At 43.3% G+C, this 137,500-nt stretch overlaps 12 protein-coding genes across 13 annotated transcripts; 3 read left to right on the top strand and 9 right to left on the bottom strand.

Annotated features, from left to right (window-relative positions):
- Window positions 1-1,693: 1,693 nt before the first annotated feature.
- LOC137786972 (interferon-induced very large GTPase 1-like) lies at window positions 1,694-12,297 on the bottom strand. Its single transcript, XM_068579131.1, has 6 exons — window positions 12,249-12,297; window positions 10,626-10,653; window positions 9,454-9,488; window positions 6,859-6,970; window positions 6,678-6,715; window positions 1,694-6,579 (listed from the first exon to the last, which is right to left on the bottom strand). Exons 4-6 carry the CDS (start codon window positions 6,908-6,910, stop codon window positions 1,726-1,728), a joined length of 4,944 nt encoding a protein of 1,647 aa, XP_068435232.1. The 5' UTR covers window positions 6,911-6,970; window positions 9,454-9,488; window positions 10,626-10,653; window positions 12,249-12,297; the 3' UTR covers window positions 1,694-1,725.
- A 5,058-nt stretch (window positions 12,298-17,355) lies between these two features.
- Window positions 17,356-28,051, bottom strand: LOC137786436 (interferon-induced very large GTPase 1-like). The gene is made up of 8 exons (XM_068578334.1): window positions 28,028-28,051; window positions 27,793-27,798; window positions 27,539-27,689; window positions 26,626-27,225; window positions 25,859-25,893; window positions 22,877-22,988; window positions 22,696-22,733; window positions 17,356-22,597 (listed from the first exon to the last, which is right to left on the bottom strand). Exons 1-8 carry the CDS (start codon window positions 28,049-28,051, stop codon window positions 17,744-17,746), a joined length of 5,820 nt encoding a protein of 1,939 aa, XP_068434435.1. The 3' UTR covers window positions 17,356-17,743.
- A 4,812-nt stretch (window positions 28,052-32,863) lies between these two features.
- Window positions 32,864-38,628, bottom strand: LOC137786796 (MICAL-like protein 1). The gene is given in 16 exon segments (XM_068578896.1): window positions 32,864-33,148; window positions 33,349-33,395; window positions 33,475-33,589; window positions 33,931-34,004; window positions 34,165-34,255; window positions 34,335-34,461; window positions 34,723-34,845; window positions 34,934-35,522; window positions 35,733-35,778; window positions 35,900-36,489; window positions 36,861-37,006; window positions 37,118-37,206; window positions 37,394-37,535; window positions 37,698-37,746; window positions 38,228-38,372; window positions 38,375-38,628. Coding segments are annotated over 16 exon segments (2,529 nt in total). The 5' UTR covers window positions 38,409-38,628; the 3' UTR covers window positions 32,864-33,026.
- Window positions 38,629-39,684: 1,056 nt separating this feature from the next.
- On the top strand, window positions 39,685-47,326 carry LOC137787016 (ADP-ribosylation factor-binding protein GGA1-like). The gene is made up of 17 exons (XM_068579200.1): window positions 39,685-39,789; window positions 40,809-40,893; window positions 41,089-41,164; window positions 41,588-41,686; window positions 41,777-41,900; window positions 41,984-42,084; window positions 42,272-42,352; window positions 42,784-42,921; window positions 43,176-43,257; window positions 44,067-44,180; window positions 44,273-44,422; window positions 44,527-44,600; window positions 44,713-44,900; window positions 45,149-45,378; window positions 45,455-45,624; window positions 45,767-45,877; window positions 46,106-47,326. The coding sequence occupies exons 1-17, from the start codon at window positions 39,747-39,749 to the stop codon at window positions 46,214-46,216; spliced, it is 1,977 nt and encodes a 658-aa protein (XP_068435301.1). The 5' UTR covers window positions 39,685-39,746; the 3' UTR covers window positions 46,217-47,326.
- A 121-nt stretch (window positions 47,327-47,447) lies between these two features.
- On the bottom strand, window positions 47,448-54,277 carry LOC137786347 (probable ATP-dependent RNA helicase DDX17). The gene is made up of 13 exons (XM_068578171.1): window positions 53,911-54,277; window positions 53,583-53,736; window positions 53,383-53,479; window positions 53,113-53,246; window positions 52,959-53,024; window positions 52,670-52,811; window positions 52,365-52,525; window positions 52,074-52,246; window positions 51,715-51,825; window positions 51,562-51,623; window positions 51,399-51,458; window positions 48,861-49,091; window positions 47,448-48,625 (listed from the first exon to the last, which is right to left on the bottom strand). The coding sequence occupies exons 1-13, from the start codon at window positions 53,958-53,960 to the stop codon at window positions 48,129-48,131; spliced, it is 1,938 nt and encodes a 645-aa protein (XP_068434272.1). The 5' UTR covers window positions 53,961-54,277; the 3' UTR covers window positions 47,448-48,128.
- Window positions 54,278-54,494: 217 nt separating this feature from the next.
- LOC137787009 (transmembrane protein 184B-like) lies at window positions 54,495-66,817 on the bottom strand. 2 transcript variants are annotated; one of them, XM_068579191.1, is made up of 10 exons: window positions 66,741-66,817; window positions 63,920-64,153; window positions 61,339-61,504; window positions 59,411-59,501; window positions 59,198-59,273; window positions 58,795-58,886; window positions 58,251-58,420; window positions 57,784-57,978; window positions 57,423-57,449; window positions 54,495-56,862 (listed from the first exon to the last, which is right to left on the bottom strand). In XM_068579191.1, exons 2-10 carry the CDS (start codon window positions 64,151-64,153, stop codon window positions 56,633-56,635), a joined length of 1,281 nt encoding a protein of 426 aa, XP_068435292.1. In that variant the 5' UTR covers window positions 66,741-66,817; the 3' UTR covers window positions 54,495-56,632. The 2 variants fall into 2 exon arrangements, with proteins under 2 accessions (XP_068435292.1, XP_068435293.1); XM_068579192.1 differs by lacking the exon at window positions 57,423-57,449.
- Window positions 66,818-67,321: 504 nt separating this feature from the next.
- LOC137786914 (casein kinase I) lies at window positions 67,322-76,701 on the bottom strand. Its single transcript, XM_068579056.1, has 11 exons — window positions 76,430-76,701; window positions 73,486-73,576; window positions 72,998-73,108; window positions 72,703-72,851; window positions 71,780-72,008; window positions 70,739-70,909; window positions 70,445-70,593; window positions 70,134-70,329; window positions 69,853-69,992; window positions 69,314-69,381; window positions 67,322-69,213 (listed from the first exon to the last, which is right to left on the bottom strand). Exons 2-10 carry the CDS (start codon window positions 73,559-73,561, stop codon window positions 69,349-69,351), a joined length of 1,254 nt encoding a protein of 417 aa, XP_068435157.1. The 5' UTR covers window positions 73,562-73,576; window positions 76,430-76,701; the 3' UTR covers window positions 67,322-69,213; window positions 69,314-69,348.
- Window positions 76,702-77,507: 806 nt separating this feature from the next.
- On the bottom strand, window positions 77,508-93,108 carry LOC137786915 (trinucleotide repeat-containing gene 6B protein-like). The gene is made up of 22 exons (XM_068579057.1): window positions 92,807-93,108; window positions 91,294-91,381; window positions 91,104-91,125; window positions 90,418-90,858; window positions 89,873-90,199; window positions 87,218-89,779; window positions 86,941-87,087; window positions 86,550-86,740; window positions 86,317-86,382; window positions 85,574-85,732; window positions 85,218-85,355; window positions 84,206-84,409; window positions 83,622-83,750; window positions 83,072-83,279; window positions 82,293-82,445; window positions 81,909-82,076; window positions 81,512-81,658; window positions 81,253-81,345; window positions 80,782-80,997; window positions 80,431-80,501; window positions 79,660-79,799; window positions 77,508-79,575 (listed from the first exon to the last, which is right to left on the bottom strand). Exons 2-22 carry the CDS (start codon window positions 91,348-91,350, stop codon window positions 79,002-79,004), a joined length of 6,213 nt encoding a protein of 2,070 aa, XP_068435158.1. The 5' UTR covers window positions 91,351-91,381; window positions 92,807-93,108; the 3' UTR covers window positions 77,508-79,001.
- A 514-nt stretch (window positions 93,109-93,622) lies between these two features.
- On the bottom strand, window positions 93,623-105,201 carry zmp:0000000896 (caspase recruitment domain-containing protein 10). The gene is made up of 24 exons (XM_068579055.1): window positions 105,188-105,201; window positions 102,973-103,215; window positions 101,924-102,061; window positions 100,910-101,096; window positions 100,418-100,556; window positions 99,370-99,576; window positions 99,079-99,198; window positions 98,833-98,958; window positions 98,495-98,674; window positions 98,301-98,405; window positions 97,935-97,971; window positions 97,815-97,852; window positions 97,615-97,703; window positions 97,475-97,521; window positions 97,262-97,382; window positions 96,628-96,805; window positions 96,305-96,428; window positions 95,935-96,175; window positions 95,737-95,803; window positions 95,521-95,623; window positions 95,243-95,401; window positions 94,991-95,103; window positions 94,755-94,870; window positions 93,623-94,517 (listed from the first exon to the last, which is right to left on the bottom strand). Exons 1-24 carry the CDS (start codon window positions 105,192-105,194, stop codon window positions 94,310-94,312), a joined length of 3,093 nt encoding a protein of 1,030 aa, XP_068435156.1. The 5' UTR covers window positions 105,195-105,201; the 3' UTR covers window positions 93,623-94,309.
- Window positions 105,202-112,646: 7,445 nt separating this feature from the next.
- Window positions 112,647-121,212, top strand: cdc42ep1b (CDC42 effector protein (Rho GTPase binding) 1b). The gene is made up of 4 exons (XM_068578890.1): window positions 112,647-112,778; window positions 116,451-116,928; window positions 117,630-118,180; window positions 119,853-121,212. The coding sequence occupies exons 3-4, from the start codon at window positions 117,727-117,729 to the stop codon at window positions 120,482-120,484; spliced, it is 1,086 nt and encodes a 361-aa protein (XP_068434991.1). The 5' UTR covers window positions 112,647-112,778; window positions 116,451-116,928; window positions 117,630-117,726; the 3' UTR covers window positions 120,485-121,212.
- A 1,641-nt stretch (window positions 121,213-122,853) lies between these two features.
- Window positions 122,854-124,880, top strand: polr2f (RNA polymerase II, I and III subunit F). Its single transcript, XM_068578897.1, has 5 exons — window positions 122,854-122,998; window positions 123,143-123,212; window positions 123,374-123,504; window positions 124,079-124,150; window positions 124,305-124,880. The coding sequence occupies exons 1-5, from the start codon at window positions 122,979-122,981 to the stop codon at window positions 124,393-124,395; spliced, it is 384 nt and encodes a 127-aa protein (XP_068434998.1). The 5' UTR covers window positions 122,854-122,978; the 3' UTR covers window positions 124,396-124,880.
- A 2,450-nt stretch (window positions 124,881-127,330) lies between these two features.
- sox10 (SRY-box transcription factor 10) lies at window positions 127,331-136,027 on the bottom strand. The gene is made up of 4 exons (XM_068578165.1): window positions 135,904-136,027; window positions 132,783-133,636; window positions 130,866-131,128; window positions 127,331-130,748 (listed from the first exon to the last, which is right to left on the bottom strand). The coding sequence occupies exons 2-4, from the start codon at window positions 133,214-133,216 to the stop codon at window positions 129,931-129,933; spliced, it is 1,515 nt and encodes a 504-aa protein (XP_068434266.1). The 5' UTR covers window positions 133,217-133,636; window positions 135,904-136,027; the 3' UTR covers window positions 127,331-129,930.
- Window positions 136,028-137,500: the final 1,473 nt, after the last annotated feature.

Genomic DNA, 137,500 nt, shown 5'->3' with positions numbered 1-137,500 from the left:
TGTTCCTGACCATGTTAACTGCCACACAGACTGCTATACGTTGGTCTGACATGAAACTGCACTCATGTTTTTCAAAGGACCTGAACAGCTGAAAGTAATATTTTTGTCTGATGCTAAAAGGGAAAGGTTTCAGTTTTTTAAAGACACCTCTTAAATCTAGTCACCATTGAAAAAGTTACTCCCAGATGTGAAATGTCTAGTTTTCCACATAATGGAAAGGTATTGAAAAATAAATAAAGTGAGACTGAATCAGATATAGTAAGATAATTATGTTTACTACATATAGTCCTTGTTCAACAATCTTTGTTTCTGAGCACTGAGCAAACAGAATAAGGAGAATGGGAAGAACCTCGCCTTTAACCAACCTGCTCAAAGGACCTGTCACAGTTGGGCAAAGGTCTTAAAGGACTTGTGTGTAGGATTTAGTGGCATCTACTGGTGAGGTTGCAGATTCCAACCAAGTGAATACCGCTTTGCTCACTCTTCCTTTGCAAGAATGTAGAAAGCATTTGTGTCACCAAGTTCAAGCTGACACTTAAAAGTACAAAAGTGAAAGGCCTCTCTAGAAAGGACACATCGTGCAGACAATTTATTAACATAATGCTTATGGCCATGTCTGTGGTTGGAGTTGAAGTATAAAAACACGATAAAACACAACAGTACAATACATAAATGCTTTGTATTTGGTAGACTTAAAGGTGTAAAATGATCAGAAACACTTGGAAATCTGTTCTTTCAGGAGATATGAAAAAGTTATTTTATTTTAACATGATGTTGAACTCAAAAGATTTCTTCTTAATGATTTACATTGTTTACATCACTCTTGGATATCAGAATTGGAGGATACAGTATGTTACTCAATAAAAACAATACAACTCATAATTGTGTGATAATAATAACCAATTGGTTGAAAGGAGATAAAGACAACACAAATTAACAATTCAAATACTAATGAATGATTAATGAATAATTATGTGAAAACAAGTATGATTGTCAGCAGTATCTTGTTGTATTGGCTTACTCACAAATTTAATTTGAAAACAACAAAACTCACTTGTGTGGATACAATAACAGATTGGTAAATATAGATAATAAAACTTAACAGTTTCAATACTTGAGAACCATAAAGCCTTCTTCACCCTTTATGTCTAAAATATTATTTCAGAGGTTGTCATGGCAAAAAGAAAACCTGATACTTTTACAGTTTCATTCATTCCCTCTGAGGTTAAACTTCTCTGTATAATCTTCATTATGTTTTGGCAGCTACAAGCACATGAGCATCTTCACAGAACGATTACATAACTAAAACTACGCCAAAATACAAACATGGAATACAGGATGTTCAGTTGCAATTTAAAAAAAATCATTTTACAAGTTCACAAAGAAATATGAATCACCCTCTCACAACTCTTTGATCGACTTTTACTTCATGAAAACAATTTAATTTACAGAAATCCCCACATACCAACTTTGTAGATGAGTCATTGATTTGAAATGAAAATTCATCCTTTTAAAACATTTTTTGACTCACTAAATTCTCCATGTCACTATTGTTCTATTGTTAAATTTCATGTCTCCCGTGCAGTTTGTAATAATTCATTGACTTCCCCTGTCAATGGTGAAATATTTAAATGTCACTGAATGTTGTTTTATAGGAGTCTGATTAGGAATAATCATGTGAAAACAAGTATCATGATTTTCAGCACTGTTGTGGTTTTATTGGCTTTAACACAAATTATCCAAACTTTTAATTGCTTGTTCCTTAGAGTATGTTTTCCATTCGCTGGGAATTGCACTATTATTCTGGAATTTTAAATGATAGTGGTCTTCCAGTTCCTTCTCAAATCGGCTCACAAACCATTTCCAATATTCCAGCTTAGACTCATCAGGGGTAATTGCCCAGTTAGCAAAATGTAGGCCAGCAGTACGGTACTTTTTGTAGGGAATGCTCAATTCTGAATTGTGTGTTGGGTGGAAACATCCATCACTTGCAACATTTGTTGTGCAGAACTCAATACCAAAGTCCACTGAGTTTTTTATGTGCACTCCATTAACTGCCATAGATCGATGAAAAGGCACGCTGTGGTCCCCTTCGTGATCATCTATGGTGTTGGTGCAAACAGCTGAACAGAACGGACACTTTACCCAGCAGCAGTTACACAGGTGTTTGATGAGGATTTCTTCAGAATTCATCCAGAATTCCTCGATCTTATCCAGTGAGAGGCTGCTCACTTCCTGTATGACGGACTCGAAACCTTTCTCTATCTCTTCCTTAAGAAAGTCAATTTTTGTTATGTCTCTGAAGTTTTGACAACAAACAGTGTCGAATGTTAGCTCATCTGTTAGCAAACTGGAAAATTCCTCCACCCACTTGTCTGGGCCTCCTGCTTTTCCTTGCATTTTCTCTGTTGCAGTAAATAAAGCTTGACTCACATCTTTTTTGATGTCTTCCACATTTCTTTTGAGTATATTTAGTGCTTCCCCTCTTTGTTCTCTGCAAATGTATTTCTGTACTTCTCCTCTTATGTATGTCTCTGCTTGCTTCCTTGGGTGTCGGATGTAGGTGATAAAGCCGTTAAAGTCCTCTTCCGCTGCGAGTGACTTCAACATATGTGTCTCCAAGTTCGACCTGTTCCCATTGAATGCTGGGAAATTCTTCTTCATCACTCCAGCGAGATTGATGGCAGTCCTGTTACAGACGGCCTTAACAGTGGAACTCTTCAGCTTGTCACAGATCAGTTCTCCAAGCACAACAGCAGATGAGCTTCCTTTGCAATAGCTTTTGAAAATGTTGTAATAATGCTCTTTCTTGCTTTCTACATAGGAGTGTGCATCATTGTTCCCTTTGAATTTCTTGTGGGACTCTGAAAGCCAGCTCTCTGCTCTGTGAAATACATACAGTAAGAGATCAACTGTGAACTCCTTCTTCAGAGCATATTTCAACTGTGATTCAAATTCTGTCACCTTTCGTTTTACATTGTTGATCAGTTCTTGCAAGTAAGTTGGGCTGTAGCCTCTTGTAGCTACAGGTTTGCTCATAATAGACTCAAGGGACTGTTCTTCAACATTGTCAATGAAGGATCTAATCAGTTCCTGTTCTTTATATTTTAATACACTATTTGATGTGAGTGGTGTCCTTTGTTTTTTTGGCTCAGATCTAAAAACACTTTGAAAAGACCCCCACATTGTTGACCATAAACTACTACTTTGTTCTTTTGTGTTTGTGTTTTGTCTGTTATCTTCTTGAGATTGTTGGGTTGCATCTGAGGGATCGTGACGCTTGCTCAGAGATACATAATGAGCGTAATCACCAGCCTCTGCCATCTGTTTGTATATGCCACTCTTCTTGGATTCATGGATTAGAGCCCAATCCAAACCAAGATCGTGGAGGACTGTTGATTGATCTTCTTCATAGTTGATGTCCTCAATAGGTTTTGTATCTGCAATTAGTTCTCTAACCAAGCCAGTCCAAACAAAGTTGAACTGTTTTTCAAGTTCCTTCTCATCTTTTTTCTTGTCCTTTAACTGATGAGCAAGTTCTTTGCTCTTTTGTAGCAGCTTGTTCTCAAACTCTATCTTCTTAGCATCAAGCTTTTTACAAGCATGTTTCTGCTGGATCACTTCATCCAGTTTTCTTTGAACTCTTTTCACCTGTTCATCATGAAAATCCTGGATTTTGTTTTCAAATCGACCTCGCCACTGAACCAACATTTCTTTGTCTCTGTCATCATCAAAGTATGTTGCCATTGCTTTTTTGATTTCCTCATAGATTTTGTACGATTCTTGATTAAGATAACTGAGCTCGACCTTGTCAAGTCTTCCATTTTCAATTTTGGTATGAAGCCCGTTCTCAATGGCCTCCATATTTCTCCTCAGGGTCCAGGTCCAGTTCCAATACTCAACCTCAAGTTTTCTGTACACTGCAACTTCAAGTGTGTTTTTGAAACTGAAAACAAATTGTTCGTTCATCAGGGCATTCCACAAGTCCTGAATTTTGTTTTTGAACCCAGAGAGAGTAATCCCAGCTGACTGTGAAGCTTTTGAGAGGATGATGGTCTTCAGCTGTTGGACACTCTCACTATAACCTGGATTAGGAGGAGCCATAGGTGGACTTCCCTCCCAAAGCTGGGCAAAGTATTTCACATCTTTCTGCACATCAAATGCAATGACGTCACTGAAGCACTCTGCATTGAAGACCTCCTCTTTGGCTGCTAGTTTGGCCATCTGGTCCAGTTTTTCTTGCAGTCGTCGCTTCCCATCCATGTTTTTCTCTGTAGCATCAATATCTGTAACATTCTGGTGAACAAATAAACAACTTGGAGAAAGTTTAATTTTCTTCATCCTCATGAAAGCCTGAACAACAATCTGCAGAACATCTTGCATCTCAGCTGGATTCTCTCCAAAGATGTTGATCAGTGTCATGTCTCCCAGACCAACAACAAATGTTGCCAGTTCATTGTCGTGTTGGAGAGTGGCTTTACCTTCCAACTCAAGAGCACGCAGTCCTTCAGTGTCCACCACTAGCACGTAGTCAAACTTATAGTCTTTCTTGATCTCCTCTGATACTTCGACCAGCTGCATGAATGCACCTTTGGTGCACCTGCCAGCACTCACTGCAAACTGCAACCCAAACATGGCATTCAGCATTGTTGATTTTCCACTGCTTTGTACGCCTAACACTGACAAAACAAAAACTCTCTTGTTATCCAGTTTCTTGATGACTTCATCTAAAAGACCAGAGATCCAGGTTAAAGGTACATGACCTGCATCACCATCCATCAGCTCCATTGGTTGTCCTGATATCATCAGCTCTGCAGCCAGTTCAGGGTATTTAGACCAGTCAGTCTGTCCCCTCTTTGTTTGTTTCTGCAGAGTTGTATGAGTTTCATAGATCTGTCCCATCTCTCTGAAGATGTGCTCCAAGCCAAAAGTTGCTGACTGTACTTTTGTTGATATTTCATCAAGCTCAGTTTGCTTGTTTTTTAGCAGAGCAGTCTTGTCCTGGTGCTTATCCTTCTTCAAAGCCAAGAGCTCAGTCCACTTTTCATCATAAGTTTGGAGATTTGAAGCAAGATCGTCTGTGGAGAGAGCATCTAAGAAGATCTGAGTCCATTTCAGAAAATACTCTTTTTCTGTTGCTGACAAAGATGAGAGGCTTTCAATGAACAGCTTCATCGGTCCACTAAAGGAAGCATTGCATTGTTCTTGTCGTATTTGCATCAGTTTCTTTTGCTTTTGGCATTTCTCATTCTCAATGTTTTCTTTGAGGTGATAAAGTTCTTTGTTGATTTTGCACCATTCATGCCACAATTGGCCTTGACAAGGAAAAAATGTATCTTTGATCTTTGAAACATCCATCTCCTGAAGCAAGTCCACAATTTTCATTGCAGCAGACTTTCCGTTTTGGCAGACTTTGTCGTCTTCATCCACTTTGACTCCAGAAACTTCAGCCATAGATTCAAGCTGGAAGGATGAATGTGGTCCAGACAAAATCTTTCCAATGATTTTTTTCAGTTCTTCAGATACATCAGAGTGGCTTTTGTTGTTCAACCCCATTTTGTATTTCCCCTTTTTCATCTGGACAGCATCACCATCGTTCTCAGCAATTAGAATAATGAGAGGTTTTGGAGACTTGTAAAGTGCTGAGATCACTGCAGTGCTTTTGTCACCTTGCTCCAGAGTTGGTACAAGAACAACATTGACTGAAGATTTGTCAGTTAGTATGTCACGCTGTTTTACAATTGAAAGAGCATCACCATGAAGATTACAGAAGGCAATGCAGTCAGCGAAGGCATCATTGGCTTTTCCAGCAGGGCAGTACCAGGCAATCTCTGCCACTCCATCCATCAGATGGCGAGACTTGGTGCTACCTGGGCAGTTTCTGTGGAAGAAGGTGTTGTGGCGATCGTTGATCAAAGTGTTCATCAGCTGAGATTTAGACAGAGATGGTGAACCCAGGCGGAGAAATGACACCAAGGGTGTCTCAGCTTTGCAGATGGGCATACTCTTCATGGTGACAATGTTTGAATTATCTCTCATTTCAGTTACCTTCCATGTTTTTCTTATTTGTCTGAATGTCCACAGAGGACAGTCAATATCCATTGTGACTGGATCAGGAACAAGCAAAGGTAAAGCGTACTGACATTGTGATAGCTTTGTAATCATGTTCTGCTTCAAAAAGCTGTCTGAGCAGTGAAATACTGCCATTTGAACATCCATTGGATGCACGTGAGTCTTGAGTTTTGAGTCAACATTGGTGCTGTAAAGAGCATCATCATCATCGTCTGTATCATCATTGATGGACTCTTCAACAGGCTTTGAGAAGCTCACCTCGGGGCTGTCTTGTCTCACAGGAATATATCTGGCTCTGTAGTCCAACATCATCAACCTCTGAAGAAAAGTATGAGCTACATCTTTCTCAGATGTTTCACGGTCCTGTTTTACAGGTGGACCTACTTTGAGAAAATCTGCTGGTGACAATTTCTGTTCCTGTTTGTCTCGAAGCTCAAGTCTTTCAAGCAGTGTTTCAGTTTCTCTTTGATATTGTTTCTTCCTGTTGTTGTCTTCAGAAAACAAATTCTGTAAATAAGTTAAAAAGCATGTGTTCTATATTGAAAATTATAACTTTTAGATATAAAGTAAAGCGTGGTAAAACTACTACATTTGGAGTTTCTTACCTTATCCATGTTTCCACTCATGTCCATATCAAAGGTGCCTGTCGAAGAATAATCAATTGTATCAAACGAGAATTAATCTAAAGACAAGCAATGCACTTTTAAAGAAATATGTTTTTGTTTATTCAAAAATGTTTACTCTATTGACCATTTTTTGTCATAGTAATATTCATTAAAATGTTACCTTTCTCAGGGGCAGCAGATTGTACAGGCTTGATTTCAGATTCTTCTTCCATTGTTGTGTTGTCATCATTCTTTGCATGTTCAACATCAGCAGGTCGTTTCACCGCATCACACTATGAAAACAAATAATGTAATAGTTAACCACCCTTCTTCCATATTGGGCCATCAGGCCTAAGCAAAATCACAAAGTTATAGCTATTTTATAATATAATTCTTTTTCGCAAATACACTACATGTATTATAATAATGTTTCCCTATCAGCTTATTTTCTCATTGCACAGCTCCTGTCTTCCTCTGTTGCTCTGCCTTCAGCCTGCAGCAGTGCTTTTTAGGGCAACAGGCTTTCATCCAATCAGATTTTTTCTCTCTCCGATGTCTCTATGTTTCTCAAGCAGTTTAAGCAAGCGTTTGCGGATTAAAGTACACGGAGAGTGAACGTTATGATTGATTGTCATGGTCTTCAACAAATCAGATCTTTAGTTTGACAAGCTGCGCGGATTCTTTGACGTGCAGCGCCTGCGAGATGGCATGGACGTGTTTGATTGGTCAGTGGCCCAGCATGACCATTAACATGCGCTGTGATTGGTCAGTGGGGAACGAAGCGCGACTAGAAACTTCTAGCTTCTACCTAGAACCAAAAAGATACCTTGCTGGTGGATTATAACTTGCTTGTGTACTGATGACGCCTTTCACACAGAAGATTACGGAAATTTGGTGAGTGAAATACTGAATTTGTAACTTTTTTTTTTACATCTGCAGTCGTATTTAATCAGATCGGTGTGTGCCCAGCTGACCGAGAGGCGTTGTATAATTGTGCCTTGCTCGGTGGGGGAGTCCTGCTCAACAGCAGCGTCTTCCTTTTTTGCGTCATTCTGATGTAGCAGCTCAGTGGGTCCGATGTTCACACACATTGTGGACTGTATGAACGCAACGTGTATTGAGTGGGTCGGTCTGTGACAGTGAGTCCCATGACACTTTTCCCCCCCAGTCCGGCCTTGATGTAGACAATACGGCACTCATTGAAGGCCTAAGTTTAAAACCCATGTCCTACCACTGCCATCTAGTGCAGGGGTGTCAAATATACAGAGAAAAAAAAAGGTTGTTTTTTTTCGATCAAAATTAACAGAGCTGGAATTTGAACCTCTGATCCTCTGCTTGTAACTCAGACATGCTACCCATTGATCCACAGTCACAATTGATCTGGGCACTGATATTACTCGAGATATTGCTCAACTAGCCATATTCATTGGTGGTGTTGGAGAGGTTTTGGTGGTCACCGAGGAGTTCCATGAGTTGATCCCCCATGACAGACACCATTAGACCTAATTACATTTTTAGCCCTGTCATAGAAGCGCTACGCTTCAGATCAGAGTGGACTGGACCCGTGCTGTCTCAGTGGGGCTACAGACGGTGCTCCATCAATGATCGGGAGAAAAACAGACGTCGTGACAAAATTCAGGGAGAAAGTACAAGCTGCAAATGGAGGATAATGTTTTTGGACATTTCACTGTATTTTTCACCGCAAGGCTTTGTGTTGCAAGTTGTTAAAAATGGATCACGTCATGAAAATGTTGTCACAAACGCGTCACAAAGCAAGAAAATCTGCAAAAGATAGCTCAGGCAGATAAAAAGTGGGCTGATGTCTAATTTTTGGTGTTTATGTATCTAGTTGATTGTTGAAAGAACTTAAAACATGGTTTTTCATCCAAAAACCTTCACCATTGATTTAAACAGAGAAATATTGTTGTTATTTATGTGTTATTATGCTTTGATTTTACTGGTCCGGCCCACTTGAGATCATAATGTGAAGCATGTGGCCCCTTTCCTAAAATGAGTTTGACACCCCTGATCTAGTGAATCGCCACATTAATGATGTGAAGGGATTGCGTGCTCCAGTGACCTGGGGTCAACCTTACCTATATCATAAAATTGTAAAGCTAGTAGGAGCTGGAGAAGTGTTGGAACAGCAAAATCCCTCTCACTTCCATGTTTGATTGCTGGTCCAACCTTCCCATTGAGGTATGTGACAGACTCCTTTGTGAATCTTTACGCTGTGAAAACTCGCCGTCATAGAACTCAATTGGGTTTAACCTATCTCTAATTTTCCTGCAAGGAACGCTTTCCTCTAACCCCCATCCAGCGAAGATATGCAGCCATGTTGTCAATAAAATGGAGATAAACCTCCTCCAGAGGTGGTTTAAATATAACTGCTTATTCAGGTTTAGTCTAGGTTTAAAATAACTGGTGCAACAGATTTGATTTTAATCTAGATTTAAATGGAAATAAAACCGATTACCAAAGGGTTAGATTTACCCAGGATTAATTGTAAACTGAGGTTAAACTAGGTTTAAAGTTTGGTGCAACTGGATTAAAAGACAAACCTGGTTTGAACCTGGTTTAAGAGTTAATTCTTGTTGGTGCAACCCAGCCATAGTGAGGCATCCAGATAGCCAGGGTTTTCCGGGCACTGCCAACTGTTAAGAGGCCCCGGGGTAGAAACATTCTGGAGGGATTATATATCCCGTCTGACCTGGGAATGCCTTGAGGTTCCCCAAATAGAGTTGGAAAATGTAAACGTAAAACATCTCACACTTACCTCATCTTCAGCTGCACTCTCCTCCTGCTCGCCCCCTGCAGGGAAAAGTGACAGAAAGCAGAATCAAGCATACAAGTTGTGGGTCACTTAACCTTTCCATGATTGGTCATTGTTCCACATGATGGATCTCCTCCACACCAATATGTGTTTTACCTTATTTATAATTATCCAGATTTTGCAGAAATGCAATGCATTATTTAAAGATTTTATCTCACGCTCTTTAGTACACTGTAAACCTGAATAAGTTAGCAGAACTCAAAAAATTTAGGGCAATCAATTGCCTTACATTTTTTGAGTTGATGAACTTAAAAGTCAAAGGTTTCCAGAACTTAAAAGGGTAGATGACTTGCTACTTGTACCTTTTGATTACAGTTAAATTAAAATGCTCATTTAGCTCAACTCAAATATTTGAAGTTAATATGACTTACAGTTTCTGTTAATGCAACTCAATTATTTTCAGTTATTATTAAACCACTGGAATGAGTCACAGAACTTAAAAAAAATGAGTACACAACCACACCATTCTGTGTTAACCAAACTCAATGTTTATTAGTTTGCATTGTCATTGTTTTAAGTACACATTTCTCAAAAATGTTGAATTAGTTTACTTAAAAACATGTGACTTGAAACTTAAATTTTTTGTGGCAATCGATTGCCTTAAATACATTGAGTTTAACAAACTCAACGTATTTTAAAGTCATGAACATCTCTATTGAACCGTATTTTCTTGCCCACTCCCTTTTAGCACACTGCAATATTAAAATTAAAGAGAAAAATTAAAAAAAAAACATTTATAAATTAAAATAAATAGACCAAAAATAATTTTAAAATATACTTAAGCAACTTTAGATGATTCTAACATTTGACCTCTTTTTCCGACAGAAAGCCTATACATCCCCTATCACCTGCTGTAGTAATCCACATAAACATTCAAAAAAAGAATTCCGTTGGAGAACATGAGAGAAACAATACAACATGCTTATGTGACGAGTTCACGTGACCTGTTGTGAAAACGCACAAAGAAATTACACAATACACAAATAACGCTGGTCATTATTTGACACACTTGACATGTGCAAATGTAGAGGCCCTCGCCGTTGACCTTGAAGAACACGGCCTATAGTGTCTAAATAACTGTATTCTGGAGGTGAAAGAAGCTGCGCACAACTTACACTTCCAGATCACTTTGGAACCATCAACCTAAATGGCAAAGAAAAAAATGACAAAGTTAAGACCACCATCTAAAACTTTTTAAACAGAATTGCTCATACTTAATACAACAACAAATTAGTTACTAGTAGCTTACCAAAACATAATCATGGACTACAGCTAACACTGCTATAAAATGACATGTTTTCAATTTGTTTTATATAACTTTTATAGATGGAAAATATCAATTAAATACTTATTAGTTAACATGTTTTTAGACAAAACTTGGACTGATTTTTAGACCAATCATCATTTTTTTTTGCAAGCAAATACAAAGTTAAGTAAAATATGATCTGTGCCGTGCTAAAGGTTAAACATCAATTAGGATGATGGTATTCATGAACAGAACACATTCATGAATTGTTGACTTGAATACAGCAAAACGTTATATTTTTATCAAACAGGCTAGCTGATGTGTATGATTTAGGGTTAGCATATTGTCAGAGAGAGAGAGAGAGAGAGAGAGAGAGAGAGAGAGAGAGAGAGAGAGAGAGAGAGAGAGAGAGAGAGATTTGATGCATACAGCTTACATGCAAGTCTCAATAACACCATTTAATATTTACGTTGCAGGGTCCAACAATAATGTGCTTTTTTATTTGCCACGGTATAACTACATGTCTTGAGTAACTTACTTAGCTTGACAAAACCTGTCTGAAGTTTGGTGGCGTTAGCGCAGAACAAAAGTCTAAGTTAGTGTAGTCTAATCTTTATCTGCAACTAGGCAGAAAGTCCAGATTTACACCAAAATGAATGAACAGAATGACGTGCATAAAAACAAAAGAAATGCCAGAGATGCAAGTGACGGCAAGTTTGATGCAGAAACACCGGGCGCTACTCCTGGACCAACCGAGAAGCACGGGAGGACAGTATTTGATTTAATTAGCTTGTTTGACTGAAAATAAGACCGTGGTTTCAAGTCCGGGATTCACCGTTAAGTTACGTTAGCGAGCGGACGTTCGTTGACCGCATTTTTCTCAGTCGAACAAGTTAGTGGAATACTGTCCGCCGTGCTCCTCGGCTTGTCTGATATGAACCGTCAAGTAACGTTAGCTAGAGTACGTGCTAACGTACGTTAGCCAACGTCAAGTAACGTTAGTTAGATTACATAGGTTAGCACACACGTTAGCCGCCACTTGCATCTCTGAGTACGTTCCTTAACCGCATTTTTCTCAGTCGAAAAAGCGAGTGTCAGCTGTGCGCCTCGGCTGGTGCGATATACACCGTCAAGTAACGTTAGCTAGAGTACACACTAACGTACGTTAGCACGTACTCTAGCTAACGTTACTTGACGTTAGCTATGGTACGTTAGCACGTACCAGCAGGTACGTTAGCACGTAACGTTCCGCCACCTGCGTCTCTGAGTTCAAACCAGCCACCGCTTAAGTAGAGAGACACACTGGCAGAGAAGACTGAAGTCTCAGTCAAAGCAAAGCAAAAGTCCGGAATTTTTTTGTTGTTGTTGTTTTGTTTTTTTTAAGTTTTACGTTTTTGAGGTTTGGCAACTGGCTGATTGTAACAATTCAACTTCACACATTACATATATCAACGTATATACAGTATATATAAACACTTATGATTTCACTCACCTTGAAAACAGTCTGAGCCGATGATGACACGAAGCCTGGTCCAAAAGGGTGCAGGACGGAAGGAAAGTCTACTTCACCGCCTAATTCCCATAATGCACTTTGATAACGGTCGCTAAAAAGTGATGACTACTTCCTTAATGTGAATTTTCAGCTTAACGTTTTATTTGTCATTAATATGTTGCTAACTTTGTGAGATTTGATTGTATTTCAGCATGTGCTATATAAATTAGGTTCGTTTTTAAATCATCCCTGTTTGAAACAATATAAATAACATGACTATCATTCTTAGTATGTAATTACTTAATTATATTAAGTTGTACTTAAGTTATGTTTTTAAGTTATGCCTACTTATAAACAAAATAGTTCCATTAAATCAAACATCTTCAGTTAATATTACTCAAAAAGGAAGAACATGTTACAGCAACTTGACATAATTAAGTTCATGGAACTTTTTCTATAACTTTGAGTAAACACTACATAAGGCTGAATTATACTTCTGCAACTCCAACTCTGGCTGGCCACGCAGTCGGATTGACGGACTCATTTTGATTTTTAGTTCCCATGCGTTTTTCATATTCCAGAACAGTAGGTGGCGCAACGACCGTTTAAGAGTCGACCTGCACATATCTCCCTCGAGGAATTCACCTCCATCTGCGTGTCCTTATACTCCATCAGACGGGTTATTTAAATGCTCATATTAGTGGACCTCTTCAGCCAAACGTTCTTCAACAGGATCCATTGTTTGTGTTTCTGCTATGGCTTTTAAAAACAGCAGTATTATGCTATGAAACCGGAAATGAGAGAGTCAGAAAGGATGTGGTTAGCGGACCAATCACAGTCTTCCGGGCTGCGCACGGCTCGCGTAGCTTTGACGGATAGTCAGAAATTTGGGGTGACGCACGCAAGCATGCAAAATGGCCAATTTGACCACGCATGGTCGGCCATGCGTGTCTTGCGTGCTTGCGTCTCTGCGTAAAACCCGAGTATAAACCAGCCTTTAGAGGCACAAACTGCCGTCAACACTAAGGTCCTGCTACTTACAAAGCTAAAAAAGCTACAAATTCAGGCTTGTTTACTAAACCATTAAATATCTACGAGAAGATCCACTATTGAAATAATTAAAAGAAGTTTCTCTGAAACAGCCTCTCCAGGCCTGTATAAGCAGTTACAAGCAAAGTACTGCAGATTAAAAATGAGCTATTTACACTTGCTTTTTGAAATAGTTTTTATTGAAAGTGTTTTTTGTATCAGATTGGTGCAACTCTCCTCCACCTCATTCACATCCAGTTTTAATCCTAACAAGCACCATAGGACCCCCACTGAGTTTATCAGAAGTCCCGCTCCACATCACATGAATCCAGATCTTCACCCTTTGCTCTTCACACCTTCTCAATCACCAATGTCTAGATTTTTTTTCGGGTATAATCCTTCACAGTTTAAGCCCTTTAAAATTCTGTTGTCAGGATGGTATGTATTTGCAAATGTGACGTGTTCTTAAACTGCAGAACTGCTGCTACCTGTGTTCTTATAATGATAAATCCCAATGGCCTTGTACATTACGTAAGTGTGCCATTTGATCTTAATTAGCTTTCTATCTCCTTACTTGTTATATATGATGTGGAATCTATTCATCTCACGTTAATGTGTTACTTATCATTTGTAGATCTTCTTGAAACTACCTGTTATGTTCTGTATATTAGAAGTATTTTTTGCTAATTGGTAAAAAAAAAAAACACGTAAATTTAACATGTACTCAGAATGTGCAGAGCTATGACCACTAGTAAAAGTTATAAAACCATATTCTGTAGCTGAAAGTCTAAAAGATGTCTAAGGCTCTGTTCATTGTAGCAGCCTGGGAGGCTTTTTGTAATTGTTGCTCCGCGCAATGTCTTCTAGGTCTAGCGTTACATTTTAGATTTTAGTTGTGGACCTCAAACTTAGATTCAGAGATTTCGTGTTGGCCTCATTGATCATTATGCCTCTCTTTGTATTAAGTTCAATTGAAAGTACTTATCTCTCACCATCCTCCCTTAGAACCTTACTTAAGGTCACGAAAGCCCAACAGCAACACTGAAGCACATGAATCAAACAAAAGTTGGAAAGGTATGTACAGTATTAGGATCATCTGCCAATTTTTCATGGGGACCAATTTTCACACATGCTGCTCATGTAACTGGTGCTGTAAATGGTCTCTTGCCAAAACAAATTGGACTGTCTACTGACACAATTTAACAGCTGCTGGGAGTCTTTGATGTGTGTTCGAAAAGTTGTTTCAAAGAAAATAATGCAGAAATTTAAAATCAGGCCTTTACTGCATCTGCCTTATCATTCAAGAAAAAAACTAACTGATGAAAGCCTGAGCCTTTTGCTGATTACAATTAAGTTATTGACAGATTGCAGAAGTTTTATCACGTGGTAATAAAACAGTTGAGGTTCACATTGTTCGTGGCCTCAGACTTTGAACCTGAAGATCTTCGTCAGGACCAAGTATGGTAGTGAAAATATATGTGTTTTGACCACTTTCGATGTGCAGTTTGTTGTAATTCTACCAACGGTTTCTTAATTGTTGGTTCACGTTGAGAATAAGTATGGACTCTAATACAACGCAACATGTCTGTGCATTATGTACCTGATGCAACTCTGATCAGAATTAACGCAAGGTGATTGAGGCCTGACAAGAGCACGTTCACTAGGTCAATCCAGAGAGAACAACTCCTCAATAACCAACAGTACTAGACTGGGCTCCTTTAACAATCTGTATACATGTAGAATACACTTTGCTGTTGAACGTCCTGCTTTTGTAATACGTAATTATCAACAGTGTGAACAAAAAGCAAAACATCCATTTAAACGTCATGTGTTCTTCAGTGTAATCAGTCAGCTGTATAATTAATGCAGGTGGGACAAACTTCAGTCACGTTCAAACCTTTGTTACTGATAAAATTCAAAAGTCGTTATTGAGAATCCATTTTGTGATATCAAACTCAATCAGTATTTTTAGTGTAGTTCAAATAATCTATCAAAGCATGGCAGCAACGTAGTGCAGAAAGAGGGCAGGATCAAGATCAGCATCAGGACCAGGATCTGGTCTCTGATCAACGTCATCCTCCATGTATTCCTCCACGTATTCAGTGGTTCACGGGCCTTTGCATGGACAAAAAACAATCCTGTGTTTTTATTTTGAAGGGAATTTTGAATGCAGCAGAGATCAGGGATGATGGGGGGTCCTGCAGCCAGACCAGTTGAGAACCACAGACCCAGAACACATGCATGTCCTTATTCGCTCAAAATTATTTGTTTGTTTGTTATGTCCTTTTCAACTGTGACAAAAAAGCTTGATATCCCTATTAAATCCTTGATATGTCATAATAATAGAGAAATGTGCTTACATATAATTTCACATGCATATAAATACATATACAATATTTTTACACTTGAATTAACAATAGTCAAATACAAAGACAGTTATTTAACCATATGTTCGGTTTAGTAGTTAAATGTAAACAGTGTTACAGTTACAACCGGCCGTTTGAGGGCGAACATGATGCTGATGTGGCTCAGGGTGAGAATGAGTAGCACACCCTTGATCTAAAGCGCTGGTATTTCCCCTTTGGTACATTAAGTTACTTAGTAACTACATGATACGTGGGCTGTTATCTAAAACACTGTTATCTGAACTTCGTTTTCTATGGACCCACCTTTCAAAAGAAAAAAACATCTGTGCCTAATTAAATGTTCCTGACCATGTTAACTGCCACACAGACTGCTGTACGTTGCTCTGACATGAAACTACACTCATGTTTTTCATAGGAGCTGAACAGCCGAAAGTAATATTATTGTCTGATGCTAAGAGGAAAGGACACCTCTTTAATCTAGTCACCGTTGAAAAAGTTACTCCCAGATGTGAAACGTCTAGTTTTCCACATAATGGAACGGTATTTTCAAAAAATGAAGTGAGACTGGAGTGAGTCGATAGAGGCGACTGTGGTTAGCATGCCCGTCTTTCAATCAGAGGGTCGGTGGTTCGAGTCCCGGCTCCGCTAGTCCATGTCGTTGTGTCCTTGAGCAAGACCCCCTTAACTCCTAATTGCTCCCCGTTGCTGTGTCTATGGTGTATTGAGCAACAATGTAAGTCGCTTTGGAAAAAAGCGTCAGCTAAATGACATGTAATGTAAACTGAATCAGATATAGTAATATAATATGTTTACTACATATAGTCCTTGTTTGAGAATCTTTGTTTCTGAGCACTGAGCAAACAGAATAAGGAGAATGGGAAGAACCTCGCCTTTAACCAACCTGCTCAAAGGACCTGTCACAGTTGGGCAAAGGTCTTAAAGGACTTGTGTGTAGGATTTAGTGGCATCTACTGGTGAGGTTGCAGATTCCAACCAAGTGAATACCGCTCTGCTCACTCTTCCTTTCCAAGCATGTATAAACATTTTTGTCACCAAATTCAAGCTGACACTTAAAAGTACAAAAGTGAAAGCCCTCTCAAGAGCAGTTTGTTGTATCCGTCTGGGCTACTGGAGAAACTTTGGGGTGCAACAGAGTGGGCTCTGGGAAGAAGACTTGATTATTAATATTATTATCATTATTATCAATTGTGTATTTCCAACATATCAACATATCTACAACAAACGCGCATTTTGTGACCACCAAATAGATATCAAAATCTGATCAGTTCATCCATGAGTCCAAATTTAAAGAATTTCCCTCCAGATGTTCCTGGAATATATAAGTTCACAAGAAAGAACACGTCTATAGTACAAGAAAATGTTCTTTGGTAGACTTAAAAGGGTAAAATGATCACAAACACTCGGAAACCTGGTCGAAAAAGTTGTTTCATTTTAAAATGACAGCTTGAACTCAAAAGATTTCTTCTCAATGATTTACATTGTTTACATCACTCTTGGATATAAGAATTGGAGGATACAGTATGTTACTCAATAAAAACAAGACAACTCATAATTGTGTGATAATAATAACCAATTGATTGAAAGGAGATAAAGACAACACAAATTAACAATTCAAATACAAATGAATGATTAATGAATAATTATGTGAAAACAAGTATTATGATTGTCAACAGTGTCTTGTTGGATTGGCTTACTCACAAATTTAAATAACAAAACTCACTTGTGTGGATACAATAACAGATTGGTAAATAAAGATAATAAAACTTAACAGTTTCAATACTTCAGAACCATAAAGCTTTCTTCATCCATTATGTTTAAAATATTATTTCAGAGGTTGTCATAGCAAAAAGAAAACCTGTTACTTTTACAGTTTCATTCATTCCCTTTGAGGTTAAACTTCTCTGTATAATCTTCATTATGTTTTGGCAGCAACAAGCACATAAGCATCTTCACAGAACGATTACATAACTAAAACTACGCCAAAATACAAACATGCAATACTCATGGCAGGATGTTCAGTTCAATAATCATGTGAAAACAAGTATCATGATTTTCAGCTCTGTTGTGGTTGTGTTAACTTTAACACAGATTATCCAAACTTTTAATTGCTTGGACCTTCGAGTATGTTTTCCATTCGCTGGGAATTTTACCATTATTCTGGAATTTTAATTGATAGTGGTCTTCCAGTTCCTTCTCAAATCGACTCACAAACCATTTCCAATATTCCAGCTTAGACTCATCAGGGGTAATTGCCCAGTTAGCAAAACGTGGGCCAGCAGTACGGTACTTTTTGTAGGGAAAGCTCACTTCTGAATCGCCTGTTGGGTAGAAACCTCCGTCACTTGCAACATTTGTTGTGCAGAACTCAATGCCAAATTCCACTGAGTTTTTTATGTGCACTCCATTAACTGCCTCAGATCGATGAAAAGGCACGCTGTGGTCCCCTTCGTGATCATCTATGGTGTTGGTGCAAACAGCTGAACAGAACGGACACTTTACCCAGCAGCAGTTACACAGGTGTTCGATGAGGATTTCTTCAGAATTCTTCCAGAATTCCTCGATCTTATCCAGTGAGAGGCTGCACACTTCCTGTATGACGGACTTGAAACCTTTCTCTATCTCTTCCTTAAGAAAGTCAATTTTTGTTATGTCTCTGAAGTTTTGACAACAAACAGTGTCGAATGTTAGCTCATCTGTTAGCAAACTGGAAAATTCCTCCACCCACTTGTCTGGGCCTCCTTTTTTTCTTTGCATTTTCTCTGTTGCAGTAAATAAAGCTTGACTCACATCTTTTTTGATGTCTTCCACATTTCTCTTGAGTATATTTTGTGCTTCACCTCTTTGTTCTCTGCAGATGTATTTCTGTACTTCTTCTCTTATGTATGTCTCTGCTTGCTTCCTTGGGTGTTGGATGTAGGTGATGAAGGCATTAAAGTCCTCTTCCGCTGCGAGTGACTTCAACATATGTGTCTCCAAGTTCGACCTGTTCCCATTGAATGCTGGGAAATTTGTCTTCATCACTTCAGCGAGATCGATGGCAGTCCTGTTACAGACGGCCTTAACAGTGGAACTCTTCAGCTTGTCACAGATCAGTTCTCCAAGCACAACAGCAGATGAGCTTCCTTTGCAGTAGCTTTTGAAAATGTTGTAATAATGCTCTTTCTTGCTTTCTACATAGGAGTGTGCATCATTGTTCCCTTTGAATTTCTTGTGGGATTCTGAAAGCCAGCTCTCTGCTCTGTGAAATACATACAGTAAGAGATCAACTGTGAACTCCTTCTTCAGAGCATATTTCAACTGTGATTCAAATTCTGTCACCTTTCGTTTTACATTGTTGATCAGTTCTTGCAAGTAAGTTGGGCTGTAGCCTCTTGTAGCTACAGGTTTGCTCATAATAGACTCAAGGGACTGTTCTTCAACATTGTCAATGAAGGATCTAATCAGTTCCTGTTCTTTATATTTTAATACACTATTTGATGTGAGTGGTGTCCTTTGTTTTTTTGGCTCAGATCTAAAAACACTTTGAAAAGACCCCCACATTGTTGACCATAAACTACTACTTTGTTCTTTTGTGTTTGTGTTTTGTCTGTTATCTTCTTGAGATTGTTGGGTTGCATCTGAGGGATCGTGACGCTTGCTCAGAGATACATAATGAGCGTAATCACCAGCCTCTGCCATCTGTTTGTATATGCCACTCTTCTTGGATTCATGGATTAGAGCCCAATCCAAACCAAGATCCTGGAGGACTGTTGATTGATCTTCTTCATAGCTGATGTCCTCAATAGGTTTTGTATCTGCAATTAGTTCTCTAACCAAGCCAGTCCAAACAAAGTTGAACTGTTTTTCAAGTTCCTTCTCATCTTTTTTCTTGTCCTTTAACTGATGAGCGAGTTCTTTGCTCTTTTGTAGCAGCTTGTTCTCAAACTCTATCTTCTTAGCATCAAGCTTTTTACAAGCATGTTTCTGCTGGATCACTTCATTCAGTTTTCTTTGAACTCTTTTCACCTGTTCATCGCGAAAATCCTGGATTTTGTTTTCAAATCGACCTCGCCACTGAACCAACATTTCTTTGTCTCTGTCATCATCAAAGTATGTTGCCATTGCTTTTTTGATTTCCTCATAGATTTTGTACGATTCTTGATTAAGATAACTGAGCTCGACCTTGTCAAGTCTTCCATTTTCAATTTTGGAATGAAGCCCGTTCTCAATGGCCTCCATATTTCTCCTCAGGGTCCAGGTCCAGTTCCAATACTCAACCTCAAGTTTTCTGTACACTGCAACTTCAAGTGTGTTTTTGAAACTGAAAACAAATTGTTCGTTCATCAGGGCATTCCACAAGTCCTGAATTTTGTTTTTGAAACCAGAGAGAGTAATCCCAGCTGACTGTGAAGCTTTTGAGAGGATGATGGTCTTCAGCTGTTGGACACTCTCACTATAACCTGGATTAGGAGGAGCCATAGGTGGACTTCCCTCCCAAAGCTGGGCAAAGTATTTCACATCTTTCTGCACATCAAATGCAATGACGTCACTGAAGCACTCTGCATTGAAGACCTCCTCTTTGGCTGCTAGTTTGGCCATCTGGTCCAGTTTTTCTTGCAGTCGTCGCTTCCCATCCATGTTTTTCTCTGTAGCATCAATATCTGTAACATTCTGGTGAACAAATAAACAACTTGGAGAAAGTTTAATTTTCTTCATCCTCATGAAAGCCTGAACAACAATCTGCAGAACATCTTGCATCTCAGCTGGATTCTCTCCAAAGATGTTGATCAGTGTCATGTCTCCCAGACCAACAACAAATGTTGCCAGTTCATTGTCGTGTTGGAGAGTGGCTTTACCTTCCAACTCAAGAGCACGCAGTCCTTCAGTGTCCACCACTAGCACGTAGTCAAACTTATAGTCTTTCTTGATCTCCTCTGATACTTCGACCAGCTGCATGAATGCACCTTTGGTGCACCTGCCAGCACTCACTGCAAACTGCAACCCAAACATGGCATTCAGCATTGTTGATTTTCCACTGCTTTGTACGCCTAACACTGACAAAACAAAAACTCTCTTGTTATCCAGTTTCTTGATGACTTCATCTAAAAGACCAGAGATCCAGGTTAAAGGTACATGACCTGCATCACCATCCATCAGCTCCATTGGTTGTCCTGATATCATCAGCTCTGCAGCCAGTTCAGGGTATTTAGACCAGTCAGTCTGTCCCCTCTTTGTTTGTTTCTGCAGAGTTGTATGAGTTTCATAGATCTGTCCCATCTCTCTGAAGATGTGCTCCAAGCCAAAAGTTGCTGACTGTACTTTTGTTGATATTTCATCAAGCTCAGTTTGCTTGTTTTTTAGCAGAGCAGTCTTGTCCTGCTGCTTATCCTTCTTCAAAGCCAAGAGCTCAGTCCACTTTTCATCATAAGTTTGGAGATTTGAAGCAAGATCGTCTGTGGAGAGAGCATCTAAGAAGATCTGAGTCCATTTCAGAAAATACTCTTTTTCTGTTGCTGACAAAGATGAGAGGCTTTCAATGAACAGCTTCATCGGTCCACTAAAGGAAGCATTGCATTGTTCTTGTCGTATTTGCATCAGTTTCTTTTGCTTTTGGCATTTCTCATTCTCAATGTTTTCTTTGAGGTGATAAAGTTCTTTGTTGATTTTGCACCATTCATGCCACAATTGGCCTTGACAAGGAAAAAATGTATCTTTGATCTTTGAAACATCCATCTCCTGAAGCAAGTCCACAATTTTCATTGCAGCAGACTTCCCGTTTTGGCAGACTTTGTCGTCTTCATCCACTTTGACTCCAGAAACTTCAGCCATAGATTCAAGCTGGAAGGATGAATGTGGTCCAGACAAAATCTTTCCAATGATTTTTTTCAGTTCTTCAGATACATCAGAGTGGCTTTTGTTGTTCAACCCCATTTTGTATTTTCCCCTTTTCATCTGGACAGCATCACCATCGTTCTCAGCAATGAGAATAATGAGAGGTTTTGGAGACTTGTAAAGTGCTGAGATCACTGCAGTGCTTTTGTCACCTTGCTCCAGAGTTGGTACAAGAACAACATTGACTGAAGATTTGTCAGTTAGTATGTCACGCTGTTTTACAATTGAAAGAGCATCACCATGAAGATTACAGAAGGCAATGCAGTCAGCGAAGGCATCATTGGCTTTTCCAGCAGGGCAGTACCAGGCAATCTCTGCCACTCCATCCATCAGATGGCGAGACTTGGTGCTACCTGGGCAGTTTCTGTGGAAGAAGGTGTTGTGGCGATCGTTGATCAAAGTGTTCATCAGCTGAGATTTAGACAGAGATGGTGAACCCAGGCGGAGAAATGACACCAAGGGTGTCTCAGCTTTGCAGATGGGCATACTCTTCATGGTGACAATGTTTGAATTATCTCTCATTTCAGTTACCTTCCATGTTTTTCTTATTTGTCTGAATGTCCACAGAGGACAGTCAATATCCATTGTGACTGGATCAGGAACAAGCAAAGGTAAAGCGTACTGACATTGTGATAGCTTTGTAATCATGTTCTGCTTCAAAAAGCTGTCTGAGCAGTGAAATACTGCCATTTGAACATCCATTGGATGCACGTGAGTCTTGAGTTTTGAGTCAACATTGGTGCTGTAAAGAGCATCATCATCATCGTCTGTATCATCATTGATGGACTCTTCAACAGGCTTTGAGAAGCTCACCTCGGGGCTGTCTTGTCTCACAGGAATATATCTGGCTCTGTAGTCCAACATCATCAACCTCTGAAGAAAAGTATGAGCTACATCTTTCTCAGATGTTTCACGGTCCTGTTTTACAGGTGGACCTACTTTGAGAAAATCTGCTGGTGACAATTTCTGTTCCTGTTTGTCTCGAAGCTCAAGTCTTTCAAGCAGTGTTTCAGTTTCTCTTTGATATTGTTTCTTCCTGTTGTTGTCTTCAGAAAACAAATTCTGTAAATAAGTTAAAAAGCATGTGTTCTATATTGAAAATTATAACTTTTAGATATAAAGTAAAGCGTGGTAAAACTACTACATTTGGAGTTTCTTACCTTATCCATGTTTCCACTCATGTCCATATCGAAGGTACCTGTCGAAGAATAATCAATTGTATCAAACGAGAATTAATCTAAAGACAAGCAATGTACTTTTAAAGAAATATGTTTTTGTTTATTCAAAAATGTTTATTCCATTGACCATTTTTTGTCATAGTAATATTCATTAAAATGTTACCTTTCTCAGGGTCAGCAGATTGTACAGGCTTGATTTCAGATTCTTCTTCCATTGTTGTGTTGTCATCATTCTTTGCATGTTCAACATCAGCAGGTCGTTTCACCGGATCACACTATGAAAACAAATAATGTAATAGTTAACCACCCTTCTAGCAGTGGTGGACCATCAGGCCTAAACAGAATCACAAAGTTATAGCTATTTTATAATTTAATTCTTTTTCGCAAATACACTACATGTATTATAATAATGTTTCCCTATCAGCTTATTTTCTCATTGCACAGCTCCTGTCTTCCTCTGTTGCTCTGCCTTCAGCCTGCAGCAGTGCTTTTCAGGGCAACAGGCTTTCATCCAATCAGATTTTTTCTCTCTCTGACGTCTCTATGTTTCTCAAGCAGTTTAAGCAAGCCATTGCAGATTAAAGTACACAGAGAGTGAACATTATGATTGATTGTCATGGTCTTCAACAAATCAGATCTTTAGTTTGACAAGCTGCGCGGATTCTTTGACATGCAGCACCTGCGAGATGGCATGGACGTGTTTGATTGGTCAGTGGCCCAGCATGACCATAAACATGTGCTGTGATTGGTCAGTGGGGCACGGAGCGCGACTAGAAACTTCTAGCTTCTACCTAGAACCAAAAAGATACCTTGCTGGTGGATTATAACTTGCTTGTGTACTGATGACGCTTTTCACACAGAAGATTACCGAAATGTGGTGAGTGAAATACTGAATGTGTAACTTTTTTTTTTTTTCTTTACATCTGCAGTCGTATTTAATCAGATCGGTGTGCGCCCACACGACCAAGAGGCGTTGCATAATTGTGCCTTGCTCAGTGGGGGAGTCCTGCTCAACAGCAGCATCTTCCTTTTTTGCATCATACTGATGTAGCAGCTCAGTGGGTCTGATGTTCACACACATTGTGGACTGTATGAACGCAACGTGTATTGAGTGGGTCGGTCCGTGACAGTGAGTCCCATGACACTTTTCACCCCCAGTCCGCCCTGTAGCATACTCCTCTGACAGATGGTCTTGGACTTTAACTGATGATTTTTTAAATGGTTTTATTCCTTACAAAACAAAAATTAATTACTAAAAAAACAAATTAAGAACTTGTTCCTCTTCCGGGGAGTGCTAAAACCGTTTTCTTTTACATTCCGTATGACCGTTACAAAGTTACTTTTTAGCCGTTGAACGGCGCACACTGACTTCCGGTTAAACCGTAATTCTCGCCTTCAAAATAAAAGCACCTCACAACAAAACATGAAATCAAATACATTTTGCTTATGGCAGATCAAAACATGCAACAAAAAACAACTAAATTGATAATTGATTTCCAAACAGTTTCTAACTGAAGCACACATTGAGTTACTTACACCGCCCTTGATGTGGACAATACGGCACTCATTGAAGGCCTAAGTCTAAAACCCATGTCCTGCCACTGCCATCTAGTGCAGGGGTGTCAAATATACGGAGAAAAAAAAAAGTTTTTTTTTTTTAGATCAACATTAACAGAGCTGGAATTTGAACCTCTGATCCTCTGCTTGTAAGACAGACATGCTACACATTGCTCTACAGTCACAATTGATCTGGGCACTGATATTACTCGAGATATTGCTCAGCTGGCCATATTCATTGGTGGTGTTGGAGAGGTTTTGGTGGTTACTGAGGAGTTCCATGAGTTGATCCCCCATGACAGACACCATTAGACCTAATTACATTTTTAGCCCTGTCATAGAAGCGCTACGCTTCAGATCAGAGTGGACTGGACCCGTGCTGTCTCAGTGGGGCTACAGACGGTGCTCCATCAATGATCGGGAGAAAAACAGACGTTGTGACAAAATTCAGGGAGAAAGTACAAGCTGCAAATGGAGGATAATGTTTTTGGACATTTCACTGTATTTTTCACCGCAAGGCTTTGTGTTGCAAGTTGTTAAAAATGGATCACGTCATGAAAATGTTGTCACAAACGCGTCACAAAGCAAGAAAATCTGCAAAAGATAGCTCAGGCAGATAAAAAGTGGGCTGATGTCTAATTTTTGGTGTTTATGTATATAGTTGATTGTTGAAAGAACTTAAAACAGGGTTTTTCATCCAAAAACCTTCACCATTGATTTAAACAGAGAAATATTGTTGTTATTTATGTGTTATTATGCTTTGATTTTACTGGTCCGGCCCACTTGAGATCATAATGTGAAGCATGTGGCCCCTTTCCTAAAATGAGTTTGACACCCCTGATCTAGTGAATCGCCACATTAATGATGTGAAGGGATTGCGTGCTCCAGTGACCTGGGGTCAACCTTACCTATATCATAAAATTGTAAAGCTAGTAGGAGCTGGAGAAGTGTTGGAACAGCAAAATCCCTCTCACTTCCATGTTTGATTGCTGGTCCAACCTTCCCATTGAGGTATGTGACAGACTCCTTTGTGAATCTTTACGCTGTGAAAACTCGCCGTCATAGAATTCAATTGGGTTTAACCTATCTCTAATTTTCCTGCAAGGAACGCTTTCCTCTAACCCCCATCCAGCGAAGATATGCAGTCATGTTGTCAATAAAATGGAGATAAACCTCCTCCAGAGGTGGTTTAAATATAACTGCTTATTCAGGTTTAGTCTAGGTTTAAAATAACTGGTGCAACAGATTTGATTTTAATCTAGATTTAAATGGAAATAAAACCGATTACCAAAGGGTTAGATTTACCCAGGATTAATTGTAAACTGAGGTTAAACTAGGTTTAAAGTTTGGTGCAACTGGATTAAAAGACAAACCTGGTTTGAACCTGGTTTAAGAGTTAATTCTTGTTGGTGCAACCCAGCCATAGTGAGGCATCCAGATAGCCAGGGTTTTCCGGGCACTGCCAACTGTTAAGAGGCCCCGGGGTAGAAACATTCTGGAGGGATTATATATCCCGTCTGACCTGGGAATGCCTTGAGGTTCCCCATATAGAGTTGGAAAATGTAAACGTAAAACATCTCACACTTACCTCATCTTCAGCTGCACTCTCCTCCTGCTCGCCCCCTGCAGGGAAAAGTGACAGAAAGCAGAATCAAGCATACAAGTTGTGGGTCACTTAACCTTTCCATGATTGGTCATTGTTCCACATGATGGATCTCCTCCACACCAATATGTGTTTTACCATATTCATAATTCAATAATTTTGCAGAAATGCAATGCATTATTTCAAGATTTTATCTCACGCTCTTTAGTAACTGTTGAAACAGTCTGAGATGTTGGACTCTCTTCCGTGGACGGCTTACTCATGTTACTGCTGCTTTTATTGTGGACATCGCTAACTTCAACTTCAAGTTATGTAAAAACAAGCAGGATAAAACATCAAATGTATTTGTTTTGATCAGTTAACCATTTAAGATTAACAAGATATATCTGAAAAATGTTACGTGTGTTGTTATGGACATTTTATATTCTTTATTGCAGTTTATTTTCTACATCAAATATATGCATACGTCTTCTCTCCTGCAGCTGTCAAATGCAAATGGGAGCAGGACAAAGACCTTTCGCCGACAGGTGATCCAGTCCCTTTGTTGTATTTCTATCTGAGACCACATGCTCCATTGTAAATCATCACCTTTGATCTGTATATAAATGCTTATGTAAGATGTCAGTCTTCAGTGCATCCTTGGGCAGCCTCTATAGTGACTCTGTGTAGCGGTGTAATTTTGATACTTTAGTTGTTTGTTCTGTGTATATTGTCTGAAGTGTGGGTGTAATTAAGAAATGTTTAAATCTCACCTGTTTTTCTTTGCTGCCATAATGAGGAATCCATCCTTTCTTCTTTGTGGTGTTTGTGGTCGCGGTGTTCTGTCTTTCCTTTATTTTCATCACACATCAGTTCACTGAAGCAGTGGGGAGCATTTTCTGAGACCATGGCGTCGATTTTTTCCAGCAGAGCTATTATCTCGCTTTCATCCATCATACTTCTTTTACATGTGTGGTATCTTTTTTCAACAAAACTGCAGTTGGCTTTAAGGTCTGTCAGTGCACTTTCACAATTTTCATCTGACTCATGAGTCACAACTGTCATTACATAATCCAATAATCCTTTCCCAAACACATGTTCTAACCACTGCACTCCTGAGTTGTAATGGCTGTCATGCAGGCCATTTGGTAACAGCATGAGAAAGGCATGAATTTCCTGATTTATCGGGATTTTGTCAATGTTTGGGAGACCAAGCATGTTAATGACTGAGATGTGCCGAGCACACAAATCATACAGTTTGGGTGAAAACTGTTCCACATTTGTTTGCTCGTCATGGTCAATTAGGATGTTTTTTGATCCAATTTCAATGGAATTTGTGTCACCAATCAACACTAGTGTGAGATCAGGAATCACTGAAACAAAATAAAAAGAATAACATCAGCATGTTATACAGCAGAATCCAGTTTGAACGACGAAAAAGGTCTGTTTTACATTTTGCTGTAAGGTATTGCAAATATCCAATGAATCTGAGAAAGTGAACCTCACACTCTTTATATATTCTGAGATGTTAGAGACTTATGTCCTGCAGTGTGGTTTCATGACCTTATCAAAGTAATTATGTTCTCCTGATTCGTAGTCCTTCATTAAAGACATGAGGGATTAGTTGAAATATTACCTTTTTTTCCAAGATGTTGTTATTCAATCAATTCATATTTAAAATATTACCTTTCTTAATGGACAAAGATGGCTCTGTAAATGCAGTCGTCTCTGCTTCTGTGCTTTCATCATTATTCCTGGAGTGTTGAGCTTCATCAGGTTCATTCACCACATCAAACTGAGAAGATATGGGATTAATACAACAATTTTCAGTTTCCGACTGAGATTACAATATTTTTTGTGATCTTGATATAAGGAGAGAATTTAAACCTAATGAAAATAAAACTGAATCAAAATGTTAAACTTGAAGATCAATAACTTACAGTGTCCTACCAGTTATAAAAACAATGACACATAAGTTACAAGGAGAGTAAAACAATCATTAATCAAATACAAGTTGGTAGTAATAAGAGCAGCCGAGCCGTTCTGAAAGAGGGCATGGCTGAAGTATAGAGGGAGGGCTAACCCGCACTCATGAGCGAGGAACTCTTTGCTGAAACCAACGATGTCTTTCAGTCCACCACAAACTGAACATGAAACCATTTAGAGGTTATGCACCTTTTTGTTAACCGGCACGCTCATTGCCACACCCCTTGTTTGATAATAGACATGAACACACACACACACACACACACACACACACACACACACACACACACACACACACACACACACACACACACACACACACCTTCATGGCAAATTATAGCCTCTGAGGGCAAAAGGTGGGCACATTGTTGTGGATCGACAGACCGAACATGGACGGTATAGAGTCAGTTATAGAGCTGCTGGTCGCAGCTAAACATGGGATTATTGTCCAGGAACAAATACAGTTGTATAGTAATGATAACTAATGAAGGGGAAGATACTAACTTGTACCTTGGTTTCAGCGGCACTCTCTAACTCCTCCACTGCAGGGTCATGTTGGAATAATAGAATATATGGTCAGCATAAAAATACATTATTTGATTAAATTTCAAGTTTATTCATACGCTTTTAAATTACCCTTTTCATTAGTCCCAGATGGTGATACAGATTTGACTTCAGACTCTCTTCCAGCTTCTGTATTGTGATGGTTTTCCACCTCCATCTTATCGATACGTCATGCTTTATAGAGTTGTAAGACAAAGTCAGTCAGATTAATACTGTAATTAACTTCATCACGTGTTATTTTATTTATAAAATCAATATTTTGTAAAATGACTGCAACTGTTATAGTGTTAAGTGTCACTGAGAAATCAAATAAAAATGAGACGAAATAAAATGCATCTAACAAAAATTCATGATTCTTTGATGTAAGCAACTTAGAATCGTAATTTGAATCTAATAAAAAAAAAGATGTATATAGACACAAATACAATTTTGAATAAACTCACCTTTGTCTTGGTCTGTGTTGCTGTGCTGCCTTGTTTCTTTGTAATTAGCACAGAGATCACAATATGATTAGTAGGTCTGTCCCTCACAGATACCTCCTCTCCACATATGAGGCGTGATGTGTTGAGCTGAAGAGTTCAGCATCTGCCCTTCTTTTAAACCAGATACCAGAAAGTGAAAGTAGGACAGGTCTGTCTCATGATTTCTGCGAAACCTGATAACACAATATAACACTAAATTAACCATTAACCAAACACAGCACAACACACAGTTGTTAAGTTATCATTTGTATTGTGAAATGGGTCACTGCAGTAACATTAATTAAACAGAATTATTATTGTTCACTCTTTCACTTTAACTAATCAGATTTATACACAACCTTTATGTTCCCATGTTCTTATTAAAACTATTTATTTATCTTCTTTGTTAGCTGTCATTTTGGCACTTTATTGGTTAATCAGTGATGAGAAATGTCAAAGTGAAAGTCCGACTGCCCTAACTCACGATTTACAAGAAACCATGTGACTTCAGTGTAAGGGATATGAAGGTTATTGATGCGTTGAGGATGTTTGTGGTTTCCATCAAAAACATTGAAGCACAAACCACTGTCAACACTGAACACTGCTACAACTAAACGGTTTATGTTCATTGACAGAGGACAGCTTTATATCAAGATATTCCTCAGGCATGCTAGTTTTACATTAGTAATAATGAAAGTAAACGTGTAAGTTAAGGGAGCTCTTTCCCCCAACCCATGTGAGGACAACAGCAAGGAGACTGACACTAAGAGGCACAAACTGCCGTCAACACTGAGCTCCTGTTACTTACAAAGCTAAAAAAGCTACAAAGTCAGGCTTGTTTACTAAACCATTAAATATCTACCAGAAGATTCACTATTGAAATCATTAAAAGAAGTTTCTTTGAAACAGGCCTGCAGAAGCAGTTACAAGCAAAGTACCGCAGATTAAAAATGAGCTATTTACACTTGCTTTTTGAAATAGTTTTTATTGAAAGTGTTTTTTGTATCAGATTGGTGCAACTCTCCTCCACCTCATTCACATCCAGTTTTAATCCTAACCAGCACCATAGGACCCCCACTGAGTTTATCAGAAGTCCCGCTCCACATCACATGAATCCAGATCTTCACCCTTTGCTCTTCACACCTTCTCAATCACCGTTGTCTAGATTTTTTTTCGGGTATAATCCTTCACAGTTTAAGCCCTTTAAAATTCTGTTGTCAGGATGGTATGTATTTGCAAATGTGACGTGTTCTTAAACTGCAGAACTGCTGCTACCTGTGTTCTTATAATGATAAATCCCAATGGCCTTGTACATTACGTAAGTGTGCCATTTGATCTTAATTAGCTTTCTATCTCCTTACTTGTTATATATGATGTGGAATCTATTCATCTCACGTTATTGTGTTACTTATCATTTGTAGATCTTCTTGAAACTACCTGTTATGTTCTGTATATTAGAAGTATTTTTTGCTAATTGGTAAAAAAAAAAAACACGTAAATTTAACATGTACTCAGAATGTGCAGAGCTATGACCACTAGTAAAAGTTATAAAACCATATTCTGTAGCTGAAAGTCTAAAAGATGTCTAAGGCTCTGTTCATTGTAGCAGCCTGGGAGGCTTTTTGTAATTGTTGCTCCCCGCAATGTCTTCTAGGTCTAGCGTTACATTTTAGATTTTAGTTGTGGACCTCAAACTTAGATTCAGAGATTTCGTTTTGGCCTCATTGATCATTATGCCTCTCTTTGTATTAAGTTCAATTGAAAGTACTTATCTCTCACCATCCTCCCTTAGCACCTTACTTAAGGTCACGAAAGCCCAACAGCAACACTGAAGCACATGAATCAAACAAAAGTTGGAAAGGTATGTACAGTATTAGGATCATCTGCCAATTTTTCATGGGGACCAATTTTCACACATGCTGCTCATGTAACTGGTGCTGTAAATGGTCTCTTGCCAAAACAAATTGGACTGTCTACTGACACAATTTAACAGCTGCTGGGAGTCTTTGATGAAAAAAATGCAGAAATTTAAAATCAGGCCTTTACTGCATCTGCCATATCATTAAGAAAAAAAACTAACTGATGAAAGCCTGATAGAGCGTCCGACAGCCTACATGTTCCAGGTGCAGCGATCACTTTCTCTTCAAAGGAACATCAGCGGAACATTTCCAACTGTCTTAGTTTTTATAACACCACTTTTGCTGATTACGGTTAAGTTATTGACAGAGTGCAGAAGTTTTATCACGTGGTAATAAAACAGTTGAGGTTCACATTGTTCGTGGCCTCAGACTTTGAACCTGAAGATCTTCGTCAGGACCAAGTATGGTAGTGAAAATATATGTGTTTTGACCACTTTCGATGTGCAGTTTGTTGTAATTCTACCAACGGTTTCTTAATTGTTGGTTCACGTTGAGAATAAGTATGGACTCTAATACAACGCAACATGTCTGTGCATTATGCACCTGATGCAACTCTGATCAGAGTTAACGCATGATGATATCATGATTTGCAGACCCACAGGTAAAGCATGCCAATTAGTTAAAGTAGTACTGGTTAATATTTGGCTGCAAATGGTCACAAGGAAAGCCTATCTGAATTAGAATTTGCTCTCTTTAAAGTTTCATATCGGGGACATGTGATCACAGCAGAGGGCAAAACGCTCTGATGCTTCTTAGAAATGACTTCATATTGTAGACAGTGGATCCCAAAACAACTCAGAAAGAGAGGTACTCCTTTGGCAAACTGACCAGGACTGACTCCTTGACTGAGGTATCATTTTGAGAAGAGACAAAACACATTGATTATTAATTATGTACACACTGTTAAATAGAGCTTTGTCCTGTAAGTACGTCCCTTCACCACAGGGTGGCAGTATTTAACAACCCAGTAACTTAATGCTGTAACTGCCCTGACAAAGTTTTCTTCACAAATGTGTATTACATGTCCAAATAAGACAAATAAGAATGAGACGTGTGCGATTTGTGTGTAATTTAGGGTTTTCACAAATGTGTGGTCCACATATTGAAAATGGATCATGAAATGCAGATGATGAAGGCAAACTAAGAAGCACTCAAGATTTCACTGGAGTTCACTGACTCCATACCAGCTCCACATAGGTCTAACTCATGATTTACCAGAAACCATGTGACATCAGGGAAAGGGATGTTTCTGGTTGATGGCACGTTGAGGATGTTTCTGGTTTCAACCAGAATCAGATGCTGTTCACCTCCCTGCCCGATGGGGGTGCTGTTTTGTGTTTGGCCGTGCTTTGTACTTGCAGGTGACTGGTCGGCTGGTATTTAAGAGGGAACCTGTGGAGGCGGCTCTCTCTCCTGTCTCTCCAGCTTCCAGATTGGCCATGTTGCACGTCGCAGATTCTTGGGTTGTCGGGTTAGCAAGGGTGTCGCCAGTGGTAGGGGTGAGGAGTCTTTTTGTTTAACCTTGTTTTCTCCTGTTTTCGGTTAGGAAGAGAGGTAAAATACCTGTACTTTGTTTTGTTACTTTGTGTGGTCTTGGGAAGTTAGGTTACCAGCACAGATTGTTTTGGTATTTTAGGCCAGGCTCACCCTGAAGAGGACGTAAGATGCATAGTTTGAAAATAAATAAGCAATTGTGAACTTAAACTGCAACATTTGTTCCTAATTTGGGAGGTGGGGAGAAGGGGAGACTCAACGTTGCGCTCAGGCTCCCTTAGGCCGGACGTAACACAAGCAAACTGCTGTCAACACTGAGCTCCTGTTACTGGCAAAGCTACAAATCCAGGCTTGTTTACTAAAGAATTACATATCAATTACACCAACGCATCAATTGAACTGATTCTGAAATCAAAACAGGTCAGTGAGTCAGCATAGGGGACAACTACCATGACAAAAAAGTGATTTAAACCTTAAATATACAATTTACCATTAAAAAAAAAAAACACTTTCCCAAATCCATATTTATATCATACTTCATCAAATACAAGCAAGTAATAGAAGTGAAAAGATAAAATGTACATTGCTATTGCTGAAACATTTGCACTAAGATAATATTTAATTTAGGCAATGCTACAGAGAAATTAATAAACTATTTAATATTGTGATCAGATTCCACAACACTCTCTCTATATTATCTCAAAGTATGAGTTTGCTTTCTATAAGAGTTTCTGCAGTCGGGTTAGTACTTCAGCTCTTTTTGTCCACAGAGTCTTTGCTCTCAGCTTTATGGTTCAGCATCTTGAACATTTTCGTGGGCTTGAACTTTCCTTTTGACTTCTTTAGCTCTTTTAATCCTTCTTTCTGCATCTCTGTGGAGAGACATGTATACAGTCAGGGGCAGCAGAACATGAGTCAGCATTTTCAACAACTGAACATTAAGGTTTAATCTGCTGTCTCTTTTTCACAAGCAAGGAGACTAGAAGACATCGACAGGAAAGTCACATCACAGTACGAAAAAACATAGCCATTTTTGAATGGGGACTTTGTGATATAAAAAGTTACTTTTCACCTTTGTTCGTCATCGTGGCTTCCAAAAGCATATCTTCTTCTCTTTCCCTAATCAGAAAAAATAAGTTTCATTTTTAACTTAAGGTAAATATCCATATAGTATAGTTTCATTTCTTCTTCTGCGGACCTCTGCCGGTCCTGATCCAAGCTGCTGACGATCTGGTTCCTCTGTTCGATGATGGCCACCAGCTCATCCATCAGCTGCTGCTCTCCACCTCGATCCTCCCGACTCCAGTCGCTCTCTGAATGTTGAATATGACGAGTGCAACATTTAACCAAACAAAGCGCACTGCACCACATTCAGGAAACTTAAGATTTAGTTCTTGTTCCCCTTTAAACACCTCTGGAACAATTTTAGAAATATTATTCATAGTGTTTGTGTGATTTCTATCAGGCTAACAACGCCAAATGTTGGGTCTATTGAATAAACAGTAAAAGGTCACAATAGTAATGATATTTGATCCCTGAATCATTACAGAGTTTCCTCCTAGCTGTGGTTGTGAGATTAATAATTAGTAGTATTGTTAGATATGTTATCTGAAAAGAAAAGTGGCAAAAGCAATGCAGACAGCGACACACTGACCTGGTTTATTAAGGAGACATCTGAGCTCGTACTCCACATCTGCCTGTCTCTCCTCTAACTGCTGCTGCTTAGTCCTGGGAGAAAAGAAAAGCACAACAACAAAAGATGTCGGTAAAATTCAAGAAACCTCCCGTCACAACACTCGCCTAACATTTTGGACGCAGACTGTGACAAAGATACGGCAAATGCTGTACAACTCATAGGCAGCGCAAAATCCTTGTGCCGGCTACTTACAGATGAACCAGCTCGGTGTCTCTGCGCATCAGAGTGTGTCTCTCATGAATCAGAGAGAACCACTCCATTAGCATTTGTTCCTCATCTCCATCTACAACAAAAAGAACGGCTCATTGGAACAAACATATGACGTAGTAACGTAACTATTTCATATATACAGTTTGCCGAACCATTCTTTAGGTCTCTCAGATTCTCCTCCAGTTCGACTCCTTTTTGCTCCAGCGCCTTCAGATGTTTCTCCAGCTCTCTCACCTCCACCTGCAGCTCTTCTGTGGACATGTTCTGGTCCGTCTGCACCTGTCCAGCCACATAAAAATCTCAGTAATATGATGCAGAATTTCAGCAAAAGGTATAATTAAACTCGCCAGTGACTGAACTGTGTGATGAGGGCTAAACAATGTCTGCGTGTTTGCACCCAATCCTTCTGTTAAGGTTGAATACGATGACACAGGCAAATCTTTGGGCAGCAATGAGCATTTTCAATATTCAATATCTGAATCAGTATAAACCTTTATTGAGTTATTGATAGTTATCTTTGGAGTTCTGAATCCAGTGTACCTTCCTCTTGATGAGGGGGAAGCCGTGTCCGGGGGCGGGGGCCCGCGCAGAGGGGAGGTCCTGACAGGTCTTTGATTTGGGCATCGCAGGTTTTCGATCAAAGGGATTCTCTTTGCAGGCCAGCTGAAAGTAATAAAAAAGAATATTGTTGTCTTGAAGTATTTAGTCTGTGACTTTAGATTTCATTATGAACGGTTCTCTCTTTCCATACCTTACTTTGACATGACCCGACCTGGTCGGACTGAGTCGCCTCCGTCAAGTCAAAATGCAAAAGGGAGCTTTGAGAGCGGGCGGATGTGATCGCTGGCACAGAGAGACTTCTGGGTAAAATGTGACTCTGTGCTCCTCCTGCAGAGGAACACACCTCTGCTGCTGCTGCTGCTTCAGTCTCATCCGGAGGTTTCAAATCACATACAAGTTGACTTGTTTCTCGAGCTGGTTCACTTGAAGCTCCCACATCACCGGGTGGAGATTTAATAGCAGCATCTTCACTTGAACAAATCTCAGCATCCGCGTCCCCTGATGTATTTTTCCGAGTGTCACCATTCCCTGAACTGGGCTCGGTTTGGTCGGCGGGCTCGGGCTCTTTCGTAGTGTCCTCATCCACCTCCTCTCCAAATGGATTGGGAGGTGGCACCCGGGGCCTGTTCCAGGACCTCCGCATGTTGGAGACCGATTTGGATCGAGGAGCGGGTACCGGAGGTGGAGCGGGGGGGAGTTGTGTCCAGGGTCCGGGGTGGATGATGTTAATCCACGGATGGTTGGTTTGCACCTTAGGGCCATCTCTTGTGGGGCTGGTGCTACAAGGGGAAAGACATTTTCCATTTGTTTGAGGTTAAAACTTTTGAAAAACATTTGTGTTCCCTTTCAAAAGATTTAGATGTTTATAGAACGTTCTTTGTGTTATTGTCCAACGTGAATAAAGAGAGCTCGCTTGAGTAAAAGACAAGAGATGCTTAAAAATCTAACATAATCAAGAGAAATACAGACTGTAATAAAAGTACGCTCACATGTGAGATGAGTTGGATGAACATTTCTTTTGGTTGGATAAATTGCCTGCATGAAGAAACAAAAAACAAAAATGTCTTCTCTCGTTTTTCTTTTGAAACATCAACATACAAACATACAGATAGTTGTTAAAAAACAACAGTAAAAACAAGAGTGTTTTTTTTCTCACCTATAGCAGGGGAGCTGTTCATGGGCGGGGCAGCTTTGGTCCTGGGCACAGGAACAGGGGCCGCAGAAGGGTCCAACATTCGCCTCGGTGCAGGAACCGGCCGACTGCCTCCTTCCGTCACCCGTGCACACGATGAGGAGAGCTCAGAGGTCTTCGTCTCGTCCTGCCGTGTCTTACTTTCTGCCAGAAGGGATGCAGAACCAGCTTTCTCGGCTCTTTTGACGGTCCTGTCTTCAACGCTGGGTGGAGGAAGACGAGGCGGCGCAGGCTTCTTTGCCGTGCACTTCAGTCCAACAGTTGAGTCTTTCAGGCCTCTTCCTCTCCCCTCCGTCTCCGCTGTCTCACAAACCAGTTTGTCCTGTGACTCTGTTGTCTCGGTGTAATGAGGGATGCTGGAGATTGCCAGTCCACCCAGAGAGAAATAACATGCCTGTAACTTAGATTTGGGCCGATTGTCAGTCGATCCAATAGGCTTATGGAGGTCACTTGTACTTTTACCCTCCGTAATGTGGTGCGTGCAGATCAAGGAGCCGCCGTCACTTCCCTGCGTGTAAGACTCCGGTAAAAGAGTGCTGCGGCACACTTTGCACCTGGAAGACAAACAGCAAATGCGTTCCTCTTAATGGATGTCAACAGCAAAAAAGGTAATACTATAATTTATGATTATTATTATATTATAAGAAAACATTTTGACAATAAAAAAACAGCAGAAAAACCACCCAGTTCTCTTCTTACGCTGTATGGCCATGTACAGAGGAGAGGTTCCTTCAGCTGAATGTGAGCAAGGATTTTCAATATGATTGGAACGGTCACTTGAAACACACTTGAAACTCATACTTGTGTGTGACTCCAACCGGATCTAAACACAGTGTCTGGATGGATCTGGATCCAGACACTAACAGAAGCAAGAAAACCCGAAAACACAAACAAACTGCTGTTACCTTGTGAACTGTGCTGTTACCTGAAACAGCTGCGATGGTAGACCTTTCCGTCAGTCAAATGTCTCTGTATGAGGTGGACCGGCTTAAAACACACATGACACACTGTTCGTGGCCTTGTGTTGGACAGACGATCCTCTTCTCTGCTGGTTCCTAGATCGGTCGGGCTCTGAAAGGAGAAGGGAAACCAGCAACTCAGACCGATAACCAAGCGGCTGAGATGAAGACAAAGAAAAGGTGTGTTCACAATGCAAACATACTGTATGTGCGTTTAATTTACCTTCAGGCGTTTCAGAGCATCAGGAGTTTTACTCTTTGCAAGGTTGTTTAATAACGTGACGTGTGATGACCTCGAACTGGTGAGACCTGCTTCAAAGTCAAGAGAAGACGTGCAGACGGAGTGCAGTTTGGTAAAAGAGAGATTTAACATTAAAATAGAAAAGATAACGTGCATGTGAGGGAGAAAATAAACCTCAGCATGCTGATTTTTTGCAAGTCGCTGTGAATACAAGCACCTAATAGAAAAAACAGAACAGAGACTTTGAACTCAGCACACCATAGGACTTCCTGTTGAAGAAGTAGTAGTACTGAGAAAGGTAGCTGATGACGCTCAAACCATCAGGCGCCTTGGTGGAGACCATGTCTTTAGGTTCCAGCAACGCGGGGATGCCCAGCTTCCTCTCTGCAATCTCAAATGCCTGCAGGAAGCCAGGAAAGATGAACAGAGAATGAAGGTGGAAAAGAGTTGCGTGAATACAGGTGACCTAGAAGTGTCATTGGTAAACAAATGCCAAACACAGAGTTGAGAGATGCACGCTCGCATCGTGCCTCGAGTGCAACCAAAAATGTAAATGACTCACCGTCTTGTTATTTTGATAACCATTATCTTTGCAGAGGGAGCTGAAATCTCTGGAGCAAGGTGAGGAAAATAAAAGAGAATGATTAAGTGACAAGACAGAAATCACTGAGGACCCCTAACGACATAGAAGAAAACTGACACAAAAAAAAATAAATCAAAATCACAGATTAAATTAGATTGAGGTTCAATTGTTGTGTGTTTAAAAAAAAGAAAAGAAAAAAAGGTAGAAACAAACAACTAATCCCATTAAAGTGGACAAGAAGAGAGACAGAAAGAGATTAAGTAGAGGGCAGAGGAGAGCAGATTAGACTGTGCAGGTCCTGCTCTGCTCCAGATTAGACAGACATTAGTCAATCTGTGAAGCCCCAGACTAGACAACAAAAGTCCTTCAGACAGGACCCCACCCACAACAAACACAATAGACAAGGACACCTCCGTTTACAAAGTTAGCGCTGTCCTAAACATGCAGCACATCTGCAGATCAGACCAGTGAAACTCCATGTAGCTACTGGTCTGTACTGGTCTACTCACATCAGGTCGGGTCGGTGGCTGTGGATGATGGCACAGAATGCCAGTCCGTCCCTGAATGAGGTGGACATGTTCTTGATTTCCACACCGGGGTAGCTGGCGCATGTGAGGCGGCACCACTCTCGGACGGCCCTCGGCGATGCCATGTCTTGCGTATGATTCGACATGTGGACCGGATGAACATCGCGCTTTAGAAGTTAGAGGAGATCACAGAAAGGTGGGCAGGTCGGGGCTTTTTGGTAGAGGAAACAGGAAACGAGCATCTTCTTTTTTGAAGAAAACCTGCAACCGAACCGGTGCATCGAGTAGGTGAAGCAACAGGAAGGAAGGAAGTGATATTTGTTGCCGCTGCGTTGTCAAATACAAACCAAGGTGCCCGCGCGTTGGAGCTAATGACGCGAGTCTCTCCTCACTCACAACACCGCGACGGCACTTTTCACCAAAAAGGAGCTTCTCAATGTGGAGAACTGTCGTCAAACACAGATATTTACGACGATTTGGTTACTCCTGGTCGATTTAATAAGAAAGGAGTATACTTTTTTGAAAAAACTCAAATTCCGTTACTTGCTGGCTGGAGTCTGTCTTGTTGTGCTCCACATTCAGTGAAATGCACAAAAGTCGTCGCTAGAGGGAGACATCGAGCTGCTGCCTCCGTCGTGAGGAAGAGGAGGGTTCTGGTTACACGTTTAGTTATCTTCTCTTTCTATTATCTGCGTGGCGGACATCTAAGTAAAAAAGGACAATCAATTAGTAGTTTTAATTTCTATCAAAAAAAACAATAATCAAAATGTAGAGTCATTACAGCTCAATTAAAACATGCCATTCGTTAATTTCGATACTTATTGTCAAATCTTGTTATTATTGATAAATTGATGGATCTCCAGACATAAACAACAATCTACAGGCTGCAATGTTAGTTTGTGACAACACCAGTCGTCATTTCGGCAAGATTTCGTAAAAATAAACGTCAGTAAAGTTTTTGTTTTAAGTATTTCCGGTCGAACCCCAAATCTAAACGAACCCAAATGGCATGCTTTTGTTTTGAAAGGATTTAGCTTCGGTGTGACTCCGTTTGTGCGCTTGACCCAGCACTCTGATCATAGAAATACATTTGCTAGAAGCGTTGTTATTGTTATTATGGTCTATACTTATATTATAAATGAAATACATCGTCTAATTTGAGGTTCATTGGCGTTGACTTGGCATATTAAACTCAAAATAATACCAATGATGCAAATATTACAAAGTGAGCCAGTGTATGTGTAACCAAGGGGGTTACATATACAATAGAAACATCTTTTTAAAGTATTTTTTCTTAAATAAAGATCAAGTAATCTGAGTGTCAAGTTTGCATGAGTGGTTGTCGATAAATCTGTAGCAGCAACAGCTCGATCTGATCCGCCATGTTTTCAACCGGCACCGCACCAGCGTCTCTTCTGCGCGCCGCAGCTCTGCGTCCTGTCGGCCGCTACGTGCTCGTGCGTCCCTCGCGAGACCGACGCGTCGCATAAATCTCGCAGTGATGGCTGCGCCGCCCGACACGGAGAGTTTGGAGTCTCGTATCAGTGAGTGTTTTCAACTTATTGTACCGGAGTAGGTGTGGGTCCGCGGAGCCGGACGCTAGCACATTATCGTCTGCGAGTCGTTGAGGGCGAGGTGAAGTCCCGGCAGCGCCGGGCGCGTGGCCCCGCGAGAGGGGAGGACTCGGACCCTGCGGCCACGTCCAGGATGCTAACCGAGCTGCTGCGTCTGCTCGCTGTCAACACACATGATACAGCCGGGCGAAGCTGTAGCTGTGCGGCTCGGTAGCTCCACTAGTTGGGAGGGCGACCAGCTCGCGGGGAGGCCGTTTCTAGTCCCGGAGGTTATATTGTGAATACAGAGGAGCTCCGGCCTCGGAGGGAAGTTCTAGACGAGACAATGACACAGGGCGACGACCGACAGGTAGCAAGCTAGCTGACGCGACGCTCCGGTAGCCGCGTCCCGGTGTGCTGCGCTGCTCGGTGTCTCGCTGCGGGTCGGTGACCTGAGACTTAACGCATGTTAAATCACGGGTGTCACGAGGACCCTTATCGACTCTTGGGTGCTAAGCTTAAGTTTTCTTTGAAGTAAAAAGCTGAAGCATTTTGACTCAGCGCCTGTATCTATAACGGTGAAGGTACATTGGGGTATGGCTATTGGAGCTCTCATTTAAGTTGCATTAGGGAAAAAGAGAAAAATAACAGGCCCTCCGTTGCCAGTTGAGCCACTGCTGGTTGAAATAATAGAAACATGAAACAAATTTAGATGCGCAATCAAACCTCCACATATATACAGCTATACAGTTGTTTGTTATGGTATTACATTGCAAGGTATTAGAGAGGTGTTTCAAATCTATAATAACATAGATGCAAAACTACGAAACTTTATATAAAATATTTTTCGATTGGTGTACCTACTAAAGAAATGTTCACTGGTAATGTCACACTAATAAGTCAATTCAGAAAAACCTACTCTTCGTTAATGCATATTGATACAAGGCAGTGAAGCTGAAGTCTCATCCATCGCCTCTGTTGTCTGATATGGCATTTATCTACCGTTTCAGACACGGCCACAAACCCACTAAACCGAGAGACGGACTGGAGCAGCATCCATGCTTTTTGTGACCAGCTCAACAATGACCTGGAGGGGTAAGAGGACTTTATACATCCTGGAAACCCTGTGTCAGTGGACATATTCTCTACTAAAGGATTCCCTGTTGAATAAAAAACAAAATTATGAAATCCTTGATCTTAACTGAACTGTCAATGCAAATTAACACTTATACATGCATGCATTCTTTATATGCCCTGGATATTCAGTTTTGTTTGTGACGTGCGTTACAGGCCTCAGCTCGCTACCAGGCTTCTGGCTCACAAGATCCAATCTCCACAGGAGTGCGAGGCCATGCAGGCCCTGCTGGTGAGTTCACACCTGACCCGGGTCTGCTAGTATGAATCTGCTGTCTCGGACCTGATGAGTTTTTTTAGTGCAAATGTTTTGTGTGTCTGCCTATGTTTTATGCTGCTGTCATGTGATATTATTTCTTATTTATTTGATATTATAAAATTACATTTTAGAGTGTACATTTTCTACGATGTTTCACTGCAAGAAGATTAACTTTGAGCCAATTTAACCCCAAATGTTCTATAGGCTGCCAAAAACCCATGTGAATGTTAGGTTTTTAAATGAGTCTGTTCCTGAATGCATCTCAGGAATGTAACGGAAAGAAACGGTCCTCAAACCTAAATTCACTTTGCTTGTTAGTTCGACATGGCATTCCTTTTAAAACACGGCGTATTTGTTTCTGATTTTTATTTTATTGGCATTGTAATTCTTGCCTAGGTTCTGGAGACGTGTATGAAAAACTGCGGAAAAAGGTTTCACAGTGAAGTTGGCAAATTCCGTTTTCTCAATGAACTCATCAAAGTAGTTTCTCCAAAGGTAAGATTCCCCAAGGGTTTCTCTGAGTGCATCTCTTTCTTTTATTTTTTTAACACATTGTATTGACTCATTGTTGTCATTGTACCTCAGTACCTTGGCTCCCGGTCACCAGAGCCAGTAAAAAAGAAGGTTTTGGAGTTGATCTTTAGCTGGACTTTGGGGTTACCTGATGAGGCCAAGATTTCAGATGCCTATCAGATGCTGAAAAAACAAGGTAAGATGTCATCAAATTAATGCAATCTATAACTTTTAAAGTTGTTAGAAGGCACTAACTCTAACTCTCTCTTTGTAAATCAGGTATTATTAAACAAGACCCAGAGCTGCCACCTGACCAACTGCTAAATCTTCCTCCACCCAGACCCAAGAATACCATTTTTGAGGACGAGGAGAAGTCAAAAGTGAGGATTTGTCAGTTAATAATCAGTTATTTGAAAAGATGTTTTCCGACATGAGTAAATGTGACCTCAGACACTTTCTTACACACTGGGCATGCTGTCATGATTGTGCTCGCCTCCGCCAAAGGGGATTTATGAAGCCCGTTCACTCATTTTTCACCATGGGAACTCTGGCTGTCTGCTTTGTCAGATGTTGTCTCGGCTGTTGAACAGCTCGCTCCCCGAGGACCTAAAAGCTGCCAACAAACTCATCAAGGAAATGGTGCAAGAGGTAAACCAGTCTCCTACTCCTTTTGTCAGTCACATTTTTCTGTTATACATTAACTGCACCTATACCTTTTTTTTAGTGCTGCAGATAAAGGCATGTGTTGGTTTTTGTCTTCTACGAAAATAGTAAAATATCAGAGTGCTGCAGTCAGAAGCAACATTAACGGAATGAGGGAAATGGGTTGGTTGCTTGTGGGTGGTTTAGTGTGTCACTGGCAGAATGACTCAGTAGGTGCTCGGCGTAAACGTGTCCTGATTTCAGGGAAATAGGAACTGGTCTTTGTGCTCCCTAGACGTTCCTAATGGCCTCTCCCTGACCTTGCTGTACTTTTTTTTTTTTTTAATTTTCTATTCATGCTTCTGTACCTTTCTTCATTTATGAACATTTTCTTATATTGACACATGTTTGTGAAACAATCTCTTTTTCTGCTGCAGGATCAGAAGCGAGCAGAGAAGGTGTCGAAGCGGGTGAACGCCATTCAGGAGGTGAATGAGAGCGTCTCTCTGCTGACTCAGCTTCTGCAGGACTATGACAGCACTGCCGACAATCAGAGCAACGCCGAACTCTTACAGGTAAACTGAAAGATGCTTTTGATCAGAGGAAGATTTAGACTCTTACAAAACTAATAATCTGCTCTTCTCAAAGCTAACAGCCTGTATTCAGAAAAAAAGTTATTTTACCTTTTGCTGGCTTTCTCACTGTTACAATGATTAACTCTGGTTTGAGAGATTGAAGGATTGACTAAGTAACAGGTGCATAAAAAAAGAACTAGTGTAACTTGTTCATTGTTTACTTTGTTGGGAAAAACAATGTGTTGTGTTATCAGGACCTGTACCAGCGCTGTGAGAAAATGAGACCTACACTGTTCAGACTGGCAAGTGACACGGAGGACAACGACGAGGCTCTGGGTGAGCGTTACTCTCATTCATCCGTCATTAAACGTCAAGAAAAAAAAAGCAACGATCACTCCTCGTTTTGCTGCAGCAAGCGAACGGCACACACTTCATTGGTTCAACTGAACACAGCCTTCCATGTTCTTTCATGGTAAGAGCACCAGGAACACGCCCACAATATTAACATTTGGGCTGATCATTGAAAGCTGATGCCAATCGGTGTTGAATCCCCATCACCGCTTTAATTTTTTACCGTGTTTATCCTGCAGAAATCTTTGACGTTGAGAACTGCTATTTTCTTTGCAGAAGATGTTTACAATTCATTGTATATTATTGAAAACCACCATTCACCGTTTCATGATCCGTGATGGTTCTGGTGGTGCCGCGGTTGTTTGAATGGTGTACTCGAGTTGATGGGTTGACTGTAGCATCATGAACAAAATAAAAACAAAGACTCTTCCAAAATAAAGGCCTTTACAAAAGGTTTAAATCGGTAACAAAATAAACAAATTCATCAAACTAAGACAAACCCATAATGACCAAAACATGCAGCGTTTATAGATTGTTTCCTCGCGGTGTTTTCAATTCATTTTCAGCACACTTGCCTTCAGTGACACACCAAAACTGCCACTGAGTGCTGCTGCTATTTATATTGAAGTAAATAAAAACAATATGTAATTCATCAACGCTCGCTAGAAATGGCTCTTAACAAGGTGTTTGCGTGACGTGTCTTTCTAAGCTCTAGTCCACCTCAAGAGATGTTACTTATGACTGTTGTATAACACTGAAATCAATGCGGAGCGTTTTCTGCCGTCTCTCCACAGCTGAGATCCTGCAGGCGAACGACAGCCTGACTCAGATCATCAACCAGTACAAACAGCAGGTGAAGGGGGAGGTGGTGAACGGCAACAACACAATAAACGCACAGAGGACAACAGGTGGGTGAGATATTGAGCACAGACATGACGGGTAATTCCTCAATTGTTTCTTGTCAGTTGTAAATAAATTGGCTTGAATCCATTTGTCACAGGAGGGACGGCACTGCTCGATCTGTCAGGTTTGGACACATCGCCCCAGTCGCCACCGTCCTTCCCAGACTTCCCCACTCCAACAGACAGCCTCAACGCCCCTTCGCAAGAGATGGGGATCAGTCTGCTGGATGATGAGCTCATGTCACTCGGTAACTGCACGTTGGACAGCACGCACACACATAATTTGTATGCAGGATATTGATTGTGATTTTACGGTCATAAATGATAGCGCTACTCTTTGTGCATCCCACAGGTTTAAGTGAAGGAACACACACCTCCAACCCGCCTTCGCAGCCCGAAGACTCCACCGCCTGGGACTCCTTCCAGGTTTATTATCACTAATTTGCGCACAAATCACATTCACGCATCATCGCTTTCAATACAGCTCCAGTAAAATCAAAACATCCACACCACTATTTGTCATACTTTCTACTTCCAGTCGTCTGACAGCATAGACGCAGACATCCCGGCAGCACCCAGTCTCCTTCTGAGTCCAGAACCCGCCTCCCACTCTCAGCCCCTCTCGTCTGGCTCCACACCTGGGAACTCGGCTTTGGATGAGCTGGAGCTGCTGGGAAAGACCCTGATGCAGCAGTCCCTGCCCCCAGAGGGCCTGCAGGTCAAATGGTATTCAACTAGCACCACTCCGTCACAGTACTGTGGGGAATATTCTGTAAGGTTTTAGTTTGAGGTGCTTGTCCGCTTGATGCACTTTGGTATACACGTGTAGTTAAAGATGATCAGTGCAATAGCAGCCGCTGTGGGATCAGAAGTTTCATGCAAATGTAGTAATAATAGTATCTTTTTGAAATTGTATAAAATCACACACTTCACCAAAGCAAACAAAGATGAGTTGTTAATGTATCTGCCATCAGGGACAAGCAGCAGTGCAAACCAACTCTGAGGGATCTCCAGAGCAAGTCTGGGTGCAACATCACCCCTGCCCCCATACCAACCTTCGCCGCTGAACATCCCGTGCCGCCCCTCAACTCTCAGCCCAGCCCTGCAGCGACGTTGCTGGACATGTCCCCGACTCACACGGAGACGCCGCCTGCAGACGTCACGCTGACGGATGTTTTTGTACCGCTAGAATCCATTAAGCCCAGTAAGTGAACGTAATGGCCTCATGCGCCCGTCGACCCGGAAGAACAGATTATATACTCTCCTCCTCCTCTCTCCAGGTAGTCTGTTACCTGTGACGGTGTTTGACGGACACAGCCTGCGGGTTCTCTTTCACTTTGCTCGGGACTCGCCTCCCTCTCGTCCTGATGTGCTGGTGGTGATCATCTCCATGTTGTCATCCGCTCCCATCCCTGTCAGCAACATAAACTTCCAGACCACCGCCCCAAAGGTAGTAAGAAAGTTCACGGCCTTCGTCTTCCATTAGATGCAGTCGACTGCATACATACATGGTTATCTTATATAGGACATTGTTACTAAACCCCTGCAACCGATTTACTGTCGGAATGTTTGTTTTCATTGATCAACTGAAGTCTATGGCAGTGAAGCTTCAGCCGCCATCAGGAACAGAGCTCCCAGCTTTCAACCCCATCCTTCCCCCTGCTGCGGTCACACAGATCCTGCTGCTGGCAAACCCAAACAAGGTAAGCCGAGATTTCTACCAGTCTACACACTGCAGGTCCCTCTTTTTTTAGAAGAAACTGTGTCTAAGACGTATGCTAATCCTCAGGCACGACTAACTTTAAAGTCTTACGGTGATTTTTGTCAAGCACCTGTTTTTTAAATTTTTGTTTCGGGTTAATAGCGGAAAGTGCAAGGAAATAATCCCTTGAAAAACTGTAATTCCACCTTTCTCATCCCGTGTGTCTCAGGAGAAAGTGCAGCTGCAGTACAGCTTAACCTTCACCATGGGAGAGCAGGAGCACAGCGAGAGCGGCAGTCTAGAACAGTTTCCTCCTCCAGAGACGTGGGGGAGCCTATAGCATTGAAACACAACCACAACCTGACAGACTCTCTGCTTTCAGACTCCGCCTCCTTTCCGAAAACCACCTCTCCAACTCGACACTCTGCATTTTGTCCGTTTTCCTTTGTAAACACATTGTCCTTTCTTTGGTATGAAGGAATTTTCTTGGCTCACGCTCCGCATTTGTATGCTTTTGCTCTAAATGAGTCGCGTGTCAAGGTCTTCTCTGATGTATGTTTGTGCTTTAAAACAAACCTGCAACATGCTTCCCCCAGAGATGTTGTTGTCTTGTCATATTGTTTAACAGATGACGTCAAATCCGCTTGATGTTTTTCACGTCAAAGTCAGTCTGAATCACTTATCTATTGCGTTTACCTTCACCTCTGCATGCTTTTCCAACACGGGCTACGATGCCTGTTAAATCCAGCACACCGATAGAGAGAGGACGTTAGCGCATTATAGTTCATCTCAGTTAAAAAACAAAGCTAGACTTAATCAACGTTTTGTGGTGTCTTTTGTAATTCCTTTTGCAATGACTGAGTCCACTTTTTGATTTGCACAGAGAATTTTCTTTTTTGATTGTACCAATGTTTCTCATCTTGTGTAAAGAACAAAATTAACTAACAGAATTGTGTGTCATCTGCCATATGTGCCTATTTTGCCGTTAACTTTGTGTGTTTTGGATGGATTTGTTTTTTCTCATCTGTTACACATCAGTTTAGTAGATCTGTCTGAGATGCAGTTCAGCGACATGATATCCTTAATATATTCAGAGCATTTTCAGTAGAGTAACTTACATTTTGACTTCTTTATTTAGCTTGTGACTTAATTTTTAATTGAGCATTTATTGGGTTAAACTGAAGTATCACACGACTTGAGATGAAGCCAGGTGCTCTGGGCGCACTGTTGGTCTCAAACACATTCGACTAGTTTCTCTAGTGTGCGATGCATGTCAGCCACACTCAACACTTCCTCCTCCCCACAAGCTCTCAATCACATTCCGCCGCACTAATCTCCGACTGCTTTGTAAATACCAACGATGGCGGTCCTGTTATGTACATTTGACTTGTGCAAGAGCATAATTCTGGTAAAATATTCCAAATGGGTAATAAAGGATTTTTCTTGGTGACCTGAAGGCCTGTTCATTCGTGTTGTGGGGGACGGAGTTTCTCACGGCGTCCACAATGCAATATCCATAGCTACCGTCAGCCTTTTAGGGTCATTGATTTAAAGACCACACTTTGATTCATTCAAGCGCTTTATTGAATCGTAAAAGTGGTTAGTATTTGCTAGGAAACCCTCAAAGACCCACATTGATAACTAAAAAGGGACTCTATGGTTGAGTCAGTGTAAGTAAACAAACTTGGAAATGAGAACTAAAAACTAATTTCTATGCATCCCTCAGCCTCTAAGGTCAAAATTAATATAAAAATAATCATGAAATCAGTTACCAGGATCTCATAATTGTTAAATCTATTCAAACTAGTGTGGCTTGCTAACTTAAAATCCCCAAATAAAGATAATTAACCAAAACAAACGAGCCGTTATACTAGCATTTACTTCAACACCTACCTTATATGCATAAGAAAGGGGAAAATCAAGTATCAGCACACAGTAGAAATACAGCAAGTTTGTATAAAGACTGTCAAGACCATCATAACAAACTTTGTCAACTGACACAGACTAGCCTCTGTCAAACTAAATCATTCAATTTGACTTGAACCATGGACACTTAAACAAACATGGTATCAGTCTAGATTTGTCTTGTCAAAGAATTTTAAAACAGCGCAGTGCACTGATGCGTCGCAACCCAAAGAAGCTTGTAACTAATGTTGATGTTTCAGTGCCAAGGGTTTAACCCCTGCAAAATCAAACATTATTGATGCCAGTGGTAGTATGTGTGTGTGTGTGCGACCGACTCACAGATTACATTACTTTCTGGCTGATGGAGGGGGTGGCAGTGGAGGAGCAAACTGGAACGGTGAGTGGCCCATCAGGCCCATCATGGGCAGGGGAGGATTGAACTGCTTGGCCATTAGTGGCTGGGGGCAAGCTGAAGAAGAGGGCGGGGTCTGCTCCACTCCAGTGCCCCCCGACCCAGAGCTGCTCTTGGAGCTGCTGTACTGACTACTGCTGCTGCTGCCGCTATTATTTTGGTTCAGGTCGGTGGAGCCGGAGCCATAGCTGCGCCCTCCATCCCTGCTGCTGCGATCTCTGTAAGAGGAGGAAGATGAAGAGGAAGAGCGTTCCCCGTCCCGGCTGCTTCCTCTGCAGCCATCTCGACTGTCGCGGCTGTAGCTGCTGCCGCGGCTGTCCTTGGCGCTGCTGCCGCTCCCACCCACAGAACGCATCCGCTTGTCACACTCGTCCTGGTACATCAGGTTGGGATTGTTGGAAGTGGAGCCATTGCGAAAACGAGAACGGCCACCTGGGGACAATAAATTAAATAAAAAATGACAAAGGAAGCGAGGGGAAACAAAACACGTCACACTGCTCCGTTGGCCCATCACACCAGTGTCATTTGGTTTCATCACGTCTTCCGCAAGCCCCTCATACTTAAAGACATTGGGACAGACTATGACGGAGAGAGATCTCAGGGGCTAAATTATTTAGCCACCATATAAAGTATACAGTAATCTAATCCAGCAGGAAGTGTCCCTCACCTCCTCCTCCACGTCCAGTATCAACCAGCTGCAGCAGTTTTGGATTGATGGCCTGGCGGGCCTCCTCCAGCACCCGGATCAGCTCGCGAGCCTGGCGGAGGTTCCCCGGGGTGAAGAAGGTGTAGGCGGTGCCTTTGTTGGTGCTGCGGGCCGTGCGGCCAATGCGATGGATGTAGTCCTCCGATGAGTTGGGATAGTCATAATTGATGACAAATTTGACATCCTCCACATCTTGACATTTTGGGTCGGTAGTTGTTGTGAAGGGAAAAGAGACAAACACAAAGTCAGGACAAAGCTAACACTGATTGAGAAATGTACTCCAGGCGTGAATTTTAAGTTTTGTGCTTGGACAAAAGGGAACATTCAGACAGACAATACCGGCAAGACCCATCGATACCCATCATCCTCTGAAAGCTTACACCCACTTACCTGTTCGTCAACTACGTGTACGATACACAATTAGAAAATGCATTTACTTACCACGCTAACAGGGCTCACTTATCTAGCATAGCAATAAACTAGTGCACTTGCACACATGCAAATAAGCCTTGTGTGGTTGAAGGTACACGTCAACTAAATTAATTGATGAAAATGTTTGTGGTTTACTGAAGAGAATTTCAACGATATTAGGTGTAATTGCAAAAAGAGGCAAGTGACGCTCCAAGCGATCCTTGTGTAACGAACAGATTCAGTCGTATAAAGGGATTTCGAATCAATGCTTTAAGTACGAGAACCAAAAGGAGAAAGTTAATTTCTTTTTGGAAAAATACAATTTGTACTCGTCCTTACGGAGAGATTTAGCCAGTCATCAAGAGCTGGTAAGTTATTAATATACTGTACTGGTATACGAAGTCTTAAAAGACGAAGAGGGGTTGAAAGCAGGACAAACAGTCAATTTGGGAATGGAGGGGGCAAAGGTACAGGGGTCAGTAATGGTTTTAAAGGAAACAGGAAGATAGTACAAGACCAGGACAGGAAGTTAGGTGGTAAAAAGAGTTAAAGAGATGAACGAGAGATAGACGGAAACATTTAAGAAATCAGCAAAAGAGGGAGAGAAGTGATAACCAAGCTAAGAAACGACACCAGGAGAAAGAAAGAAAGAAAGAAAGAGAGAGAGAGAGAGAGAGAGAGAGAGAGAGAGAGAGAGAGAGAGAGAGAGAGAGAGAGAGAGAGAGAGAGAGAGAGAGAGAGAAAGAGAGAGAGAGAGAGACTGAAAAAAAGACAGAGAGAGAGACTGAAAGGTAAAAGGGACAGGGAGGCAGAGGGGTGAAAGGCGGGGAACTCGATTATAGAGCGGTGGCTCCTCTAGGCCAGGACTCCTGGCAGCCAGGACCAGACATGACGTCCGCAGAGGGAGAGGCCGGCCGGCACAGCCAGTGGTGGGGGGTGTCAGGGGCTGGCATCAGGGGGCAGTTCAGAGGGGAGCCTCCAGCATAGCCGTCCATGCCCGGCTTTGGCAGCTTTCCACCCTCACTTCCTGGCAGTTGTCTTCTCGTAACGCACCACTGTGTCTCGGCTTCACAAAACTTAAGTACGGCCTACCAAACTGGATTGGACCAATTTAGGGGAAAAACTTTGCTCTACAAAGTTTGTTCTTGGGAATGGAAAAGCATCTCCTCAACGACTGTCAAGAAAAGTCTTCTCAATCCATATCCCATTAGAGTAAATACATAATGATTGAAAACTTTGTTAAAAAAAAAAAAAAAAGTCTCCAAGTCCGAGTCTTTGAGTTAATTTAAATCATCAAATGGTGTGGTGCGTCACTGTGATGATGGCATGGCTGAGGGGTCCACCCTCCTCCATACGCCCCTCTCCGCCCTCTCACCTGACAGCCGCCCCCGACTCTCAGATCAAATTTGGGAGCCCAGCAGCACCCCACGCCCTCGTCCCCCCCCCTCTCTCTGTCGCCAGGCAGCCGTGTCCTGGAAGGGGGGAGAGTTTTGTTTGTGGGCTCTGTTCTGGGTTTTCAGCGGAGACGGCTGTGTCTGGGACTGATTAATCAGGCCGTCTCTCTCCCCGAGTCAGCTTTCGATTTGTCATGCCTAGGTCCGGCTGCAGGCTCCCGAGGGCCTGTGTGCTTCTAGTTGCCGGAGAAGAGACTTGGAAACAAAAACAAAAAACGAAAAAAAATTAAAAGAAAACAAATGAACATAGAATTAGGTTAGAGGTTGATAGCCGTCCTGTAAGGGGCTGCTTCACTGGCACTCACCCCTTACGTCTTCACACCATTCAACATCATTCCCATGTTTTTTTCTATGTTTTTCAATAGAGCAAGTGGCTTCGACCCTGCTTCAAATATGACACACTTCTTAGATACACATTTTTATCTGAAATGCATCATAGGTTCTTTGGAGAAAAGTAAATCTGTATGCGTTTGTAATGGTCTTTTTGATCATAAATCCACAGTGAATATAAACATGCATCAAAGAGTCTGATCGTCATATCATAACCGTTGGTATTATTATACTGCTAATTAAAAGGTTTCATATTGTGCATGTGTAACATTGGTGTAATTGCGCTTGAGCCCACATGACGTACCCAAACCACGAGAGGCCACGTCAGTAGCAATGAGGATGGGAGCTTTGCCGCTACGGAACTCTGCAACGCAGAACAGATGATCAGGAGCTGAACGTCAGAGAAGAAAAGGAAACAATGCCCATATCAAGTCACTGTGGTTAAAATGTCAGGGTGTTTGATGTACCCGATAGCACCCAGTCTCTCTCTGGCTGGCTCTTGTCGCCATGAATACACATTGCTGGCCACCTGGAAGAGAGACAAGCAAGCTGTAACGTGAATGACCAGGTACACACACACACACACACACACACACACACACACACACACAATCACTCACCCATCACGCCTCATCCTGCGTGTGAGATCGTCGCAACGCTTCTTGGTCTCCGCGAAGATGATGGTCTTGTTTTCTTTCTCAGCCATGATCTCCTCCATTAGCTGGATCAACCTAAGGAAAGAAAGCAAAAATAGATACATTTCCAAAGATATAAGGACATATCTTAATCACCATCTCAAAACAATCGAGGCCACGATCATTAATGTAAGGATTGAAACGTGACAGGAAAGAGATGCAGTAAACTGGCAAAGAGTAAGAAGCAAGACGAATAAAGCACTATTACTAAGGAAAAGGACCCTAAAACACTAGAAAACAAAAAAGCAGGAAAAGACAGATTTGCGATGTGGCCGGCCTCTTACTTGTGTTCCTTTTCACCCTCGATACAGACATCAACTATCTGAAGGATGTTGTGGTTGGCGCTCAGTTCCAGAGCTCCGACATTGATTTGGACATAGTCTTTCAGGAAATCCTCTGCCAGCTGACGGACCTCTTTGGGCCACGTAGCACTCCACATCAGGGTCTGCCTGTCGGGCTGGCCACGGAGCAAACCAAATCAACAGAGACGAGTCATGGCAGATCCTAAAATGACTGCTTCATCAAAACATAACACATGAGCTGTCAAAGCCAGCATTTCTGTGCAGTTAATTCACCCTGATCTGGTCCACAATCTTGCGAATCTGTGGTTCAAAGCCCATATCCAGCATGCGGTCAGCTTCATCCAGAACCAAGTATGTGCAGCGTCTCAGGTTAGTCTTTCCAGCCTCAAGGAAGTCAATCAAACGACCTGGTGTGGCAATGCAGATCTCAACACCTGAAGGAGACACATTTAGTATATTACAGACTAATCAAACATGGATTTCAATGGGAATCAGTTGTTTCAGCTGACTCGAACAATAAAAAATAGTTTGTAATGTGACGCACATCTATGTTAATCCAAATAGTTAATACGGCCTACCTCTCTCTAAGTCTCTGATTTGAGGTCCCTTGGGAGCACCTCCGTACACACAGGTGCTTTTAATGCGGGATGACTTTCCGTAGTCGCCTGCCACCTGCTGGACCTGCTGAGCCAGTTCTCGTGTGGGGGCCAGGACCAAGCACTGCAGAGCAAACACATATTGCCATAACAATACACCGTTTAGTGCATTAGACACTTTGATGTTGTGCCGGGACGGCATAAATATCATTCTTGTAAGCTCTGATGTGGACAACTATGTGATGGATGCATTTCTTTCTTCTGCACGTACAATGGGTCCATCTCCACGTTCCAGGTAGGGCTGATGATTGATGTGCACGATGGCAGGCAGGAGGTACTAAAGAGAGAAACAAAGTGGGGAACAGTCAGTGGATTGTGCTTCTGCACGTTACACAAGTCCAGTTAGAGGAAGACATGCGTCTCACCGATAAGGTCTTCCCGGAGCCAGTCTGAGCAATGCCCACCATGTCTCTCCCACTGAGGGCCAGAGGGAAACCTTGTGCCTGAATGGCTGTGGGCTCCTTGAAATTATGCTGCATCAGGACATCCAACACATGTTCTAGATAGAGACGCAGCACCAAAATATTCTGGTTATTTCTGTGACAACCGATTTAGTTTAGTTAGTATTTTTGTCATGACTGTGCAGTTTCACAATGGTGCAAGTGTAGATAATAACCATGTGTGCGTGTGCTTACGGGGAAACTGTGCCTGGTGGAAGCTGGTGACAGGCTTTGGACAGCCTGAACCTCGAACAGTGATTTCTTTATTCCTGCAATACTCATCAACATCATGCTGAAAGCACAAGAGTGAGAGAATAAACCCAACACACTAAACACCAGTGTACAGCATTGTTAATAACACCGTTACTCTGGAGGCCTCGACATTTCAGGGGTACCTGGCTCATCCGCTGCAGGTCCGAATGTTCAACGTAAAAGTCTTTCTCAAATTTAGGAAGCTCGGCCAAGTCCCATCTCTTCTTCCGTAAACGGTCCCCGGGGTTGCCAAACTTTTTACCCGGCGGGCCGCCTCTGCTGGACCCAAAGCGAGGGCTGCTGCAAACATGACGAGACACACACTTTGTGAAGCCGGCTTCGCGACACTTTCCTGGACTAGAATGTGAACCCTGTTAACCCAAACACACGCTCGGCAGCCTCGTCATAATGGCAGCTAAAGGTGTGCGCGAGCTCTGACGTTACTTGACTCAGTCGACGTTAGCGGCTTACCCTCTGTCACGACCTCGATCTCGATCTCTGTCTCCGTACGAACCTCTCATTTTAAGGACACACGCGCTCTTGTTTGAGAGGTGAAGTGAATAGTTAACGGCGCCTTCAGCTCAGTGGACCCTTTTCTCAAATGAGTTGCCTGGCTTTCGCTTGTCTACACCCGTTACCGTTACAGGCCTGAACAACCACCGCCGTAATTTCAGCCAAATGACGTCAACGTGGACCGCTGCGTGGGCGGAGGAATGGCCCCTTTCTTAGATACTTGTTGAATAGTCAAATAAGTCAAATAATACTCAGTTATAGTGGCACAATACCAGAGAAGCAAAATCTGTACTGCTGTGTTGTTGTTAGCGTCACGCACACGGACCTGGGGAGCGGAAGCTGCTGTGATTGGCTGACTGCTGAGGAAGTCCCGCCCCCACATATGATTGGACAATAGACGCAGCGGTCCTTTTTCTTTTGGTCTGCCAGAGCAGAAAAGTTAAATTATTGTATAATGTAACACAATATTTTTTACATTTTTAATCTACTACGATGATGTTGTCTGCCAGCCAACTTGATCAAAAACCTGAACCAGAAATGTCTCGTTTGCATTTTGTATTTTATTTCAACATCAACAGAAACCATTATAGCATCAAAACAAGAGATAATATTGCCAATATACAAATTAAAAAAGTGTACAACAGAAATAAAACAAGAGAATATGTGAAAATTAAAATATCAAACTCAAGGACTATTCCAAGCAATGACATTACAGTCACCGTCATGAATATTTTGCATTGCTTCCTCAGAGTTTAACTCTATTTACAACTCCTTTCTGTTATAATATTTCCTAGTTTTGTATTCAACCTTTGTGATTAACATCCAGCTTTTGAATCACATAGTATCAAACATTGTTATTTGATAGTGTTTTGAATAAAGATGCTTGAGTTTGATACGCTGGTAACTTGGAGCAGAGCAAAAAGCAGTGAATGTAGCTGGGGATAACGCTTTCATTATAATGCTAGCTGAACACAATTTTACCATTTAGAAGATGATTGTGCTCTTTTGAGGACACACATCAATTTGGCAGTTAATTTTTCACGTGTACTACATTCACCACAAACGAGAAATTCACTGTTGATTCAATTTCAGTCAATAGACGCGAGCCAATCCATAACATCAGTTTAGACTCTGCACTTAACATAACGAGAGAAAAACAATGACCACACATTTTGCGTCAGCATTGGGCCTAATGTCACCTGTCAAAAGGATCTAGTCAGCATGTATATTGACGTGTTCTGCCATCAAATATTTACGATTACGACCACAAGCAGCTTCTATACTGGCCCTTCGCTAAAACGCATAGTCAACATCAGTTGATGAACAATGGACTCTCCCAATGGGGAAACAGAGGATGACAGGCAGCCCTTAAGGTTCTGACTCACTTGAGGATTTATTTTTCCCCACTGCTATCCCTTAAAAAAATCTATGTGTAGCTTCCATACATTATTTAAAGGTCCATATGTTCCTTTCCAGATAAGTCCAGTCTCATATAAAGCCTTGTTTGCACTGAAACTCTTCAACTGGCCTTGACTAACTTACTACGACCATAGCAGTGATGCCCTTATAAACAATACCAGCAGAGGCAGCCTGATCTGTACTGCCCTTAATTATGGGATTACAATCCGCAGCACATCACAGCTGGGTCAGCTCTGCAGGGAAGCGTTGCTTCTTCGGTAATCTGTAATCTGTGTGGGCGTTGTCCTTCCGTCGGTCTCCCTGTGCGCACTAATATCCCGTCTACAGCTGTTCCCTCTCAGTGCTCCACAAACAATAACATTGCACGAGAAGCCAAAAGCCGGAGTCATGCAATTACACTTTAGAGTCACTGGTTCATATGAAACCATACAGAAATGAAAACAAACACAGAATATTCAAAACATTTTCTGGAATAACAATCTTCCAACAACCTCTTTGAATGAGTTACACCTTCAATGTCAAACAACATTTAAATTAAAAAAAAAGAATGTGAATCAATTCTTATATATTAAAATCAAGCCTGGCAATTCAAATGTTCCTTAGTTTTGCTCGACTATAAATCAATTCTAAATCTTAAGACAGTGGGTCTCGTGGACTGGAGCACATGGTACTCCTATTTGGCAATGATTCGGTAAGAGGCAGAATTGGCAGAGGGGTGAGGAGGAGTTTGTATTGAGAATCGATACGTAAACTGACAGATGAAGGAGGCCATGTGTTTCAGATGTAGATGGCACATATTTTCTCTGGCACACCTATGGCCATATATCTGCCATATCTTATTGTTTGCTGTTGTGTTTTAAGTGCAGCATAAGGACACTATATGCAGGCACGGTTATTTGTACCATATTCAGTAATGGCTTCTATGACATCAACACAAATTGACAACTGACCAGTTAATAATGACTTAATAAATCTAATGTCTGTCTGAACATCTCAACTTCTCTTCTCCCTCCTTACTATATTTATAACTTATCCACCCTCTTTCATTTCCTCTCTTTCCTTTGTAAAACTCTCAATCCCTTTCAGCAGTCTGGTACCTATATCTTTATAAGTCTGAAATAAATCTGATCTTTTCATTGTTGTAATGTAAAAAGAAAAGAAAAAAATATTATGTTAAGGTACCAACAAAAAGATCTGATTTGTCTCACACTGGTGATAAAAATCCAACATGGCAGACGGGAGTAGAGTGTGGCTTTGTGTTTCAGAACTCGTCGTCAGAGCTGAGCAGCAAGGTCTTTTCGTTGTCCCCGCGGGCGCTGAGGTTACTGTGGCTGCGAGACAGAGGTGGCCCTCCACTTCGCTCCAGCGTGGACTGCTGGGTGTACTGCTGATAAGCCGGGGAGAAGTTGTGGATGGCATCCTGGACCATGTCCCCTGGATTCATGGTCTCCTTCAGGCTGCTGGAGATGCTCTTCATTGGGGCACAGCGGCCTGGAGGGGGGAGAAGAGGTTAGGATATCAATAAAGAGACAGAAGTGGACTGGGGGGAGGCATGAAAGTGACAGACGATGAGTGAGAAAATCCTGAGGCTGTCAAACTGTCAAGGGAATTTTCAAAATAGATCTTTGACAGTGGGTAGTATGAGATTACTGGAGGTCAATATGAATGCATATTTTATAAGACTAGGGAGGTGATGATTTAACACCATGTTATACTCATTTACATTGCTTCAGGTCTTATTGTGTCACTGCTGGGAGAGCGAGAGAGACCTGGAGGGTCACTGTGCTCGTAGGAACACACACAAGCTAAATAGTGCCAAGCAAAATGCTCAAGGACTGGCAGCAAAATGAACATAAAGAAACAAAACAAGACAGCTGTAGACCCACGGGTTATAAATGAGTGAACTGAACTCATGCTGAACTGAAAACAATGTCAAAGTAATGGACATTAGACCACATAAAAACACCAACAAGCAAAATAAAAAGCACTTCTGGGGGCAAACATACAGATCTGTTTTAGATACAGACAATCACGGCTAGCATCAGACCTACCGTACTGTCCATAGATAGGAAAGGAGCCTTTGAGCGCAGCACAGTGAAGGAGAGAGGGAAAGAAAAGGAGACAAAGAGACAAGGAACAAAAGTCAAGATGAAAATGAAGGAAAGGCAGAAGAGAAAGACTCGACATATAGTATATAGAGAGCGTCAAAGACAGGAATCAAGGGGAAACAGGTTGGGACTCAGAGAGTGAGGTCACGTCAGACTGCAGAAGTCAGGTTCATATCCAGGACTGTTCGCATTCAGAGCAGAGAGATCATTAAACACACTGTAACGTACAGACATATTCTGCGTTAATGTTCCGATCACTTCGCGCCCATCAAAATGCCCCCATCGCCCTGAATCGGGCCCTCACCGTACGAGTCCAGTCTTTTATCCATGTAGACCTTGTAGGTGAAGGCGTGGCGCAGAGCAACGGCAGCAAAGAACATCTCGATGCAGATGATGAAGTTCTGGTAACCGGCAGCAACCGTTCCCTCGCCCACAGAGAAGTCCGCCGAGCTGATCTTAGGGATGGCGCCGCACTTCTCCAGGATGGCCAGCAGCATGCCTGAATCGTACAAAAGAGAGGCGGCGGCAGCGAGAATGAAAACCGACAGGAAATCGTAAACAAGAAAACGTTGTCGGAGACACACAGATTGAACAAACAGGGGAAGGTGGACATGATGGAGTGAAGGGATTTTATTGCTGACAGTGCGATGCAGCATCACAGAGCTGCAAAAACCTCACAAATGAAAACAAAGATGTTACAAGTGCATTTTTTCACTTTTTTTCTGCCAAACTCGTGGAAATTCACACTATTTTGAAAGTCGGACTTCTTACCTTGCCAGAAGGAGAGAAAGATGACGGACTTGACCATGAAGAACTTGAGCATGGGGTTGTACGGGACAAGCAGTTCCCGCGTGGCGAAGTAGAAGAGGAAGAGCGCGTAGAGCGACAGGCTGACGGAGACGTTGTAGATGATGGTCACGTACAGGTAGCCACTCGCCACGCTGGAGAGGAAGGGAGAGGCACAGGGGGAGAACGGGCTTGAGAGAGCTGGAGAAACGAAGAAGACGTAAAACCCAATTTACAATCAACTTGAACCTAGTTTGTGTTTTTCATTTGGGAAAATAGTTCAAACCCTTTAGTTCTGGTGAAGGATGAGGATTTTTACAAAAAGCTTTAAAAGTTTATTAGAAGATGGAGGTTTGGACTGGAGAGCAGCACTCCTGATGTTTAAAAAAAACTAAATTATAGGTCATCATGAGGGATTTACTCATTACTGTTATGAGCCATTGTGGTCTACCCAGACGTATTTTTCCCCTGAAGAACACAACTGATGGATGCTCAGGAAGATGCCTGTGCTGCGACTGTGGAAACATACTTGAAGTCTCCATCTTTATATTTCCCGAAGGCCTGAAGAATGACAGTGATCACTGCCATCAGGGGCTTCACCACGCAGAACTGGAGCGTAGCCTGAAGAGTGAGGAAAAACGGAGTCAGTGGAAAGCAGCGAAACTCAATGAGACATGAAGGAAACATGTATAATGTTAACATTAACATGTTAACAATACAGCTGATCTAATAACATACACTTTGCATCTTATGTTTGAGTATCTTAACTGGATATGACAGTTACTTTGTTGGCTTTTTCAAACCAGCTCTCATAAATATGGATCAAAATATACTAAATTTATAGATAAATCTGTAAACTAATACCTAGTTCTAACACCCTTTGAGTAATTTTAAGCGATGTACATTATATGAGCCATGAGATTGATCGGTACCTGTTTGCAGAACCTGAGGAAACCGATGGAGTACGTCCTGCCCCACAGACAGCAGGTCCCATACACACAGCTTGACCTAAAGGGAAGGGCAGTTTCAAATTGCCGTAGACGTCGACAGGCTATATTTACACAAAATAACTATCAACAAAGAGACGAATTAGAAGGAAAGAGAATGGCATCAGAAAAGGGAAGATGAGAGCAAAGAAGACTCACTCGATCGGTTTCCCTCGGATCTCTGCCATGATGGCGCTCTCTCCTCCCAGATACTCGTAACACAGACTCAGGAAGTTGTAGATGACAAAGGCTGAAGAGTGTCACACATTAGGGGAAAAAATGAGGGTGATCATTCGTGTCTGAGAAATCACTCCCAAGATTCACAGCCATTACAAAAAAGCCCATTTGTTGGGATGAACCAATCAGGAGCAGGCCTGAAAATTATTTTGGCCTCAGGCTGGTTAAGCAGTCCCTGAGCAGAGAGCCCGAACCTGAATGCATCTATACTAAGGTTTTACAAAAACACTAGATCAACGTTGCTGATGTGGGTTTGGAAACGCAGGACATTTCTCCAAAACCGGGTAGTCAGCGATCCGTGTGACTGGCGTAAAACAGTTATGTTTTGCAGATTTTGTTCCACAACTGCTGAGCGAGCCAAAAAGGTTAGTCTGCACCAGGTGGGTCTGTAATCTCTTTGTGTGGTCGGATCTGAAATGTAACCAACCTGATCAACGCAGACAGCTACACTGGTTACCTGCACCTCCTTACCGTCCTATACATTTAGTAGTCCCTAAAGAGCACAGTCACATAAAACCTGACTGGACCGCATGCTGATCTCAGTAATTGAATCCCTGAGAGGGCAAAGTGCGTGTGTTTTTTTCATCCGCTGCCGCAGGTGTTCTTAGGCTAATTTAAGGGTAACCCACAGATACTGGCTCCCCACTGGCTCCGCTCTCGCTCCCGTTTAAAGCGGCTCAGCTTAAAAGTGAGCCTGTGACGGTAGCACACCGACAACCCCGTCCAGCACCAAGTCAGCACAGTGGTGGCTTTGTTAATGTTGCGGTCTTATTGCACTCTAAAAGCGTATTTTCCCCGCTTCTGGCTTTAAAAGGCGCTTTATTCGACGCACAGTGAGAGCCTAAATGTCCGAGAGTGTTACTCATGAGAGCTACAACGCGTTAATCTTAATCTAGATGTGCAATTGTGAAGATGAAGCTGTCCGTGTCAAAACTGTGCCTGTATAGAGTGAGATGTCTGTGATTTACATATCCAATAACCTCTGTAATGTTCTGTAATATGTACTGGATTGTGACGCAATCCCAAAGAGAAATAAGGAGAGGTGTAGTACTGAGCACATCTTTTAGGTGAGAGACTCATGGTGGCCCCAGATGGGCAACTTTTGATCAGCAATAAATGTGCTTAGCATTTGTGCAAAGGTGTCGCTATTCAACCTCAATTTAAAGTGCATGTTACGGTGTTTATGGACTATGTTGGGAGGGCGACACTATACTTATTGTCATTGTTTTTGATTTCAATTAGTTTTATTGTTTAGTATACGATGAAAGGAAAAATAACCAACAATTCAAGCGAATCCTCACAATGAGAGGCTTGAACCAGCTTCCTGCGGATCAACGACTCGTTTCAGCACCACAAGCGTGCTCAGGCAATTATCCTCATAGAGCACATATGGCGATGGGACACTCAAAGCAAATTGCCTCAAACATAACCACAGTATGAGATATATATATATATATATATATATATATATATATATATATATATATATATATATATATATATGCTTTATTGTTCTCATCTAAACATGGCGAGGGACCGAGAGAAAGCTTGTCTGCTCACGACTGAGATGCCGTTTCAAAGTCTTCTCAAGGATTTGCTCGTTTTCCTGCAGTTGCTAGGAAACAGGTTTCCCCCTCCCTTGCATTCCCAAGAGACCACAAGAGACACGAGGACAAAGATGGCAACCTTTGCAAATGAAGACCCTACAAAGGCCATCTGTCACTGGGGTATCGCATCACGTTTATTCTCACAGCCGTATTTCTGCCGGGAGTCAAAAGACACGTTGGAACGCGACACACTCGGCAGCCCAAAGTCCAGCAGAAGTGTGGCGGCGCACTGCCTCCACTCACCTTCGTAGCAGTCTCGGACTGTGTCAAAGTACACGTAAAACTCCTCATTGGTGAAGAAGAGGAGGCTGAGCCAGGAGTCAAAGGCATAGATGGGGACTATGAAGAGGATCCGAACGATGTGCCTCTGCTCATTTGGAGAGCTGTAGTAACGCAGGTGCATGTAGATCTAGAAAGAAGAGGGCACGAAAGAAGAACATCCTTTATTTATGCAGTATACATATATACATACATATATATATATATACACATACATACATACATATATATATGTTTTACCTATAGAAAATATCTATTCAATAATATTTTGAGATTCTGTCTCAAATGTAGTGCACAAACAAGTCCCAGAGCCAGAAACTGTGAAGATCTGATGTCATAGGACCTGACACCCCATCCCAGGTGGTGATGATAACACTGGATGTCCGTGTGTGTGGATGATTCTTTGGGATAAGCCATACAAAAACCAGCAGGTATCAACTTTTCTAGTCTACAACATCAGAGCCTGGTGAGGCCCAGGTATCCCTCTGAAAGAGGTCCAGGACACTCACAGTGGAGGGTTGTACATGGCAACCAACACTTTCTTGACAAAGGTTGCCTCCAGTAAGGGATTACCCTTTTCAAGTCATGCATGAGTTTGTTAGACGTAACCGCGCTGCACCTGTGCTTGATGTCTTGAATGTGCTCTGTGGAAAGTTGGGGGAGGTCATTTCTGTGGGTCTGGATATCCCGGGACCCGTGTACTCGTTCATAAAGAGCCTGAAACGTGTCCTGTATGGCCCACTGGGTGGAACCATGTGAGGGGAAGTGGGTCTGTGAATTGGTTTGTATGTAAAAGTAAACAGGGTGGTTTTGTGTTTTTGCTTGCTGGGAGGTTGTGGCTGCATGTGTAATGTGTGAGTGAAGGTGGGAGTGGAGATGAGTAAGGCTGATTTTTAGGAGTAAAAGTACATCATTTATTCATCTATCTTTTCCTCTTACAGTTTTTTTCCTGGGGCCGGTGGCTTTTAAGTCAGATGTTTAATTGAAAAGGACGGACAAAATCCTAACGCGCTGGATAAATGGGTTTAAATCGGGAACTAATTGCCACCTCATGAAACCTGCATGCCAGGCCCTATTTGTCGGAGCAGGTCAGAGTACAGCCAGTGTGCATTTGCTTAAGTTGGACATTGGAGTGCTGCGAGTCCGCTGGGCGGGCTCTGACACGAGGGGCCGTCTGGGGTAACTGACACCGGGCTTTCATCACTCCTATTGAGAGCAGCAGCCGGCAGGAAGAACAGGGCGGGCCCCCGTGTCTGCTTCATCCGGTTCCCTTACACAATGTTGCACCGATCACCTTTCCCGGTCTGTAAACAGACACACACCTGCGGTCGCATTAACAAACAGTGGGCGACAATACACCAAGCGAGACGGTGTGGTCCGCTCGCAGGGCTTGTTGCTAGGTGACCCTCTCCGCGCGTGCACAAACACACACACACACACACACACACACACACACACACGCACGCACACACAGACAGACAAACACCTTCTGCTCTTTCATGTCAAAGTCCAGGTCGTAGCACTTGTTGCCAGAGCGACATGGCTCTTCTTTAAGCCCGTATGTGAGAACAATAGAGGGCGAATCACTACCCTGTATGCCTCGAGGTACAGTTGATCTCACTTATGTAAAAAAGGGATGCTTAGTCATAAACTTCCATGTGACACAGAGGGGCACAAACAACAGCACTCAAGCACTGTACTGCCCCACTATCACTAAACAAACACCCGCCGGCCCAGAGGTTTTCAACACTCTGCTTCTGTCAAAACACAGGGAACTAAATCTTTTCACTATACAACTTCATTATTTTTGCACCTTTTGCATCTCATCATCCACCCTGAGGGGATAATTTCTAAACCTACTGTAGATTCATACAGAGGCTTCAGGCAAAACAGGGCACACTTAGGTCTTGCGATCCTCTCCGATGGCCGCGCTACCCGACAGTATCTGGCACATGTTAGTTGTGTTTCAGTCGGCCAAACTGGGCTCCATGGCGGCCTTGGGGTTGGGGTTGAATTGCGACATCTCTGGTTCTCCACCGACCCGTGGGCATTTGTTGCACGTCGGTCCTCATCTGTCATTTCTCTACTGTTGGCTACCAAATAAAGACATGCAATGCAAACTCTGTTGTTCAATAAGTAGTCTGGACCAGCTACTGGGAAGATATGTCCGCATTTGGAAGAAGCTTTCTCCACATGTGGAACTTTTTTTAACTGCATGTCTTTAGTGTGTGAGCGTGCGTCTGGGCCTTGGGTGAGAAATATGCTCGTGGAAAAATGCTTCTGGGTGTGAATGTGTCTACTGTTTTAAAAAAAAAAAAGAAGAGAAAGGCAGGACGGTGGGTGGACTTGAAAGATCATGAGCGAGGTTCGTTTTATCCCAAGTCAAAGACATGAAAACAGAAGCTACCACACCAAGCAGATAGAGCTTTACTAATGCTGTGTTCCGACTGATGTAGTGCAATAAGAAATGAGCTGTGTCCCACTGCACTGCTGGCTCTCCTGTGAAAATGTAAACTTGTGAATATTTCCCCGGACCGCTCCTCACCTGGTGGCATGTGATCAGAAGCGCTGTCCAGACGAAAAACCCAGATATAGTTTGGGCCGTTGCGGTCATGAGGAAAATGGGCTCTTCTAGCATGACCACTGGGGCTTCCGGCACCCAGGAGGTGTTGGATTGCTGTGGGGCCACCGTGGCTGGGGGCCCCGGGGCGAAGCCAACAGGAGAGTCATTCCCCAGCCGCTCTGCCAGGGCGATGTCTCGCCGCCAAAGTTGAGCCATCTGCATGAAGAAAGGATGCTCATGAGACTTCACACACACAAAAAATATATATAAATATGCTCTTCATGCTCTACCCAGACATGTTGAATAAGTAGTCGCCTGTGGCCAAAAACAAGCAGCTGCACAACCTGACGTACATTTTCACATGTAAATGCGTGTCAACAGACCTCAACAGCCAAAATCTCAAGCCAACATCCGCTGATGTTAAACATGAGAAAACAGAGCAGTGAAAAAGGGAGGGGGCATAAGATAGGTGGGTGAAAACCACACACATCAACACATAAAAAGGAGGGGGGATCACTCAAACATAGCAAATCAGTGTGACAGCAACCAACTCAAAGCTGCTGACCCACTTTCCTCCCCTTCCTTTTCCCTGTGCTTTGCTGAGGAAGGAAGAAGAACAGTGTAGCTGGAAGTGATGCTCAAAACAGAAATAGTTCTGTCTTCAGTAATTAGACACTTTTTCACAAATCAGCACCAAAGTTCAGGCTCGGGGGACTGAGGCACGTGGCCTTAGGTGGATGCTGCAACAACATAGGATTTCATGACCTAGAACTGGAACAGAGTAAAACAACCGTTAGATGTAAACCGGTTGTTTAGATGTACCTCATGTAAAATGTGGGCCAGCCAATTTTGCTCTTACCGCCATGCGTTTGTTTGTGAATCAGAATCATGCCCGCTATTAACAATCAGCATACTGCCACGCCCCCCTTTCTCCATATATGGAAATAGGTTTGCCTGAAGTTGTTGTAAGACAGAAGGCTTGTTTCAAAATCTAAAGAAGCAAAAAAATTACACCGACTGACATTGGCCTTTTCAACATGGATGTTCTTATGCACGCTAATGTAATCTATGAGACACTCCGTTTTGAAAGGTTGAACAATTTAATCATGGCAATAATTGATGAGGATATGTTTTAATACATTTGGTCAAAGCATCAGAAAACCAATGGTGGTAAATTGTTTTGTTAATTAAAGCCTTTTTTAAATAAATGCAGTTTTAATATACTATGCATTTAGTTTGGTTATCTTTCGAAGACAGCCGGGCCTACATCATTAATGCATACCCACTACCACAGTTGTATGCACACAGTTTGTGAACTGAGTGGCAGTGTTGAGTGGCTTCACGCATATTTGTGCTTCACTTTTTCTTCAACATTCATTGTCAAAAAGGTGAAACTAACTGCAGTACACAGTCCAAAACCCTCTGAATTGTCTTTATTGGGTTTGCCCTGTATCAACCCAAATGCTAATGCTGCATTTGTGCCACATCAGCAGAATGAGAGGATTTCACTCCCACTGAAAAATCCCCATATCTCCGAATAAAAAAAAAAAAAAGAAGTGAAAATTAAAAGAAGCCATCACACACATTTGCAGCACAGAGTTGGACAAACGAAAACAAGGCCAAACTGGATCAAAAGCATCCAGAAAGCCACTCCACGGCCCACAAGATCCAAGCGTTGCAGGCCTCTTAGTACCGCCATCTCTCCAGCTACGCAGGTGTCTTGGTGTGGATTCCAGGAAGACGAAAATCAGATAATTCAGTGTAAACTAATTTAATTTCCCAATGACTTTCAAACCCTGTGCTCCAGCTAAATATAGGTTGGCACTCAGGTTGGTTATGGATGACTCATGCTGCTTACCACTGCCGTCGTGACACACACACGCACACTCGCTCAATTTATTATGTTTTAAATTGGTGTAATTGAGTAGCGAGCATCATTCTTTATCATGTGTTGTATAATTCATCCCAATGCACTCAAACGTCTTGCACAAAGCTTTGTCGTAAAGCAGACAGCTCTTGTTTGATATTCCATAGGAATGCATTTCAATGTGATCAACAAAAGATTTAACAGCTGTGTCCAAACAGATTGAGGGGAGGTTTTATCATTCATCATGGTATGTATGCATGTACTTGTGTATTTACCAGCCATGGTTGGATCCATACAAACCGGTCAAAACAGGTTGTCATATTAAAACTATCTATACATCTAGAATGAATATGGGGTCAGGTCTGTGCTCATTGGAGCCTATACAAGCAGCACATCGACAACAACAACAACAACACAGCTAGGTGCTTCCCAGTGGGCCAGACAAGAGAGAGAGGCAACTCACAATCCTGCTGACTGCACCCGTGGGTAGGTATCAAAACATGCATTGTACTTTGACCTCAATGGAATCGGCAGTCTCTGTGACAGGCCATCACACGTCCTCAGGCCAGCCTGCACTGTGGAGCATCCGGCTATTGAGGTCGTTTGCAACCAAGAGGCACTGAAGAGCACTACTTCACACTGACCACATCTCTTTTTAATTGCTCTAAGTGTAGCTATTGTGGATCCCACAAAGAACGAGGGAGCAGGGTGCCCAGCTTTCAACCTCAGACACGCAAACACATTATAGAAACACTGGGTGACACCATATTTAAAAAATAAATAAATAAATAAATAGGGGGAAATGTAGCAGGGACCATATTTACTTCAGCTGTTCTGATTTTGATTATTATATGTGAAACAGTTTGCGTTAAGGAGCCCCGCTGAAGTAAATAAAATGGTAGCTGTTGTTGAGCTCCATCCTCCTGCTTCACTCACCTCATCCGCCGCCGTTTGATCTGCGCTGGATTGAATCAAAGCTTCGGCTTAGCTCATCGTCTCAAACCTGTTAGGTGGGGGGGGACCACAAGTGAACTGGCCACGCGTTAACGTTCAGACGACAGCCACCCGCTCATCTGATCGCTGCAGAAACTTGCCTCTTTTCTTTCTTCCTTCTTTCCTCCAGCTGGCAAGAGTCGGCAGCTGAGCGTTAACTGCGCCGAGCTAACGCTAAAGCTAGCCTGCTATTCCCCGTGAAGCCCAAACAAAGCCAGACACTCCGCTTTTAAAAGGAGCGACAGGCTCAACTACACCGACATGTCTGTGAGAAGCTGCTGGGTTTATCGCGCCAGTTCCTCTGCGAAGATGATGGAGACAGCGTCCCGTTATTTCCTCCACATTATCATCATCTTGCAGTTCGCTGTTCCGTCAGCAGCTGCCACTGGAAAACTCCGCGGATTGCGCATGCGCATTCCCCATGTCTATTTTTCCGGGTCTGTGTGCGATTGACATGACGTAACGTAACTTCGGACTGCACTGCATGTTACTATTGTGCTAAAAAGCTGAGACAGGGAGACAGGTCAGCAAAAAGTTGTGAGCAACGTTATTCATTTTTATTACTTCATAAAATATACACAAATACTGTTGTAAATAAAGTGTGTTAAAGAACTGTACAAGATATCAGTACACAATACATAAAGTGAAATCCTCATCCTCTTTTCCATCACTCCCAACCGAAGCGCTCACAATGCCACTGGGTCACGATGGCCTGTACAAAGTTAATTACGCACACACAGTACACTGCTATTTACACATCCCTGCAATTGCATGTTATTTTTTTCTTTTGAATGACATCATCAAGGTTGCTGGAGATTAAAATCCAAAAAAGGTGACATCAAACCATTAGCATATCATTGTGCAGAAGGAATATTGAAAGCCCTATGTATTATATGAGGTGGACAACCTTTGACGCATAAGAATAGAACAACAAAAAGGGACGGGCAAAAAAAACAAACTTGAACCAACACACTACTTCTAAAACAATGCAGGAAGATGAAGTGAAACAAAAAGAGAACAATGGACAGAAAGTTATTTCAGACAAGTAAATGATACACTTTAAGATAAATGGCAGAGAAGGGGAATGAAACGGGACTTACAAAGACAAAATGGATATTGTATTATTAGCAGGGATTCACGGCATCACTCTCTCTCTCGCGCTCACAAACACACACAATATTGGTTGACCCAGCTGGCAAAGGAACGGTAGCCCATTCCACAATTTAGTCCTTTTAATACCTAAAAGTCTGAACCCAGCCCCAATTTATTTCATTAGTATGCATTTTTCTACTTTACGCTTTAAAACAAAAAGAACCACATTTTGGCTTTACATTGAAATAAAAAAAAAATATTTACAGTAAAGATAAAAAAAAAAAAAAAAATCATTGGATGTCCCATCCCCCTAAGAACTACCCCCAACAGAGCCTGCCCACTCCCCCATGACCTCCAATAACAGAAATTTAAAAAAAAAAAGGTAACATTTAGAACCATCATAAAAATTGCAGCCACTATTTGTTAGCCAAAACGGGCAGCTATGGTCTCTGGTCAAATACACGGAGAATTTCCTGAGGAGCTTCCCTCAAGATTTGGAGTGTGTCTTTGCAATATCTATGGTCATTCTTCACCTTACCCACGCACATTAAAACCAAAGAGAAACACCAAAGTCCAAACAGGCAAAGTAAGGGGAGGTGGAGGTTTTGATGGACAGTAAATCATCACAACGTGGATGAAGGGCAAGCAAGCACCAATTGCTACTTCACCAGGAAATATTACTCTACAACAGCTAAAACACCACTTGCTTATCCTTTTCCAAGCCACCGTTCTTTTTGACCGATACCCTCTCACCTTCCTTGCCTCATTTGCTCCATCTTCTAGCTGTTATTTGTCAACCAAAAGAGAAAAAAAATAAAAACTCATAACAAGCTCCCAATTTAAGATACTCATGAAAGATTAAAAAAGGTGACATACACTGAAAAGTAGTTTTTCGCTGTGTTGAACTGAAAAAGAAAAATCTTGACTAAGCCTATATCAACCACGACCTTTGACGAGAAACATGCGCATGTCCCGGATACCTTTTTAGCTTCTTTGACGCCAACTGCTCTTCACATGTGTCTGACACAAGGTACCGAGGAAATGTTTTGAGGGGTGGAGCAGGTATGAGCAACCATGGAGTAAAAATGGTGTAGGACTGTCATTTATTTGTTTTTTGTATTGTGGTGGTCCACGGTTCAGCAAAAAAGGGTTCATGAAAGAGTGCATGTTGGATACCGCCACGTACTTCCCTAGATCCTGGGGAAAAAATATTCACTGTCCTTTTCCAAAGATCCACGTGTCCATTGGCAATCATCTTTTCATAAAGACGAGGTAAAAACAAAAGGAAAAATAAAAATCGTCGCTATGAATATACCTTGCAGCCCTGCAACGACAAGTGGAGCGATAAGTTATGAGAGGATGGATGGTAAAGCGCGGCATTTCTGCAGTCGGCATGGGGATAAGTTAGTGACATAAGACCTCACCTGTCCGTTTCATGTGCATGCAGAGCCAAAGAATTCTACTTCCCCATGTGCTCAAACGGCACGCTGACCTGCAAGAGAGGACAATGAAGACATGATATGGACTGTCGGACAACAACAACAACACTGTTCTGACAACTTTCCAAAATATTTCATAAATATATATATAACATCTTCAGCACATGACTAAGTGACTTATTTTAGAACAGCGTTATGAAAGTTAAAACTTCTTAACCACTACACCTGCAATGATTGTGTTGATTCTGGTTTCAAAAGCCATCTACTGGAGCAGAGTCAACACAACAACTATGTGTTTGTTTAAAAACACTTCACCATCATCATCTTATTTGGTATAAATAAATTGCGGGTAGAAGAAGGGATGGATGATAGTTCAGGTCACTTTTATACCTTCAAGACTAAATTCACGATGTTGAGACATTTTCACATTCAAATATTGTGGCTCACAATTCATATCTTTAATCGAACACCACATGCGGTGAGTTACACGGCCGACCAAAAAGGAGCAGAGTGTGTTTTCTCACCTGTGATGTTGAAATTCTGGATTGGTCATGGCGGGCCGTGAGGTCGGAGGACGAGACGTTGGCGGGAGCCCCGCGGTGGAGCCGCATGCTCACCTTCCTCTCCCTCTCTGCGCGAGAAATTGCACGAGGCGACGTGTTCCCTGAAAGGTTGTACACAATTGTGAACTCAACACACGTGCTGCAGATATTTAAGAGGAAAACTATTGCAGCGTCAGCGTAGTATTGTTCCGTTATGACAGACGGCAGGAGTTTCAGATTGGGCCATTCAGCAGAAAGCTCACCAGACGGCTGGACCCGCGAGGCAGGGTTAGAGATGGCCTGCTCTGGCCCGTTGCGTACTCTGTTGGCAGCTGCAGGAATGGGACCTGGGGGCAGGCCCCGCGACGCAGAGCCCCTCGGGGCTCCTCCGATTCGCTCGTCCCTCTCCTCTCCCGTCCTCCTCTCCCGTTCCCCATCCTCAGCTGTTCGACTCGCACCCTGATGGATGAGATCATGAACAAAACGTAGCTTTAATAGGCTGATCTTTTTTGGATACAAAAAAGGGCTGAAAGATAACGTCAACACTTCAGTGAGAAACTTCATGGGAACTTACGAATTTGAGCATGTTCCAGTCAAAGACGTAGTCGTAGGAGAAGCCCTGGCGGTGGAACAGATTCCTGAAGAGCTGTCGTAGGTAAGAGTAGTCTGGCTTGTCATCAAAACGGAGGGAACGGCAGAAATTCAGGTATGTGGAGAATTCAGCTGGAAGAGAACAAATAAGCAAAGTCAGTACACACACATCAAAAACACTAAAGTCTCTTTATTCCACACTGTTGCTGCAAACAATTTCAAAACTACAGGTAAGTTGCTGCCCCAAGCACAGAGGCACCACAGAAATCTTACGTACAAGGGTATCCTTTGCAAAGAACGTCGATGGGTGTGGACATTTTCTTCTCACTGATTCGTTCATACTTCTGTCTCTTGGTGGCGGCCTTGAGGCCCTGCCAGGGGAGGGAGCCCAGGTTGAAGTACATGAGGACATAGCCAAGAGACTCCAGATCGTCACGTCTGGACTGCTCTGTTAACAAAAGCGGGAGAGTGCAAGCAAGAGTGAGAAACTGGGGGATTTAGTGAGGTCCTATTTGATGTTTTGAAATAAACTTGTTTCATCTGTGGCTTTAAGAAATTACACCAAGTCACAGCTTATAGTGGCACTTCTTACAGAGGAACTTGTGTTGCCGTTATTCTCACACACACACACACACACACACACACACACACACACACACACACACACACACACACACACACACACACACACACACACACACACACACACACACACACACACACACACACACCATTATCCAAGCAAAATACAGATATAAGTAACTTGTTACCGTTTAGCTAGTAAACTATGTGTTTACATAGTTGGACATATAAAAAAAGCTCTGCACTGAAATGACACCAAACCAGCGCTGTTTTCCACACCACATGGCATTTCCTTCTTTCTCTCTCATGAGCCCTCTTCCCTCACATCCCCTGTATGATCTGAGAGCGTGTGTGTATAAACAAAAAGACGATGTACAGGAGAGGCACGTGCAAAAGGAAAAAGAGGAAGGACGAGAGGGAACGGCAGATGTCGAAGAACAACAGTTTGTGGTATGTAAAGCTCGAATTGGGAGCTTCCTGACTGAAAGAAGCAACAGTAAGAATTCCAGATTTAAAAAGTCAATGGGATTTTTAAAGTAGAGCGAGGGTGTGACGCTGATGAGGCAGAAGGTTTGTAAGCGAGGGCTGAACGATCTTATCCATACAATAAGAATCAGCGTTTCTCAAAATGCTTAAAGACACTTTACATAGGACAGAGACAAACAGAAGAAAACAAACTCAAAACAGTTCTTGATACTAAACACGCATTCAAAAAAGTTTTCTCCAAGTAGCTTACCAATTCCAAGATGCGTGTTGATGGAGGCGTAGCGCGCTGTGCCAGTCAGGTTCTTGTTCTCCCTGTAAGGGATGTGCTGGTGTGTGCGGGCATCGCGGTACTTTTTGGCCAGGCCAAAGTCAATGATGTAAACCAGGTTGCCCTTCTTGCCGAGCCCCATTAGGAAGTTGTCAGGCTTAACGTCCCGATGGATGAAATTCTTGGAGTGGATGTACTCAATGCGACTTATCTGAAAACAGGTGAGACAAAGAGGTCAGGTTCTGCAGCACAAAACAAAAAACACATCACAAAAAGGATACATTGGGCAGTGTCACGGTGGCATGAATACACAGCAACACGATCTAATGCTGTCAAATCAGCACTGTCCTTGCGTTTCAGTCACTGAGCAATAGTAGGTGCACTCAATACACCTTTACTTTGAGCAAACTAAGGACATGAGAGGACAGCAGGATATATGAAGACAGGAGAAGGGAAGGTGATGACCCCAAGCTATAAGTGGAGAGTCAAACGCCCATATAAAAAGGACTGACACAGCAACATGGCTGCAGTTGAAACAAAAGGTGAGATGAGTTGCGTTTTAACAAGTAATGTATGAAATTAAATGTATAGGCCAGCACAGTCTAAAAAGACGTAGAGACCCATGATCTACAATTTTCAAAGAAGCCTTAGGGGAATCATATCTATCTATCTATAGCTAGCGTGAGCGAGTGAGCGAGCAAGCGAGAGAAAGAGAGAGAGAGAATGCACCAATAAATACAATTATTAAGTAGGTCATGCACATAACCTAATGGGATCATAAATATTACGGCTCTGCATTCGACTCGGAAACAGAACCGCTTCACACAGTGGGATCTTTACTGAGGGGATTGTGAAACGGTCCTAATTCTAATGCCAACGAGTTCACATGAGGGTTTGTGTCTTACCATCTGGTCTGCCAAAAGCAGGACAGTCTTTAGGCTGAACTTCCGGGAGCAAAAGTTGAAAAGGTCCTCCAGACTGGGACCAAGCAGCTCCATGACCATCACGTTGTAGTCTCCCTCTGCACCACACCACTTTATCGATGGAATACCCACTACAACACAGACAGTCAGCATGAAGTTTGTTCAACCTGTTTTATATGGCAGTTTGGTTCGTAGGCTACATGCATCTAGAATATTGCCAGTGACATTTGACAAGGAATGCTTGAAGAATTCTGTCAAAGCAACTGTCCCTCTTTACCTCCTCCTTGCATCATCTTGTAGAACTTGCTTTCAATGTGCAACTGTGGGTGTTTGGTCTTCACACATTCCAGCTTGATGGCTACCTCCTCACCGGTGGCAATGTTGGCACCTGAAGAGACACAAAATTATCAGTACTATCATAATGTTTACAGCTTGTTTCCCCCTCCGCCATTTACATTTTATATATTAGTATAATGTGTACAGTCTAGCATTATTACAGATTTCAAATTGTTCCTTTATGTGTTATTGTACTACTCTAAATGGATATTTGACTTGAGTTAAACTAAAGCTGTAAGAGCCATTGCAATTGCACCTGTACCAGGAAAAAGATGGATGAATGAGTAGGAAAATCAGGTTTGGTGCCAAGATAAGTTAAGATAAATTAATGTCGCAGTATTAAAAAACAGGTCCTATACAGAAGAGACTCATGGAAAGTTGGGCATGCAATGCAAACACACACAAAAAACAAAACAGTTTACAACTTACCAAGGTAAATGTCACCAAAGGAGCCACTCCCTATCTTTCGGCCGAGCCGGTACTTGTTCCCCACTCTCAGCTCCATGTTTGCGGGTTGTCACTGTCACCAACAGACAAATAGAAATGATCATAAGAAGGCGAAGGACACATGACACAGTGCTAGCTCATCTACAATGTGCCACTTTTCTCTCTCACCACTAACTCAGAAAACATTACAGGATAAGCTACTGTCTGAATCAGCTGCATATAGCGTCGGAGATTTCACCAACTTCCCCCCGAGTGACAGAGTGAAGATATCCTCAAGAGTCAGTCAGCTGCTCACAGGATGATCCGGCCTGAACACACTGAACTGGCCTCGTGTTTGTGTGAGAATGTAGCCTGGGCAGGGCTAGTTGATCAGCTAACAGCTGTCTGACCTCCAGAAACGCACGATTAGATTTCTATGTCCGCTGAGAGGGGGAGGTGGTTGCAGTGAGATCAGCGAAAGCTGGGAAGGTAGGAGAAAGAAAACACACCAAAGCTGAAGGGCTATATAGAAATGCCAGTTGCAACTTGGAGCAGAAGCGACTGCTGCACGAGAACAAAAAGTTGGCACACACACGAGTAAATGAAGTGAGTCTTCTGAGCTGACCTGCACGTGATGCTGGAGCAGGATCATCATTTATTTAGTACGCTCTCTACCGCGCCACATTGTGCAGCCACTGCAAAAGCAAGACTAAGCTCTCCACTGTTCTGTACGAGCAATGCCAAGGGAGAGGAGGCACGAGTGGCCGCGGCGCGTTGGCTGGCTTTATCTGTGTCAAGGCCCTCAGACAATTCTGTGAGAGATCGTAGCGACGCAGAGCATCTTTTAATCGAAGGGTTTTGCTCCCACACCACCAATTTGGGAACACTATGTAAATAAAACTGAATCTTTTATAGCAACAACAGACTTTCGTTCCAAAGTCAGCACTGCTGCATCTTCAAATAACACTTCCAGTCTTGTGACTTGTTGACAATTCAAAAAGGCAAAGTAAGAAATTGACCCAGGCTGGATTTCTTTTGACCAAATACCTTGATAATGCAACAATATGGGTTGACCATAGGTATTTTAACAATATATGAGATTTGTTATGAGATAGAGAGATAGACGGATAGACAGATATCAATATATTGCCACGCTCTAAAATAGACTGTGACATTGTTCCAGATTCCTGCCTCAATCCCCCCTCCCTATAGAATTAGTCTCAAACCAACTCAGAAATTGCAAAACAAAGCGTTCTCAGAAACCTCAGTTTTGAGGACATGCCAATTCAAGCTAGCGGAAGAAGAGTCATCAATTCTGCAGGATCAGTGCATTGCTTTCTGTCTGCTTTCTTCCAAAACCTCCTTTGTCCCAACATAAATTATCCCACAAGTTACTTTGCTTGATTGTAAGTACTTCAATAAAAATTTTAAAAAAGAGCGCCGCAGACACCAGCTCCGCTCTAAGGCTACTTAAAAATGATGACGGTGGTTGACTTATAATTATTATCGTGGATAAACCCAGACAAGTTTAAAACTCAAAACAAACTGCAGCGCACAGCCCTTACAAGTAAAAAAAAAAAAACATTGACTAAACCAACATATTGTGAGGTGCCCTCCACCCTTTCAACTCTAGCAGATGAGGACAACCTGCCTTCGTTGATGTGATGCAGGCAGATAGATTTGGGTTAATAAAAGGGTTGGGTTTTATTACACCAAGAGGGCATCTCATGTGCTGTAGACATGGACCCGATTTAGGGCGCAACATTAATCACAAGGCTACACAGTGAGTGCCATTGATTAATTGCTTGGTACTGGAAGGATGACACACAATTTTAAACCGCACAATCCCTCGGAGCATATTTAAGACTACGTACATGTGGCTGTTACTCGCATGCACTCATTTGTTTACTCCAAAGAGTCTCAGTAAAGGACAACTTGCTATTGCAATGACATACTTGTAGTGAAAACCTGGAAGCGAAGTGGAGAACGCATCATTTCATGTTTGTCAATGTGCTTGTGTGAGGTGAAGCAAGTGGAATTAACACGTTGCACCTGACATCACACCATGTGCTGTTATGGTTGTGAGGGTCCCCAGGACAGTGGGCTGTGTTTCAACCGCCTAAAAATCCCCTGAATCCCAGGTGTGATGTCAGTTTGGATTTCTTTACATGTAATCAGTCAGACCCACTTATGTGTAAAGTGTCATACAATGGAAACCACAAAATAAGTCCTAAAAGAAGAATAAAAAAGAGTGAAGTGCCAGAGGATTTCACAGTCACATGAAACACAGAGCACTGCTGCGCCTCTCAGTCGGGCAGCTGTCACTCTACAATCAGCTCATGTGTTAACAACTAGACGCTAAATGCATGCATGAACAACAAACACAAAAGTTACAGTTTAATATGTATCAACGGGTAATGTCAGGATATATCAGACGACGTCGCTCTTTTCACATTTGTCGAGAAGCAAGTCAGTTACGATTTGACGTTACAACTCATATCAGCTAGTTAACGCCACAGTTCATTAAAACACCGAACAGCTTTGGGTTTTTAAAAGCTCGTTTGTATAATGTGCAGACGTAACTGTGCGTTACGTTAGTAAAACACCAGTGTACGGTATTTAAATGTCACGTTAGTACGCGGTTAGCTGCTCAGAGAAAGCTACGTTAGCCGAGCCGCGACACGCAACGTTACTGCACCATTATCCTTTTAGATATAAAAGTTACGGGTTAATGTGCACGTTAACGTTATGTCGTACTTCACCACATTTTGGGTCACACTTCTAACCGCACCCAGTAATGTTCTGGGCTTGCCCCGTGTGGACAGCCATCCCCGCTGCTGCTCGCCCCCTCCCCCCCTCCTGTACGCCGTGAATACAAGCCTCCGGTTCGGCCGAATCAGGCCCCTTTTCCCCCTCGGTTTCCGTGGTTCCCCGACCCAGCACTCACCCGATATTGGGTTCGTCCGAGAGCTGGTTCCGTCGAGGTTCTGCTCCGGTGGTTGTCAGTCGGACAGGGGCCTGGGCTGAGGAGGATGGTCGCGGATTCGGGCGGCTCTCATACCCCCAGCTCGTAGCTCTGTCGTCGGTTGCGCTCCCTGTTGATAGTCCCTGAGAAGCTCCAGCAGCGCGGCGGCCGTCCTCCACTCGAGTCTGTCTCCCCCTCTCGTTGCTTAACAGCGCGCCCGCTCACAACGTCGATGATGTCATTCTCTGGATGTCAGGGCACCGTCGTTAAAGGAAAACGTCACATCCAACTGCTCCTTCCTCTAGGAACTGTGACCACTCACTAATTAGTTAACCCGTTTATATATGTTAACTCGCTTTGAGTGACAATGCAGTTTGCAAAGTGTGTCCGGTCGTCCTGGTTGTCTTTTATGCAATAAGTAACACACATAGAGACCTATGCCAGTGAATAAAAAATGTGTAATAAGTTCATCAGTCGCTGCATACCAAGCATGCATCCTACATATGATCGCTAACATATTGTAAATATAATACAGGCAAATACATCTGGGAGTTTGTGTTCTTCAAATTGTGGTTATGTTTATTTGCACATATTTAAAATGGTAATGTTGAGGAAATTCTTTCAACCGGGGATACAATTTGTGAGAAAAACACAGTGGTCTATAACAACTTTTTGTTGGCAACAGTATGTTTTTACCCCAAGTCAATGAAAACCAGTAACTGCATGAAAAAACTTAACTTATATCATACAGTATCCAGTGGCTTACGGCAGGATGACGTGGGTGTTAAATAGGATTGGTTTGTGGATGTTAATGAGGCCAACAGATGGACACACTGGCTTGTTTTCATGTGGCCTAGACTTTTCCTTTAAGTACATTTTTTGACATGCACAAAACATTGTTTTTAATAGTGAATGTACTCTGCATTATAGCAGAGGAACTGATAAAGGAAATTGTCAAACTACGATTGGTTTAAAAACATCTACTTTTAACCAGTATCCAGAAACCTATATTCATACACAAAAAATAAAGTACCACAAGGACATATTTAGAAGCCAATACTTTCATCTTTATTAATCTTGTTCTCATTTGTTTAAATAAATTTTTCCTTTGTAAAATCTCATAACGAAAACACTGAACAGGAGTGTTAAAGCCTGTCTTAATTTAAAACGAATACACAACAACAGAACATTAAAAACGTACGGTAACTCTTACTCTGCATCTGTAAACAACCCGTCCCACCCCTCCCTCCCACTCCCACTCCACACAGTTTGATAAGATTTGGCATGTCCATTTACTCAACGCATATGCCTTCAGCTCTTTGTGTCATTAAATGTTCTTTTTTATTATTGCAGGTCGGACAATAAAAAAGACAAGTATGCTAAAAAAAACAAAAAAACAAACTTCAAATGAGAAAAAAAGCATTAGTGCCAATATTTCTTAACACAGTCAGCAGTATACCGAATGCACTCAAAACATTTTTGTATAGACCTTCTGTAGAGTAAGCAGCCTTGCCCACATTATGACAGGCAGTAACATGCATACACACACACACACACACACACACACACACACACACACACACACACAGACACACGTTATCCTCACACACACATTATCCTCACATTCTCACTCACAAAAACTGCGGTGGTTTAATCCACTTACTTGGTCTCAATCTCACTCATACTCATGTCCATATAGTGTGGCTGACACTGCGCACAGTATCGACACATGGAGAAATGCAACATAGCCTCAAACTGCCAGCAATTTAACATTTATCACTGCAACAGTAACAAACATGTTCAAGAGAGAATAACAGAGAAAGAGTGCGTGAGATACAACAGTAGGAGGTCAGCATTTTGAAAACAGAACAATGACATTTTTCAATATTTTCACTGTTCAAAAATTAAAACCATACATACAAACAAACAGGAAAAAAACAAACTTAACATACACAGTAAGATACAGTTCTGTTTTCAATCAGAGCTGCTTGCATGTGTTTGGATTCGGTCTCCGCTTTTTTTTTTTTTTTAAGGAGACGTGAATACAAACTGCACTTTAACCTCACATCATGTAGTAGTTTAAGTTCTCTTATACGATGAAGGTAATGCTGTTTACAGTGCCCATCTGTCTGAAGGCTTGTCTGTATTTGGTGTGTGCATGTGTATGTAAATCTGTTGAAAAGTCCCCTATTTACTAAGCACATTGCAATCCAGTCAAGTCTTTGAGACCAACTGACTTTTCATTCTTTTTCAGGTTTCAAGTCTAAGCAGTTGAAATCTTCATCTGTGGAAAAAGGCTGTATACACATCTAACAGTCCCTGCATTTGTTTATATAATAGCTTAAGTCTGGCCACGAGAATGTGTGTAAGCATGTCTCACATTTCTGCTTGATGTGTGTGCACTATGTATATGTATGAACATATGTATATGTGTATTACATTAATATGCATACCATGTAAATGTTTGTGTGTGTGTGCTATATTAAGTACATATGTATCCCAGTGTATTTTGTATCAGTGTGTCCAAACCTGCACGTACAAATGGAGGGGCTCATCAGATGGAATCAGCTCCTCCCCCCAGCAGGTCGCCAGGCAACAATGCGGCAGGGCTGTCCATTTGGTGCCTTTCCTCCATTTGCGGTGCTCCCCACAGGCTGCTGCTGGAGTATCCTGCAGTCATGCCCCCCCAGAGCCCAGACCTCCCAGAGTCTACGCCCCCGACACCTCCTCCTTCCCCTGCCCCGTTGGTGCTCCACTGGGAAAATATCCCCAGCCCCGGTCCTTGGGCTGAAGAGGTTTCTGAAGAACTGCCTGTACCATCGAGACTCTGCCAGGCAGAGCCAGAGGACCTCACACTACCGAGAGCCGTTGCTCCACTTTCCCCTCCTCCTCCTCCATTGCCGTTGCCACCTGAAGTTGTGCCCGCTGGTGCCCGCTCATTCCCAGGGGAGCTACCTCCACTGCTGGCCACAGCTGAGCCTGTTCCAGAAGAACCCTGCATCCCACCAGCTGCTGACCCTCCTGAGCTGGGCCCCTCTGCCCCTCCGGCCTGGGAATGTGCAAAATAGCGAGCAACTTCTTCTTCACTCACAAACTCCGCCAGGATTGTGGTGTTGCCCAGAACACACCTGAGAAGGATTTACAAGACAAGGTTGTTCAGCATTTTCATGATGGGTACGTGTGCATCAGTGAGGTTTTGCAGGTTAACCTACATGTGGAGTGCACCCTGGGCCTTGGCCGCTTCCTGTCGGCTGCTGTAGCGAATCAGAGCACTGCCCTGGGTCAGGCCGAGGTGGAAGGTCAGCAGGGGGCCATGCTGCATGCAGATAGTCCTCAGCGTGGAGCCATCAATCTACAGGGAAAAAAGAAAATACATTTAAGTGTAAAATATTGTGTTTGAGTGCGCGAGACAAAACTCAATTATCAATTTCAAGGAAAGGGCAGTGAATCTAAGATGTTATGCAACATTGGTTATCTGTATGAAGAACCGTGTAGTAATGTAGTGATACTGTACACTGTGGCTTCATCAGTCTGTAATCCTGTCACTTACAATGGAATATACAAGTTGTGCAAGCCAAGAACAAAAAAAAAGAAAATCTATATTACTGAAACAAAAACTTTGTCTAGACTTCTACGCTTTCCCAGAGCAGAGTCATGCAAGTGTCGTTTGTGTAAGCCCTAATTGATTAAATGGCTCATCCGGCTTCTCAATCCAATTACAGCTGGGTCACGCATCATTCCGCCTAATTTGCATAAGACGGACTGAAGAGGAATTCAGATGAATGAGCACAGTGGTTCAATGTTGTTAAATTCAAACCAAGACCAATCTGTCTGAGCAGCGGTTTCACTTTTTAAGCCACAAACAGTTCTGCTGTGGTGAAGGACCGAAAAAGAAGGAGTAGTCTTCGTTTATAGACTGCAGATTTAGAGGTGTCAACATTGTTATTCGATTTTCATGCCTCTCAACCTCGGTCACTCCTTACCTGAGGGGTCAAGTTGCTCAGCAGCAACCAGCAGCTGCCTCTGGAGGCAACGCCATCGCTCCAAGCTGAGCCTGAGACAAAAAACAGAAAAGGAGAGGAGAGACAAACGGTAACAAAGCGAAGGACAAAACGATTATCAAGGACGTCATAGCTGATGACAAACACAATGACGTTTGTGCACGTTTACCGTCTTTATAAAAAGATTTTTTGCAAAGTTTCATAAAACAGTCGTAAGGCCCGAGTCATCATATCACTGTCAAGAAGAGCTTCCTCTATACAGTATATAGGTCAGTCACACGTTGACAAATGGTTCTGGAAAAGAAATCTAAATCTTTCCCCTGTAAACAGTACCTGGCCCAACTCTTGAATCTTGATTAATCCCGCCTCCTCCCCAGTTCCGAGCCAACCGCGGGCCTCCGCTACCCCATGGGGAGGACGAGGCCTGCTTCTGATTAGTTAAGCCAGGAGGGGGGCGTGGCAGCTGTGAGCTGTTGCGATTGGTCTTCCATAACTTGTTTTGTCCGATGGGCTCTGGGGGCCAGCTGGGCTTGTACTCTGAGTACTTTCCTAAAGAGGAAATGGGGAGGTGGGAGAAAGAGATTATTTTTGGCAAACAGACCACAGAAATGGGAGAATAGAGCACGCAGTACAGCAAAGTCGTTTGACATATTTGTGGGATAGGCATAACTTAGTACTGGCACCAGTAAAATGCAGAGCAAACACAATTATAGGAACAAAAACAAACAGAAAAGCAAACAACAACTACTGAGCTGATAAGATGGAGATTTAAAAAGGAAATCAAATAAAAATCATAATGTATACCTGTGCTGTGTGCATTGCTGAGGGGGCTGTCTGAGGCACTGTAGGGCCAGGCACCAGGTGAAGGCAGCGAGGTGTTGAGGGAGGGGTTTGGCCCTAGAAAACATCACAAAGTTATCTGACGGAAACACATCATGTGATGAACAACACAAGACCTGTGAGGAACTGTCAACCCTTTGGCCTTGAACTTAGTCAATAAATGGCACTGCAGCAAGCTTTCAGGTAAAACCAACACAAATGCTCATCAAGTCCAGTCAGATACCTATGTTGTCTCGCAGTAACTGGTGGTCAGAGTCATTGAGGCTCTGGGGTCCCGGGGAGCCAAGAACACTACCAGGGGTCATGTATGGATCGGACTCGGGGTCACCACTGCTCGGGATTCCCTTCCAGGGAACACCGGGCTGGAACTCTGTCAGCGGAGAACAGAATAGGCATTAATAGATTGGTTCGGAAAATAACCAAACGGCATATCATTTTCGCCAAATATGGCCATTAGTTAATGTAATTGGTCTGTAATATGCCACACAAACGCTGGGCAGGTTAACAACTGTCTAAACATACAGAATCCTGCATATATGAGCCTGACGTGACATAATGTACTACGTCCACTCGCAATTCATCATAATTTGGTAACGCATAGCAGAGATGGACATGTTCACCTGGAGGCCAGCTGGATGTGGCAGGTTTGTTCCCCATTTTACTCCCAGGGGTCCGGTGCCAGTTGTCTGCAGAACCTTGAGGGGGAATCCCCAAACCATCACTGCCCAGCATTTCATACTGGGAGTAAGGTGATGCCCCCCTCACCTTTATAGCACTGGATAAAGGGCCTTGGGAAGAGTAGGCAGGAGGGGAAAAAAAAGTCAAACTGACGAGAATATACCTCAAATCACTTTAATTTGCGGTGGTTCATTCAGATACACTGCGAATGAAGGTGATTACAAGCGCAGTTAAGACCAGATTGACAACAGCCCGGGAGGTGTGCATTCCCCATGTGTGAATTTTGCCTTCGCAAAAATCATGTTACGAACCATCTGCTAACCTACCATTCTTGTGGAGGTTTGTGTCAGGGGGAGAAGGAGCTGGGGAGTGTCCCTCCATCATCCATTTGAAGCGGGATTGCTGTCCTCCGGTGTCCTTCATCCCTCCCATCATGGGACCGAGCTCCAGTCCTGACAGGTTACCACCAGGGGCAAGCCCTAGAGAGGGGGACAACAAGCTTTGATGAGCACATCACATTCAACTAATGCTCAGTTCAGCCTAAGTATCTCTATGACTGTACCAAGACTAACCTTTGTTGGAGCAACAGTGACTACAAAGCTAATAGGGATGAGCGTTTAAAAGCAAAAATATTATTCAATGTTTCCAGGAAACTATTCGACCAGTCTACGAAGAGCTACCATTACTACCCGGAACCAGAAAAAACAAGGGGAAATATATATTTTTAAGATAAGACAATGTTGACACACAGTCCACTATTCTGTTTTAAAATAATTGAATCACTATTAAAACATCTTGGCCCATACCGTTAAAGGTAACACGTCTGAGTTAGTTAGCTGTAACTGGATGGTTCTTATTGGCTCACCTGGTTAAATGGACACCCTAACAACAGGATACCAAGACTTAAGAGGGCAAAGCTGAATGCTATTTCCCTCACGCACACCGGATCCTAAACCCCTGTTGATTTTCTGACTTCATATCACCAGAGACAGTTTCTAAGGCTACTTTGGCTGCCAAACAAACACCACTGACAACACCAAACAGTATGGTTTGAAGTTTTTAAATCATGACTTAGCCCACAAACGAAGTCGCCTGTTGTACTCACCGGAGTACATCCCTTGCGTTTTGGCATGAATGTCTAACAAGGGCCCCCCCATTCCAGGATGTGTAAGGGGGTCACCCATGGGCTGTTTGGATAGGCCTCCTCCCAGGTGAGAGGGGGACAGTTTGGAGCTCCCTCCTGCTGAAGCTCCTCCAACTCCACCCTGCTGATGCTGCCTCTGCTGCTGCAGAATAGCCATAATCCTTGCCAGCTGAGAAAAGGAAAAGATTTAAGAAAAGAAAATCACTATCGGAATAATTCCAGTTTTTGCAGCGGAAGTCCTGGGGACAGTGCATGGTATACAACATAATCATTACATTTAGCTGATGCTTTTATCCACAGCGACTTCAATAAGGGCAATCAACCTTGAGTACATACTCAGAACAACAAGAATCAGAAAAGTACAATTTCTTTAATAAAATCAAACTACAAAGTGCTATCAGTAAGAGACATCTGAGTGCTACTAAAGTGCTACTACTGCGCTACCTTCCTTATTCATGGTGTGCTCGAAAAAGATGTGTTTTTAGTTTGCGACGGAAGATGTCATGCTCACCTGCTGTGGGTCTGGCTGCTGCCTTAGAGGCTGAGGCTGAGGGAACTTCCTCTGGTTCTGCAGGAGCTGTTGCTGTTGTTGTTGTTGCTGCTGTTGCTGCTGCTGTTGTTGTAGCAGGAGCTGACAAGCCTGTGGGTAAGAGGACATAAAAATGGTCAGAGATGGAGGTAAACAAAGAATACATTGGCTATTGCTCTGTGTGGGTTTATTACAAGTCATCATGTGTTTAAAATAATCAATACAGATTAAACAAATCAGACCGTAGGGCTGCAAATGACGATTATTTTCAATGTTGATGTATGTGACGATTATTTTCACGATTTAGCAATATGCTTTTTTTGTCTATAAAATGTCAGAAAAGCCCAAAGCTGTCACTCAAAGATATTAACTTGACTGTAAAATAACCAGAAAATAGAATCAGAGATTTAGATTTTTTGATCACTCAGACTGATTAAATTGAAAGAAAGTCGGCGTTTAAATTGTTGACAACTAATAGTTAATCTTTGCAGCTCTACAAAAAAGGAAAAATCTCTCGCAAAGTGGTCAGTACATCAATCAGCTAATATAACATTTAGATGACATACCAGATGGAACTGCTGCATGTGGGGGTAAATGTTGCTGAGCATTGCGAGCTGCTGTGGGGAAATCTGATTAGGAGGGAACGCTCCTCCACCAACACCGCCGACCCCTCCGACACTTCCAACGCCACTGACACCACCAACACCTCCAACCACTCCACCCACACTACCACCAGGAGAGGGCATCTGCTTCAGCATAGGACCCGGCACCTGCACGTCACAGGAATTTCTTTGTATATGGCTGTTGATACAGACACTTAATGGAGTAATATGAGAAACGGTGACAATCCATTCATCAAGCTCCAGTCAAGTATGAATGACTATACTAATTTAAATTCCCAGTTAACAATTTCATAAAAGGTTCTTTAACACCATGAAGTCTTTTTGACATGTGCATGGGATAAAAAACTATTCACTAAGAAGAAATTATGCCCAACTCGGTCCATTCTTTCGCTCTGTACATTACAGATGGTATTATACATGTATATTGTTTAAATATACATTTTTCTTTCTTTCTTTTTTTGTGTCTAATTTATTTCATTGTTGTTTTTAATATTGTCACCATTAGGCTTATTTACATTTGAAATTTATTTTAGTGTCTTTCTACTTTTTGACTATACGCTACACTGTAATATGGGGTCGGACTTCTAATCTAACGTCTCTATAGGGTCGTTGTTATGTAAACCTATGTTTTATAATATTGGAAAATTGCAATGTTTGTTTTTATATTTGCTGGTATCCGATCATTGGTATTTGCAGCTTTTTCTCAGGTGAGAGCCCTTAGCCTATGTATGTATGTATGTATGTATGTGTGTGTGTGTGTGTGTGTGTATGTATGTATGTTAATGAAGTGAGGACAAGTGATTCTTAACTTTTGAAAAGCTAAGAAAAAAACTTTAAAATTATAAACAACCAACCAAATTTTTTCTTTGTGTTTAGTGAACATTGGCAGGACTCAGGAGATCCTCATTCTCCAATATTCATAGCTAAAACCTCAGAGACAAAAAAACAAACATACCTGAGGAGACAGGAACTGATGAGGCACTTGAGCACGTAAACCCTGGGAGGGATTCATTGGATGCATGCCAGGCTGGTGCATCCCTCGAGGCTGAGGCATCCCTCCGCCACTGCCAACAAACACACCATGGCCACCCATCTGGCGTGCAATGGAAACCAAAACAACCATACCATTGCATTTGTAATGTAACTTGTGATATGTTTTCTCATAAAGTGGTTTCTTCCCCCCGGTCCTCAAGTTAGCACAACACATACAGCAGATATTGTTGACATAAAAAAGTGAAATGATAGCAATTTTGACATTGAAAGTTCTCTAAAATAACTCGTAAAATACAAGTTCGCACAACAGACTCTTACCTTTTCACCGTAGGGCCCCATTTCAGCAGGACCCATGTCTTTGGAACTAGGCATGCGGTAACCTCCTCCACCTCTTCCTCCCCTCCGCATCTCTCCATTATAGTCAGTTATTCCTCGCTTGTCAACTTCCATCTTTTTATCCAGACTTGGGTCGTCACCCTGAGGAACAACAAAGTCATGAACACACTCGTTCATAGGGCAGTTTCACAGGTCTCACTGATAATCCATCTGCCATCATAAAATGATTAATACAGTCCTCCTTGGTGATTAATAAAGTACTTTTCATTCAATATGGGTGGCAAGTTTAGATTTTATAAAAGAGAAGACATTAAATAGGTTCTCACATTTAAAGAATTAATACAGCGACAAAAAAAAACATTTGCTATGTAAACATACAGGGGAGTAATGTCTACCTTAGCAGAGAATAAAATCGCACTCCCTATGTGTGTGTTGCAATCAGGGCTCCATTGTGTGGTTCCCCGTTAGTGTCCTCCACTGGCTAGCTAAGGGCCTCTGCTCTGGACTGCACTCATGCAGCAGATGCCATTCATAACATGTTGTAGCCCCCTACAACCCCAAGGTCAACCCTGTTAGCTCTGTCAGCACTGCTGCCATTGTTTTGCGCTATGAAAGGCTGAGGAATAGTTCTGTACACAGCTTGATAAAGATCGGTGACGCATTACAATTGCTATTTCCAATATCAAGAGTTATTGAGATTATTTTTTAGTGAATTAACATCTTACCAAAAGACCCATGTTGGAAAACTGGCGTGCCACTGCTGGGTTCATCCAGCCGTCCCCTCCTCCGCTCTTTAGGAAAGAAATCCAAACATTACTCTCGGTCAAAAAGCTCATCTAAAAAGTTTGCATAACTATATTAAAAGTAAAGTTACAAAACAAAAATGAGTGCTTTGTGTTAATACAATGAACAAACTCTTAGTATGTGTGTGTGTCCTTGAATTGCTAATTTTCCCTACCTTGATGTTGCCCCTCTTTCCTCCATGAGTCTGACCCCAGCCTCCGGAGTTGAAAGAGGAGCTGTTTCCCTGCGAGACAGAGTTGTTCCAGACCCCTCCGCTACCATCATCTTCCTCGTCCCAGCTGGGGTGACGGGAAGCTGCAACAGAGCCTTCTCCCTTCCCACCCCAGCCCTCCATTGATTTGGTGCCTGAAGGGGAATCAAAACAGATGGTTTTAAAGTGGCCATGTCATTTTTCTAGAGGTCCTCCTTTTTTTAAACACTGAACACTTTGAAATTGATAGATGTGTAATGTTGCTTGATTTAAACACCATGTCTAAAAATGATAATTAGCATACATAACTAATAACTAATATTTTGAATTACACAAGTTGTGTTTCTCTTCTTACCAGGTTTACCGGAGTTGGGTGAAGGGTTTCCCCAGCCAGAAGCTTTGCCAGGCTCATCTGGATCCCCCCAACCTGTCGATGCATCGGACGACTGGCCCCAAGTTGTCGTACCATTATCTGCAGATTGCGCACCTCCTCCCCACATGCCTGGACAAAGAGATTGATGGCAGAGTAAAGAAAATGTGCAATAGTTGACATGACCACTTAAAATGTTGATCCAGTTTGGTTGGGGTTCGCCAAGTGCACATTTATTTGCAATGGTACAACTTCTACTTACCCACTGCAGCATTGCCAGGGTTAGTGTCCCTGCTGTGTTGCATCCCCTGCTGCCTTCGAGGTGGTTGTTGGATGGGTGGTGGGGGTGGGGCCTGCTGACTGTGGCCAGGCGCGGCACTCTTTTTGTCCCACAAATTCACATTCTTGCTTTTGAAGCGGGTTGGGTCTCCCCAGGCTGAAGTGCCATCATCAATTTCCATTTTGCGACTGATGGACTGAGGGGAGGGTTCTTCCCAGCCACTGGGCTCCAGGGAGTCGCCCCCGCCCCCAGACACTTGGGGGATTGGGCCAGAGGTCCATCCTGGGCTTTGGTTCTGATTCTTGGATGGTGGCCCTCCACCTCCAACACTAGACCGGTTGTTCCACCCTCCTTGAATGGGACCTCCGTGTGGCTGCTGGCCCTGTGATTGGTGCTGCTGTTGATTTGGGGCTTTCATTGGTGCCACTTGGCTGTTTGGTATCTGTGCTGCTGCTGCGTGGGGCTTTGAACTCCCCCAGTCCTGGTGAGATTTGCCTCCACCCACATCTCCCCCTCCCCAACCTCCTCGCTGAGCTCCCCCTTCATCCAAATGACCCCAGGAAGATCCCTTCTCATCAGAGTTGCTTCCACCTCTGCTTCGCCCATCTCCACACCCACCTCCAGCTATAGAGTCCCTCTGTCCCCTGTCTCCTCCCCAACCACCTGCTTCTCCTCTTCCAGTCCCCTTCCATCCTCCTGTCCCTTTATCCTCTGGACCTTCTGCCCAACCACTACCCTGTTCTCCAAAGTCTCTCCAGTTCCCTCCCCCCCCTCCACCACCACCACCACCTCCTCCTCCTCCTCCTCCTCCTCTGTGATCAACCCATTTTTTGTCTTCAGTCCCCCAGCCTTTGCCCTGGTTTTCAGGTGGGAGATCCCCCCAGCCTCCAGGTGCCTTGCCCTGGTTGCCCTCTACATCTTCTTCTGGCTTTCCTGGCTTCCTTACAGTGCTACCAAGCATGTGAGGACCAGAGGTGGACTGTGTAGTACCACCATCCCAGCCCTCCCTTGCTGTAACAGGACCAGAGTTCGGGCTGGTCGTGTGACTGCCAACAGATGGATTATTAGTTATTGAACTGGAGTTAGACGGGTACCCAGGGCCGCGACTTGTGGTAGTGTTCATGGTTGCTGATGAGAATGCAGAAGATGAAGAAGTGCTTCTTTCATTTCTCTTTCTGGCTCCCGTTGCAGTATCCAGGTCCCAGGCCACATTCTGTCGAATCTGGGTCTGTCCCCAGCCCGTGTTAGAGAGAACCCTGGGGTCTAGGTCAGATCGATTGAGCATGCCGAGTAAGGCCACCTCAGCATTGGAGGTCTGGTCGGAACATTTGTTTACAGATGAAGCTTTCTCCTGCTTAGATCCATTATCACTTTCTCCTCCACCACTTCCAGCTGTGGACCCTCCTCCACTAGAGGACGAAGGTGCTCCAACTGCAGTGCCTCCAACCGGTCCGCCTCCGCCTCCTCCTCCCCACTCCCCATCTGTCCCGTCCCCACTTTCCATCCCTTTCTGATTGTCCCAAGCTTTAGTCATAGTGTCAAACTTTGGTGAGGCAGAGTCCTGCAAAACACTGCCGCCAACACCCCCACTGCCTCCACTACTGCTGCTGCTGCTCCCATCTCCTCCTCTTCCTATTGCTAAGTTAGTCGAACTTACACCTCCCCCTGTGCCACCCCACTCTGCTCCTGAACTGCCTCCTTCCCACGCTCCCTGAGATACCACTGGGGTATTTGAGCTACCATCATTTCCCCTACCCCACCCTGCCTTGTCACCCTGGCCTCCAAAGCCCCACACACTCCCTTCCTGCCCCTGAGCTGCAGTCCCTCCTCCGCCCCACCCATCTCCCTGTGGGGCACCTGTACATAGGTCAGAGGACACTGGAGGCATGGATCTCCAAGAAGAGGCAGCAGAGGAGGAAGACGAAGAGCCAGAAAGACTACCACTTCCTTCTCCATCAACACTAACAGGCCCACAGCCCCCCTCATCACCACCTTCTTGATTTGGTCCTGCTCCTCTTGCTCCCACGCCTGAACCCAACTCTGGTCCTAGGTTTCCAAAGTGCTGCTGCTGTTCTCCACTCCGTGCTCCCACAGCTGTCTGAGTGTGCTGCTGATGGAGACCAGTTTGATTCACAGATGAAAGAGAGTGAGTGGTGATTGGTGTAGTGCTGGCAGAGAACGAGGAAGCTGAAGTAATGGACGAGTGTAGTGGAAGGCCGTCGCTAGCCGAAGATGTCGTCCCACCCTGCACTAAGGCAGGCCAGGCGGAGGGGTTCACGTTGGGGTTGAAATTGGCACCAGGGACACTGCTGCTGCTGCCACCCACAGGGCTCTCCTGAGGCCCAGGAAGAAGACGGGAGACTTTGGAATTGTAAAATGCTGCTGATCCCAGCCCTGCCTCCACCTGAGAGGGGGTGGAAGAGCCCCACACACCACCACTCGACTGAACACATTCATTAAGCGAGGAAGAGGAACAAAGAGGAGAAGAACGAGGTGAGGAAGGATTGTCCATGTTCCCTGCTCCTCCTCCTCCTCCTCCTCCTCCTCCACCACCGTCTCCTCCTCCTCCTCCTCCTCCTCCTGCTGCTGCTGCTGCTGCTGCTGCTGCTGCTGCTGCTGCTGCTGCTGCTCCTCCACCCTTTTGTTGGATGTTTCTCTCACTCCATGAGGCACTACTGTAGTTGTTGTTACCAGGGCAGTCTTGCTCCTGCACCCCTCCTCCTCCAGCCCGATCAGAACTCAATTTGGCCCCTCCCAGGATGCTAGGCCAATCCCGCAGGTCCGTCCCATCAACAATCACCTTCCCGCAGCCCTGAGAAGAGGACTGGCTGCCAGAGCCTGCCCCCCATGTGGAATTTGCATAAGTTGAAGTAGTAGTAGTAGAAGAAGATGACAGAGCAGCAACACATAAAGACGATGAGGAGGAGTTGGGGGGTGAGGCGGAGGATGAACCCAGGTTGGAATCTATACGGACAAAAATGTGGTAGTTTATTAACAATTTCCACATTGACAATACTAACTAATGACACGGTGCCATTTCTAAACATACATGGTTTCAAGGTGCATTCATTGTCATTGTACAAGAGGGCTCCGGCTCGAAACGCAGTTTGTAAGTGCAGTATTCAGTGATCTACATATCAGTCAAATTGATCATCTTTTTTTGTTCCAAAACATGAACTCACCTGTGCCTCCAGCTGTGTTTGCATTGGGGTCATCTGCTCCTTGTGAGGAAAGCGATGTGGCGGCTTCCCAGCCACTGCCTCCTCCAATCCCTCCTGCACCCCCTTCCCCTCCGCCTCCTCCCAGCAGCATGGAGGACAGCGGTGGCTGGCCCCTCTTCAGTAGCACTTTTTGATCCTGCTGGCAGCGAAATCTTGGTGGAACCTCTCTGGACATGTATCGCTGCTGCTGGGAGGTCTGGCTTCCAGAGGGGGAGGAGGAGGGCTGTCCGTTGGCCACAGCAGTCCGCTGCTTTGCATTGTTCCCGCCACCAGGAGGAACTTGTGCAGAAACCCCGGCTGCAGCAGGACTGGGGGATGAGGGGGCAACAGGGCCAGGGCTGGGGGACACTGAGCCTGGGGTGGCGAGCGGCTGGGAACAGGAGGGCTTGGCTGATTCTGGCACTAAAAACACATTTAATGAAAAAGTGTGAAACACTGGTAGACTTAAGTACAATAAGAAGAGAAAGACTGTTTGGGTAAGTTTCTGAGCTACAGGTACGTTAAGCTTTTCTAGAGCCAACGGTTTAAGAACGTAAAGCATATTCAATGACAAGGCCTAGAAATAATGAAACTGACATAATGATATGGAATAGTGATTGATAAAAAAGGAAGACGTTTCAGTCTAATGATGATGAAAATAAACATACCTTTGATTTTCTGTTCTGGCACCTAAAACAGAAAGATCAGATATTAGGCAGAAGAGAAAACAAAGTGTAATTTACGAGGCTTTAGTCTTGCTACTAAAAAGCAAGGCACTATTGAGAATATCCCAGATTCTCTGCAAATCATAGAGGTAAAGTCAGCCAAGAATGTTTTTTTTGGGTAGGACATGTTTACCTTCTGAGAGGTTTCCCTTTTCTTTTTATCTTCTTTCTTCTTTTTCTTGTCTTCCATGAACTACTGCTCCCTTTCCTGATTCTCCTGTCTGTGAAGAGGAATGCACACATTCAATTATTCATGCTACATCTCAAAAGACACACTGAAAGTAATCTAATCCTCACTAAAGCATACCTGCATGCACACACACACACACATACAGACAGACATGCACTCAAAATGAATACTACATATGACATCAGATCACTGCCAAGCATTCTGCGACACTGTCACTGTTGTGAGGGCAGTAATGTTAAACCAGGGGCAGACAGCTTGACAACAGCCCTCGGAAGCCTGGCTTCTCATTGCATAATTCATTAACCAGCGAGCGATTGCAATTCCAACTAACAGACAACACCAGCAGCAGCCAAACAAACGAGACTTCAAACTCTCAGACACTTTGCTGGGGAAGTGTTGTTCTCTTAGCTTACTGTAGAGACCGTAATGGCAGTAGGACACGCGCGTTAATGCGAGTAAAGTTACGAGACTCGAGCTGTCCAGTGTATTGAAAACACTAACTTCACACTTTGACAAAAGTAAAAAAAAACCTCTGTATTATGAATATGTACAACTCATACCCAAGTAATGTCAGCCAAGTTTTGAGTATGGAAAATCTATAAAATACGACGGAAAGCTGAAAAACAAACCGATTTTTATCTTGAAACGTAAAAGGGACGTCAGATACCAGAGAGCTGTAAACAGGACTGGGCCCCGTGTTTCGGTTAGCTAAGCTGCACATAACTAGCATCTAATGAACGCTAACTGCACAACGAATGGCTTCAACCCCTCAATGCATGTTTTGCTAATTAATCCGCCGACACGACCATGAACAAACCAGTTTATGTAACGTATGGGGACAAGGCGGCCGCATGTGAACCAAACAGTCCGGATTTGGTGGAAATAAACAGGCCAGAGAGGAGCAGCCGTGCAGCTAACGAGAGACCACAAGAAGGGCTTCACTCGGGTGAGCTAATGCTACTCGGCTCTCCAGCAGCTGCTGAGCCCCGTGTCGTGACCTAAAGAGCGGGGGGACTCCGCGGGGCCGACCGGCCCGAAGCACGGGGAGCCGCGCGAGCAAACTAACCTCTAACGTTACGCAGTTGACTACAGATGTCACGTTAGCTCAGGAAAGAAGCTGTATTTAAAAAACATCTAAAACAATAATAATAATACAATGTAATTGACCAAACTTTATAAACGGTTGTAATTCGTAACTTTACAACGGGAACACAACACCCGCGACCCGTCGGTGGTCGGGTAGCGAGCGAGCGGGTGTCCCGGCGGTGGACAGGGCCGAGAGAAACGACGAACTCCAGTGACGTTTCTTCAGTAACGCGTTAACGAGCGGAGCTCTTATAAAATTGAGAAACACCAACGTTACCGGGGGCGCAGAGGCGGAAATAACGAGCGGGATTAACACGCACACAACGCGTGGAAGCTGCCAAAGACCTCCGCATCGGTGTTGAACACTCACCTCGGGAATCACATCGGACATAAAGTGCTTCTGTGCAGAAATTCTTGCAGACCTACCGCTAGCAGGCTAGCTGGTCGCTAGCCTAGCAAGCGAGTTCTTCGAGGCTTTCGAGGCTAAATTGAATAAGAAATGACATCACCGAAAGGCGAAATGTTAATTGTAGAAAAAAACGAGGAAAGGCGATTATCCTTTTCGAGCGACTCTGGTTCTCAAGGCGTCAACAAAACATGCATAACCCCTCGATGACTGTCAGACGCTGTATGATCGGTTAGTTTACTATCGGCCATTTTGCTTCTGTGTGGAGGTTTAGCCAGCATATGATATCACCAGGCTGGTTGTTGTTTAGAGAAGGGAGGAGGAGCGGGCCGCGTACCGACACCGTCCACCAGAGGGCGCCGCATCACAGGAAACATGACGTCATACACGTCGTGTACCAACAGGTGTACAAACGGCATTCATACTAAACAGTATTGGTTTTGATTTATGAGAAGTATGTGATGCATTTGTATTTTCATATGTATTTAAATTTACGCATTAACAATTAGAACAAGTATGTTGTCTGATTGAGCATTCAGGACATCAATTATTTTCATATACATTATTTTTTTTAACTGGTTACAAAATAAAAAAATATATATATTAAGCAGTACAAAACAAGGCACTCTTTTCCAACTTAACTAGAGCGTCTGCTGTACAGTGTATTGTAAATACAAATGTGGCACTTGCTGATTTTCAGTCATACACATCCCATCAAAAAAAAACAGCCACAAATTATTTTTCTTTTTAAAATGTGGTTATTTAATTACATATGTCAGTGTCATACTTTTAAGTAAGACCCGTTTATATAGTGTACATCTCAAACATGATGTTCGACCAAAAAGGACACAGTATTTACTACAAATAAAAATGTGGATAAACAGTCTAGCACCCTCACTATATCCCTGCTTACAACATATTACAATCCCCTTCACCTATGTTGTCCCTCTTTGTGTCCTCACAGCTTAAAATTCCCTTCACAACGTTACTGAATACCCAGGGACCAAAATGCAACAAAAAAAAATTGCACTTGTGTTATCTCTTCAGCGTATAATTAAAGTACAGTAATGTAATACAACGGAATGGTAAAAAAGTAACATGGCATAACTATTTTTGATAAAAAGATGGACAAACTACAGGGACGTCTGTAATGCTATGTACCTTCCATATGTGGGTCAAATCTGTTTTAGATTAAAAATGTTTTTTCTATCATCCCATTGTAACAAGTCCAGCTTGACTACGTAGATGAGAATTCTTTAAAATGATTAAGATTACAAGTAAACCCCAAAGTAGATCTCGTTCGACTCCCTTAGAATAGTATGATGGTCTAACACTGAAAGTTAATCTTCTCCAGAAACCTGCCTGTGGTTTGGGACCTAATGGCAGCTGCCAGATTATTGATTCAAAGCCAAGAGAATCTAGTTTTGTAGTTTGCATAAATGAAATTAAATATGCTGTTTCTCCCTTCTACTGCAGCCTATCCAGTTCGATCCATGCCACTGCCCTCTGCTGGCTGTGAATGGCATTACGTATGGCTGCCAGCAGCTCGTCAGTACAGCTCCATGTGCTGGGCTCCAGAGTGTAGTACAGCAAGGGCAACGTCTCCAGCTGCAGCTCCTCGGCCTGGCACATCTCCTCCATTACGCTGTCCTCCCAACACCGTGGAAAAAGTTTCCTGTTCAGCGTGTTAGATCATCATATTAGATGAAAAAACCGTCGAGTACTTTAAAACAACATCTGCATGGTAAGAAAATACCACAGAAAAATGCACATTTACCCAACAATGTGAATAGCGTGAAGTGTGGTGAACCTGCACGAGCCCGACTGATGAACTATTATGTTGCTATTATCTGATGCTTACTGTTACACTGGATTCACTGTATACTTGTTAAGCACACGAGTGCCCACCTACCTCAGCTTTTTGTTCTTTTTGTTCTTCGGGCGGATATGTATGACGATAGGGTACACCCCCTGTCTCAATAAGCCCTCAACACTGGGCAGCCCCAGCTCCAGCAGACAGTGCTTATCCTGAGACAAAGAGGGAGACAATGCGTGACAATGTGCGTGCATTATCATTAGCAAAATAAAGCGAGACTTGGGCTGTTTGTGCCTTGAGATTATTTTACAATGATGTTTCTTTTTAGTTACCTGGCTGATGACGTCCTGTATTGACTGCAGCCGTATTCCCAGAGCCGTCTCTGGACTGCAGGGATCCAACAGGAGAACTCTCTTGTCTCGTCTCTCCGAAGCCTGGATAGGCTCTTTAAAACCCGGGGATCAGAGGAAAGAGGAGAATGTGGTGAATCACGCCACGGTCAAATGAGGAATCATCCGCATGTTTGTTCATCAGGTCTCTCGTTGTTTGGGATGCAACCAAATGTGTGTTTGCCGTGCACATACCTGGTGGGCAGGTGTTGAACTTCAAACCCGACTCTGCTGGTTGCAGCAGCCTCTCTATGAGACCACGGGAGAGAAGAGAGGGGGAGAAGATGACCGGCCTCTTCGTCTGAATCTGCACCGGCTGCACTAAACTGTACGGGATCAAGTGCTCCTCGTGACCTGAGGGGATAGGCACACATGAAGGGAACACTAATGCACAGCTTGTAAAAAAAACCCTGAAAAAAACGCAGATTTGGTGTTGCATTCTGGGATCAGTGTGACCTGTGACCCGATCTTACGTTTGCTCAGTGTGTAAAGGACCAGCTGTGTGGAACCAATCCCACGGCAACTGGGATCCACTGCTTTGACCAGTCGTACACGTCCGGATGCTTTCTTCAAAAACTACATGTCGGAAAATAAACATCGAATGTAACCAGTTATGTAGCAGTTTGGTTTTAGCACAGTGGCTAAAAGGGAACATTCTGTTCATGTCATTTCAATATGAGCAGACTGACCTTCCTCTTGAAGTCCTTCTGTTCCATAGCCATTTTTCGGAGCTGAACAAGTAACAACTGTTGTGCTCTGAGGTGGAAAATATTTGTTATCGATAAATAGACGTTACTTATATTGTCATATAATACCACTGTAAAAAAAATCCACAATCGGTAGAATTAGAAGAAGGTTGCAGTCAAATCAAAGTCCAACTGGCCTACCTGTTGTAGTTGGGCATGGTTCCTGCCTGCAGGGGATTGGCTGTGTGTGGGTCCACCAGCGAACAGTGCCAATGGTATTTTCCATTGTACCTTGTGTCTGTGACGTGTATAATGTCATCACAGGACACACCCAGAGACGGCGGGTCACCGCGAGGCTCCATGTTGAGATTAACACGCACATAGAAGGAGTCAGCACCCTTAAAAGTAGGCAACGAGAGGTGGGAGCACAGCGCGGAGTATCCTGAGGACAGGAAACAGGGGAGGGGTATGCTTAGTCTCACCTCTCTCTGTGACATGAATGAACAGAGGTTTTAAGGATGCAGTGTTACTGTTCTATGTAAACTCTCCGGCAAAAAACAAACGGACTCACCCTCTGGGTTGCTCTGGTGTTTGAGCGTTGAAGGCTCAGCCCACCACTGCAGAGAAAAGTGGGCTACCTCAGCAGTGCACTGGCCCAGCAGCACGCTGCCCCCACCAAACAGAACCCTCTCCAGCTGGACAACATTAAGAGAAATGTGCATGTTAAACTTTTTTTTTTTTTAAATCCCACATCTGTGCGCAGAACTGTAATGTGCACTTATGCAAATAACGCACAAGCATGAGCTGAAGCACACCTTCTCTTTATGAAGCATGTACATAGACAGAATGCTCACACATGATGTATGCACTATACAGACACACACATTCACACACCTCCAGCAGCTCGCTGCCCTCCTTCAGTCCACATAATTCAGCTGGGGAACCAGCTCTCACGTGGCTGACGAAGATCCCTGTTTGGTTTCCTCCGACTATCGTGATGTCGTCAGCTAGACTGGCTCTCCTGTGCTTTGGTGAGATGGGGGGACTTGAGGGTGGGGAGCGGGAGGGCGTCCTGAGAGATGACAGGGACGGACATTCGATGAGGACGTGTACATGTGAAAAAGATCTGTCAAAGTGCAGCGCAACTCCACTCGTCTATTCACTTTGTATAATCAAAAGGTTAACTTGGGTGCTTGTTCTGTGCTCTCAAAATTGTCTTTGATTCCAGTATTAAACCATTTTAAACTTTTGGACCCAGTTACTAGTGATGTAAACCACTAAGTACTGTTAAACTGTGTCTGCTAGAAATAATTTATTGTTCGCTTTATGAGGATTCCACATCTACGATTCAGGCCGTGCAGTTGAGTTACAGTCATGTAAGGTCCATGGGGCCATAACTTTGTAAAATCAATCATCATTCTTATCTTAATGTATACAAGACATTGGTTGTTAAGCAGGAAACCATCACACACTGCATGTTATAGTGTACTTTAACAATGTTTCCAGTGGCTGTATCTGGATGTTGTACCTGGAAACAGTGGGATTGGGTTGGGGTGAAGAGACTGCGGGCAGGTTGACCAGGTCAGGGGGGAAGAGATGAGAGTGTAAGCAGTTCCAGGAATCCCCCAAAGAAGGTTCACTCTGTTCACCTAAAAAACAATAGAGAGCCTCGTAACTTACACTCGCAACATACAAGGCAAAGGCAGCACAACCAAAAATGATGTGACCCAATGAAATATACCTGTATTGTTATCATTCTCATCACTGCCCCACGAGTCCAAGTCAAACCTGTTGAGAGCGTACAAAAGGGACGCTATTAACAATGAAATGAAACTAGTTATAAACAGGCTGTCATTGTGTATGTGGAGCTGATGAACTCACTCTGTGTTGAATCGTCGGTTGATGGAGTTCATACACGGCGGGAAGGGGAATGTGGAAAGTCGATTTATTTCTTTTTCGTTGTCCTCTGCCTGAGGGTAGACAGGTCATTACAAAACACACTGATTCTTACTCCTTCATTCTTTTGTCTCTTTTGCTCTTTCCTTTCTGTGTTTGCTGATGAGCAGAGTTCTGGTACTCACGGACGAGAGTAGATTCTCCTCTGAGTTGGAGTGAGAATCTGCGGAGGAGAAATAAATCACTTAAGTACAAGTACTGTAAATGTGAGAATCCTCCACCAGGTGTCAGGGCACACAACTTACCCTCAGAGTTGTCATTGGCATGGCCGCTGGAGGGCGTCTGTGGCACAGAGAACATGAGTAAGGTTTCACAGCCATAGAGGTATTGTGCAGGTACTAACAGGTTGACTACAATTTTTCTAACTCTCAACAATAATCAGCTGAAGATATTTACTTTGCAGTCAAAAAAAAAGCTACATTCCTCAACATGAAAACATGTTGCTGCAGCCCGCAAAACAGTTGTGGTCGAAGCACACAAATAAGTAAGTTACACTGCATTAACAGCACCGTATTGTCACTTATTCTGACTTTAATCATGACTGGGATGACGGTGATTCTTCTGTTACCGTTACTGTGAGTAAGAGCACAGTTATGGAAGCCAGGCCTGACCTTTCGTAGCAGCGGGCGGGTGCCATTGGCCTGCGATCTCAGGTCCAGGCCGAGGGAACAGCAGGGGCCGTAGCATTGGTCCTCACTGCACAGGGACAGGTGGGACTGTGGAAACATGGGGGAATAATATGAAGCGTTGTGTGGTTGCAGCGGGAAGACATGTGCTGGACTCCTAACTTGCTGCAGGAACTCACACAGTGCAGACTGGGGCTGCTCTGCTCCATTTGCTCGCGGCTCCTCTCCCTCTCTCTCTCCAGCTCCCTCTGCTGCTGCTCCAGGTTGGCCTGCAGCTCGGCAATGCGTTTACGCAGGCGGTTCTTATCCAGCAGACAGTCGGTGTACTCCAACTGCAGGCTGTCTCGACTACGCAGAGCCTGGTGCAAAAGGAAGAAACAAAAAGTTTGCACGACGGGAAAACTTTTGAGATTAGTCAGGGATGCTAATATGGGGATGTCCTGCTGCAACACAACTAGCTACTCATGTGCCTTGATAAAAGTTGGCTCGAGACTGTTGGGCCTCCATTCACACTAACCTGGTCTCTCTCCTTTTCCAACTCCATAATCTGGTTGAAATAGGACACGCTCCTCTTCTGTTCAGTCTCCCAGTCCAGCTGGAGAGTTCTCACCTTCAGCTGCAGCTGCTCGCTCTGCGACTCCAGCTACAAACACAGTTTACCATTAAAACCTCGATTCAAAGGCAGAAAAAACTAAAACACAGACTTTTGATGTGCATCAAACCCTCTTTAATAGAGTAACAAATATATAACCTGAAAGATCACCTTGTCCCAGTGCTCCTCAGTGCTCTGTAGGTCTCCTTGTAGTCTGGTGATGACATCACAGAGCTCCTGCCTCTGCTCTGCAGCCTCCCTGCGGTCCTGCTGCAGGATATCCATCAGAGCCTGAGGTAAACAACAGAAAGTACATTTTGACAACAGAAAATATAGAAACCTCCCTCGAAAAAGCATGCAAAATGTTTGTCTTGAGAGGCAAATTATGAAGAAAAATGAGTTAGATTGACAAAACAGCAAATGTGCTTTCAGACAATACATAATGTAGATTTGAAAACATACTATGACTCCGGTGGGAGGAACTGAGTTCTGCGTCTGACTTCCTGTATTCTCAGCTTTGTGAACTTCAGTGCGGTGCAGCGGCTTTTCTGGTGGACAACCATTTTTTCCATTAAGAAGCAAACTGTTTCTCTTTGCTGGTGTTGTGCTCCCTGGAGGATTGATTGCTTGTTGGTCTTCCTCTGTCAACCTGGACCTGAGCTCCTCTACCTGTATGGAGGCCAAGCAAAGCAGCTATAAAGATTTACCCCGACATTTTGGACTGTCCACACCAGCCGTTTGTTATGCTGCCGTGAAACACGTCTGAAATATTTGCGAATCAGCTGTTTATCATACCTACATTCTTATATTAACATGCACACGGCAAGCTAGGTAACAAGACCGTAGCTGTAATAATGCAGCTGGTTAATAACATCACTATCTTTTAGCAACAAAATAGCCACGTATAGTTCCCAACAAAGTGGTTCATGCCTCAGCGGTTTGGTCGACACGCTGTGACAGTACACAAACAAAATAAAAGGCAGGCTGATAACATCTAGTTATCTATTTGCTCACTTCAGTGTTATGTTGCAGCTGCGTGCTATCATTTTCACTTTAACTGCCCCGGGCGCTGCTATTCGTGCTATCAAACATGATATCTTTTTTTCCCATAGACTCCCCGAACTTACACTATCTCTTTCTGTCTTTATACGACTGAAGAACAGCCCGACATGGAGCACCTAAACCAGCCCCTTAAAGCTTAGAGCAACAGGGAAAAACCAGTCGGGGGACGAGTAGATCACTGTAATTAGCAAATTCAACATTTCTGTAGCGAGTAACAGCTGTTTTTAGGGTGAGGATCAACTCAGGAATGTGGTGGGAAATAGGGAATGACTCAGCCAGCAAAAGTCTTCTGTTCGATAACTCGATGGCATCAATATCTGTGAGTTCCATGATTTGTGGTAAATAAAACACACATTATCTTTCATTAATTATGAATTACCTTCTAAGACGATACATTGTATGGTTTAGTTTTTACATTATGCTGATTATGCTGATTATGCTGACCTACCTGCTTTAGTAGTTCCCTCTCCCGGGTGGAGGCCTTGCCTTGGTCCTCCAGGGCCCTAGAGTACTTCACAGCCTGCTCCAGGTGCCTGTCCTTCAGCTTGGCCAGCTCTCGACTGCCCGACTCCCAGTCCTGACGCAGCCTTGAGATAGAAAATCATCCATTGAGCGCATCCTCTTTTTCTCATTGATTCATTTTTGTGCAACACAAGGGAAACCATGTGCTTTCTGAGACGTTCGACATTCTCATTCATGGATTCATCGTAGTTTTAATCCAGTCCCTGGTGCTTCATGAGGAAATGTTACTATTATAAACTACAGCTTCACTCAATGATTTTTTTATTCACCCTTTCAAATGGATTCTCACCCTCTAAGCTGCCAGAGATCTTCCATGACTCATCTTTCGCCCATAAATGTAGTGCATATAGATTTTATTTTCACAGCCTGGCAAAAGGTGGAAGCCCAAACCGAGCCTTCCCCCTAAAGTCAGACAAACCTGTCAAGCTGTAGTCGGTCCTGACGCAACTCCTGAGCTTTGCGTTCAGCGCGGCTGCGTTCGTCCTCCGCCATCCGGCAGCGCTGAGAGAGGCGGCGCTCACACATGCGGCTGCTTCGAAGCTGCTCCCTCAGTTTACGCACCTCCAGAAGCAGGAACTGGGTCAATCCCTCCGGACCCTCCTCATCTGGGGGGGGCACAGACAGACTAAGGGTCTTGGGTCAGACTGGTTAGTGTGTGTGGAGAAAACTGACATGCATACAGTGGCTTGTTTTAATGTGTGAGGAGACGGGACAGATGTATGGGTCTTACTCCGGAGTCACCATCATGCTCTTATCGCATTTCTAAATATCTGTGAACACTGAAAACCTTGTGTATACTTTTAAGTTCCCATACTGGCTCTAACTCTTTTGCTCTTTGTCTTCAAGACCATTAGTGCCAAATGTCTGAAGGCTTCTCATTATATTCTGTTGGTGATTCCTCCATTCACACTCTTAAGCACCTTAAGAAGAACATATTGTGTGCTCAGCTCTGCAGAGAGTTGCCTACTTATCTACTAGATCAGACTGAACACAGAGTTTCTGGCTCTAAGTGTGTTGAAACCACTTTTTAAGTGTTTGTATTTCAGGTTTGTTAGCTGGCCATTAAAGTGTAAACCTTTGTGAGCTTATGCAAAGTTTAAATGTCTGTGTTTTCCATCTGACTTGTTACGCAACAAGTGGGGCTAAGTAATACAAATAAAAAAAATCTGATTTAAGTCTCAAGATCATAATCAAGTGTGGATTTTCAGGCCTGAAGTATTTGTGATGGACTCTATTTGATAAAGCCTATTTCCTATTCAATGCAGTGTCTTTCCATTTAAAGTGACAATTCTCTTTCCAAATTTAGATATTTCCTTCACTTTTCAAAGTATTTTGGTCGATTCCTTTTCAACATTAAGTCAAACTCTGCTCTGTGTCTCGAGGCGAGTCCACCACTCGTCCGTCGTCAGCAGGCAGCGATGCCCATCCCTACCCAGTATGAGGGAGCACCGCTGCGTGGGCTGCTCTCCGGTCAGCTGTGTGTACTGGTCCGGGTGGTAGAACTCCAGTGACTCCATGAAGGCTTGCAGACCTCGCTGGCCCTGACCACGCAGAATGTCCAGCAAGCGACCTGTTCGACAAAAGGGAGAAAAAGACTCAATCTGAAAAAACTATAACAAAGTGTAATTAGTCTCACCACAAAGAAATCTTCCTCTTTGATATGAGTTGCAGGCATTTCAAACATGACCATGATAAATGAGCGGCTGTAGCATGAGCTAACCCACGATGAAACCACAGTGGTATGCACTTGGTGTTCATACTCCATTCTGTCAGCCTTACACTCCCCTTTACTTAGCAAAGTCTTTCATCTTGCTCTCTCCTTAGTTCCTGCCTGTTTTGCTCACTTCAACATTTTCCTCTGCGCACCTGTTCCTCTCTCACAATCTGCCGCACAACCACACACACAAAATGACGTTTTACAAAAAAGTCACACTGCATTGTATTGCTTCCCATTTTCAAAACATGTCGTGCTATTGTCGATCATTTTATCGTCTCCCAGGCATCCATTTGTATCGGCTCATTAGCAAAAGTCACATTGCATATTCCTATCATTTGTCTCATGAAGACAAAAAAATGACAGAAACATTTACGAACTTCTCATTATTTTTTTTTAGGATGATGCCACTGTCCCTTTATTGCTGTTCTCTATTCTTATTGAGTTATGGATGTTTATTTGCATTGAGCATTGAAGATGATACAATAATCATGTCACACTAAACATATGTGTGATTCATAACTCCAAGAATTATAGCCGACTAAGTTAACAGGCAAAACTATAATAACCAACTTCCTGTTTACCTTTCACCACATACCTCATATTAGCTTACTTTTTAAAAGTCATAGTATCTTCTATACTGTGACTTTCAAATCTCTGAAAGGTAACATTCACATTACAGTTGCATGATCTGAAACTACTTCGCTGATGGGTAACGTATGCACAACCAACTGCATGTCCTTTTATGCCACGTTTCTTCCTCTCACCGGCCTTGCTGATGCGCAGCGGGTACTGCGTGGAGTTGAGCACCTCGTCTTCATCCTCCTCATCGATGACCTTGCACTGGCGCAGATACGGGGTGAGTTTGGCCGGGTTGAGGATGCGCGTGAGCTTGTGCCGTACCCCCTCAACCCGATCCCAAAGCTCCTCGCAGCGCTCCTCCGACCAGGACGGAGAGGACTGCACCTCCTCCCGAGCTATGTCCCCGTCCTCTGCCCAAACTGTGACTCCTGCAAGACACCCGACATTCACAAGCAGTTCAGGAAGTTTGAGTGATGTAAAAACTAAAAACTATACACGTAAAAAAAATTATAATCATGCAATCGTTTTGCGTCTCCTGAAATGTTTTTTGTTACTTTGGACCACGTCTCATTTGACCGTCATAATTCAACCTGAGAGCCGGATTTACTGTCCTGACAACACTTATCTGCCTTTGCATGATGGCCTGTCCGCTTTTCAAAGCAAAGACAAGACATCAGAAAGAAAACATGTGAGGCGTCCTCGGGAAATACGTTTATAAACCTCTTCATTAAAATTCAATACATGATGATCCTCTTTTTCAAGCCCTGAACCATGTTTTAATAGAAATCATTCTTTGGGATGAATAAAGGATTATGGGGTTTATCTGTTTAATTGAGAAAGACTGAGATGAAGCCGCTTGCTTGAAATCTTCACAGGAATGCAGAGGGGGATTTACTCCTCAAAAGCCCGACAGATGAACATTTAACTTCAGGCCACAAGGAGAGCAGATAATGGTGTTGGATCTCCTTTAAGGAGGACAACTTGATTAGCTGAAAGCCAATGAGTGTTTTTATGAGGAATGAACTACAAGGTGTATGTGTGAGTCAGTGTATCAGCAGCATCATCTGCTGTTAACAGGGTCATAAAATGTAGGGAAAGGGGGGTGGGGGATGGGGACGTTGTGGGTTAGTGTGTCAGCAAGCAGGAATGAAAATACTGGCTTGACTCATATTGCACCTAAAAGCCCACCAGGGGACAAAAGCCCACTCGGTCCCATTCATTTCCCACTGTGGAGGAGACAATGAGAGAAAGTGAATAACCAGGCAACCGCAGGAGTGTGTTAAAAACATACGGTGTATGTGTGTACGATACTGCTGCATGAAGTTATGTTCTTTCCTCGTGTAATAATGACAATAACGACGTAACGGTTTATTCTGTTATCAGTGGTGTAAGGGAAGGAAAGCTTTCGCCAGCTTACAAATCCAGGGAGAGAATTGCTGAACAAGGCACACTCTTAACAACACAAGCCCCACAAAGCTGTGTTTCTCCAAGCGCGTCTCTTTTCTGTTGGATTAACAAATGGAGTTCATAATCACTATCTCTGTGATGCTTTTTGGCTCTCAGCATATATGGGCATTTGTCTTATGTGAGTATACAAAACCTTTGAAGAATCTATGGATAAATCATCATGAAAATGATTTATTAGTATTCAGCCTAAGTGTTATTTACTAAAGATGAGAGTGAGGCGCCTGCTGCTCTGCAGCTGATGTGACTGATATGAGCTAAAAGGCAGGTTGAGGCAGGTCTGGATGCTCTGGAATCTCAGTCATGACCCATAAACACGTCTACTGAGACATTGTTCTCATGTGATTACAACCAAACTCCTCCTCCTGACACTCCAAGTAGTGGAAAACATTCACGCAATACTATATTGTATCTATCGTCATCATTTCTAAGATCAGAAATAGAAACAACTCGCAATTTCTGTTGTTCTATTGTAGAAAGAAAACAAGAAAGAAAACTGCAAAATGAAGCTCTGCTTTCAATTGAGGGTTATTAAAGAAGAAAATAATAACACAAAGTTACGCATGTGATGTATATATCTCCAGAAGGTTTATATCGTGTGTGAAAGTTTGTAAAGTTTTGAGAGTAGCTTTGGAAACATTGAGATGTCATTTTGTAACTGACATGACAACATATGTATTTGTTATATGTTAATTGTTATTTTAGCAACAACAACAAAAAGGTGACAAAATGTGTCACACTGACAGACTATTGACAAAAAGCCACCACCAACAACAAAAAAAGAGTATGCAACTTGAATAGTTGCCATAATATCACTATTTTCTGTCAATCAATCAATGTTTACACACTCAGCTACAGCACTGCCTCGCTACTATTTAAGGTAACGACGACTCAGAAAACAGCTGCAAACTGCGGAAACATGAAATGTTCGCTTACCACTCATGTCTCGAACCTCCTGGGATTTGTTCTGAAGAGGAGACCAAACGAATGAATCAAGTCCTCGCCGCCTCGTTCAGGTCCAGAGACGCGTCACAAGTGAAACTGAGCAGTGAGATCAGAGCGCGTGGGCGCCGCCTGACTGGAGAGCGGCGGCGCGCACAGGTACTGCTTTACGCACACCTTGGCACACTCAGCTCCGACCTCCACCCTCGGTCCACCACCAACCAGCCAATCGGCAGCCAAGAAATAGCAATCATATAAAAAATAAAAAAAACTCTTATCACCAAATCCCAGCGGATTTCCTCTGTGAACACATTTCGTGGTGAGAGCTGAGGTCGAGCAGAGTCCTTCAGCACTAGATGGCGCCTTCAACCACTGATCGTCCACTCAATGAGAGCAGTATTGCAGCGATATATTATGTATTATATTGCATAGATATTAAAGGGCTTCTTGAATTGTGGGCTTTATCGTGGAGGCTCGCCACAGAAACCATGAGTCACTCACTCACAGGGGCGAAGAATATCTTCTCACGTCGTAAATGTACAGGAGATGAAGCTTTATGTCCTGGAGGAGAGCATGTGAGTCACCAGCGTTGCCAAGAGAAACCTGACTAATCTGATGCATTTAAGCACTTGAATGTCTCATCCTCCCATTATAGTTTGTTTGATTTAATGCATAGACATACAGTAAATGGTTGTGACAGCATATACGACTGGAAGGAGAGATAAGTGGGACAGCTGACTCATACAGTTTGAGCTATAGTACCAGCTAAGTTAACCGTATTTAATCATGGAAAGCATGGAAATGAAACCAGGAAGTGACGTGAAGATTCAACGTATAGCGGCAAGCGTTGAAAAAAAAGCATGATGAAAATGTGCATGATAAGTACAAGTTATATTCCAAATCATTTAACAGCATGGTGAAATCATTTGAATGAGGATTAGATGAGAAGAAAGGGAGATGTTGTGTCTCAAGTCAAATTACATTTTAGGGTTTATATAAATCCGTGGTTTATTAAGAAAATATAAAATGTAGGCTATATCACAGATTTATAAACACTATTGATTTCCTAACTCCTCCTCCTTTTCTGAGTCAGCTGGGTAACTCCTGAGTGTGGTACTGCACCGGCTGAGGGTGTGTTGTGAAATGTGTCTTGCGGTTACAGTATGGAGGCAGACAGGAAATGCGGGGTGCCTAGCAGAAGAATGTGTCTTTTTCTTGGCATGTGGACAGGAAATGTCAGCCTCCTCTCCGTCCCTGGGCCTCCCCAATACAAACAGGCCTCCTGTTAGGGGTCCCAGTAGTGCTGAGGGAGAGATAATGCAGCCTCATTTACATAGAGATATCACACTCATACTCTACAGGAAGCTCACATGAGAGGACGCTGCTCTACAAATATCCTCTGAATAAACTACATGATTATGCAATTGTATTTGAGCTGAAACAAATGATAAGATGTGTAAGGAGCATATACTACTGTTCGCCATAGAGTTTATTTTATACAATAATCAAAAATCCAGTGGAATAATCTCATTGGCTTTTTGTAGAGGGAACCAGTGCAATGTTAACTTTTGGGCAGCTCTCTGTGTGATAAACTGCACAATGAATGCATGTATTATATCCATTCATTTAATGCACTCACTGAAGGATCTGGAATTGTATACATACCCTAAAGACCCACAAAAGTACCGCTGTGTTGACTGTATGCAGAGATGTGTATCTTAACCGTATGCAGGGACATGATTAAAAAAAACAAGTGCGTGTTTATCAGGTAATTTGAGATGTACTAATGAACAGACAGGAAACAGAGGAGGTCATCTAAATAACTCTACATCCTCCTTGTGTTTTGAACTTGTCTTGCATCATCGCTGATTGTCTCTCATCCTTGATTATGACTAACTCACACCTCTTCTCTTCTCCCCTTCCCTCCTCCTGTCTTTCTTTCTAAACCCTTCTTCCTGTGCTCTTCTTCCAATTTTGTCTCCCTCTCATTGCTTCACTATTTGTGTCTTCCTCCAACAGGCCCATCCATCCTCCAGCAGTGCAGTCAAGGCCTTGGTGAAAGAGGGGAGGGAGGGGACGGCTGCAGTGGATGAGCATTCCTCTTGTCTCTGAGGTGACGGCGGCACAGAGGAGCCATTGACGGCAGCACTGGACCCCACAGTCTGCTAATGCTGGAATGTGTGATATTGTGGCAGTTCAGTCACACAGAAATGGGCCGTGCAGAATTCCCTTAAGTGCACTTTACATATTAATCTGGAGCTCTTTAAGGTGATTTTGTTTCTCTGTCTCCGGACAACAAGCGAGTGAGCAGCTGTTGGTTTCTGTGTCTTTTTGAAAAAAGATGCTGGGCGGCACTGCCAGCACATACTTTGTGGAATAAGCAAGTTTCTTAAATCTGCTTTATATATCTTTGTGATTATCTGTGCATTGTAGACAGAGTGCTGCCTTCCCCACGTGCAAAACGTTACAGCACAGGATGAAATCAGACATCAGAATGAATTTAAATCTGCCTTTAAACTGTAACTAACAATGGAGGACAACAGCTTATGGAGCACTAGTGTCTGTGGGTTTCATTACTACGTTTGTTCTCCTCTGTTCCAGCCCGGCACACAACAGGCCCGGCTCTTCACCCAGCAGCTGAACCCCCATGGCTCCATCTATGACTCAAGGCCGCACAGAATCGCCCCTTTGTGTCCGTGAAGAATGCGTCTTTTCTGACTTTTTTTGAGAACAGAGGCAGAGAAAGAGAGCGATAGGAGCATGAGTAATTTAAATCTCGGCATGTGATTTATGCTTTCTCTGTAGGCTGATACTGCGGCATGTAGCTCTCCATTGATCAGGCTGGTGGAACTCAAGACACCCATGATGCTTTATGATTGAGATTGAGAAATGAATGTGAGGCACCATTGAAATACACACGTTTCTCTCCACTTGCCTCTTGTCAAGAGGAAGCTGTGTTTGTTCCTAAGGGCGCTGTGCTGATGCATTTGACTTAGCCAACAAAATGTATCTTGAAAATATCCCAGAGTAATACCCTGCAATTTCCTGTTTAACATGGAATCAACATGAATACAGCAAAGGGTCAGAGTGAAGGGAGGAATTATTATTGAAGCAAACAAGAAGCTTGGACCAATAATAAGTGGGACCAAAACATCACATTAAAACCAGAGGGCTCTTTTATTTATGCCTGAATGAACTTGAAAGAACGTTAATTAAAAAGATAAAATGTCCATGACCTGCTGTGTGAAATACATTCCAGAGCCGTGCAGGCTGACAACCTCATATGGAGACGATGTGGCTGATTTTGATCCAATTATGACCTCGCAGAACCTCATCTGGACAAATTTGGAGCGTCTGGGAGGAGTCCTCATCCATTCTGGCTGGAGAGTACAATCACCTGACTGACTACTACGTAAGCGCTGTGTGACATAAAAGTATGAACCATAAATGTGTACTGTCGGACTACAAAAAGGCATTTTCTCCTCGGCTCAGGTTAAATATCCTGTTTCCCCACACGACGACACCCATAGTGAAACGTATGAATTACCAGTTGATTCACTGCACACAGGCAGGACTTTGCCGTGCCAGTAAAGTAACTGACGACCCGGCCTGACCCGCTTCCTGTCACTCTCCTTCCCAATTGGTGAGGTTTGAGTTGAGACGTTTGAATTACAGGGTGTTGCATGCCTGTCTAAATCTGAGCTCCACCACTGCAGGCATGGACAGCTTTACTAACCGCTGCACATCAATTTACAGATACACATACAGGTTCAAAAACGCAACTATTGCCAACCGCACGCTCAACGTTTCTAGAGTTACATACAGAGCCGTCACAGTAAGTAACACGTTTGGCATCAACAGTCTGCCTGAGCATTTATGTGTGTACATTTCAGTGTGTGTACTGTATTCTACGTGTGTTTAAAGTTCCTGAATATAGATGGTGTGTGTTCAGTCAAGTCAAAACTGGCATCAACAAAACAAACACCCTTCCACTTGGGAATAATAAGAATAAAGTAAGAGAGTGGTTGTGTGGTAAGACTCCATTTCAAGCTCTAAGGCTCATCCAACGCACTCGGTTATTAACACAGCAGTTTTCGGCTAGATTTTTGGAGACGCAAGTGATTCCTTAACGATAACAGGAAGCCATTTAGTTTCCCGATAACCCCCTGACAATGTTTGGAGTCTGTTTCCATGTCCAGCTCCATCGGTATCTGCGTGCACGTTCCAACTATGAATACAGCACGTCTGGAAGGACAATGGCTGGTTTCAAGGCTCACCAGCTCTCCCAGACATCATCATCTGTTTCCCCTCCGTCGGGCAGACATACAAGGTCGACGGATTAACCCTTGCAGAGTCACTGAGACCTCGTCACAACTACTGGATTCTCTCAGCTTCTCTACTCACTGCTTCATGTTGGGATCTTCTTCTCAGGTGGCCATACTTCACCACCGTAGAACTCTGCTGGCCCCAACAATTTCACCACCGCTTAGCAACTAGACCAGGAGGATATTTTATTTTCAGATGAGAAGATGTGTTATAAAAAAAAATGATGAACTCAGACCCTTAATATATAGTTTAGGATTCACACCAATGACATCTGTTCCATGTGTTGCATGTGTTGCATGTGTTGCATGTGTTGCATGTGTTCCATGTGTTCCATGTGTTCTATGTGTTCCATGTGTTCCATGTGTTCCATGTGTTCCATGTGTTCCATGTGTTCCATGTGTTCCATGTGTTCCATGTGTTGCATGTGTTCCATGTGTTCCATGTGTTCTATGTGTTCTATGTGTTCCATGTGTTCCATGTGTTCCATGTGTTCCATGTGTTCCATGTGTTCAGCATGTTTTAAATCATCTTTGAATTATCAGATAACTCTAAATCTTTTGCGATAGCAGGAAGATGCTGTTGCATCACTGAGACGTTTCTAGAGGTTTGGTGAGTATTTGATGCTCAATTGATAGATTTATGTTGCAATATTTTTAGTTTCCTTCATTTATTTCCCAACAGAAACACTCAACAAGGAATATCCACAGAGCACGGCCGTTAAGATGCCATGCTGGACCTTTAAAGAAAAAAATCCTAAATTTGAACTAGGTTTCTAAAAGAAAAGTGAACCTTCTGTATTCAGCGCCAGACAGACCCAATTCCTTGTGTCTGTGTGTGCATGCCTGTTTTTATTATTGTAGTCTAGAAAGCACTGAGGACGGACATTACAATACTCTATTGTCTGTGGGCCAACACTCAGCTTCCTGGCAAGTCAGAATCCAAGGAAACAGGAGCGCAGTCCAAACAAAAACACAGGGGTGGACTTCTTTCATGTACCCGTCCATATATCACCCTCATCACCCCCCCACACCTCCCCGCCCCCTCTTCAACTGGACAGTCCCGCTTCCCGGACGGTGTTCTCCAAATGCACATCTGAGTTTTTATGAGAACAGAAGTCAAATCTGGATCTGAAAACACCCGGACCGACGAGACCCAGCGTGAAGAGGAATGCTCGGGGTGAAGTGGAACCACCTTCAGCACTTTGAGTGTCTGAAAACAGTGAAAGCTTCTTGGCTGCCTCGCTGATTAGTGAGAAAGTCATTTCCTGTGAAGAAAATCTGTTTCTGTCTCAGAGACTTCTCATCCTGTTTGACTCGCACTCCTTCCTCTCCACCTCCTTCTCTTTCCTCCTTTCATGCTCGTGAGCTTCACGCTTTGGCCTGTTTTTTTCCCACGTTGGATAACGTTTCTCTCTTACGTCTCGCTGTCACCTCTATTCACAGCACTTTAACGCACAATACTGATTAAATACAAGCTCAGGATTTTGTACGTTTAAGGTGTTGACTTTCCTGTCGTTGCTCTCTGTCCCTTACTTCATCACTCCTTCTGTGCTCTGCTTTTCTTTTCCTCGCCTTCACATGCGCTGCTCGTCAGAAAGCCTCTGACACTTTGCAGCTGTTGTCAACAAGAGCAGCTCGCCTCTCCAGATTTACAGCAAAGAGTTTCCCTCCATTCTGTGTTTCCACTTTCTTTTCGCCTCACTCTTCACGTTATATTAATTCTTTGTCAATTTATTTCTGTTTGTCAAGTCTGCATCACTGCCCCTCGTAGCGTGGACATTTGGGCTTCTGTTCACACAATGTAATCGCTTGACTTTTCTATATTTGTATTTCTCAGGACACAACAGTTGGTTCCAGCAATAACCCTTCATCCATTAGATATCAGTGAAACCACATATTTGCCTGAACACCTGCAACTCACAGCAAAGACTTGACGAAATCACAAGAACATTGTCACTGTTTTAGATCAGCAAACACAGACGTAGCGTACACCGACAACATGCGCGCCAAACTGCAGACATCTCTGAAAATGACATCAAATGGTAAAAAAAAAACACCTTTTAAAATATGGCTAATGTCTTACTCTGCTGTAAACACATGCAGCCTATTGTGGCAGGTTCAATTAAAAGTCACAGTGTGGAAAAGTTTGATAACACCTATGGGAACTCTTAGGAGATCGTGTTTACAGGGCTGAGTTGGAAAAGGCAACTGTGTGTGTGTGTGTGTGTGTGTGTGTGTGTGTGTGTATGTGTGTATGTGTGTGTGTGTGTGCGTGCGTGGGTGTCTGTGTTTCATTATGTTTGCTGCACATCTCATGCTTTTGATTAAATATCCAAGTCATTGCAACCATCAGATTAAAGGACTCACATGTTAAACATCAATGGCAGACTAGGAGGAACCGAGGTTAAGACCTGATGAGTCTAACACACACAGACACACACACACACACACACACACACACACACACACACACACACACACACACACACACACACACACACACAAACACAAATAAGCCAATGAAATTCAAAACATAATGCTCATATCCCCATATTTAGTCCGAAGCTGAAGCCCTGGCAGGGCAGTGTGGGAAGAGTCCCAGTGGTTTATTATTGGAGCCTTCAGCCACGTGAGAATGTGCTCGGTGTCTGTTCTTCGTCACATTGGTTCTATTCTTTATATTTTCAATCTTCTTTGCCGTGCTCTTATATCTTTTACATTTCTTTTCATAGTTTCATAGTTTTGCTCAAATTGAAAGTTGACATGATCTGCTTATGAGTCATGACCTCTTGTGCTCGCTCCACACACCTGCAGAGACTATAATTTCAACAGTCAATACAGAACAAGATCACACACACACACACACACACACACACACACACGCACACACACACACACACACACACACACACACACACACACACACACACACACACACACACACACACACACACACACACACAGTGATTAGGGCGATAGGGCTTCGTTCACCATCTATTAGTATTTATTAATTCACGCTTCAAGTGCAGACCTCCTCCCTCTCCTCCTCCTCCCTCTCCTCCTCTCTCTCTCTCCTCCTCTCTCTCTCCTCCTCTTGCTCTCCATCTCCTTCCACTCTGCTCGTCGCCAGCAGCCCAGAGCCGCTGCACAAAGTTCATGTCCAAGCGAAAACAAACGCTGCGGACCGCAAACCGAGGAGGATGACAGCGAATAGCGGTGCGTGAAGTTGTGTCTTTGCGGCGGGACGACTTTATTTTCAGGTAAGATTATTCTGAAAAGTTTGTAAATAACTTTGTATGTTGCATGACGAGCACTGGATGGGAAAATCAACAACAGTAAATTACTACACGGTCGACGTCTAATCCCGAGTTGTTGGTTTTGTATTCGAACAAGTTCCAGTGCATTTTCTGTGCGTAAAAGAAGAGCGCAGTCACAGCAGCCAGGCGCAGAGTCTCGCTCTCTTACAAAAGCACTTGGTCACGATCAACTTTTGCACCTTTATGCCCACGTGCGTACATGAACGTCGCATTTGAACGACTCCGTCTTGATCACGATATATGTGTGTAATATATGTGTGTAATTCCCTCAGATCATTTGTCCCCTTTTGAGTTCTGGTGGTTTTGTCAAGCTTTGAAAGATGCTGCTAATTGGCACTGAACGCAGGTTCATCCGTGCATTGATATTCAGTAAAATATGGAAAGAGAGAGAGAGAGAGAGAGAGAGAGAGAGAGAGAGAGAGAGAGAGAGAGAGAGAGAGAGAGAGAGAGAGAGAGAGAGAGTCTCCTGACAACGTAAACAAAAACTATATTACAATAAAAGGACAACTTTTCCTAATGTTGCCTTTCGAAATTACGACCCTTGTATCAGTGTTTGCAAGTGTGTGTGCAAATGTCATGAGCGCTTACATTAAGTCACCCTCTGCACATCCTCTTCTGCAGCATTACTTCCCTTTAGTTCTGTGTTGATTTGTGTTTTTAGCTCACATTTCAATAAAACTTGCAAGTGCTCTATTGTTATAGTATAGCGCACTTACCCCTGGGCTTCAGTGACATCTGTCCCTGCAGCAGCGCGTAGTCCTCAGTGGACACTGCAACAACAGACAAGGAACAAAACATTTAACTAGATTTATGTGCACAAATAATGGGTTTGCTTGGTGATTTCAAATGTGGATTTACAGCTTTTACATGACTGTGATGTGACACAATGAAGACAGCTGCACCTATCTGTGATACAAAGACAGGACAACAGGAACAATCGTAAAGCTCTAAAGTGGTAGTGATTGTGAGTGAGCACTGGAGATGCAAGTGGACATCCCTTACACAGACTTTTCAAATGGGACTTTGAATGAGCGGCCACTTTAACTGTGCCTCTCTGTGTTTGTTTGCCAGGTGGAAGTTTGGAGAGGCATGATTTCCTTATGCTCTCTGTTTTGTTCAGCGTGTCTATTGAAATGAGTTGTGTTTGCACTTCGCTCTGGCTCGGCCTCATTTCTCCTGCGTTCTATTGACAAAAGTCCTAACAAATCAATCTTTACGTCAGAGTTAAACCTGCCCGTAGAGATTGATTTGGTTGCTTAGCCTGTTGTTGTTCAGTCATGTTTTCTTTGTGCAGTAAAAGGAGTCATTGAACTATTTGAAGAGGTCAAACGTGCAGAAAATTCTTATCTCAAATGCTTCTTGTTGACTCTGAATAGTGCAGGAAAGTGTGAGAGGCAGTGAACAGGAAGTGAATTTACAAGTTACAGTCCTCAGATATGACACACATCTGTGCTCACAGTCTGATGCCGTCACGAACCTATAATTACACACATGTCACAATCAGATAGCATTATTCATAACTCATGACAGTTAGCTGTCGTTGCAGTCAGAGGGAGACGCTTGACGTGAGGCAGTGCAGAGACATAAAGACACTGTAAAGACCTGCCAGGGTTTGGAGGGTATGCCACGTCCCAGCAGCAGATCCTTGTAAACTCAGCGAGTGCTTGTTGTATTTTGGAGTCGTAATGGTCAGGGTGTACTGACCTCAACCGCAGTCTGCTGGTTTCGTGCCTCCGGTCCAGTGGAGGAAGCGACCTCAGAGCGGACACACTGCGGCACGGCCCTGTGTTTGTGTGTACGTCCATCCTGGCACACAGCTGAAGCTCACTCTGAGCCACTGTGATTCAACGGCTCCTCCAATGTCACCAGAGCCCAGTGCTACAATGTGTTGCTCCGCGGGATCAGATGTCTGTATAACACATCAAATCTGTGTGTGTGTGTGTTTGCGACAGAGGGAAAAGACAGCAAGGTTGAGAGCTGAAAATACTAGTGTGGTAAAAAAAAAGAAAAAAACACATTAAGACATGAGGTAAATGTGTTTCTCGTCAGCGTCCTCAGATTCTTTATTTGATGGCCATAATAAATGGTGTCCGGTCTGCTCCAATTGCAAGATGTTCCCATTTTACTTTCTTCTCCCTGCAAACAGTCAAGCAGCTCATATAAATGAATGCTACCGGTACAATTTATGGATAAATAACATGTTTAGTCGATCTAAATGTCTTTCTGTGTATCCCTAATGAGGCCAATTTTCCCCCGAGTGACTTTCTGTGCTGGCATTTGCACTTTATTGTGTATGAAGAGAGCTGTGTTGAGCCGCGTTTACGGCTCACAAAGCAATAAAGGAAGACGGAAACCCATATCAAAGGCCGGCGTGGGGTAAAAGTTATAAAGGCCAGAGAAATCAAGTTAATTACAACATGAAACGTTGTGAATCGTCAGGGGACTGAAATGTGGCATCAAAATGAAAGACAGATGAAAGAGAAAATAAATATATTCATGTTTTTAGGGATGGAAATTATATTCAAAGGTCATCAATCAAGCATCTTAGAGTATTTAAAAAAGCATTAGATAGGTTTAAATGATTATTTATCAGAAATGTTAGTCAACATTTCTGATATGATTTGATTTTTTTCCCAAACTTGGTGTTGACAGTGACAGTGGACGTCTGTCTCCCCCGCTAGTGTTTATCTGCCTCTCACCTTCCCGTGCCCCACAGGCCCTAATCGCTTCCTTAAGCTAGATGTTATTGAGCTGAAGGATCAGAAGCGGTCTGGCAACGGCTAAAATCCGTCCTACCTCCACTCCCTCCGCTTCATGACCGGTCGCTCTAAACTGACGACTCTTTCTGTCACAGCCATACATTCACCATATATTTCCCCCCCGTTCCCATTTCTAGCCGACAGACGGTGAAGGCTCCTTGCGACGGCCTCCCCTGGACGTTTGTGCGGTTGAAAAACTTGGATTAGTTAAAGATTTAGGGAAGGTAATCTGAGCCCAGGCCAGTGCCCAGTAAGAGTGGCACCAGCACATGGGCAGATTGGCCTGGCAGCAGAGTCTGCCAGTAACTCCTGTGACATTAATCCAACACAGACTGGTTTGGAGAGGTCACATGTTACCAGTGCTCGCTTTGCCCTGGAGTCATTTCTTCAGCAGGAATACCTCCAGGAAAAGCAGACAGGCTACTGGAAGCATTTCTATCTCTGGAGAAGTGGATGTATGGTGTTCATGTTGTGTGTACATCTGTGAGAGAGATCTCTGCAGCTCAGTGTGGCTGAACATGTGCAGACATGGGGCTCTTGTTTTTTATTTTGCAGCACATGTGATTTGTTTTCATTTTTAATTCAGTTTAATGAGAAAACATGTATTGTAAAAAATGAAATCAAGATAGAACAATGTTTATCAAACTCGTTAAATATTTTCTGTAGATTAACTAATCTCCTTATTGCGTCAGTGCTTAAGTAGATATACATGAAAACTGTCTAATTATAGAAACATTCTGTTCACTCAGGAGAGAACAATGGAAAGTGAAGTGAATATTGAATAATGACACATTTCAGTCTTTTGTCCAGTACGTCACTGACATTTCTCTCCTTTTCTCTCTCCCCGTTCTCCCAGCTCTCTGAACTGAATGAAAACACAGAAGCCCCCTACCTGGAAACCATCGGGGAACTAAGTGGATTGAAGAAGGCAGAGAGCAAGTGAGGGAGTCAGAGAGGGAGGGAAGACAGAAGGGATTAGCAGCTAATCCAGTGCATGGACAATCCTGGATGAGCCTTATTTTTTCCTCCTGTGTGATGCAGGCAAAACAGTCGCTGGATTACCTCACTCTACGTTGTTACCCTTTTCTCTGATTGTTTTCGTTGCCCCTCTGCGCGGGTGCAGAGGGACCGGGGGAACAGAGGACTGAGAAGGAAGCGGGGCGACAGGCCTGCTGACATGGACAGTTTGGTGCCACACATGGATAAACGTCTTTAGAAGGAGCGGCGGTGCGAGGCAGCGGACTCCAAGCTCTCTCTGTCTGGACTTGAGACACAGAAGATGCCCCTAAAAGTTGAGACGTATTGAAGACACATGCAAAGAGGACTCGCTGACAGTAAGCAGACAGTGGTGATATTGACGAGTTGACGTTTTGTTGGCTTTTTATTGAAAAGTGCAGAATTACAGAGTAACACCTCAGACATAAACGCTTGTTTTATACCTTGTTGGCGAATCTGAAACCTAAATAATAGTGAGGAAGGGAGCTACATTCTGGTGTAAATGGGCCTTTAAAGAGTAATTAATGAACGTGCATGCTGGTGCACAAAAATACTGTCGAGACTCACTTTTAACAAGTGGGTTGATCCAAAATATAAGTCGAGACAGTTCTCCAAATCCTAAAAAATATCAAATGAAGTGGACACAGTGTGCACTCGCGTGAGTCTCTTTCATCACTATTGTCTCACAAACTTGTTGTTTGTCAGTTTATCTGCTGTTGTGGATCGGTGTTTCTTAACTGTCCAGCCGGATCTCAAATTGTCCAACCACATGAGCTGTGGCAACAGAGGCTCTGAAGTGTGGCCTTGTAATTCATCTGCTGTACAGTCGAAGCAAGCTGAGGGTCATGTCCATTACTAGCTGTGCTTGAGAGGGAGATAGACGGGTTTTTTTTCCCGTCAGTGGCTGAATAGTTGGCTCTGGCCATGTGGAGAATGGATTATACACACATTCTCTACCGACTGAGCAACCGCATATTTCTGTTTCCTGTTCTCACTGTCCCCCGCATGTAATTTTTTTTCTCTCTCTCTGGTTTTACAGTGGACCCTATGTTGGAATTTAAACTTGACTGACATGTGCTCAGAGCTCAGACGCTCTCATTCAAATTAAAGGGAAATTGCACAACTTTTCTGCCACCATGAGTCTGGGAAAACTGCCAGGGATTAAAGGCCTTGTGTCTGGCTCTCAGGGGAAACGTCGTTTCAAGAGTGAACTCAATGTGGACATGATCAGCCCGCCGCTGGGCGACTTCCGACATACTATGCATGTTGGCCGCGGCGGGGAAGTGTTTGGTGACACTTCCTTCCTTAGTAACTACGGGGGCATCAGGGAGCCCGGCAGTCCGGACTCGGCAAACAGCTCCAGGACAACCAGGTTTTTCACACGCACCTTTGGGCATGTGCGGAGAACCTCTGCACCGCGGCCGCGGGGCGACTCCCGTGACTTGTCGTCCCCACCACCAGACGTCTCACCCATCATCAAGAACGCCATCTCCCTGCCCCAGCTGAACGTGGACCCCCCGAATGGGTGCTTTCAGAGGATGCTGTTCTCCAGCTCCATCAGCTCAACAGATGACTCCATCTGCACATATGGTGGGATATCCATAACCTGCATGTGGTGTATATGTCCGTTTTCAAACTGTCTCACTTCCATGTCATGCTAATGCTAGGATAAGTTTGAATAAGTTTGGCCCAAACAATTATATTTTTACATTGCAGCTTAAAAAAACCAGCGGAAGGCTTTTCCATTGACGCACTGAACTGATGCAGCTTTCAGCTGCATGTTTCTCCTGTTGAACAGAAAGAGCATCACATGTTAATTTAGTGTTGAGTAAAGGTATATGGAAACAATTTTTTCATTTGACAGCATACAAAGCCTGTCATGCATTATCATAAAGAGCATATAGCTAAACTAAGACTGACTCTCAAGATCTTCGATGTTTTCTCATTTTTATTTCTGTCATCATTTACAAGTGAACACTAAGTTTGCATAAGACAACATTCCTTTGAAACAGCTGAAGACTGGATATAGCAAAGATTAGTATGGACAGGAGGGAGATGGAACAATATAAATATGTAAGTTTGGTTCAGTTGCTCTTCAATTTGACTTTGGACCAAACAGCATGAAGAGCTGCTGAACTGACTTGGTCCAAACAGGACTATAAATGTCTGTGAACACACAAACAGAGAGAGTGAGGTTTCCCTCTTTTCAACATCGCTCCCACATTCCTCCAAGACAACCAAGAAACATGCGGCCTTCTTCTGAGTCATCTAGAATCACCTAGGCAACACCTGTCCACCACTAGGTCTACAAACACAAACACACACAGCTGGTTTGGCAGAAGGAAAGATACTTAGTGGGCATTTACCTGTGGTCTCTGTGTGCATGTGTCACCGCCTGAATGCTCAGCATGAACACAGCTTTCATTATATCTCTTAACCAGTCAGAGCTTATCAGACAGCAGTGTGCAGAGCCTGGACCGGAAAGCCCCTCTTCCGTCTCCAGATCAGTTACCCAATTCATATGGAATTTGCCCAAACTGAGTGATGTGAAGCTGGTATGGAGTCAGTGAAGTGAAGCGTGAGGGGGACTCTTTGTCTTCAGTACATCTCAGTTTGCCTTCATCATCATTCATATTCACTCAGTTTGACACATGTTTTCATTATCCACCAGTATACTGTAAACCTATTGGGTATGAATTAAAGTAAACCACTTTACATTTAGATTATGATACTGCAGAGAAAAATAAGTGAATTATAGTAAATGATGGAGAATTTGATGGACTCCCATCACGAAACATCATGGCAGGTTTTCCGTTACTTCACATTTAATTCTCCATCCCTGTTGTTCGTCTCCCTTTCCGCTCCTTTCGTTGGCACCATACCTGTCATGGATTCCTGTTTTCTACTGTATGTAATATTTAGTCTGGCAGAAAACTCTGTCAAGGAAGTTTCAGCAATGAGTTACTGGCTTGTTGAATACTGCCGCCCTGTGGTGAGGGAATGTACTTACTGGACATGGACCTAAAGGTAATTGTGTAAAAATGTCAATTCTGTTTTAGATTGATTTCTCTTCAAGTGTTGTTGCAGGTTTATACTTTGCAAAGTAGCCCCATGTTGAAAACGTAGCATGTAACGTACATTCATTGAGATTATTCTGGGCGAAGATCAAGAATGTCTTCAAGACATTCTCCGTGTGTTGTTCATTAGTTCACATCATTTCAGTGACTTCAGTGCATTTTCTTCTTCTTCTGCCTGTTTGCAGGTCTGCAGTCTGGGTTTGTCACTCTGCCCCGCCTCTCTCGCCTTGACAGACAGTTTCAGGACGGAGACGTCCGGAAAGGATCTCTACCAGACAGCAGTTGCATCACACTGACACGCTCAGACTCCCTCACCTCGTTCACTTTCGACCTCGGCCCATCCCTTATGACCGAGGTACTGAGCTTGATTGACAACCCCAGCTGCCTTCAGATGTCCAATCACAGCCAGGCAGCAGGCCAGAAAGAAGAACGAGAGGGAGAGGAAGAGGAAGAAGAGGACGACAGTTCTCTAACAGAAACGCCTGTGCAGACCCCTAGGGCGAATTCCCCCAACCCCTCCATGGGCAGTGGGTCATTCAGCAGGAACGAGGGGCGCTCTTCTAGCAGGAAGTGGACAGAGCAAGAGGAGGAGAGGAAGTCACCACCAGACGAGTGCGCCGGGTCTCCTCAGAGAGCCGAGCCTGCAATTGAGGCAGAAAGGTTCCAGAGGGCAGCTGACGTGCTGTCTCGTCATTATGGCGGCGGGTCCTTCACGAAGAGAACGAGGACGAGCAGCGACGCCACTTCCCCTGTATATTCCCCGAGCCGCAAAACATCATATGCCTTTTCTGAAGAGGAGGAAGAAGTCAAAGTCTAGATGGTGAAACTATGTCTGAAAGAGTGCTGTGACTTTATTGATCCAATAAAACTAGAGGAACCGTCCTGAGACCTGAGTTCTGGGTTCAGTCCAAGTCAGAGCGGCTGAACGGTTTATGATATCCTGTTCTGTCCTCCTTAGAAACATTCTTCCTCTTCTCACATGCCTCTACATGGAGGACGACGTTGATCAGAGACCAGATCCTGGTCCTGATGCTGATCTTGGTCCTGTCCTCTCACTGGACTACGTTGCTGCCATGCTTTGATAGATTATTTGAACTATTCTAAAAATACAAGTCACTGATGGAGTTTGATATCACGAAATTGATTATTTTTAACAGAACTATTAGTAATTACTTTTATAATAATAATACATTTTGATCAGTAACAAAGATTTAAAAGTGACCTGCATTAATTATACTCAGAACATCTGACTGATATACTGGAGAACACATGCATTTTGAATGTATTTCTTTCTATCTGTTTTTTTTGTTGCCCTGTACATAACAACTCACTGCATAATCATGATGCTCAATAGCAAAATGTATTCTTCATAAATAAACATATGACAAAAGACTGCTTTATAACCACTGCAATAAAACATCTGTATTCTGTCAACATATTGTTATCAGGAATAGTGGGGTTGTAAAAACTAAGATAGTTGTAAAATAGCTGCTGGTGTATGATGTGAAAATTGGTCTCCATGTCTAACTAAAACTAGCAGATGACCTTCCCAGTGTACATCTTTCTTTTTCTCCAATGTATACTAATAATGTCGAAGATTTTCATTTAAATCAATGTCTGTTTAGTCACCATCTGGCACTAAAATAAGTAAGACAATGGTGATTGAGCATATAGTCCACTGAATAAATCCCTTCAGGAACATGGACGGTAAGGAGTTTGGATGCAGGGAAAATGCAGTGCCTAGCGCTGGTCCAATAAGGTACTTAACTGTAGCTATTGCTATCTTGAGGCACTTGTGCGTTACTACAAAATACAATCTGTCTGGGACATTAACACCCTTACACCGACAGTGATTGAAACAGGACAATAACACAATAGAGCAATCCAGATTACAACAAATTGTTAAAAAGTAGTGTACTGTTCTATATCTGAAGATGTGATATATGCTACTTCAGTACACTCCAAGGACACATGGGGGGCGACTGTGACTGTAGCAGGTCCATCAATACATAAGTATATTAAATGAATAACAACATTTTATGATGGAACAGTACTGATAAAAAGAAGAAAAGAGTAAAGAAACCAATGAAGGATCAGGTTGAAAGATAAATCATTTTACACATGGAAAAACAAAGGCAAACACAGCACATTAACAATGAATAAAACTCTCTTTGGAAGAACAGTATGAGACAGCAAGATACTGCACACATTGATGTGTTTTTTGAGCAGTAAACACAATGATGATCAATGCTAGTGTTATATTGATATGTCTATTTATCAGAAATGTATGTACAATGTACAAAAACTATGAAAATGTCTGCATTTCAAAGGTTGGATATAATATACCTCTTTGTCTTAACTGCTCTATTCCACTGTTAGACATACCTTTTGTCGTAATATCTACAGTTCACGAAGAGAAGTAATGTATGGAAAGGTACAGTGATTTATTACAGTACATTGTTGGTTACACAGTACTTTTTTGGGTACAGCGATTTCCTACAGTACCGGCCACTTATTTATTTCTTCTTACTATGGATCTCACCAGGACCATTGCTGGTCTTTATGGCTCAACACCCAGTCATCAAAATGTTTTTAAAAAAAGTTTCAATAAAAAAGAATTGTAAACAAACCAAACAAAGATCAGGGCCTAAGATAAATCATTCAACAATAGAGAGTTACAGAAAACACATTGTTAAAGGTAAGTCCACCTTAAATAGAATGACTCTTTCTTTGACAATTGTAATATTTTATATATTGTAAATGTTTCATAGTTAAACATTGATTTTAATGTCATGAAACTTTAAAATCTAGACTAGATTTTAAATAACTTTTTTTTCTAGCTTAACAATTATTGGCTGATCAAAGTGCAGACCACGATTAGTTACTGATGAATAGATTATTTCTACTTTATTTGATCCCATCAGTTCCACAAAGTGATTGCTGGTCTTCGTTTCTCAACACACAGTTGTGTGTCCCTAATGTGCACGTTTGCAATAGACGGTATGTTGCTCCATTGCGAAACAGACACATTAAAATTGATTTATACAATAATCGTTTCATTTGTAATGACATTAGACCACATAATGCAAGCTCAAGCTTTTTCTCAACAGCCTGTTTCTCAAACGACAGTACAAGCGGAACGGAAAACAACAGTCCTCTGGAGCACCCGGAATATTCTCCAACGGACCGAGATACCGGAAGTTAAACATTCTCGACGTTCATGTGGGTCCATGTTGACAACAAAAAAGTGTTTCTGAACTTCTTTATTAGCAGTGATTCACAGAGAACATTTACAAGCTTCAACATAAAACATGTCCGACAACGAAGATAAGTAAGTGTCGTCACACTGTGAACGTGACGTATCGAGCCGCGTTACTTAAACTCAACGTGCGGTCAATGTTAAAGCTAGCGTCAGCTAACATTTAGCTAGTTATGACTGGTCTTTGTGCTTATCGTTTTGATGTCATTTCTGTAGTTTCGACGATGGAGATTTTGATGAAGGCGAAGAAGATGAGGGGTTAGATGACCTGGAAAACGTCGACGATGTAAGTTTGCCGTTTGACGACATGATTATTGGCTCTAACGAGCACTTAGCTAGCTTCTGCGTAACCCATAAAGCAGTTTGCTATTTAATATAAATTGTTTCTCCGCCGCTGCTCTTGTGGGTCCGTACTTGTCTAAACTCGTTTGTCTTGCTCTCGTGCAGGAAGACCGGGAGAACGTGCAGATCTTGCCCGCAGGAGCGGGGTTGCAGCCCAACCTGAAGAGGATCACAACCCCTTACATGACCAAGTATGAGAGGGCCCGAGTGCTCGGGACACGAGCTCTCCAGATAGCGTGAGTGTTTTTTTATATATATATGTTGACCTGTACATTGTGATGATGGGACAACAATGTCCTGAGTTGTCACATCATATGGAGGTGAGGGGTGGTGGCGGGCTTTCTGTCAGGACAAAACCCCACGAGCCTCTGCGTTGTCATTAGTTGTGTAGTTGAATCCTAACACTAAACAGTGCTTTTTGTAAAAGATGGGAAACGTCAGCTAGGTTCATGGTCATAATTATATTTCGTCAAATGTGTTTTGCATTAGTATTGTCTTATTTGACAATGAGGTCCCCTTCTGTTAGATGACCTGTGTGATCAGAACCACTAGATTTAAATACAACTCACAAGGAATCAGCATATTAAACTTGATTTCAAAAGCAGCGACAGCAGCTTTTGTCTCTTGCCGCAGCTCGATGAGTTGGCTGAGTGATACTAGTTGATACCTTTTGTATGTGATGATTACCATCACTCAGGTCTTAATGTGTTCAAGGGGGGTTTAGGTGTTTGGAGGCCACTTTATTAGTCATGGTCTTTGGTATTGTCTGTTTTTCAGTATTTAATTCATGTGTCTATCTGCTTCCAACAGGATGTGCGCTCCGGTCATGGTGGAGCTGGAGGGAGAAACAGACCCCTTGCAAATAGCTATGAAAGAGCTCAAGTAGGTGCCACTTGTGTAGTTTGGATTATCGGTAATGCTTTGTAAGATTATGAAATGTAATTAAGTAAAGAGAAGGTGAATATGTTGTGATACAGATCTTCTCTCTAGTGTCCAGTGTCTCACAGTGAATATTGTTTGACCCCCCGTCCTACAGGGGCAGAAAGATCCCGATCATCATCCGCAGGTACCTTCCTGATGGGAGTTATGAGGACTGGGGCTGTGACGAGCTCATCGTAACTGATTAAACCACTCTTCCGGTTTGAACGGATATATGTAATATATGCTGGTTCACTCCCCCCTCCCCATCATATCAGGTCAGTCAGCCATACGAACCCGGAAGACTCCCAAGTCCCATCCAAGCATCGCTCACCTGTTCATGCCTCAGTTTGATCCGCAAACATCCATGGCATCAGGTGACTCTGTGAAATATGAATATATAAAGTGTGCTGTATTGACACTTTAAGAATAATTCAAATTAAAACATTTGCAGGTTTATGATCAGACTTGTGAAGTTTTCAGTTTCATTGTGTTGTGTAAAAAAATCCAGAGTTCTTTTTTACCAGTTGCATTATAACAAAGAGCCACAAGGGGGAAATGTAACTTAAGTTTGACATTTACTTTGTTTTACTAAATAAACCTATGTAGTGTTTTCCATGTTTTGTTTCGAAGGAGAGAGGTGGTGAGTGTACAAGAACTGTTTTATTGTTATTAATAAAGTCTTTTGTATAAATGACCGTGTCACATTCATAACACGTGTAATGACACTGTGAGCCGTGAGACTATGAGTAATATCACATTGTAACAGGGTACAGCAGTGGAGTTATGGAGTAAGCCACCTGTTCGGTTACTTGTACAGTATGTCATGATACTGCTAAATGATATTTAGGGGTTGTTGGCGCAGCTTTAGTTTTTAGTAGGATTGGCTCTAACTTCTCCTTAAGCGTTCAAATAGGTTCACTTTTCCACTGGGCGATTTGAGTGTGGCAAACGTTATGCTGCCACGTGAAACAAATCCAGAGTTTCCACCTGAAGATTGAGCCATAATTCAACATTTTTACAGGTGAAATTTGGCGAAATTCTGATACATCCAGCCGACGAACACCGCTTTAAAAGTCGTTGAACTTCCGACCTTTTAAATAATGATCTTCATCTTGTGCTGTTCACGCTGTTGTTGACAACTAGCTTGGAAGCCTGACCGATTCGCCGCGGCCTTCATGATCAGGAGCCGTGTTACAGAGGTGAAGGCGGGTTACTTCTGCAGCTGATGGAGAAGTGTAAACATCGTGATGCTCTCTGTCTCTACACCTCCCTCTCCCCTCCCCCATTCAAACACATAACGCACAAAGCAGCCAAACAGTCACTGTATTGTTTCGCCAAAATGGGTTATTGCCCAGGCAGAAAGCGGGCCAGTGCATGCAGGAAGATAGAGGGGGCTGCAAGTCTGTGAGAATGAGAGGATTAACAGCTTTGTTGTAGAAGAAGCTGCACGGTGATGCTCCAGCCTCTGGTCGATGGATGGGTGGATTAAATGTTCACCGTAGAATATGGAAGGTCTTCCCGTGGCAACGCCAAGAGGTGTGCATCGTCTATCTCGCAAGCATTCAAACGTCATCTGAGGGGAATCCAGTTTGGACTGGTATCTATAATTGTCTGTAGCCAGGGTCACGCTGTTAATTTCTGAAAAACTGCTTTAATCTGTGGGTCTTTTGATAGAGAGACAGTGCCTCGGGGGGACGCTGCAGTCCTTTCATGAGTCGGACGGGGCAGCCCATGTGACACTCAGCAGCACCAACCACAGCGAGGCCCCCATCAGGTCGTCCTCAACCCAGTTTAGGGTGCGACTAATATCTAATGGCTTTTTCTTTTTCCTCATTACTCTCTGTTCTCTGTCTCTCTTATGTGTTTATTTCTCTGTTCTGTTGATCTGTCCCACACATACTGGAGTCTGATCTGTCTTTTTCCAACCAGTTGTGCTCCGACTATGTCCCATTGAGCTGTGATCACGCTGCAGTAGGACACTGTTCCTAGCATTTGTGTGCTGGATTTATAGATTTGATTATTGGATGTATGGATGATGACTTATTTTGGTTCAGATAGTGTCTAACTTGATGTCTTCAGATCTTCCGATACCAAAAGTGTCTCTCCGTGTTTTCAGGCTCATAGGCAGACCTGGTTTTCTACCAGTTCCATGTACTTCTCATGATTACTCCAGCACTTTGGTGAATGAGAACCTATGATGCTCAACAGAATGAAATTAGCTCCGCAATATACCCGAGTGAAATGTTTTAGTAGGCTTGATCCCTTCTCGCATGCTCCGAGCCGACCCCCGCTTGGACAGTCTGGTGCTCAAAAAGCAGTGAAACAAATAACTATCTCTACTTGTGTCGTCTTTCTGGTTAACCATCTTCATTTCGGGAATGTTTTAATCCCATTACAGCTCAACCTGAAAATGGAGGGGCGGTATGGGGGAGAGGGGCGGTGGGTGGGGGTGGGTGGGTGGTTGCAGGGTCTGTGTGCAGAGAGTATGAGAGTCCCATTGTATCCCGGTGAAGCTACAGGCCAGGCAGTTATGGGTAAGGCTCCCTCATTGCCCCGTTTCCCCTCCTCCCCCTCGCTCCCTTTCAATGGCCCTCTTTGTCTTTCCAAAGTATCACACAGCTGATTAAAGAGAGGGAATTAAGAGTCAGGCTTAACCCGCAGCACACAGAGGAACACACATGAACACTACAAGGAACCATGCACATGGGCACAACCAATCACACCCTCATCTGGGGCCGGATTAGTTCAAGTTCGGTCGCAGTAGACACACCTACAGCCTGCGGCGCATGAACGTGCAGGTGATGAGAGCTGCTGTGGTAGCAACACACCATCTCACCCACCACACACACACACACACACACACACACACACACACACACACACACCACTTGTGTCCACCTCACCTCTGTTGGTGGCCGTAGATCGCTGTAGCTGTGACTCTCAGTCATTCGATGCAATGAAGACAAGCTTTTGTTGACTTCATAGCAGGAATATGTTTATAATCTGGAAGGTGATTTGTTGTTGACTGATGTGGGTTGTGCTTTATTTCTGATATTTGTTGCATTGGAAAAAAAAAATTCGAAAAAATGCAATAAATCCAAGAGGCAGATTTTTATCAAAGCAGGAATAATAGAGCTTTATTTCAAGTGAGCGTAAAAGGTCATTAGTCATCATCACATGTTCAGGCTTTCGCTCCTGCTGTTGCTCAGAAGGCGTGTTGCTGTGTGGCAACAGTGACACAAGGATGGAAACGATGAAATACTAAAATGGCAGCACCGGTTCAAAGTTGCCCTCATGTTGAAGAGAAACAACTAACGGCGCAAACACGAGCATCAAACAAATATAAATAAGAAAAAAATGATAGCAATGCAATACATATTTCACACACAGCGACAAGGACGTAAAATGAAGTCTGCGTGTTGTGCTGGAGGTAAATGGTTAAATAGAATTGGGCTTTAAGCGTTGATGGACTGAATAAAAACAAGCAGTGCTGCATGCATATGGTTTGGATCTGCGTCCAGTGGTGATGAAGAATATTTGAGTGATATACATAAAAACAAAGCAAAAATACATGATTTATTTTTCCTTCACTTTCCCAGATGGAAAATAAGATTCTTCAGATACAGATCTGTGAAGGAAATGAGATGTGGAAAGACAGTGGACTATAAAGACCAAAGATGAGGAAAGAAACATCATGAAAAAGTAAATTAACTAATAGTCCAAACATTGGGAAAGACACAAACATGATTAAAGATAAAATACTTCTCTGTTTCATACGTGAGCGGCAGGTATTTTTAAGGACCAGGCACATTTTTATTTAATATTTCTGCTGGGTTAAAACAGATTTTTCTTGGATGCTTTGAAATGCTCAATCTCTGGCAACTGTTTCTCAGGATTGGCATCTCCCACATGGTCCTCGAAATGCAAAAAAGAAAAATCAAACTAAAAAAGTAAAGTAACACAACTACAATTTAAAAGATCTGACACTTCATATTGATACACATTTTTTAAATGACACAAAAAGGTAAAGAAAAGGCAGAGTGCAGATTTACAGTGAACATAACAGCAAAAAATATGAATACAGTTAATAGTTCAAACAATGAAAGAAGCTTCTCCCACGTATTCAATGACACGTTGCAAGGAGGGAAACACGATGCGGACACCTTTTTTATAGCTGATATGATAACAATAATTACCTGCTTCTCAAGGCTGATATATAACCTGTATTTGTATTATGCAGGCATGAACGAAAGAAAGGCTAAGATGAACTTAGCAAAGATGATTTAATATTCAAAAGCTCTTACTTGTGCTGGTCAGTTAACACAAAACAAAGTTCTTTCTTTTTTGTTTTCTAGTAAAGTACATCAACAAACTTGCACTACGTAATATCGGCTCTATAGGTATGAAATATCAAATTGAATTTTATGAGCACAGTAATAGATAATTATATAAATGTACCATTAGAGACATATCGTGCATCCCTAACTGCGACCGTGGTCAATGGAAATGGGTCATGCAGGTAAAAATAGAATTGTCTTTTTTCATGAACATCTTCATGAATGCGTCAACTGAGAATGAAAATCATCACACTCATCAGTGCCATTGTTTAGAAGAAAGAAAAGGCAAAAGTAGCTTTTGACACCAATATGTTTTTTAAGGCATTGACAATAAGTCACATTGTAACACATGTTGACCGCTGAGTGAAAGGAGTTACCTGTGAGATGTAAGTTAGGCTTGAATGTCACGTTGAGAGAACCGTCTGTTCAGTCGGTTTCTTTTCTTCAAGTTTTGGTCTCAAAACTTTGGTCGTTTTACAAATATCTTAAATCCTTACGCATCCGAAAACGTACATTTGTAATTTCAAGTACATCGTATACATTTTTTGTATAACTAAATATACATTTCACTGAACAAAACCTCGACAGAGTTTCATGGCATGTTGTTTCCATGCACGTCCATTGTGTGTACAAAAGGCATGTTGGGTGAACACAGCACAATAATTTGAATTAATTAATTAATTAAGGGCAAAATGTGCCTCAGAAATGTAACAGAATGACATGAGTATTTGTTGTATTCATTTCTAAAAGCACAATTTAACATCTGTTTTAAAAAAGGTCAATCTTGCCTGAGAGGTGGATGGGCCACGGCCAAATAGTTTGGCACTGCTTTCTTCTTGTACAAAAATAAAAAGAAGAAACGACTTCATATCGAATGAATGTGTCTCCGCCTCAGTCACACCCGTGACCTCAGAGATCAAAGTCTTGCTACTTCTCAATGTGCACCGTTCTCTGCTGCTACGGACCCCTGGTGGCTTGTGGGAGCGGGGTGTAGACTACAAAGTGCCTCCTCTGATGCACAAAGCCGACAGGGACATGGTCCTTAAAACCACTTGTGAACACTGTCAATCATGTTGCTATCTAACCTGAAACCCTGCGACGGTGGGTGTAAAGTGATCCGCGTTGTCACTACCGCACCGAGTGGCGCGAATAATCTACCGCGCTTTCAAAGCACCACGCTCCAAGCTCCTCCTTGGGCTGCGACAGCATTTCTGCATCCGGGCAGGGGCAGAAGAGCGTTTCTCCTCTCCTGCCTCCCCTGCCGACTCCCCCGGTGCCCGTCCAGACCCCCCAGTCCAGACCACTTTTACCACCGTTGCCCCCAACACTGCTGCTGTGGCCGCTGCTCCTCGGGTCTGACATGGGGGCTGAACCTGCACCAGTGCTCTCTGGTCTCGTTGTCTGTCATGGCCGCGACAGAGTCGTGTAGATGGGCTGTTCCCAGTGCGTGGGGCTGTGCGACTGCGGCATGCTGGCTGGGTCGGTGATGGCGGTGTACAGGGGCCTCTGGGAGGGCCCCATGTAAGAGAAGGCAGAGTACAGCCCCGAGGCCTGGCTGGAGTGAGCGTAATACGACCCTGAGGCCTGGTGGTCGGCGTAATCTGCAAACTGAGCCCTGGAGGCCAGTGAGGGGAAGGCAGAGCTGTAGTGAGGCAGGCTGAGGGGGGTGTAGGTCACGTGGGAACCGACTGAGGCCGCCTCTGCAAAGTGACCCCCGGCGCCGCCAGCCTCACTCTTGATCTGGGCTTTGGAGGAGTCAGAGCCCAGAGAGGGGCCGTGGTGCTGCAGCGGCTGCTGCTGCTGCTGCTGCTGCTGCTGCTGCTGCTGCTGCTGCTTGGACAGCCAGGCTGCTGAGTGTCCGCTGGCCGCCGCCAGAGCTGAGGAGATGCCGTAGGTGTAAGGAGAGGCTGGGGAGGGTGGAGCAGCCGCTCCTGCCCCAGCACTCTGCCCAACGCCCGGGTGTCCATTTGGGGGAAGGTACTGGTCAAACTCGTTGACATCAAAGGGCTCCAGGTTGGCCATCACCTCGTGGCTCATCTCACCAATGTCCACATTACCAAAGTCGATGTGAGGCTTACCAGACCCCGGAGCACCGGAGCCTCCCTCCGCTCCCATCGCGCCACGCAAGACCCCGTTCCCAGCTCCCTCCCGCTTTCCATCCCCCACCTTCCCAGACTGAGGCTCGGTCTTGGGAGTGGTGGGTGGTGTGGGAGGACTGTGACCTGTGGAGACACGAGGCAACATGTCGTTACAGCGGTTTGCTTGGCGGACCCAGTTGTTTCCTGACTGATGTGGGAACCGTGTGGCAGAAACAGTATCGGTGAGGTATTAGTGCCCACCTGCAGCATGAGGGTGGTGTCCATCTGCCAGCGGGGAACCGGCTCCCCGAATGAGGGCCACATCCAGTTGGAGGCCCTTGTAGTGGGACTGGCTGACCTCGCCCTCCGAATGGCCATCGGCCTCACTCCCTGACCCAGAACCGGGCTTCCCGCTTTTGCGGCGGCGCGGCTGGTATTTGTAGTCGGGGTAGTCCTTCTTGTGCTGCTTGCGCAGCCTCTCCGCCTCCTCGATGAAGGGCCGCTTGTCGCTCTCATTAAGAAGCCTGAGGTAGAAGAAAAGATGTTGGTAGTTAGGTTTGTTTGAAGCTACAAAGAAGAGAGGAAAAGTATCAATGCTGCTTTTTGCTTTTGGATCACATGGTAACTTTGGTATTTGACTAAATAAGTTAACGGTTACGTGAATACTGAAAAACGCACATAACGGTTAAATCTTCATGGCTTCATATTCTGGGGAAAGAATGAAAAGAACACCAACACTCATTAACTTGGCCGTCTGTGCTCGGCAACATAAACGTGATCAATTTCCAAGTGCCGATCAATACATGACGCTTTATTTACTACTTCTGCACAGCTGCATCTCATGTCAGCCCTGCCAGGGGCGTTTGAGTGCTGGACTGTAATGAAGTAATGCGGGCCAAAGATGCATCCTGTCTGCACGCACAGAACTGAGCTGCTCATTATTACTGCTGGCAGCGACGGGATGAGAAGCTCCTGACCTCCCTCAGCCTCCCCGTTCATCGCGCTTCTGCTGCGATTAACCAATCATGCCCGAGCCCAAGGTCAAGTCTTCATCTCATAAACGTTCAGTCCTCACAAGGTTAATTCATTTAACCTCGCTGACCTTTTTAGAGAGTTTTTTTTGTTGTTGTGTGTGTGTGAGAAGGCACAGGATGGATGGTCTGAGAGAACTTTAAACTGAGTGGAACGACTGATCAAGAGGTAGCGGTACCCGGCGCTCTACAGCTTTTAATCAGTTTTTAAATGACACAGAAAATCTGTCCGTACCTTTTCAATTTGAGGGTTGAAACCCTGCACCTAAAATGTGAGCAGAAAGCATTCCCTCGATTCCCTCAGGAGCCGTTTTCATTCAGCAACACGGCCAGTAAGCGAACGCTGTGTGAAATCCAGGATATGTGACGGTGGCAGACTCATACTTTTCAACTGGTGAGCTGTGTTGAAACCACGTCTTATTTTGTATACACACATCTATATATATATATATATGTGTATATGTAGTGCAACTCAATTACAGCATAACATTTAACAAAACATGTTATGCCACTAATCATATGAGGGAGTGTTGGAGTGTCTTAATGCTCTCATGAACAAGGTCTCATCTATCTCGTCTTAAGGAAATACAATAAATAGTAAGAGAAAAAACTAAACCATGACTTTACCAAATGGTCACAGGAAAAGGCCGAAGCTTGTTGGATAATTGTCATGATTGTAGGAAAACTAAAAAGATTGTATTGATAAAATATAATAAATAATGGTGCCTGCTTGCGCACAATAACCTTCAGTGTGCTTCACCAGCTTCTTTTCTGTAAAAGTACACAAACTCCTGTATAGGTTGGCCTGAAGGAAAGTCCACGGAAGAGAGATGGAAGTCTACAAAAGAAAAACAACGGGAAATGAAAAAAACATTGTGGGGGATTGTTTTTTGTTGTGTTTGTTTTTACTACAGGGTGCAAGACATCAGCTGATTGAGGTGCTACTTCTTTTGGTTATTGGGGAAATCTACAACAAAATTGCGTTACCCTGTTGCATTGATTCTGACATCACTGACACCAGCTGACCTTTGTCTGGAGCTCTGACCCCCCCCCCTCTCCCCCTCCAGCCTAAAAGTAGGCCCCGGGCCTCCCGCCCTGCTGCCTGCAGCCTCAACATGACAGCGACGTGACGACATGCGCTCCTCACCTCCACAGCTTCCCCAGGGTCTTGCTGAGCTCCGCGTTGTGCAGGTGCGGGTGCTGGTCGGCCAGTTTCCTCCGCGCCGCCTGCGCCCACACCATGAAGGCGTTCATGGGCCTCTTCACGTGCGGCTTGTTCTTGCTTCCGGAGTTCACGCGCACGGGCATGGGCACGAGGGTCCAGTCGTAGCAGTTCAGCACCTGGCTGACCGCGTCGCGGATTCCCGCGGGGAAGCGGTCGTCCTCGTCCTCGGACTTGATGGACGAGCAGCCCGCCACCGAGTCGTCCAGGCCCGCCGGCTGCGGCTGCTGCCGCCCGGGCAGGGGCGAGTCCCCGCCGCCGGCCGCGCCGGAGGAGTGGCCCGGTGACAGGGAGCGACTGTCGTCAGACATCCCCGGACTGAGGTCAACGTCCGACATGCTCTGCTCCTCTCTGGACATCTTCCTAGACACACACAAGCCCACCCCCACAGGTGCGCAAGAGGATGCAAGGTCTGTTCCTAAATGCTCAGCTCTATACCTGTCGGGTCCCTGTTGCTGTTTGTCCCTACAGTGACGCACGGAGTGTCGGCTGACTGCTGATCGGTCGGATGTGTCCCTCTGGCCTCCTCCAAGTTATAATATGAACTGCCAGTCTGTCTCTACTCTCAGCCTCCGTTGCAAAACTCTGTGAGGGTTCCACATTAAAGTTCTTTCCATCCGTGTTGGTGGTATCATAGGCGGCTCAGTGCGCACCTTGGACCCCAGTTTCCCTGCTAAAGCACAACCGTGCGCCAAACTCACCCGGTCTCACTTCCCCCCCTGACTTCCCCTTCACTCTCTCCTCCGTTGGTCCCGCGGTTGAAATCCAACAGTGAGGACCTGAAACAGCAGAATGGTGTGCAGCGTCAGTTCAGCAACAAGCCACAGAGGGAAAGGTCCCCGCGTCACGAGGCAACATTCAGCAACACATGAGGGCCCTATTGCGCGGTGTGACTTTTAATAATACATCAAGGCTCAGTCAAGAACTCACTTTGGGAAATATTTTTTGGCTTCATTTTTTACAATTTGTCTCTCTCTCTCTCCATCACAGGAATAACACTTCAGACTGGGGCTAAAAAGGATTGTCCCACCCCCATTTTCCTTCAATAAATAGTCCCTTTGTGTGCCATGTCCAGATATTGCCTCCACCTTTCACTCTGCAACAAGACCATTGACTGACTTCTTTAAATCAGGAGCATTGGAGACATTTTTCCTGCGCAAAAAAATAAAATAACTTCATATATATTCAAAAGGATCATGTGGAAATGCAAAGTTCGGTCTCAAAATGCGGATGTATGGTTTATTTGCAGAGGCCCGGCTCCTGTGTAGCGACCCCTTCCCCCCCCTCCCACCAAACACACCTTACTGTTTAAGGGTTAGCAGTTATTCCAAGCTCCCCGGAGAGGGAGTGTTGGAATGATATGAGGCCGCAGCAGCACAGACCTCGGATTGAGGCTCTGCATGTTCTTGGATAAACACGGCCTGGCGCTGGAAACATACACCCCGTGTGTGAATTAGACTCAGTCTGTTTGTGAAACAGGGGCAGCTCTATCGGCGGGAGCAAAATGTGTCCTTCTTTTGCCCATTAAATCAACACCCTGCCGCGGACTTTACGTCCTAAATCAGCCAACTTCCTGTAAAGCAGCAACACACAGCCCGCTGGTTTGTGTTCTACTCCGGTGTCAAGTTGCAGGAAAATGAGCGATGTCGCTCACGTCCAGTGACATTACGGAATAGCTTGTCACGGTGAGGGGGTTACTTCACTTTTATATTTGAGGAAAAAGGTTCACCCACTTTTTTTTTAACGTTTCGGCAAAGACACCGAAATAACCTAAGTGAATGTACGCGTATGCCTTTCGAGGATACAAAATAAATAAGAAAGCCAATTAAATGACAGATTCTGCGTCGTGTTTTGACGCAGTTTTTTGGGGGTCGTATCAATTCCCCGCAGAGGCGCATGCACAGCTTGAGAGCGATATTCGCCTGCCACCTGCTCGGCACGGCCTCCTCACCGACTGCCATCACGGCTCCAAAAGGCTCCCTGCCGCGTAACTGCGTGCGTAAAAAGTCACCAAACACATCATTGCGCGCGTTTCGCTTGTTAGTTTACTGTTATGAAGGATATAAAATAAGCAAATAGCAATGATCCAGAATCTCTTGACCGAGTTAATTGTCATAATTCCCTGTTCGTCACTGTCGGTGATTATAAAGTTGTTTCTTCAGAGGATAACGCCTCAGATTAGGAACAAACACGCGAGTAACGCACTCAGCAGTGAGTTGTTTATGGTCATTTATCATTTGGTGATATGTAATATTTAAAGTGTTGTCGAAACAGACCTTAAATCGTGCTTGTTATTAATTAACGTCACTGAGCACATTTACTGTGCGTAATGATTTCCGGTTGTGTGAACTCATTATCAACGCTTGACTTGCAAGTGAGTTGGCCTTAATTTGCTTGTTTGGAAACCTTTGTTGTTGTTGTTTGTTTTGTTTTTGTTGTTTTTTTTTCAATTCGTTTACAACAGCTTGCAGAGAATGAGGTGGCATCTGGTCCACACAGCTCAAAACAATAGTAAAGATAGAATAAACCCGCATAAATCTAAATTAAAACAAGCCCAAATTATCCAATGTTCCATCAGCATCACAGTCCATGTCAATAAAATGTCATCGTCTCTTCAACTTCTAAAAAAATCAGTTCAAGCAGCTTTTCTTCATATTAAACAGCTACTGTGTCCTACTGTGTTCATTTGGTGTAAGAAAATAAATTAAAAAAAAGACAAACTAATAACGATCAACGATATACAAAAATGAAACCCATAAATCTAAAACAGGAGCACTTGTTGCGCTGACAATATTCATCATCACAGGTCTCCCCATGATTATCATGTATATGATAATAATCCATGTCAAAAGTCTACACAGAGACGAACAGGAACAGCTAAAAACACAGTCCTGTCGGATTAATGACGTTGCTGTTAAGGATTCTTTGGTTCTGAGACTACATGAGTTCCCCTCTACGATCCCGACAAGAAGAAATGTGCAAATCGCAGAGTCAGAGCAGCCACCAGCAGCAGAGAGCAAAGAGTTGGAAATGCTAAGCGCCTTACTTCAGTAATGAGAAAAGGAGGTCGCCGGTTTAGCACGAGAATCCGTGAGTTCCCGAGTTTCCAAAGTGACGCTCGCTCCCGAGCCCCCTCGCTCGCGCTGCCCGAGTATGAATGCCTGCTCTGTGTGTCGGTACCGGGGCTTAAAGAGCTCCTTGTATGAGGCTGAGGGAGAAAAAAAAACAAAAAAAAGATAGATGGGGAGGACAAGTCTTAAAGGAGCCGTACATGGAGAGCTCTGATTGGCTGCCCCCTTCTCTCTCTCTCTCTCTCTCTCTCTCTCTCTCTCTCTCTCTCTCTCTCTCTCTCTCTCTCTCTCTCTCCATCCATCCAAACAAAACCTGCTTCAGAAAATGGAGCGAGAGAAAACGTTCGTTTTGCGAAGTTTTACGCAAAGGAAAATGAGCATAAGATGAGTTTATGTTGTACATGAACTGCTTTACATGGGGGAATACTTATCTACACACACATATTCGGTTTTGTACAGTTGTATTCTCTGAATGCCACACCTGAGAAATGAAACGCTGGCCTTGGGTGGCCCCTAAATAGACGTTTTATCTCCACGCTCGCCCTTTAACGTAAAGACAACTGAAATGTGATTACATCGAAAATATGTAGTGTAGAGAGCGGATTCTACAATGAATTACAGAACTAAATCAAGTGCCGCTGCAGGAGTTTCATGGACAATTTATCAGCTGAGAAAAAATGTTCTCGTGTCCAACATTTGATGAGGCCCTTTGCATTTCAGAACACGCTCGAGGGCCTTTGCTCCACGGGCAGAGCCACACATTCCAAATAAATTCAATAAATAAATAAAAATAAGCTTTATCAGGCCTGGGCATTTATAGCAAATGGAGACGAGCTGCACCTCACAAACAGACGGAGGCTGCAGGTCATGAGACATGTTCATGCTGCTCAAGTCGCAAATAGCATGCAGCCAATGGAGACAATGTTGGGCAGCTTTTGCTCACACTTGCGCACCATGATCACGACAATAAAAGGGTTTGCAGAAACACACATTTGTGATGCACAATGATGGCACGTCCTAAATCATATCTGTACATCTCATATGTAAATTCTACAGTACATATAATTTATTAAACACTTTCATATTCACAGAGGCTGCAACATTAAACGGCCCTTAAAAAATGTGTGTGTCATGAGACAAATGATGGGATTACCGGAGAATAGGTAGTGTTGTCAAGACTTGGAATCGGGAGGGGTGTGTGTGTGTGTGGGGGGGGGGGGGGTACTGATCATCTCTCTATCTTTTTCTGCCTCTCTCGCTCTCTCTCCATCACTGTGCCAAACTTCATGAAGAAAATGAGTAAAACTGAAACGAATCTCATGTGAGTTTTCCAATTACACTAGCGCCTCTGACCGGGGTCTGCGCAGCGCGCTTCAAACCAAACAGTGTGACGCAGAAAGGAGAGACGAGCGGGGACTTTATGGGCCGCACGGACACAAACACCAGCGCTGTTCTGCCCAACAATGACCCCTTGTATCCCCGCCATGCGACACACTGGCACCCGATCCAGAAATCGCCACTTTTTTTCTTCTTCTTCTTCTTCTTTTCCATTATCAGTTAATGTTAACGGCG

The sequence above is a fragment of the Clinocottus analis genome, unplaced genomic scaffold, assembly GCF_023055335.1.
Source record: "Clinocottus analis isolate CAN_PGR_092001 unplaced genomic scaffold, fCliAna1.0.p SCAF_16, whole genome shotgun sequence".
Lineage (NCBI taxonomy): Eukaryota > Metazoa > Chordata > Actinopteri > Perciformes > Cottidae > Clinocottus > Clinocottus analis.
Note: the sequence above shows the minus strand (reverse complement) of the source record. Positions and strands in the feature narration are given on the sequence as shown.

Excerpts from the sequence above, each read along its gene's own strand:
- cdc42ep1b (XM_068578890.1), top strand. The coding sequence starts at position 117,727 with ATGAGTCTGGGAAAACTGCCAGGGATTAAAGGCCTTGTGTCTGGCTCT. Across the intron at positions 118,181-119,852 it reads TGACTCCATCTGCACATATG|GTCTGCAGTCTGGGTTTGTC; the intron begins GTGGGATATCCA and ends GCCTGTTTGCAG.
- LOC137787016 (XM_068579200.1), top strand. The coding sequence starts at position 39,747 with ATGGCTGCGCCGCCCGACACGGAGAGTTTGGAGTCTCGTATCA. Across the intron at positions 42,353-42,783 it reads TCAAGGAAATGGTGCAAGAG|GATCAGAAGCGAGCAGAGAA; the intron begins GTAAACCAGTCT and ends TTTCTGCTGCAG. Across the intron at positions 42,922-43,175 it reads GCAACGCCGAACTCTTACAG|GACCTGTACCAGCGCTGTGA; the intron begins GTAAACTGAAAG and ends TTGTGTTATCAG.
- LOC137786436 (XM_068578334.1), bottom strand. The coding sequence starts at position 28,051 with ATGAGCGTGCCGGTTAACAAAAAG. Across the intron at positions 22,989-25,858 it reads AGAGTGCAGCTGAAGATGAG|TGTGATCCGGTGAAACGACC; the intron begins GTAAGTGTGAGA and ends TTGTTTTCATAG. Across the intron at positions 22,734-22,876 it reads ATCTGCTGACCCTGAGAAAG|GTACCTTCGATATGGACATG; the intron begins GTAACATTTTAA and ends ATTCTTCGACAG.
- LOC137786347 (XM_068578171.1), bottom strand. The coding sequence starts at position 53,960 with ATGAGAGGTTCGTACGGAGACAGAGATCGAGATCGAGGTCGTGACAGA. Across the intron at positions 53,025-53,112 it reads GCTCCGGGAAGACCTTATCG|TACCTCCTGCCTGCCATCGT; the intron begins GTGAGACGCATG and ends TTCTCTCTTTAG. Across the intron at positions 51,459-51,561 it reads GAGAGACTGGGTGCTATCGG|AGTTCCGTAGCGGCAAAGCT; the intron begins GTACATCAAACA and ends TCTGCGTTGCAG.
- LOC137786972 (XM_068579131.1), bottom strand. The coding sequence starts at position 6,910 with ATGGAAGAAGAATCTGAAATCAAGCCTGTACAATCTGCTGCCCCTGAG. Across the intron at positions 6,716-6,858 it reads ATCTGCTGCCCCTGAGAAAG|GCACCTTTGATATGGACATG; the intron begins GTAACATTTTAA and ends ATTCTTCGACAG. Across the intron at positions 6,580-6,677 it reads TGAGTGGAAACATGGATAAG|AATTTGTTTTCTGAAGACAA; the intron begins GTAAGAAACTCC and ends ACTTATTTACAG.
- LOC137787009 (XM_068579191.1), bottom strand. The coding sequence starts at position 64,153 with ATGGCTCAACTTTGGCGGCGAGACATCGCCCTGGCAGAGCGGCTGGGG. Across the intron at positions 57,979-58,250 it reads CTTTCTCTCCTTCTGGCAAG|GCATGCTGCTGGCCATCCTG; the intron begins GTAAGAAGTCCG and ends TGTACGATTCAG. Across the intron at positions 56,863-57,422 it reads TCCTATCTATGGACAGTACG|GCCGCTGTGCCCCAATGAAG; the intron begins GTAGGTCTGATG and ends TCCCCCCTCCAG.
- sox10 (XM_068578165.1), bottom strand. The coding sequence starts at position 133,216 with ATGTCCAGAGAGGAGCAGAGCATGTCGGACGTTGACCTCAGTCCGGGG. Across the intron at positions 131,129-132,782 it reads ACCCTGGGGAAGCTGTGGAG|GCTTCTTAATGAGAGCGACA; the intron begins GTGAGGAGCGCA and ends CTTCTACCTCAG. Across the intron at positions 130,749-130,865 it reads ACACCACCCTCATGCTGCAG|GTCACAGTCCTCCCACACCA; the intron begins GTGGGCACTAAT and ends GTGTCTCCACAG.
- LOC137786914 (XM_068579056.1), bottom strand. The coding sequence starts at position 73,561 with ATGGAGCTGAGAGTGGGGAACAAGTACCGGCTCGGCCGAAAGATAGGG. Across the intron at positions 72,852-72,997 it reads CAAGATGATGCAAGGAGGAG|TGGGTATTCCATCGATAAAG; the intron begins GTAAAGAGGGAC and ends TCTGTGTTGTAG. Across the intron at positions 70,330-70,444 it reads ACTGGAACATGCTCAAATTC|GGTGCGAGTCGAACAGCTGA; the intron begins GTAAGTTCCCAT and ends CTCATCCATCAG.
- polr2f (XM_068578897.1), top strand. The coding sequence starts at position 122,979 with ATGTCCGACAACGAAGATAA. Across the intron at positions 122,999-123,142 it reads ATGTCCGACAACGAAGATAA|TTTCGACGATGGAGATTTTG; the intron begins GTAAGTGTCGTC and ends TCATTTCTGTAG. Across the intron at positions 123,213-123,373 it reads ACCTGGAAAACGTCGACGAT|GAAGACCGGGAGAACGTGCA; the intron begins GTAAGTTTGCCG and ends GCTCTCGTGCAG.
- zmp:0000000896 (XM_068579055.1), bottom strand. Across the intron at positions 99,199-99,369 it reads TTCCTCCCACCGGAGTCATA|GCTCTGATGGATATCCTGCA; the intron begins GTATGTTTTCAA and ends TGTTTACCTCAG. Across the intron at positions 97,704-97,814 it reads AGGAGAATCTACTCTCGTCC|GCAGAGGACAACGAAAAAGA; the intron begins GTGAGTACCAGA and ends GTCTACCCTCAG.
- LOC137786915 (XM_068579057.1), bottom strand. The coding sequence starts at position 91,350 with ATGGAAGACAAGAAAAAGAAGAAAGAAGATAAAAAGAAAAGGGAAACC. Across the intron at positions 80,998-81,252 it reads CAGCAATGCACACAGCACAG|GAAAGTACTCAGAGTACAAG; the intron begins GTATACATTATG and ends TTTCCTCTTTAG. Across the intron at positions 79,800-80,430 it reads TGAGCAACTTGACCCCTCAG|ATTGATGGCTCCACGCTGAG; the intron begins GTAAGGAGTGAC and ends TTTTCCCTGTAG.